This window comes from Strongylocentrotus purpuratus, unplaced genomic scaffold, assembly GCF_000002235.5.
Source record: "Strongylocentrotus purpuratus isolate Spur 01 unplaced genomic scaffold, Spur_5.0 spur5_scaffold_19, whole genome shotgun sequence".
NCBI classification, from domain to species: Eukaryota; Metazoa; Echinodermata; class Echinoidea; order Camarodonta; family Strongylocentrotidae; genus Strongylocentrotus; species Strongylocentrotus purpuratus.
This window is the reverse complement of record NW_022145604.1, coordinates 7069514-7201735: the sequence shown is the minus strand read 5'-3', so window position 1 is coordinate 7201735 and position 132222 is coordinate 7069514. Positions and strand designations below refer to the sequence as shown.

At 37.5% G+C, this 132222-nt stretch overlaps 7 protein-coding genes across 12 annotated transcripts; 4 read left to right on the top strand and 3 right to left on the bottom strand.

Moving 5' to 3' along the window:
• Positions 1 to 2840: 2840 nt before the first annotated feature.
• Positions 2841 to 15026, bottom strand: LOC593377 (sulfotransferase family cytosolic 1B member 1). Of its 2 annotated transcripts, none has more exons than XM_011672369.2 (8): positions 14956 to 15026; positions 10267 to 10450; positions 8977 to 9101; positions 7717 to 7839; positions 6615 to 6741; positions 5571 to 5665; positions 4731 to 4911; positions 2841 to 3543 (listed from the first exon to the last, which is right to left on the bottom strand). In XM_011672369.2, exons 2-8 carry the CDS (start codon positions 10430 to 10432, stop codon positions 3434 to 3436), a joined length of 927 nt encoding a protein of 308 aa, XP_011670671.2. In that variant the 5' UTR covers positions 10433 to 10450; positions 14956 to 15026; the 3' UTR covers positions 2841 to 3433. The 2 variants fall into 2 exon arrangements, with proteins under 2 accessions (XP_011670671.2, XP_797947.4); XM_792854.5 differs by lacking the exon at positions 14956 to 15026 and adding an exon at positions 11051 to 11230.
• Positions 15027 to 19507: 4481 nt separating this feature from the next.
• On the top strand, positions 19508 to 25043 carry LOC115918041. The gene is made up of 5 exons (XM_011672384.2): positions 19508 to 19625; positions 20024 to 21034; positions 21404 to 21520; positions 23588 to 23636; positions 24313 to 25043. Exons 1-4 carry the CDS (start codon positions 19556 to 19558, stop codon positions 23599 to 23601), a joined length of 1212 nt encoding a protein of 403 aa, XP_011670686.1. The 5' UTR covers positions 19508 to 19555; the 3' UTR covers positions 23602 to 23636; positions 24313 to 25043.
• Positions 25044 to 30549: 5506 nt separating this feature from the next.
• LOC115918795 (sulfotransferase 1C2A-like) lies at positions 30550 to 33928 on the top strand. Its single transcript, XM_030990841.1, has 5 exons — positions 30550 to 30578; positions 31190 to 31386; positions 31824 to 31918; positions 32947 to 33127; positions 33731 to 33928. The coding sequence occupies exons 1-5, from the start codon at positions 30550 to 30552 to the stop codon at positions 33844 to 33846; spliced, it is 618 nt and encodes a 205-aa protein (XP_030846701.1). The 3' UTR covers positions 33847 to 33928.
• A 2529-nt stretch (positions 33929 to 36457) lies between these two features.
• LOC100890504 (uncharacterized protein C10orf67, mitochondrial) lies at positions 36458 to 62235 on the top strand. The gene is made up of 16 exons (XM_030990155.1): positions 36458 to 36592; positions 41699 to 41819; positions 43168 to 43311; positions 44078 to 44152; positions 45005 to 45157; positions 46397 to 46535; positions 47483 to 47541; positions 48343 to 48408; positions 49136 to 49201; positions 51383 to 51490; positions 52183 to 52340; positions 53169 to 53256; positions 53669 to 53773; positions 54768 to 54876; positions 55594 to 55678; positions 59383 to 62235. Exons 1-16 carry the CDS (start codon positions 36486 to 36488, stop codon positions 59441 to 59443), a joined length of 1644 nt encoding a protein of 547 aa, XP_030846015.1. The 5' UTR covers positions 36458 to 36485; the 3' UTR covers positions 59444 to 62235.
• A 560-nt stretch (positions 62236 to 62795) lies between these two features.
• LOC548622 (ATP synthase beta subunit) lies at positions 62796 to 70671 on the bottom strand. Its single transcript, NM_001123502.1, has 10 exons — positions 70518 to 70671; positions 69366 to 69542; positions 68494 to 68668; positions 67955 to 68076; positions 66997 to 67181; positions 66429 to 66587; positions 65846 to 65968; positions 64788 to 65000; positions 64121 to 64322; positions 62796 to 63534 (listed from the first exon to the last, which is right to left on the bottom strand). The coding sequence occupies exons 1-10, from the start codon at positions 70633 to 70635 to the stop codon at positions 63437 to 63439; spliced, it is 1572 nt and encodes a 523-aa protein (NP_001116974.1). The 5' UTR covers positions 70636 to 70671; the 3' UTR covers positions 62796 to 63436.
• Positions 70672 to 70748: 77 nt separating this feature from the next.
• Positions 70749 to 92549, top strand: LOC578080 (rac GTPase-activating protein 1). 5 transcript variants are annotated; one of them, XM_030990149.1, is made up of 19 exons: positions 70749 to 70872; positions 73859 to 74001; positions 74661 to 74802; positions 75425 to 75485; positions 75967 to 76239; positions 77136 to 77204; positions 79963 to 80086; positions 81044 to 81156; positions 81655 to 81700; positions 82163 to 82308; positions 83031 to 83156; positions 83669 to 83780; positions 85231 to 85336; positions 85998 to 86130; positions 86762 to 86888; positions 87250 to 87367; positions 87860 to 87904; positions 89139 to 89219; positions 92126 to 92549. In XM_030990149.1, the coding sequence occupies exons 2-19, from the start codon at positions 73908 to 73910 to the stop codon at positions 92190 to 92192; spliced, it is 1983 nt and encodes a 660-aa protein (XP_030846009.1). In that variant the 5' UTR covers positions 70749 to 70872; positions 73859 to 73907; the 3' UTR covers positions 92193 to 92549. The 5 variants fall into 5 exon arrangements, with proteins under 5 accessions (XP_030846009.1, XP_030846013.1, XP_030846012.1 ...); XM_030990150.1 differs by lacking the exon at positions 70749 to 70872 and adding an exon at positions 71788 to 71814; XM_030990153.1 differs by lacking the exons at positions 87860 to 87904; positions 89139 to 89219 and adding an exon at positions 90465 to 90497.
• A 7498-nt stretch (positions 92550 to 100047) lies between these two features.
• LOC578132 (ADP-ribosylation factor-like protein 5B) lies at positions 100048 to 122737 on the bottom strand. Its single transcript, XM_030990156.1, has 8 exons — positions 122418 to 122737; positions 121167 to 121217; positions 113019 to 113079; positions 111813 to 111960; positions 108312 to 108395; positions 103420 to 103571; positions 102604 to 102701; positions 100048 to 100622 (listed from the first exon to the last, which is right to left on the bottom strand). The coding sequence occupies exons 2-7, from the start codon at positions 121210 to 121212 to the stop codon at positions 102656 to 102658; spliced, it is 537 nt and encodes a 178-aa protein (XP_030846016.1). The 5' UTR covers positions 121213 to 121217; positions 122418 to 122737; the 3' UTR covers positions 100048 to 100622; positions 102604 to 102655.
• Between the last annotated feature and the right edge of the window lie 9485 nt (positions 122738 to 132222).

Sequence of the window (132222 nt, the reverse complement as noted above, 5' to 3'; positions counted from 1 at the left end):
ATAAAAGTACTGGTTCATTATAACTGATAATTCTAGTATTTTTATTATCTGAGTTCAAGGCCTGTCTATGTGTGTATTATCTACGTGCATGCAGGTTGGTCTGTGATCGTGAGTGTGGAAGATGATGTATGTGTTTGTAGGTTATATAATGTGTGTACTAGACTAGCATTGGTATATGTATTGTATTGTAGTTTGTGTATAATTGTATTGGTTTATTAAGATAAAAATCATCGGACATGCAGCTAAAAGCGGAAATTGTTAAATTTACAGAGTAAAAAGTACATGGCATAACATTACATTGACAACACATTAAAATAATTGTATAGAACAATTAACAAATATGGTGTATATCTTAATACGATGTACAAGTTTCATTGATAATTGATGTGCATACACGAGGACAAAAATATAATAATTTGTCTGTTTTAGAAAGGCCCGATATGTATGTATTGTTTGAGGAGCCTGAGCATGAACTCCAACCACGTGATATTTGCAGAATATTGAGTAAATATTCGAATAGAGTACCTAAGAGTTCAAAGTATACATGACTGTGCAATACATCAAAAGTGATCTTCAGTTCTGGTACTGATGGGAATTTGACAGGCCATTTTCAATGCACAAATATGTGTTAAGTGCCTCGGTACAAAAATTGTACGTGTTGGTTAGGACCAAGGAGTTTTAAAGGCCCACTGCACTACTTGTAGCTACTTGCGCCCTCTATACAACAAACAATGCCTAATCGGTGACCATTGGTCCCCCATGATCCTCTTTTTCTTATGTTAACTTAGAGCTGAGTTGATGAGGTAACCACCTGTCCTGTGACCTTGCAGGGCAGTCTAATCCCTCCTGTAAACTACGGCAAATAAGCTTTAAGAGCTGGAGTCCTAACTGGCAACGAATTATTTCAGGCAGTTGCCGTTTTCTAAGGTTGCACAATAGAATCTACAGGTGTGTTGTTACCTTTGATGTCCGAGGTTCGATGCCGCCAACATCAACTGAAAGCTTGAGTAGTGATTTTTTTTTTCAATATGAAATATCGTGAATATTTCACTTTATATTTGAACTAAAAAGGGGAAATCGAACAGAGAATAAAATATGAATGTAAAAGCCTATTCGTGTCAAGACATTTGCTTACATTGTATAATAGCAGTTTTAATTTTGTGAAAAATATTAAAATTGTACAATCCTAAAAACCTGCAAATTGACACTTTTCCGATAACTATCTGCACACGAAAAATAAAGAGTGAATTCGTTCATTTACGATGTTAAATGTCAGATTAGTGGCCACTCTCCACCCAGGTGTTAAATGGGTACCCGGTAGGATACGAAAGTTAATGTGGTTTGATTAGCAAGTGGCGCTTGTAAAATGGCGACTGGCTGGAATGCTCCCCGGGGAGTGGAGAGTATGCACACATTGTCCTCGGGGGTAGTTGTCCTCGTGGGGTAATTGTCCTCGGAGGATAATTGTCCACGGTGGTAGTTGTCCTCGGGGGGGGGGGCAATTTTCCGGGGGGTAATTTTCCTTTGAGGTAGTTGTCCTCGGGATGAAATTCTCCGGGGGTAATTTTCCGGGGCGTAATTGTCCTAAAATCATAACTTAAAGTTCATGTTTACGGGAATGAAGGCCTGGGATCGAGGCTAAAGGTTCACCGTGTGCATTTGTGTACTTGAGGGCATGTGTGCGTGTGGACGTAATGTGTAAATTGTAAAGCATGTTTGTGTGTGTTTCTGAGCATTACAGATGAAGATATTTGTTGACGAGGCCGAAGGCAGTTTGACGTGTGCTTTTGGCGTATTTTAGGGTAATGTGAGCGTGACGGTGCATTACTGTTGTGTGTGCTTCGGGGTATTGCAAATGAACAGATGTCCACGTGACCGAAGGTGTGTGGGCGTGGATGTGTGAGCGTATTTGTGTTTCATTGTGTTTCACGGTGTCACGACCATGATTGGTGACAAGACCAGATGTAAGATGATCCATTATCTTTTCACATTGATTTCCTCTCTCCCATTCTCTAGCTATGTAGGCATACTGTCTATTTCATTGTGATTTAGTTCGTTTTGCCATTAAATGTTGCAGGCTTTCACACCTGCCCCCCCCCCCCGCACCCCCGCCCTGTAGCTATGCCATTAGAGTGTAAAACAGCTGATTTTCACCCAACAAAATTGCACTCCGTCTTTATATCAAAGTGATAGTCCAAGAATAACAGTTTCCTGATATATTTATTTTCATACAACTGCCTGTTTACACAATCATAATATACAAGGTAAAAACTTCATCGTCATTCTTTCTACTCGTCCATTTTCAAAAAGTACGTTTAGAGCATGTTTAAAAAGGAAGCATATAGTCGTTATCAAATTTGTATTCATTACTTAAACATGCAGTTACATTATAAATTAGTTTACAATATTAAGTTTGATATTCATAAGAACAACGTTGATTGGGGGATCTTAAAGTGTACCATTACCCAAATACACTACTCATATAAACTATCACTTCAAAATAAATTAATTGTAGATATTATTATGCAGTGGTATGAATATTCTAAGGTCATCTGAAGGAAGAAGAAGACACCAAGAGGGAGGGTAAACGAGAGATTACGGTATTTGAAAAAATGTGTAAGTAGGGGAAATATTTATTTTGTTAAAGGAGAGAGGAAATGCAACCAGGCATTATAAAAAGAAAAGAGGGGTAGAGTGTAGAAATTCATGCTGTCAATTTGGCCTTTTTGTTAATTGTCTTGCATTAACACTTGCTTAGCACTGTTGCAAAAATGGTTACCGTTATATTGGAATGCATGAAAATGAAAAGAAGGAAAAAGAAAGGGAAAAACATTGGCAAGTCAATTGTATAAAATTACTGAGTAGAATCTCTTTATATTTATATAAGACGTAATATAACATTATTTTCCAAATATCCAATATTTACTTCAGCCCCTCTGACAAAGGTTGATAGAGAAAAGTGAATTCATTATATAATATTGACCATACGATTTGACTGAAATACGATTTTCTTATAAATCGCAATTACATTACATATGGAATTTTAAACAAGTATAATCTTCTTGACTTAGGTTCTCAATAATGGTATATATATAATTGAAATTGAAACTTCGTGAGTTGTAAGCCTGATGGTCTGAGTAAATGTCAAATCGGCTTCAAATCGTAGACTATGACACCACTGGTCTGACGTCACAACGATTCAGAGCCGATATGGCTTTCCCTTCTACAAGAGTAAGCGCATTTTCCCCAAAAAATATCAATTTGTACATTATGATATGACAATTCAGAACCTCGATCGTCAACATTTTACATATTTGAATATTCATTTAAAATGGTATCGCAAATTATTCCGAAATCGGGTCGTAGTCACAATGTGCGATGGACTTTAGAGAAATGAGTTTCAGGATAATAACTCGAAGATGATACATCAAAACTACTCGAAGGTTAACTCAAGCCCGGTGCCTGCCAGCTCCTTTTCGTACAGCTCATCAAATCTCTTGTTCTGCTCCTCAGTGAAACAGTTCTTCCAATCTCCGATGATGCCTGATAAGGATGTACAGCGTGTGAGAGAAAAAAAGAAGAAAACCAGTAAGTAAGTGAATTACAATGGCCGTAAGGTCAATTGGGCACGTGACGTCATTTCGATTGCGTCATTACCAGCGCTAATGAAGGCTGTTACGGCAATAAGCCTATACGTCAATAATTTTGTAACGATGCCACATTCACTTTATGGTGCCCAACTTGGACCAAGTCCATGCGTTATGCCCTTTGATAAGGCATTAATCCTCATTACCAGGTCCCTCGGAGAGCCGTCGGTCCTCTGGTCGCTTACCAACAAGCATTCATGCTTTCTTAGCAGTAAGTTAAAATATTCACCACCACTTGCCCCCCCCCCCCCCCTCTCTCTCTCTCTCTCTCTCTCTCTCTCTCTTCTTCAAGTCGGATTTGATACTTTTAGGATTGGCCAAACTAATCAATGGATTTCTATCCGGTAGATGACTTTCGCGCCAACTTATGGGTAGATGCGATTAGCGCCGAAAATGGTAGCTGCTAGTGGGCTTATATATATTGTGTCCAAATAATGTAGATGACTAGATATTTTGAAATTTTAGAGAAAGTCGCGGAACCGCTATACTTATTTACTATGGGCGGTTGTTGGGGTTTATATTAAGTATTAATTTACGCCTTTCATATAGAAAACTGTTAAATAATTGCGTGTTATGTACGAAACGTAAGGTCAATGAATAAAAGTTCAATGATTAATTCCAATGTATTGCATAAGATGAAATAATTCTGGTAATACCTGTCATCTTACACAGAAGGAAAAGATGACTATCTGTGGACAGACTGATCGGAGAGAGGGCTTGAGGAGAGAGGAGCGATAGCTCAGAGGGTGGAGCTGAAGGAGAAGGTTCGAAAGAGCACGACCACCAGAGTGTATATAACTGGCGCCCAAAGAAAGAGAGAGGGGAGGGGGAGTTGGAGAAGGAGATACATGGAAAATAGGAGAGGGAGATATTGAGAGAGACAGAAAGGTAGAGGGGTAGAGAGGAGTGGGGAGAGAGAGCATGAGAGAAGGGATAAAAAGGGAGAAAGGAAGAGAGAGAAAAGAAGATAAAGAGAGAGTGAGAGACGGAGACAGAGAGAGTTAGAGACGGAGACAGAGAGAGACAGAGAAAGAGGCAGAGAGACAGAGAGATTGCAAAAAAACTTGTCATCGGTACTAGTACCTTTTCGCATAAAGGAGTCTTTACTCTTCTGTCTGTCCTTCGGTATTAGACTATCAGGATTCGATGCAGGGTTCTTCTTCATTGCCTTGAACGTCGACGCTTTCGATATCTTTTCGATGACGTCATCTGAAAGGGACTTTCCCATGAATTCAGCAATCTGTCTCACTGCACTGGGAAGATCCTGAGAATAGAAATATTTACGACTTATTGCTCAGTGTGAGGTTGGTATTTACTCTTGTTTTAACCTTATTGAATCCGACGGACCTAATATGGGAAATCTGACGCATAATTCCAACAGAGAGGATTAAACAAGCAAAAAATAAGGATAGGTATGATTGGTGCCGAAAAGAACTGACACACAAAGCAAAGTCCCGTATGTCCATATCTGTAGTTATTTTTCTATCATCTATTTCATTTATTCCTTAACTGTGCATCTGCCTGGTCAAAACAGCCCCATGAAAAATACATGACAGATTTTAACAGTTTATGCAATTCAATATTGAAGCAGTAAAGCAAAATCTCACATCGTGATTTCTTCGGGCATGATAACGTGTGATTCAAATGTAAACCTAACCAAAAGGGAAAAGGACACGGCTCTATTAAAGACCGTCACCACTAATGGGCCAGAAGGGATTAAACCACACAGCGAGGTCACTGACAGGTGGCTATCTCATTAACTCAGCTCTCAACTAACATAAGAAAAAGAGGATCATGGGGAACCAACAGGATTGGGGAAGTTTTATATATAGAGGGAGCAAGTAGCTACAAGTAGGACAGTGGGGCAATACCAGCGTACACAACCTCAGTTATATCACAAGTTACCATTCACCGGCGACTAACCTTCTTCATATCCTCGTACTTGAGAAAGAGAACGTTTGGATGATTCCTTCTCTTCCACCATGGCAACACGTTATTAAACCACGATCCTTGAGGAGCTGAGGTTAAACAAGTAACACAAATGTCATGAAACTTCAAACTGAGACTTTCAGAATGTTCAGTACATTCCTTCCACCAAAGAATAATGATAATTATTATTACTAAAATTACTAACAGTTAGGTCTTATCAAACCAGGGTATCCACGTTAGTACTAATACTGCTCTTCAAATGAGCCCTTCAATGTATTATTACCACAGCAATTGCCAGTTGCCCATTTTTAAAAATGAGTGGAGAGTGGCAAATGAGAATAAAAGTCTTGTTAAAGGACGTGAGTGGCGGGCTGGGATTTGAACCCTAAACCTTTGGAGTGAGAGTCAAGTGAATGAGCCACTATACAATGACACTTCAACAGAACTAAACAAAATCTAGCCATGAAATAATATTTCAACTGGAATTCATCAAAGTATTATTTGGAGGACCCGAGCTGGCCAGTTGGTAAAGCGACTCCCACTGAGGAACCAAAGATCATATGTTCGAATCCAACCATGGCGGTTGACTTAAGCCTGCTTAAGTTAACGTTGCCCTCCCCTGTTTCATACACGGAGGCTAGGTTACAGTGAAAGCACTCTGCCTCTAGGATAAGACGTTAAATGGAGATCTCGTGTAGAGAGTCTCCATCTTTGTACGTTAAGAACACACTGCATTATTCGAATAAGGAGAGCAGCGAACCCCGGTGTAGTGGTTTACTTGCACACCCCCATACAGTTATTTTGGGAAGAGAGACTCGAAGGTCACAGCGATTAAGTTCGCTTTTCCCGTCCGAGGCATTTATTGACGCCAAATACTCGATAATAATAATGATGATAATAATAATAATAGTGATGATAATTATGATAATAATAGTAGTGGTATTACTAATAATGAACATAATGGTAATAATTATTATTATAATAATGATAATAATGATAACAATAGATAATATAATAATAAAGATAATAATAACTTACCTCTGCCAGCAAGAAATTCCTCAAAGTAGACATCCCAGGATTCGTAAGTGGGAAGCTCTTTAAGGAAGTTACAAAAGTAATAGTAGGAAACGGCCGTATCCTTCGGGTTCCGGGCTATGTAGAGTACCTGTGTTTTGTTGAGATTTGTGAGTAAATTTGTTATGCATATGGATGAATATTGTCAAAAACCGTAACATTACTCAATTTCCATAAAATACAAAGGGCTTACATTAGTATGCTATTAGTTGTTGGTGGTCATGATGCAGTGGTGGTGATGGTAGTGATGGTGGTTGTCACCATGATGATTGTATTGGTCATGGTGGTGGTGGTGGTGATGATGCGATTGTGGTTGTGGTAACGTTGGTGATAGATATGGTGGTGCTGGAAGTGATAGTGGTGGTGGTGGTGGTTGTAATTATGATGGTGGTCTTGGTGGCGGTAGTTGTGGTAGTGTGGTGGTGGCGTTGCAGGTAGCATTGGTGATGGTGGCGTTGCCGTGATGGTGGTGGGGTGGTGCTGGTAGAGGCGATATTGATTTAGGTAGTCATGGCCGAGATGTTAGTGATGGTGGTGGAGATTTGGTAGTGTGGTGGTGGCGTTGCAGGTAGCATTGGTGATGGTGCTGGTAGAGGCGATATTGATTGAGGTAATCATGGCCGAAATGTTAGTGATGGTGATGGGGATGTGCTGGTGCTGGTAATAATGAGAGTGAAGGGGGTGCTGGTGAGTTGTATTACGGTCTTAACTACTGTTTGGGGAACTATGCCTCCGCAAGGCCATTTGGCCTTATTTTTAGTTCCCTAATTTCATTTTCTTATATATTGCAAATGCTTATCATTGTATATTTCTTTGTATTGTTTGTGTTGGAAATTGAAATGAATAAAAACGAATTGAATTAAATTGAATTGTAGGCCTAGTGGTAGAAGTATTATTAGTATTAGTAGTATATAGTATTAGTAGTAGTTTAAGTAGTAGTATTAGGTAGCAATAATAGTAGTAGCAGTAATAATATCAGTAATAGTGGTAGTAGAATAGCAGAAAAGTATTGGAACTAAAATCAAACATACGCCTAACGGTATTACTCAGATATGTACTGACTCACTTTTGCTTTTGGATCATCATTGCTAATATCGAGAGGTAAGAAAGCATCTTCGCAGTGAGTCTTCATCGTCCTTGGTGACGTCATAATCTCAACTTCATCGATCCGCAAGTTTGTAGCTGTCGGCTGCGATAACGGAGATAATTTAGCAAGACGAGAATCCACTGCAGTTAATAGTTTTATGGTGACATCAAAGTTTTAAATTACCTAACTGAAAAGAATTAATTGATTTTGTCTAGACGCCTAGCAAAGAAACAAGTCCATAAATGATATCAGATAACCAGATCGAATTTGATCATAATATCTCAGTCACGCCAACGACAGCGACGCCAAACAGACGGGCGGGCGGATCCAGGATTTTGTGAAAGAGGGGGGCACAATATTTCTAAATTCGACCGATCAAGAAATACATTACCCGAATGGGCAAGAGTCGGTTTGGAGTCGATCAGGGGGGTGTTTCACAAAGATCCTAAGTTGAACTTAACTCTAAGTTGGACTTAAAAATTATGGAAAGCTGTAAGCACCTTTGAAAATATTTTGTAAAAATTGTTTTAAAAGGCATAAAATGTTGAATCAAATCATTCATATTTTCTATTATCATGGGAGATTTTATGTTCTTGATGTGGAATTTATGAAAAGTCTAAAATAATTAAATTAATGCTTTTGAATATATTTCATTTCAAGGCTACAAATGGCTCTCCATAGTTTTTAAGTCAAACTGGTGGTAAGAGTGAGGTACATGTATAAGCCTTTTATCAAAGTAAAATTCAATAACCCTAACCCAAATGCATGTTGCACACGAGCGTGGCGCCATTTTACTGACGTAAGATTGCGTCAGCGACTTGAAATGTCCTTGACACGCTATGGGAATATGTGTGCACAAAGTGAATGCAACATGAACCTTGCAACTGTTGCTCATAGCTTGTAACCCTAACCCTAACCCAAACCCTAATATATTACACTGATGTATGGTCGTCTATTCTGCAGCTAATCCAATTTGTCAAATGTCCGTTGGTAATGCATCGCTCAGGCTCATCTATGCCCGTCGCAGGCGATGCGTCAATTTTATCGCGTTATGACTTGCGCCAATAAAGCCTGTGAATTTAGTTAGCCCATACACCAATTGTTCAACGTAATACTTGCACTGTGCATTTTGCTTTTTAAGATGTTACCGTCACATGGTGCGTCAAAGACCGCAACTGTCGCTGACGCAGGTTTACGTCAGGCATATGACGACTCGTGTGTAACGTTCATTATACGTACCGATGTGTTATATTCATTTATAATCTCAAGGAACACGATCATCTGCGTAACATGTTTGCCTTCTAACTTAGTGATGTCCCCGTCACGTTCGATCAACAGAACCAGCTGCTCTGCCCAAGTTGTACCTTGAAAAGAAATTCAAATGATATTGGGTGGTATTCTCTTAAGTTAAGCCGGGACTAAGTCCAGACTAAACAAGAATTTTAGTTCGCACTTCTATGGAATGCTAGGTTTCATCTTCCTCCTTCAATATTCATGACAAAGATAATCTACCAAGGACTTTGTTGAAATTTAGTGTATACTCATATTATCTTTTTCTTCCTATTTCAGTGCAAAATTAATTTTTTGGACACTTTTCATTGAAGGATTAAAATAATCTGTTCAGGGTAAATTAGTTCACAACAGGCACTCCATAAAAGTGTGAACTAACTAAGCACGCGCTAACTTAGTACGCGCTACCGGAATACCACCCAATGGGTGGTATTCCGGTATTAATCGAAATCAAATCATTCTCAATTTTTACATCATACAAAAAAAATAATTATAATGTTTTGCTTCAACCACGTATTAGATAAATTCTTTTGTCTCATAATTTTGTATAACCGGTTATTAACTTATACTGCAGATCGTATACCCATGACAACAGCACAAGTTAGATTCTAAAAGATATAACAAAGTTAGTCCCTAAGCTTACTGCAACTATTATTTCAAGGATTATTTTTAGAACTGTTGAATTTTCGGGTCACGGTTAAAACTATAGATCCTCGGTAATCTCGAGACTGCACTAAGCCCTTTAACTCTACTAGCCATCCTTAACTTCCTCTCGGGGTATAGTACAGTTCCGAGATCACCTAGGGTTATAAGGTCGGGTCAATTTAGGGAAAAATTACCACAACCCCTACAAATTGCAACAAAGGGTTTTTCAACGGTTTCTGGTAATGTTTAACATCAGAAACAAAATAATACAAATCTAAGAAAATCGGATCCCAGAAAGTGGTTATTTTCAAAATGGCGGCCTTTGCAATATCTTAAAAAAAGCCATAAATCATTATACAATGTATATCCATCTTAGAGATGTGTTTTAAGTGTCTATAACTAGGTATAGGGGTTCCGAAGAACCATTTCTACTACTTACAATGGGCTACAGCCACCATGCTGAATATTCCACAAGAATGTTTGTCTCGGGATATTCATGCCAGGTAATACTTTGTTGGGATGGTTATATACAATCTTGCTAAACACACATTATATTTGTATGTGATTAATTGGTAGAGTTTAAGTAGGACCTACCTGACTTGGGATAGGTCACAATGAACATGTCATCGGGCCTGCACGCTAGCTTCCTCACGCGTTTCATCGCCTCCGATGGCATTATGTTCGGCATTATGACTCCTTCATATTCGTAGCAGGTTTGGACTACGCCATCGGGGACCTTACATGAAAACCCAGAGCTCATGCTGCTTACTGCCTATATCTGTTCGAGGAGGTGAAGAATTAGAATGGAAAAATGGATCAAACAAGATTTGTTTTTCTAGATCCAAAGTATTAAACCTAAGTATTAAGCCCATACCCAATTTTAACAGAAAGCATCATTTGCACTGTTCAGTTTACTATTCACTCTTTTTACAACGCCACTCACACATGGTGTTTCAAAAGAGGCGCGATGCATCCCCACATTCTATTAACTTTGTATGCAATGTTGCAGTACAGAAACTAGCCTGATAATATGATATCTGCTTTCCAACATACTTTACAGAAACACATATTAACGAAGGGGAGCTTTAATGAACAGGAGGAAACCCATGTTCAAGTGATTTAGTTCAGCAAGCATTATCATAAAACTAAATTGCAAACAGTAATACAATATGAGGGAGAAGCACCGAAAGAATTTTCCACTGGGCTTCTCAAGCGTGTCAATCTGACCTTGGACCTGACAAGCAATGGATGGTCTCTTACACACACGATGGTATATTAATACACAAGTACACTACACATGGTTCAAGTGCACGTAGGCAGTGTACATTGTACAGAAATGGATTCAGTACTCGAATGACTACTGAGTCAGTATACTCACCCAAAATATGAGTTATATATTTTCCAAAGAAACACTTCAAAATAATCACTCGAAAATTGTGCAGTCTGACCTCAAATATGAACTAAGCAAACTGATATAAAAAATATATGCAAGAAATGAACCCCGTGCAATTAGTAGAAGAGGAAACTAGTTGAGTAGCTGTTACACGCACCACCAGCATCATGTACAGCTTAAAGAATGTTATACCGGTTTACTATCATATTCAAATTTATGGATGTTTCTTTCCTGGACCTATAGTGACGAGTTCAGTGGCGGATCCAGGGGGCACAGGGGGCACGTGCTCCCCCCCCCCCCCCCCCCGGCCAAAAAAAAAAGAAAAAGGAGGGGGAAAGAAAAAGGAGAGGAAAAAGAAAAAAAGGGAAGAGAGAAAGAGGAAGAAAAGAGGGAGGAAAGAAAAGGGGAGAGGAGAAAAAGGAGGGGGAAAGGGAAAGAAAGAGGAGAGAAAAGGCGGAAAGACGGAGGAGAGAAAAGGGGAAAAAGGAGAATAATGAGAAGGGAAAAGAAAGAAAGGGGGATGATATTATAAGAACGTGTTTTTTTTACCGGGTAAGGGGCGGGGGGATGCAATTTTAAGTCGAACATGACTAATACCAAAGATTTTATCTCCTTTATAACTTCTAACTTATAACTTATAACTTAGTCTTGAATTAATTTTCCGATATACCTATTCTAAGTGCTCTTTCAGCATGCAGATTGTCCCCGCCATTAATCCTGCCACGGTTGCTGGTTTGATTGTCATATTAATTTCTGTCATCCCTGTGACCGCGAAGTTTCTATCCGTTTCGCAAGCACTTTTTTTCCATCGCCTACATGTAATGCTTATTGCTTCCAGTTTGCAAAAGATCCCAGTGGCGGATCTGTGGGAGAGGGGATGGGGGAGGGGTTAGGGGGTTTAACCCCCCCCCCCCCCCCCCTTGGACTGCCAAGTGAAAATGTGATGTGAATAGAAAAACGCCATCATGTGTCCAGACCCACACAGTATCCGCATCGTCATTGGGTAGAACCCCCCTTAAACTATTACTTAAGTGATTTAAAAAGACGTTATCATGCACTGTTTTTTATGGTCTCCATTGTGTTAGTATATAGGTGCCAGGAAAATATCACTTACGGGGGTTCAAAATAGCCCCACAAAAATCGCCTCGCCGCTACCCGGCTCGGACTTCGCGTCTCGACGTGGACGATGCTCCGCATCGTCATGGGTCGAACCCCCCTTAAACTGTTAGTTGATTTTAAAAGACGTTATCATGCACTGCTTTTTATGGTCTCCATTGTGTTAGTAGGCCTATATAGATGCCAGGAAAACATCACTTACGGGGGTTCAAAATAGCACCCCAAAAAATAATTGCCTTGCCGCTTCGCGGCTTGTGGACGATGCTCCGTGTCGTCATTGGATCAACCCCCCCCCCCCCCCCCTTAGCAAAAAGCCAGATCCCCTGGATCCCTACTCTTTGAGGGGGTAGGAGAAAGCAATTTTACGTCATATTACTCCAGGAAGTGCCTGAAAATGCACCTACTCAGGGAGGAGGTTCTGACCCCCTCCCAGACCCACCCCCGCTTGGTCACTCCGCTCCCTCGCCGCTGACGCCTCGCTCCATCGTTTTTCATTATAACACCCCATAAGATTTTGTGCCCCCCCCCCCCCCCGGTACGAAATTACTGGATCCGCCACTGGAGTTATACCATTAATCTGTTATTAATGGTGAACTACAATACCTGGAATCCAGTCTGCATAGATTACTTGTTGCTATGTCGGGCAAGCCTTGGACAAGCTTTTAGGTTAAAGTATGCATTCAATTTTAATATATGTTTGTAAACCGGTCTTTTACGATCCATTGCATGCGCACAGACAGTTCTGTCAAATGCAGATCTACTTCATTTCTGCATATTTTTTAATTGTCATTTAACCTATTCATTTATCCAGCCTTTCTCTATGCAGTCTTCACCCATGCCTGTAAAATTCAAACTTTCTTCAAAACCCATATGTGATGATAACCATTACATGCCATATCAATCGTTGAAATTCCGGCTTTTATGTGTGTATAATAACTATAATAGAGCTCCATGTGGTGACCGTGTGCACTTTTGAAGTAGGAGTGGAACATATGTCCACCCATTGAGGGGGTGCTGGAACAATCGGGGGCACCGCTCTTACTCAGAAAGAGAAACGAGAGCTGACAAGGCTACTGATGAGGGGGAGGTGTTGGAGGTGGTCCAGTCTTCCAGACGTCTTCTTTCATTGTGATTTCCCCCTTCTCCTTTCTCTTCCCCTTTTTTAATAATAATAATAATATTTAATTTTGATATAGCGCTTAATACAAAATTTAATGTCTCTAAGCGCTTTACAAACTATTACCCCGGTCATTGGATTCTTGTGTATTCGTTTTTGTTTCATCACTTGATGGGGGCGCGGCCGTGCACGGGCCCTCTGTAGCTACGTCACGGTCATGCATTGTTAATAGTTGACCTCGAACCCCGACGTGTTAATCATACAAGATGTGCAAATATTAATATGATTATGAGTCAATATCATTCACCGTGAATAAATAGCGGAGTCCATATTCCAATTCCTTCTTTCTTTAGTATATATTATCACTGATTCCTTTACCAGAATCCTATCAGCAATGAAACATCTTTCTTTGTATCATACTTTATGTTTACATTATTTGAAATGTCTTATTAGTCAATGCTGTCATGACGTTTGCAATTTTTATGCCATCGTGTTGAGGCCTTAGAATAAAAAAAAAAGGGCATTGATAACCAATATAAAGGAAAATCGAAATTATCTTTTAAGATTTGAAAGCTATTAGCCTAAAGTTATACAACACCTACGTGGATCCCTGTCATTTGATTGGAGGATTGTTGGTCACATGATATTCAATAGATGGTATATTGCACGGTCGTGCATTTTTGGTTATATGCGCCGTGCATTTTTGGTTATATGCAGACTGCGTACCTCTCTGCCGTGCGCGCGCCTATCCCTGCGTGTATCTGACGCGAAGGCAATCTGAATGTAATCGAGAAGGCTTGAATACAACTTGAATTTATCTTTAATATAAGGAGTAAAGCATAATTTGTTGATTAACGTTCTATTAGATCTTCTTCGATGTTGTATAAAACAAATAATGAATGTTTTTCATTCGTTCAATGGTGCGAATATTTTCATTCGTTGAAAGATTAACATTTATTTTATTCAACTCGGCTGACGCCTCGTTGAATAAAATGTTAATCTTTCAACTCATGAAAATATTCGCACTATTGAACTCATAACCATTCATTATTTGTATACTAGATTATGCAGCGGTATAAACCGTGGTGGGTTTTTTAATGACGTAAAAAGTATATACAATACGCTTCACATGTCTGTATCTTGTAAGACAGAGCTAAGTAAATATGTGTAGGACCTTTGTTGCGTGTAGTTGCCATTTCTTTGTTTAATTATTATAATTATTTGTTGCGGTTTATGGCGTAATATCGTAACGATCCTTTAAAAAGATATAGTAGGTTATGATCATGATGATAAAAACACAATTAAAATAAATTACATATCAGGAATGAAGTTATAACATTAAAGCATACGATTTAAAATTGTTTTATGAGAAAAGAATTGTTCAGGAATATGACAAAACGAGTTGCATATTTAAATAGCTTTGACAAAAACAATATTTATATGGTTATGGTAAATGCTATAAAAAAAAAAGACCTACCAACCTTAAATATGAAGATGGTGAGAGCAGGAGATGCGAATTGGTGAAGGTGAGAAGGGGGAGAGAGAAATGAATGAACTAACAACGGAAAGACAGTCTTTAAATCAAACTGATTCTTCATCGAGTGGTCGTAAAAAAAAGCTATAAAAAAGTGAAAATTATCTATTCACAATAACTTACCCTCTTTCTATAGTTGTTAGATGTATGAATCGGAGAACAGAACTCAAGGTTGTATCAATTCATGTAATCAGACTCTTCTATATCATATGAATCGGAAATTAACTTCAAGAAGCATGATGTAATTGAACTTTGGATATCGAACCCAAGTTCAGGGCAAATTGCATTTTAAGTTTGTTAAATGGTTCCAAACCTTGTTCCGTATTCAGTATCCCCAGAGGATTAGTGGAACCTTTTTAATATGGTTCGTAGGAAAATTCACCACCGGCTTTCCTCAGTATCAATGCGCAACACAGAAAGATCAAATGATTTTTAAAGTCATATTCGTATCTTTTATAACAGAGTAAGAAAAAAATGAAGCACAGAAAAATATAGATTTTATCCCAGACTAAAGCATGTAGAAACAAAATTGTCTGACCCTCAACTATTTGCCCATGTTTATCAATTTCACTTTTTTTTACGTAATCGGTTAAAAAATGAGCATTTTAAAAAAGTGTCTGGGTTCTTAGGAGATTCCTTGCCTGACTGAGAAACCTAGTTGTTTAGGAAACTGTTACTGAAACTTGCAGAACCTATAAAAGGCATTTTAGGAAGAATATGTTTCTTTTTTTTTAGAACCAATACATAACGCCAAGTGCCATTTTTTTAATTATCGTTTTTTCTTCTTCTAAGAGTGGCCAGTAGACATATTTGGTATAGGCATTGAAGTCAAGTGGTTTAGTCATTAGACTGAGAATGTAAAGGTCCTGGATTCGACCTCCAGTGCAGTACTTATATCCTTGAACAAGGCATTTTATCTCCATTGCTCCCAGATACTCAGTAAGATGCGAAAGTCAATGTGATTGGATTGGCCTGTACGCGACCGAAGCAAGGCGGCCCGCTGAACTACTCCTTTTATAGAGGAGTGGAGAATGTGCACTCCAAAGTCCAGAATCGTAATTGCATCCAGTGACTGTGGTAAAAATATATTAAGCGCTTTTGTCAGTTACGTTGTAACTGGTAAGGCGCTTAAGAAACGGCTATAAAGAAAAGTCAAAGTAACGTCCACAGTCCAAATTTTGAACACGAGAGCTAACAGATGATATAATAAAAATAAAAAAAAAACCAAAGTGACTTTCTAGCTTTCTACATGTACATGTAATCCTCACCAACAAATTCGATGTCGCCGTCTGCAAGAGAAAGGTTTATTAACCCGAGCCCCGTTTCATAAAACTTGTTATCAATAACAAATATCACATTTCTATAACAAATTTGCTTTTAGCCAATTAAATGCAAAACGATTACAGTAGCTTTTAACAGTTATTGTAACTTGTTATTGATAAAAATATTTAAAAAATTCAAACAGGGCACTGGACAGGTGTCGGTGCACTTGCAGTTCCTTGGCGCTATTGGTTACTTTAGATATTTTAAATATTCTGAGAGTCCCTTAGAATTTTTTTTTTAATATATAAAAAAAAAATTAAAAATCTCTCTCTCTCTCTCTTTTAAGGACGCTCTCTTAAGCCTTTTCAGTCATGACGTTGTAAAACGACGACGGTCTTTTTTATTTTGTCATCAGCGAAATGTTAATGGTCACACTACCAAACATATCATATATCAAATTGAAAACCAACTACCACATACATCTGTGAATGTTGATGTATACCCTCTCTTTCATTTGTTCTTCTTTTTTCTGACTTTTTTCCCTTTTGCCAATATGTTTTCCTCCGTATTTGTATTATTATGTATCCATAGAGGGTAGTCATGCTATCAAGCTTTGCTTACTTTGTTAACCCTCCTGTTTGATGTTTTCGATTAGTTACAGCCAGCCTTACTTCATTCTACATAATGTTCTTTTGTCATGAGTAAATTTGCAATGTATTGTTTGTTATATGTTTATAAAAATGCAAAAGAGAAAGAAAATCCTACAGAAATAAATCAATCAAACCAATTCCAATAAACCAAACGTTAATAATTTTCCTTTAAAAACATGGTTTCCCTCGAAACCTATCGCAAACTATTCTTTGCAAGTAGTTGCACGATCTTCCTAAATTGTTTTTAATGATTTTCTTACACTTGTCACGACAGAAAGAACAATATTAGACGAGTAACAACTTGAAAACCCTTGTGAGTCAATACACCTGTGATATTTTGTTATTGATTTTTTTTTCTTTGAAGAGAGAGGTACGATTTCTGTATGAACAGAAATTACTTGGAAATTTCCACACGATAGACCAATCTTATCGATAAAATTGCGATATCAGCTGTGGTATTTTGTGGTATCAATTGATTCCTTTTCTTTGAGGAGAGATACGATTTCTGTATGGACAGTTAACGCTTCAAGGTGTTCACGCGATAGATTTATGGCTTCAATAAAATTTCGCGGTCACGGGAAAAGTTCGCAAGGCAACTTAAAGGGGAAGTCCACCCTGAAATTAAGTTAGTTTTAATAGGAGTAGAAAAATGAGAGAAACAAGTCAGTGAAAGTTTGAGCAAATTCCGATTAAAAATAAGGAAGGATTTTTGAAGTTGTGATCAATCAAACACAAATTGGCAACTCTATGACGTATCATGCGAGCTCAACTTCCATTTGCTCAGTACTAAAAAAATCTAAAATTTTCATTAGCCCTCAAGAAAAATTTCAACCATACATGCACCCTAAATACAATAATTGCAAATATGTTTCTATACTCCCCCTGCAAGGAACAAATATATATTCCGTCATCAATAACGAAGAAAACATGATTTTATGGAATATTATGCACAAAGCAAATGAAGGAGAGCTCGTATAATAAGTCACAGAGTTGCCAATTTGTATTTGATTGATCACAACTTCAATAATTCATAACTTTCTTATTTTCATTCAGAATTTGCTCAAACTTTCACTCACCTGATTTTCTTATTATTCTGCCTCTATCGAAACGAACTTATTTTGGGGGTGGACTTTCCCTTTAATGTCACACGAGACCGACACGAGACCGACAACGGACCGACAACGGACCGAACAAAAAAATTACACCGAATGGCCAAGAATTGGAGTCGATGTGGAATTAATTTGGACCGAAATAACTGAGGTATAAAAATGTATTTAATAGTTTAAATATGTGACCCGAAATATCTCATGTTGACCGTATATCTCATATTTCATATTTCTCAATTTTTTCCAAAAAAACAACAAGATACACAGACTGTAGAATCATTGACAATGTCAAGAAACTTTATGAAACAATCATAACACATTTATTCTGCAAAGCAACTAAACTCTTTTGCTTAAATAGTCCAAAAGTGTAATTCCCGATACAATGATTATACAGGACCCCAAATTCACTTATAGGCCTATTTCATATTCTCTTCAACTGTAAAAGTAAACTCAACGATATGGACGCATTGTGCGAATAAAATTTCGCCGTCATAACAAGTTTCCAAGGCAACTTAACCCTATTCTGACCTTGATATGCTAGTATGTAATTCGAAACACATGATGGCTGCTCCATGAAACTTAACTTCATGAATTCATGGATCTCATAGTGCATGTTTTCTCTGTAAACAAAACTTAACAAGATGGAAATGATGGCTTTCACAAACTTTCAAGCAACTTTACATTTGCTTTAAAAGTCGAGCCTTGCTGTAAGTTCTACACAGATGTTGACTGTTAACATAAATGCGATTTAATAAAGCACAAGTACTTCAGTTTCATATTTTATCTCCAACCAAAACAACCACGACAAATTCACAGGAAAGATTGATTGCGTACACTCATTGTCGCTAGCTCGTACAAACATAATGACGTGTTTTAATGTTAAAGGGATCCTGTAACTTTGTCTCAGATTCTGAAACAAAATTCTGGATTTAGCTCATGATGCAATGATAATTATAAACCTTTAGGTCAGTCAGGAACCCCATGACTTTTACAAGCCGATTTCCTGTCTGATTATCAAGATATTTATGGTTGGAATTACAAATTTTGAAAACCGTTCGACTGACGGTTTTCATAACACTACAGTCTATTGGGGAAAACGAGTATGGTAAAACCGGTCACTCAAAGATTTTTACTTTTTTGAGGCACTTCTTGATCATTTTGAAGCGCAATTTTTGTAGGGCTTCAATATTTCACCATATCACAGACACTGATAACACGTAGGGTCGTGTATCTCAGATTTAACATTGTTAATCGATCCCTTTAATGCACATCGTGCAGATCCATAACAAATAACTTTTTAACACGACATCCCCTAGTCTATACTAGAAAGAGGGATATATGTGAACAATTAAGAACAAGAAAGTAGATACACGGGAGAAAAACACAGGTGGTGTAATAGGAAAAATAATTTTATTAAACGTTTTTCAAATATTTTATATCATACAAGCAAAATATTAACTTCATTAATTCTTAGGTGATTAAGTTTTCCTTTAACACGTGGGGAACAGATGGACCTGAATAGGTTGTGTGATCTGAATTAAAGATTAACTCTAATACAACGACATTAGATCGATAAATCAATTAGTGAAGTTTGATGTTGATACTTTCTGAAAAGTGGCGGCTATATCAACTGGAAACGACGACCACTTTCCTCATTTTCAACTCCATTCGATCAACCAGCCTTTACCTTTGGAAGAACTCAATATGGCGTCGTGTCTGATTCTAGCATCTGCGCTATTCATCGTGGGTCATTCATTTGCCGATCGCATTTCAGGTGATGAATTTACTTATTTTGGGGGCTCTCAACAGCCGAAATAACCTCTCTTAAACGCTATAGGTTCCTAAATGTTATTCATGTCTTTACACTTCAACACTTCTGTTAATAGGCCTATATAGGTAATTTCGTTTACTCCCGTAGTATATATGGCCTTTATCTTTTATTTTATCTTTTTAAAATCTTTCTCTGATTATTTTTTTTCTAAAATTATCTATCTCCATTCCTTTCTTGTTCTTACCTAATTTCTCCTTCATTGATTCTTTGTCTCCTCGCATTCTCTCTCGCACCTTCCTCGCCCGTCCTCCCCTGCCCCCCCCCCCCCTCTCTCTCTCCCTCTCTATCACTCTCTCACTCTCTCTCTCTCTCTCTCTCTCCCTTCATCTCTGTGCTAACAGGCGATTACCATGTTGACTGGGATGCTGAATGGCAGAACCACATACAACAATACGCCGACTACTCCTATCCTTTCGAGCAACCTGGTGTAATCTTTCCTGGCTTGACTGTTCAGGATGCCATCAGCACCGTCGGGAAGACTTGGCACGCGACGGAAATGAAGGAGGTTCTCGGGATCTTCTGCCGAGACATTGCACCCAGTCTGGTTGTACCTGTGGGACAACAATTCATCAGCAGTATATGCGATCCAATCTTTGACTCTCTGAACACCAACACCCGTATAGATGGGTTTGCCATCTGCGACGCTGTGTACTCTACCCTCGGTGACCCGATGTCCGCACGCCGTAGACGGAGAATGACGCCCGGCAAGTCCCTGATGGGCATAGGCGTCGTGAGGAACTTCAATTTCGAGAAAGTGGGCCATGACATCAATCGCCGCATCTTCAACCTCCACAGTTACGACAAGGAATCCATCTGTACCGCTTTCGATGAGTTCGTCAACTCTGATTTCTCCACTCAACGGTTAATCCAAGCCACCGGCGAGATCTTCCTGGAAGAAGCCATTGCTCAGGGTTCACAAATCTGTCAACACTGGGACGCTATCTACGATGTTCTCCGCCGGACTGATGAACAACCAGGTGAGGGCGTGCCTGACTTCTTCCAAACACTCATGGTTGATGTGTCGCAACTTATAGCCGAGTTTAGCGGCTTTGACAATCGCGAATCCCTCTGCGACGCACTTGTTGAAGCTACAGACCCTCTACAGACCCATCGGGGGTACCTCCGTGATTCAAGGGTTTGGTCACTCGCTGTCGATATCATACACAACATGGTACATACGCTCATCATCAACGACCAATGTACTGACTTCGGCAATGATGTTGCCAATGTCATCGTTAATCTCAGCCCATACATCGACTTCGACGTCATCCAATTCTACGTCCAAATGGTTTTCGATCTCCAGTCGATCGGAGAGGCATGTAGCTTCGTCGATGATGCCTTCGCATTCCAAGGTAATTTTTTTCCCTCAGTTTTAGCTCAATTATAATCAAAATTGCTGGAAGAGTTGTTTGTGTTCATTCATTCCTGCATATAAGAACTGTATTTATCTGGAATTATATTTTTCGCTCGAAGCTCTACTCCAAATACAATTAAAATCAACACTTTTCATAGGCTAGTACATATGTAATATGAATGAAAATATAACACTGGGTATTGAATATTTGATTTTTTCTTTCGGAATTGTGAACTTATAGCATGTTCCCGAGACGACCATGTAGTTCTCGGCGTGTTTGTTTGTTTTTAGTTTTGTTTTTCATTTCTTTTCTTTTCTTTGCTTGTTTTTATTTGTTTCCGTTTGATTTTGTTTGTTTTTCATTTAGGTTGTGCTGCTGACACTTGTGCCAATGGTGGATTGTGCGAATATTTCCAGGGCATCTTTAGCGAGTCTTTCCGTTGCACCTGTGCAGCTGGATATGTTGGAACAGACTGTGGAGTAGGTAAGATTGTCAGCCGGGGGGGGGGCGTTTCACAAAACTTGTCATCAGTGACAAATGACAGTTTTTGTTATAAGCTACTGAAATCCTTGATTCTGATTTGGTATCATCAGATTTGTCACTGATTTTTGTCATTTGTCATTGAAAAGAGGCTTTGTGAAACGGGCCCCGGAAGTTGGATTTAACTATAGATGGGAAGAAATAGTACATGATTGAAAACATTTCGGGAAGGGCGATTTCAATACTCTACTGTATGTCCGATAGAAATCATGTTCAGATTACGTAATACGTCAAAGTGATGTTCGCACATTTCAGTACGTGATAATTAAACAAGGGTATTGAAATTGCCTTCCGTAGGACGATATTAGGTTAAAAGTCTTTGGCAGTCTTTGCCATCGTGTCATTGTGATTAAAGAGCCTTTACTCATGCGTATAGTTATTGGTCGTTATCGATAAGGTAAGACCATGGACCTATTACGGATGGACATTCATCGTTTTCTTAACGAATTCATTGTGATTGTCTCCGTCAATGTCGTCTCAATAACATTCCGTACATGTTTCTTCCCTTTGGTCTCATGTTGGTCGCCGGCAAAAAGCCGGGACAGAATCAAGATAGTGATTTTACACATGTTAATCTACATGCGCAGAAGATAATTACTCGCCTAAATCATGGAAAATAGATGTGCAGTTCTGGCTTATAATCGGAAGTTGTTGTTCCGTTTCCTGTACATGTATTTTATTTTGAAAAACATGATGATATTACCAGATAGAGGCTTTTTTTTTATTTTTGGTTGTGATTTAAAATCCCGTTTCCTCCTATTTCCTCATAATATTCCAGAGTTACAACGCACAGGGCTGATACAGATCATGGCCTTCTAATTGTTTTGTAAGGTCATAGGTGTGTGCGAAAGTTTGCGAATCAGTAATAATACATTTCATATCACCGAAATCGTCTGCTTTTCATTGAGGATGCTTTTATTCAAGACACACTCTTACAGAGCACACCATCCAAACAAAACCCAAGAGAGGGAAACTGCTCCTTTGTCAATGACCGAAAATGCTTACGCAGTCGTTATTGTTAAAACAGCTGAATGTTCTCATTAAGATGCACATAATCAGAAGGCGGCGACTATCATTGGATCAAAGAAAGAATCACGTTGAATGTCCATCCGTAATAGGTCCATGGTAAGACTGAGGCAATATGCCTTTAAAGTCATACTGTTTAAGTAACACTCGCACAAAATCCCCTCTAGCGCCATCTGAGATCAGCAGCAACAGTAGGGTGCTGTAATAAGGGAGTTTACAGATAGCACATGGTACAAATAACCCCAAATATCCACAGATCTTTTACACATGGAGAAGTTCCACCTTTGAGCATCTTAGAATAATAACTGCCAAAGTCCTAGATGTGCTTCATGAATACCTTTTGTTTGCCCTCTTGAAAAGAATACTTCCACCTGCGTATCATAGAATGTACCGTTGGTGCATAAATTAATAATGCTACATAACTTTCATGAGCGCATATCCAGTATTCATCTCTGTGGGTTTTACCTTTTTGGTACAAATGACCTTTATCTGCCCATGCGCAGATTGTTTCTATGAACTGGCTTATTCGCTGCGTTGTACGTTCTCGAGTCCCATGTCTGCGAAGTGGTAATGCACTGTTAGCAAGTTGACCATGAGATGGTGCTGTACAATCAACAGTGCGCTAGGGAAGAAAAATTCATCGGTTCAGTATCGCTTTAATTGATTTTAAAGGTGCATGTTTCCCGTATTCCAGAGGGCGCTCAAAATACGTACGCGCTGGCGGACGGCGCTATAGCTTCCTATTGACACCAACAGAATACGGCTCTTACGCAGATGGCATGTTCAGATAACTACACTGGCGGGAACGTGCCCCTTTAACAGTTACTAAAGAATGTAAATTATTTTTGGTTGGTCATGTTCTTGGTTAAAAACTTCGAATCACTACGAAAAACGAATTTGTTTTCCATTATGTGATAATATCCTTCCATTAATGAAATCGTAAATTATTCTTTTTCTTTAATCCAATTTTCTTCACTTATCCAGAGATTCATGAGTGAACCATAATGGCACATGTAGACTGAGGAGATCAAAGGTAACACGCGCATTTTCAAATAATTTGATAAGCCAAGACCAAAATATGCATTTAAAATATTCTCTAAAGGCATACCATATTGTACAATTCTTATCTAAGGTAGGGTTTTGCAGTTTGCCGAATAATGAAAAACGTAACGTAAAGAAAATCGCTAGAGTCAATTAAGAACATAACATGCACCACACGTACAAATTAGTTTTGATGTTTATTAGTGTAATTTCCAGTTGGATTTCCTGTATGTTTGCTGGTTTACAATCATCCTGATTTTGCATGTATACACGTGTATACCACGTGTAGAAATAATATCTGTTGAACTGTTTTGTGTAATCTGCTTATTCATTTTTGTCGCGCCTTGATCTGAAGTTTCGGATATGTGCGCGTTATAAATTCATATCATTATTATTATTATTATTATTATTATTATTATTATTATTATTATTATTATTATTATTATTACTGACATCCGTTTGTCTCCAGAGACAATGGGATAATCCCCTATATTAATATCCGAATTGGATTTTTACTTAGTTTCTCGTGAAATACTTGTCATTCATTTCTAGGCGTCGTGAATGCATTTTTACGGATGTTGATCGTACCTGTATGGTTGAATTTTCTACGTTTTGAGGGATCTTTAAAGATACTGAACTTATTTTCCGCCTTCCTTCTGATTATTTAGATACACCGTAATTGTACTGTGGCAGATCTCCAGTGCTTGTCTACTCGGAGGATCAACTAATCTCCTGTAATCTACGAATAAATACATATCCAATGATTATTAAAATGATGATGACAATTTCTACTACAAGGTAGCACAAGTAGTTTTATGAATTATTTATTTCATGAATTTTTCGATTTATTTATTATTTATTTATTAAGATATTTATTTAGCGTCTATTTATCTGTGTTTGTCTATATGTAGGCCTTTTATTCATGTACTTATTTATTTATTTGTATTCATTAATTTATTATTTAAAGGTTGTAATTGCCTATAAATTGGCAACGGTTCTGCTTTTATAAACAGTTGAAAAGACTTTTTTTCCGATCAGGTATTGTTTAGATTGTAAAGCAATATCGGACTATTCTGATGAAAAAATGGCAAATTACTCATATTACATTCGTTAACATTTTTTCACCAAAATGGAGTTAGATGTGAGTGTCCTTCCAACAACATTAGGTTTAACTCCCGATTCCTGGGACATGTTCTTTCATGACTCCCCCCACCCCCTTCATTCCCACCCACCCACACACGCACACGCGCACATACACAAACACACACACAAGTAAATCAATTGTTGATGTTTTTTCTTATAGCCATAGAATACATCTTACTAGCAATATGACGGGCTTAATGAGCAATGATAGTTATGATTGAGCTTAATTTGAATAAAATCTACAATGGAAATTTAACTGATGTATTTTTATTCGTATATTATGGAAAACTTGACTTGTTTGGGACTGGACGTGTTGCTGAGATGTTGCAAAATTGATTGCCACAATATCGATTAGTAGATTTGGAAATTAGACGATTGTGTTGTTTGATTGTTGCGAAATTGTGTTGTGCTGTAATATATACTGATGTGTTGTGATGTGTTGTGCTTCGTTGTGTTGCAATTATGTGTTGTGCTGTAATTCTACGTTGTGTTTTGTTGTGTTGTGGATGTTGTGTTACGTTGTATTTGGGTTGAGCACGTGTTTTAGTGGGTTGTGCTGTGTTGTGTTGTGTTGTAGGTGTTGTGTTATACTGCGATGTGTTGCGTTGGGCTGTGTGGCACAGTACGTGCTGTGCTGTGTTATTGTACGTGTAGTTTTGTGGTCTGATGTGCTGTGCTGTGCTGTGCTGTGTTGTGTTAAGTTCCAAACGTGTTTCGTTATTAAAGCTAGCTTAAGAACATAGCTATATTCTGGATTGTTTATCCTGCAGTCACAAAGAAGACGAAAGACTTCATGTATGGCTGATCGTCGACGAAACGGAGTTAAGTCTGTTGTCAAATCTCTTTGTTGCTACGACAAGCAGCCAGTGAAAACGAATTCGTTAAATCAAATTATGGAAATCCAAGCATAACTTTGAACAAACAAAACTATGTTAATCCTGTTTCATTTTTCTTGATTGAGGTAACATATGAAAGTGCAGAAAATAAACTTTCTAGTAATGTAATTTTCTCTTTAAAATTCAGATACTGCCCGCCAAATGACTTTTTTGTATCCTCTCTTCAATTGTTTTTAATCACTCATGCGTAAAATATGCATCATAATTATGAGTTGAATGAATCAATTATTAATTATCAATTATAATTGTGATTAAGTTATGATAAAACATCGATAGTTCTCGGTTTCTTTTTTTCTGGGGCGCACTGTATTGTGTTGTGTTGGTGTTGACACCTACCCCCTGGATATCCACCCCCGGATAACCATCCGTTATCCGGGGTGAACGGTCCAGGGGGTTCGTGTCCGGATACGGATGTTTTGTGGTATCTGGTTTCTGTGCTGTGTTGTTTTGTGTTTTGTTGTGCTGTGCTGTGTTAATTATGTTAAGTTCCAAACGTGTTTCATTATTACAGCTATACTTTAGAGTCGAGGGAACATGGCTATGTGATTCATTCTGGATTGTTAGTCCTCCAGTAGAATTATTGTTTGAACCAGTAAAATAAAAGACAAACTCACAAAAACTTTGCTGGAAATCATCTTCAATTTAAAAAAAAAATTTAACTCCCATTTACACGTGGTGACCTGTCTTTAATTGATTATTATCATTTTTATTATTGAAATTTAAAAAATCGGTGTATTTTTAAATCTTAAGTAATATGACTAGTATAGTGTGTGCGTGTGTGCGTGTGTGTGTGTGTTTGTGTCTGAACTACGTTGAAAATAACTTATAAAATACGCCATCTTGTCCCTTTTTTTGCTCGAACAATGCCCCCCCCCCCCCCCTACCCGTTCTAAACACCTGTGACAACACTATTACGTGACACTGAATAAACTGTGTTAGCCTCTCCGTATTTGCTAGTACTATTAGTGGATCCTACTGACGATGGTCTGGGCAAATAGCAAAAATTATTGCTTAATCATTGTGGATATTTCTATTCACATGCATTCAATGTATGTGACAGTTGTACTCAACAGACTGTCGTATAAAAGATAATAAGCCCTTGGAAAAAGACCATTACTTAATTGGACTTCACTTCTGTTATTATCTGCGTCTGAATTTCAGGTTAAACATGTCGAAAGGTAGGTGCACACGATCTGTTAATTATGATATTGATTATTATGTGAACGGCACTTTCGCATCAATTTTACAGGGTTTTCTTTTATCAAAATGTCACTTTGGCTGTGTAGCACTTCAAATTTATGTGTTTTTTAAAATAAATTATGACGAAAATCAATTAAAACTGGTAGTGTCAACAGCAGAACATAGCAGACTTATACCGTGTGAAAATACTTTAATACTCATCCACGAGAATAATAACAGATGCTAGCTATCTACTTGTAAGTACCGGCTGGTATGGTGATGGAGATATACAGTAGGCTTACGGTTGCACCATGAATATACCTTTGATTAGCATAAAATGTGTCTTCTGTGTAAGTGAGAACGAAAGGACAAAGTCCAATACGCGGGGGGGGGGGGAGCCTCAGCTCCCGGTTATCCATGTATGCTTTTCATTCATGAAAACGATGTTAAGTATATAAGTTTTGACAACATGTATTTTTCGTTAACCTTGTAACGAGGTAATGTTAAGGTTCGTAATATATATATATTCTTTCAGACAGATTTAGAACGCGAACATTTGCTAATAAATTATGTTGCACAAGCGTATCATCTTGAAGAGGGAAGGGGATATTTGTTTTAATCTAAATTATCATTTTAAGAGAAAAATCCTGCATCCTTCCCCTGCATATGACCCCTATAGAATGACAATTTTAATTCAATACAAACCTACAGATTTCCGCACAGAATTATTTTGTTTAAAAGTAATAAAGACTAGCAAAAAATAACTGACAAAGATAATTTTGCTCTTCACCATCCTCATGAAAGCCGAGTTTTACTTCTCCCTTGTTTAGTTTTGTGTTAATAATGAGATACTTCATTTGCCACACGTGATGTAAGTGGGTACCTGGCAGGAATTAATTCCTTGAAATGCTGCATGGAGCGCTGTAATGGCAGTAAAGCTAAAGCCGGGGTAATAATTAGTGCGCCTCGAAATAGAATGTCTAGGTATATAGATAGACGGCGCTGTAGAAATACCAATTATTAGCAATATTATTGTTATTATTATTACTTGTCATCTGTGATTAAGGTATTAAGATTCGATTTTAAAAGCGCCTTTTCATTGTGCATAAGATGTAAAGCGCACGATATATAACGATAATACATTAAAGTGTACATCTTGGATTTCTTTTCCATCAATGTCAGGTTCGACGAGCAATGGGTTTTCTTCGCTGGTTCCCGACTGCGTGGTCGAGAAGTGCTACGAGCACGAAGGCGTGATCATGGCACATCTCATGCCAAAGAGGGCGCTTGATCGAGTACGACAGTTCAAAGTCAAGTCTGATGATTTTTTCATCGTTACATATCCAAAATCAGGTACAGGATAGAACACCGGTTTATTGCCACTTAGACATTTGTGACCAGTACCATTCATGTCCCTTGCCGCTTTATTTAATCAAATTAATACCTAGCTCGTCTAACTTCATTTAGTCCATTCCCACAGGTCCACTGCATGCATGCACGCCTTCGTTAATTATCATTTCGTCTAATAACCAGTAGACATAGAGCCAATACTGATCCATTTATGTTACATTACCATTTGGTAATACACTGCTTGTCCACTGTACACGATGTCCAGTCATCGTGTAGTCTAAAAACCATGAAGGCAATTTTGTCAATAACAATTTGGCCAAAGGGCAACTGTCTTCATCCAATTAGTATTTGTCTCCGTTTTTTCTTGATAAAAAGTAACAATTTTGGTCCATCAACTTGTTGTATGGTTGAGGGCGCGTGCCCCCCCACACACACACACACACACACTCACACATACACACTTATCTACGCTACTGCAGACCAATGACCAATGCATTTAAAGGGATTGAGAAAGTGGAAGATGAGGAAGGGAGGAAGGAGAGGAAAAGAAATCGACTTCACACCTAAATAAATACCCCGTTACCTTTTAAACATGCATAAGTACCTCACCGCCCCCCCCCCCTTTGTCCAAGGATAATCGAAGCACACGGTGACAATGCTGAATCCAAATGAAATGTCATTTTAAAGAAACGCTCAACAATCTTATCTTTTCTTCCATTGATCGCTTTATTTACACAACTTAATGTAAATATCGAACCGCTGAACTCTTCTGTACATGTATAATTAGTTAAACCGACGACGCGTCGCGACGTCACAATTTCAATGAATAGGCATACACGTTAAAGGTACCAACACATTCTGTTAAAAAGTGATGATTAGTTTTTGTATCATTTACTGACAAATTACTGAGTAGTAGAAACAATGTTAACTTTTTCGAGTGATATTTTGTTATTTGAGTATGTACAGCGGTAGATATTTTTAGGGCTGAAGTCCATGTCTCTGATAGAAATATTAGGCCTATGTATGATATTTATACTTCTTGAAAAGCAGAAAAGTTTACCATATGGCTTTTTAATGAGTTTGGAGAAAACACGATTGCCAGAATTTTAAAAAATTGTACTGTCTTTACAAATCATGTTCAGATTACGTTATACTTCTCTGTAATATTATACAGTCAAACCTGTCTACAGCGACCGCCAAGGGAAACACAAAAAGGGATCTTTGTAGACAGGTTCCTTTAGTACATGTTTTTAAATGAGAAACAATTTTAAAGGGCAACAAAAAATGTGCTTGCTGTAGACAGGTGGTCTTTGTAGACAGGTGGTCACTAAAGCAGGTTTGAAGGTACATCATAATATGTGATAAACAGGGCTATTACGACTGCCTTTGGTCGATTTCCTGATAGTCTATATATCTTGGTTCTCACAGCTCGAGGATTTCCCATGTGATTTTTATGTGAAACTACCAATCTTAAAAAGCTATTTTGGTGGTCTTTGTAGACAGGTGGTCACTAAAGCAGGTTTAAAGTTACATCATAATATGTGATGAACAGGGCTATTACGACTACCCTGGGTCGATTTCCTGATAGTCTATATATCTTGGTTCTCACAGCTCGAGGATTTCCCATGTGATATATGTGAAGTGAAACTACCAATCTTAAAGAGCTATTTTTAATCTCTCGATTTTTTTCTTTCTGAAGGGACAGCATGGGCTGAACAAATATCCCTACTGATCAAACATGATGGAGACAATTCGAAACTAGAGGGCTCTCATATCATGAAGATGATTCCGTTTATCGAGCTTTGTATGGACAGTAAAAACCCAGAGGTATGTCATTTTCTCCCTGTTACATAATTAGTATAGCGTATTCAGGGGCAGGGGGACACTGGACGCCCCCCCCCCGGTGAACCTTAATGTGGACCATAATTGTACCTGTAGATGAGCCTGTAGCTGTGCCCGCGAATGTTTTTGCTAATGAAAAGATTATTGCGATCAAATGTAATTACATGTTAAAAACAACAAGTTTATATATCATTTGATAATTGATGGAAAAACATTGTTTTGCAGCAAAAGGGTTCCGTTTCGTCACATCCTCCTGTTTTATAAAAGTTTATTCTTTCTGATATTTTATGTTGACAAATCTATTGCAGTCATGAGCGACATTTGATAAAGACATGTTTCTTAAAAGAAAACGGTATCACAAAGATTATCATGATTATCATAATCAAATTTGTGAAACATTTTCAGACGGCTCCATTGAAGATCGACGAGGCGGAAAAGATGCCATCGCCACGGTTCATGAGGACTCATTGTCTATACCTAAATTCCTCCCTCTCGATGTCAGCACTGATGACCCTAAAGCAAAGGTTGGTATTGATATTTTACAAGAGTTACAGTCACTTTTGTAGATTATCGATATTACTTTACTACTATACGACAAGGGCTGACATGCAAAGACAAAAGGTCACGTGACCTTGTAACCGTAGGTCCAATTTTCAAAAAAATTCTTTTAAAAGTTGCGCAAGACTCGAAAAAAAAGTCAGCGAGCGGCGGGGCGCCATCCATATGCGTTCCCGAGCGATCAGAAAAATGGTGGAGGGGGGGGGGGGCATAATGCCCCCCCCCCCGGCCTTATTAGGGTTAATAGACAATCCTGTTTTACAAAATATCTTAATCTATTTCATGACGAAGTAAACTCCTTGTCACTCATGTCATTCCTGTGTTCTGTAGGGATTCGTTCAATCTCAGACGTTCAAATGATACTTAATCGAGACCTAAGCCCCGTCTTATGAACATTTGCGATTAATCGCAACTTATTTGTGAATTGTGATTTATATCAATATCAACTATGCACATAAAAGATATAGGGAAACGCAAACTTGCGATTGAAAAGAGGACTTACGATTGATCCGGATCAATCGCAACTCGCAATGAAACGGGGTCCTGAATGACCTATTTACTATGTTGTGGTCATAAGGTACGCCTACCCTGAAGGATTTCTCATAATCAGTCTGTCCAACTTTTCCTTTTGTCCTCCAAATGTCAAGGTGCTCTACGTTGCTCGAAATCCAAAAGATGCCGCGGTATCCTATTACCATTTCTGTCACTTCATAGACGCATTACCCTCATACGAATCTTGGGACGTCTTCTTTGAAGAGTTTCTCGCCGGCAGGGGTAAGTATTTGCCCCCTTAATACCACTTAAGAGACATTTCGACGCAATAATTCACTCCCATTATGTTGGAGCGGATCAAGGATTCGGTTTAAAGTCTGACTTTTATGTTTGCAATCAAGGAATGCCAAATTATGTTTTATCGTGGGACACGTGCCCCCCCCCCCCCTCCATCATTCGTCACTACCGTATACTATAGTGGTAATATTGATTATTTTTTGCTTTTACCTTTAGGCAGTTATACCAAGTAGGCTCTTATCTGAGGCAATGTTAATAAGAATTTTATTAGCGTCCCATAGTGGAATATAACCTAATTACGGTATAAAAAAAACAATATTATCAATGTCTCGACTCGACGACTGTGCTAGAGAACTCCATCACTGTGTCGTTATGGGTTTTCATAATGATTTATACCACTCCCGTTTCTTTTGATACAATAGTTCCTCAAGGATCGTGGTTTGAAAACGTGTTGCCATGGTGGAAGAGAAGGAACCATCCAAATGTTCTCTTTCTGAAGTACGAGGATATGAAGAAGGTTAGTTTATTGGTTAGTTAGTTAGTTAGTTAGTTTAGAGTAAGTTAGTATGTTAATTAGTAAGTTATAATTAGTTTGTTTGTTTGTTTAATCTAATTTGTTAATTGTGCGTAATGATCAACTAAACTAAGTGTACAAAATGGCGTTCTTATGGATGGCTAAATCGATATGTTCTTCATGTTTTGAGTATATTCTCATCTTATTGCTGGCCACTTCCAACTGATAATCGGGTATCGGAAATAGACATACATTGGAAAGATGTTGTAAAAATAATTTTATTTTTAATGAAAGAACATTGATTTTGTATGTGTCACCATGTTGCCAAATTATTTTATGGAAAGGCAATGATTTCGCTTTTGTAATTTGTTTGCTATATTTTTAAGATCTTAATGCCTATTTTCATATGAAATTTTTTGCAACATTAGGTGAGGTGAGAATTATTGCCAAAGTAGCCTACGCGAAACTACTTCATTTTTCTGTTCATGTATATGTTTATTTTCCCCGTATTGTGCCAAAATTATGAAGACATTTTGTCAGGAAATTTTATCAGGAAATGTATGAATCCAACAAAAAATTAATCTGCATAGAACTCTGACTTTATTATATATTCATAGTTTGTCAAAGCAACTTTTTTGATTTTGATCATGCATTATACCTATAAAGTAAAGGGCCCTGTTTAATAAAACTTGGTGTCACTAACAAATGCTAAATGTCTCTGCCAAATTTGTTCTCATCTTATCAAATGCCACGATTTCAGTAGCTTATAATACTTATTGTAACTTATTATTACTTAAAATTGATAACATATTTTATGACATAGAGCACAGGAGTGGAAATCCACTCTTTTAGGAGTCATAGAAGCGATTACTTCGTTTGGGGTCGAAATCCAGGTTCAAAATAGCGGGATCCATGCTCAAGAGAGAATTTCGGACCACAAACTTCCAGTGGATTTGCAATCATCTAAGAGAGCAAGTTAATGAGGCTATCAAAAGTTCAATGCCCCTTTTATTCGCTTTTCTCATTGGTAGGATCTTCCAGCAGCCGTCAAGCAAATCGTCGAATTTATGGGGAAGTCTTTCACCGCTGACGTCATAAAGAAGATATCGGACGCGTCGACATTCAAAGCGATGAAAAAGAGTCCGTCAGCGAATCCTGATTTTTTAATTAAGGGTGAAGTGGCTGAGGGAAGTAGATCCTTCATGAGAAAAGGTAAGCTATTTTAAATTGATACAGGGGCAAGATGACCCCTCCCCCTTTTTCCCTCCAGAGGAATGTCAGAAAGGAAACTATTATCTCGAATCCAGATTTTAAGAGTGCCTGAGGAAAATAAGTCATTCATGAGAAAGAAAAAAAATATTCCTCTCTAATCGGAAAAAATAAGAACTAAGAATGAAAACAATGTCGTGAATTTTTTTTCTCTCTGATGTTCTTCCACACTTGCATAATAACAATGATAACACTTTCAAAATTATTTTTTACCTCTCCCCAGAACTCAACCTTCTCTTTAATCTTTTACTTTTTACTTGATTCTGTTTCCAGTAACATCATAAGAGGACTTATTCACTAGCTATCATTGTTGCAGCCGCGGTATATTTTTAACTTATTTACCCATATTCTATTTCCCCTTTCTATCATTTTCTTTTCTTCTTCTACTATGTTGGTCATAAAGGTGGAATAATTATTATTTTTACTGCAATTTACGGAATGGTTTTGACAATGATTTATTCCTAATAGATCTAAATAATAGTATACATTCTCAGATTTTATTGAATAATAATTTGCGAGTGTTTGTTTTGCGTTTTATCACTATAGGTATAGTCGGAGATTGGAAGAATTATTTCACAGACGATCAAAACAAACGATTTGACGAGTTTTACAACAAGGAAATAGCTGGCTCAGGACTCGAAATGGATTTCGGACCTGCATAACTTTTTTTTCAGGCCAACACGGGTTTTTATTAGTTCGAAGCATGCTTAGTATCTGGGGAAAATTTCAATAAATTAAATTGAATTAATTCAAGAAAATGAGTTGTAGGCCAATCTTTAATTACGCATACTATTGTTTGGAACCAAGCATAATTATATTAAAAGGGAAGGTCGTCAGTTTTCAAGTGCAGTAGGTCTCGCACACAGCAACTCCGTAGTTCCATACCACCCAGTCCCTCGGAGAGTCTTCGGTTCTGCGAAATGTAAGAAAGGAACTTTTCCATATGAAGCGATTGGTGGAAAATGCAAAGCATTACATAAGGCCTGTTGGTCATAAAACTGAAGACTAATACTTGTGGTAAAAGACGACACCTGTTATTGGGTAAACACCCGAATGGTGTCAAATTCCCTAATGAGAGCCCACTAATATGCATCTTTGAACAAAGAATTTTCTCTTCTTCTGATAATCTCCAAAGGGCTATAAAGAAAGCTTTATGACAACTTTAGACTTGAAGCCAAATTCCTGTAGATGGAAGAACAAACTAGCAAACTAGAAACTAGCAATATTACTTGCGTTAAAATAGTTCGAGAATATTGAAGATAAGGGTAATGTAGTGTAAAATACATCATTAAATATGGTTATTTCGTTTTGGCAAATCAGTCATTCAAATGTTTTTCATGACATTAAGGGCGCCCTTTCACCCGGTTCTCCACTCGTTCATGCTGTTTTGTGCATAATGAAAAAATCTACATTCCAATAACGCCAATTCAAACTATATTAGATTTATGTTATGGGAAACATGTTAATTGGTAATGCATATTTTTTTCCAAAATAGTCTCTTCTATCAAGTCTTTCTTCTTACTTATTTTCAGGAAAAAAAAGTATTCAATCACATTTCTAATTTTTAAAAGGTTTCTTTACAAAATTGTCATGTTTTTATCCCAAGCAAATAAAGATCGATCAAAGATAATTAACAGGTGTTCGTTGTTTATTCTTGATTTTTCAGAGATTTCAAGTCCTATAAACGGTGTCTGTTCTTAATTATGTTACAGCAGGGAGGTGTTGTTACAGTGATAATTATGTCCAATAATAGGATACGCCCCACCAGTGACGTACGATTTTTTCAAGGGGGGGGGGGGGGGGGGGGTTTAACATTTTTAAATCGGGCCGAAAATTTCGCAACAACTCAGCCAGCCGCTGAATAAACGGGGGGGGGGGGGTAAGAGCACATTTTTGTTTGTGTGTGTGTCCCATAATTCGAAAATTTGACCAATCTATATTTTGTTTAGTTGGGGGGGGGGGGGGTAAGGTCAGCTTTTTGGGGTCACCCATTACCACAATTTTTTTTTTTTTTTTTGAAGGGGGGGGGGGTCCTCCAAAACACACCCCCCCCCCCCCCCCCCCCGGGTACGCGCCTGCGCGCAACGGCCTCCTTCCAAGCCAAAATTAATGACTCATATTATGCAGAAAAAGGGGGAAGAATCACGGAAAAGGAGAAGGACAAAGAAAAGGGGGGAAAAGAAAGAAAGAAGGAAAGAATGAAAGAAAGGAAGAACAGAAATATAGACAGATAGAATGAAAGGAAAAAAGAACATTGACGAAAGAGGGGAAAAGCAACGTGAAAGAAAATGATATTTAGGCCCCTCCATTCCAACCCGCCCCCTTGATGACCTTGTCCTCTCGCATTTTATCAACAGTAAGAACCCCTCCCCTTTCTCTCTCTCTCTCTCTCACTCTCTCTCTCTCTCTCTCTCTCTCTCTCTCTCTCTCTCTCTCTCTCTCTCTATCCGTACCCCCTTTCCAAGTCTAAAATCGTGAGCACGATTGAGGATGATACAAAAGGCCAAAGGGTGAGTCAAAGGTTGAAAAAAAAGACGCCGGAGGGGGTTACAAACATAAAATCGAAAGTGAGATAATGATGACAGATTCAGACTAAACGGAATGCGGGAGAGAAAAGAACGTCTAGACAGTGAGATATCATATAAATCATATATATATATATATATAAAGATTACCACTTTAAAATGTGGCAAGTCTTGAAAAAGGGTTCTCGCATTTTGTTAATTTTTTTTTGTTCAGTATTAAAATCTGTCTAGGAAAAAAGAAGAATTTCAAAAGTAAAAGAAAATAATGTAAACAAATTAAAGATAGCATTTTTGGAATGTTGTTGAATTGGCCTTTCCAGTGGGTAAAGTAACACAGAGCTTAGCAGTCGAAGATACGATTGATGTTTGCTACTTATTACACTGGTCACTATGTGCAGTCAGTGGTAATAATCATTTTAATCCATTGGTAAGATTTGTGTTACGGGTGCCCAGATTGATTGGCCTTTGATGTGTGCCCCCCCCCCCCCCACCCCCCGCTCGCGTTATTTTTTTCTGCGGCACAGATTGGGGTTAGGTGCGTGTTGAGCCTATGGGAAAATTTAGGGTTAGGGTTAAGATTAGGGTTAAATCAAGACCTCTTTAAAAAAAAAAAAAAAAAAAACCCAATCTGTGCCGCAGAAAAAAATGACGCCCCCCGCTCCCCTCCTCCCGAGGTTCAACGATCCTTCTCCACGATCACTTTCGAATTCTGCGTCGACCGACCGTAGATGGCGTATCACCATTTTCTCGGCTGTGTAGTTTTTCTTGACAACAAAATGGATGGTGACAACAATCCACCGAAGTCGAAGGCAACGACTAAAAAACTGGCTAATATTACTGCAAATGATGGAGCTGTTGTACCCTACGATATGGATGACATCCAGTAAGTTCTTACGTTAATTATGAAAACCATTAAAAGTATGTAGTGAGTTCTAACAAGTGGAAAATGAGTAGTTGGTCATGGCATTCTTTGATCTGGAATCCAGCCCAGCCTGGCCCATGCCGCCGCCCAACGCCGGGCGGGCTCTAAACCCAGGGAGCTCCGCCGTCGAAGGCGTCGGAGCTCCAGAGCCTGCATAGGAAAACGATTCAAACAGCGGGTTGGGGCAAATTTTTTTCGAAATGTAAAGAAGTAGTAATTACAATTTCGACGTACAGTGTTGTTTGGCTCGTCTGGCCGGACAACCACTTGAAATTATAATTTGAAGAAGTCTTTGAGTTTGACTTTGATGGGGAAAAGCCAAAAGGGTGATTCCTCATCCTGACCCAATTTATCCCATGTGATGATGTTGTAATATTGTTGATTCAACATGGCAAACAGAGCTGCCTAGTAGTACGGATTTCCTGTTAGTGTGTGTGTGTGGAGCAGTACACAGGTCCTGTTTTTGTGCAGTCAAATTTGATCTTGTTTGACATCTTTTTGCTGGTATAAATGGATTTGTTGCATGAATGTTGATGCTATACATGACTAGTTTAGTGTGAGCATACTCTTGGGATGGAATGGAGTAGTTTTGTCCTGTATTTTTGAGCTACTTCGTGGTACTTGATTTGGCTTTTTGGACTGACTTCACATACTGTGCCCACCTATATATATTCAAGCTGGTTCACTAGTTGTTACTATTCATGCTGTACTGGAGTCATACCATGGCTTGCCATTGAATCTGCATGCATGTACATGTATGTATGTATTTATATCATAATACATTATCTTGTATGCTTAGTCTCACCATGCCACTGGCTGGTAACTCAATCTAGTGTCGGTGGGTGATACTATTAGTGCACCATAGGTATGAATCTCGGGCGCATCACAACATTGCCATTTTTGTGCTGCATTGAGGGTAGAGATTCTAATATTAAGTCTCACCATGGCATTGGCTGGTAACTCAACCCCTGCAGCCATGTTTGTGTGCGTGTTCATACTGATATCAGTATTGCTACTGAGTGGTGATGTGGAAATAAATCCCGGACCTAGGAAACCCAAGTTTCCATGTGGTGAATGCCACAAGGCATGCACGTCTTATAAAGGAGCCAAAGCAAGTATACTGTGTGAATCATGCGACACCTGGTTCCATGCTGATTGTGTAAACATTGGCAATAGTTTCTTGGCTGTTCTCGGAAGATGTGATACACCATGGGAATGCTGTAACTGTGGATTGCCTAAGTTCTCATCCAGCCTATTTGACACTTTACTAATGTCCGGATCATCGGACACTGACAGAAGCAGCGAGTCATCAAGCTTAACACATGACAGCAGCTACTCAACTTCAAGTTCTGCTTCTCCCGGACCACCACAGACTTCGTCCTCTCCTTCGAAGAGCCTGTCTCCCCAAGGTAAACTACGCTTCAAAACTCTGACTATTAACTTCCAGAGCATAGTTTCAAAGAGGGAGGAATTTTGGTGCCTTGTGGATGCAGTTAAGCCAGATGTAATCATGGGCTGTGAAACATGGCTCAAACCGAGCATAAGTGAAGGAGAAATCTTCCCGCCTGGCTACAATGTGTATAGGAAAGATCGTAATAACGGGTATGGTGGAGTTTTGCTCGCCATCTCCTCAAGCCTTGATAGCTATCAGGTGCAGGTGACTAGTGAAGCTGAAGTGGTTGCTGCAAAGATCGTGAACAGAAACAACAACAACAGTGTTATTTTTGGAGCTGTTTACCGACCTCCAAACACCAACCAACCTTATATGGACAATATGAACCAGTTCATACGAGAACTGTGCATGTCTAATCCTGGCACAGCGTTGTGCATCGGAGGAGACATGAACTTGCCCGATATAGACTGGGAGACAGAAGAGATAAGATCCCATCAATACAGGAAATCCCTAAGTGAGACATACCTGCAGACTCTGGCAGATGTAGGACTTGGTCAGATTGTCAACTTCCCAACAAGAGGATCTAACACACTCGATGTCATCATCACAAATCGCCCAACGTTGGTTGGGCAGTGTGAGCCTATGCCGGGACTCGGTGACCACGATGTGGTATTCATGGATTTGTCTGTCAGAGCGTATAGGAATAAACCTATCCGTAGGGAGATATTCCTCTGGAAGAAGGCAGACATTGACGGTATTCATACAGATGCTAAAGCATGGGCAGACTGCTTTGTAGCTTCTCATGACACAACATCTCCAGTTGAAACTCTCTTTGCTGAAATCCAACAAGCCCTGGATAAAATTCTAAGGGACCATGTGCCAACCAAGATGACTTCGACACGGCCAAACCAGTGTTGGTTTAACACCGCCACGAAACGCATATGTCGCAAGAAGGCCAGAGCCTATAGGAAGGCTAAGAGGATCTCATCCATGCGTGGTAGTGATGCAAAAGCAACAATCAAAGCTTGGCATCGCTACAACGCTATAAAGACGACCACACAAAAGTTGTGTAGACAAGCCTACAACAAGTACCTTGCTGACTTGATTGACAATGATCCAGGCTGCAACAAGCGTCTTGGAGCCCTTGTGAGAACCATGCGCTGTGATCACATGGGAGTAGCACCATTGAAGGAAGGCAACATACTTCACTGTGACCCGAAGCAGAAAGCCAGTATCCTGAACAGGCAGTTTGCCTCGGTGTTCACCACTGATGATGATGACACAGCTCTACCAGACCTGGGACCCAGTCCTTATCCAGCCATGGATGATACATCAGTTAGCCGAGCAGGCGTAGCGAAATTGTTGAAGAAACTGAAGCCACATAAAGCTACTGGGCCAGACGGCATCTCTGCTAGACTCCTCAAGGTGACAGCTGATCAGATTTCACCTGCCATTAGTTTGCTTTTTGAGGCCTCCCTACTTCAAGGCGAAATTCCTTCTTACTGGAAGAAAGCATATGTTGTTCCTATCCACAAGAAAGGGTGTAAGTCATCTCCAGCAAACTACAGACCAATCTCACTGACAGCAATCTTATCAAAACTATGTGAACACATAGTGCATTGTGCTGTCATACATCACCTGATCAATCACAACCTGTTGTCAGACTCACAACATGGTTTTAGGAAGCGAAGATCGTGTGAAACACAACTCATCCTTGCCATCAATGACCTTGCCAAAGGACTGGATGATAGAGAGCAGATAGACTGCGTCTTGTTAGACTTTGCCAAAGCGTTTGACAAAGTCTCTCACCGACGACTCCTCCTCAAAGCTGACTATTATGGTATACGTGGCACTACTCTTAAATGGATCGAAAGCTTCCTTAGTGGCCGCACTCAACAAGTCACACTGGAGGGCCAGCGTAGTCACGAGGCCAAGATTACATCTGGAGTGCCCCAAGGTAGTGCTCTCGGCCCGCTGCTTTTCCTCATATACATCAATGACCTACCAGACAGTGTCAAGCACTCAACCATACGCCTCTTCGCTGATGACTGTATGCTATATAGACGCATCAGATCAGTCCAAGATTGTACAAATCTTCAGGAAGATCTTGACAGGCTGCAGGAATGGGAGAGAAAGTGGCGGATGGAATTCCACCCGTCCAAGTGCCAGACTCTGAGAGTCACCAACAAGAGGAAACAAATCCTAGGCCTGTATAACATCCACGGGCACGACCTGGAATTAGTGAGTTCCGCCAAGTATCTTGGAATCAACATCGATCAGAAGCTCAACTTCAATAGTCATGTTGATACTACAGTCAAGAAGGCTAATTCTGTGACAGGCTTCTTGCGACGGAACTTTAAACACTGTAGACGGCGGATCAAGCAGGCCACATACTTTACATACGTCCGACCAGTGGTGGAATATGCTGCAACAGCATGGGAACTACACACACAGCGGAATGTCAACAAGATTGAAATGGTCCAACGAAGGTGTGCTCGCTACGTCACCGGTGACTTTAATCAAACCTCCAGTGTAACGGCTATGCTTGAAAACCTGAATTGGCCATTGCTACTCACCAGACGCCTTCACAGCCGCCTTGCCATGCTGTATCGCATCCGTTTCAACCTTGTCGACGTTACCTGGCAGTCCTTTCTCACTGAACTGACATCAATAACAAGAGGACATGGATCTCGTTTTAGGCCATTCAACTGCAGTAGTCAGACCTATGCTTCTTCCTTCTTCCCAAGAACCTGCAAGGACTGGAACAACCTTCCACAGGACCCAGCCCAATACCACTCTCTTGACGCCTTCAAGGTCTTCTTGAGTGGGATGCAGATGTAATGTCTACAAGACTGGGAATGTTTTTTACTTACACATGTATATATGCACCTGCACAACAAGAACAACAAGTTAAAATGTGGAATGACAGGACATGTGAAAGTCTCCACATATACACACAAAACCAGTGCGATTATCTTCATCACCATGAAGCGGCACTTAACTGGAAGAAGAATTGGTACAGAAATAAACGATCATTACGGCAGTAGGGTAGAATGCCCAGTATTCGGTCACTTAAAATTAAGGGGAAATCGCTAATATTTTGAATTCTTGCCTCTTTTATTTGGCAATCTACCCATCCAAAGAAAAGATAATTATTCCTCTAACAGGATTTTATAGACACTTAAAATTTACTTTCTCACAGGTTTCACAGCAAACTGCTGTACAATTACAATACAATTGTATACTGTACAGACAAAGGGGTGCGCACGCGTGCGTGAAGTTAGCGACTGTAATCTCAGATCCTTATTATGAGGATGATTTCACTCAAACTGATTTCACTCAAAATTGGTACTTAAGTGACAATTGATAACACCTCAATAGCAGTAGAATACAATTTTTTGAACTTAGTCTGCTGATATTAAAAAGAATAATTTAAAAATTCAAATTGTAAGTCCAGTGTCAAATTTGCCGATCAGCCACGTTGGTGCTATTGTGTGGAGTCTATGCAATAGTGTGTGGTGTGTGTATCTGTGTATAATACCTGCCTCTCAGCAAGTATGCAGTGCTAGAGGTCAATACGCATTTAATAGCATTGACTCTCTATGCTTTGCTGGAGTGGTATGATTAGGTTTCTCTCGTTTGGGTTCTAATCTAATTGTTCCTATTCTACCCAGGCCTTCCATCTCGGACCAGCAGAAGGTTGGGTTCTTCCGTCAGGACCGGGCTTCCCAGACCCTGGAGTCTGAGATCCTGGAACTCAAGCAGATGACCTTCGTTCTGCAGACCTTGCTCAGGGTAAGTCCAGTCAAACCAAATTTAGTGGCCATACGTAAAGGAAGACCCCTGTCATTAAAGACTGCTTTTTGGGGGGAGGGGCACACATAGCTGCATTACTATCCTGGCTGTGTATTAAAAGCTGTTTTATTGATTATCAACATTTCAATCATCGCTGTACAAAACTCAACTGATTTCACTAAAAATCGGTACTTTAATGACAATTGATGACATCTAGATAGCAGTGAAATACAATTTTTTCTACTTACTGATGTTAAAAAGAATAATTTAAAAATTCAAATTGTAAGTCTGGTGTCAAATTTTCTAATCGGCCACATCAGTTATATTGTGTGCAGTCTATGCAATAGTGTGTGGTGTGTGTATTCGTGTATAATTATACCTGCCTCTCAGCAAGTATGCAGTCATTGCAGTGCTAGAGGTCAATACGCATTAGCATTGACTCTATGCTTTGCTGGAGTGGGGGAGGGGGGCGGGGGGGGGGGGGGGTACGTTCCATTGAAAATTGCCCTCATTGAAACCTATACATTGTGAGATATAGCATTTATAAAACCCATGAGATTTTATAACACATGGTATGGTGGTCAGTTACCTATATCAACCAAACGTTTTAATGTTGAAGTCTTCATCCCTAGGCCAGATACCTAGCCTTTCACCTATTTGCAGCCTTTAACCTTATGCTATATATTTGATAAAGTGTAAATCTGGAGCAGTCGATACCAAAGCAATTGTCACCTCACTGCCTGTAAAGTCATTTTGTTTTCTCACTGGAGTGGTCTTCGTATGCAGGTTTCACTTTATGAGTTTTTCGTTTATCCCTCTAGACCAACATGTACTGTACATGTTGTGTCCTATTTCCCTATTCTATACAGTACCCACAAACATTCTGAAGGCTTTTGTATCATGGCACTCCCAAATGATGGAGACAGAAAAAATTGTTTTGTTTATGTAGAGTAGAAAATTTCAAGATAGATTACTTTTCTCTTCAGGAAAAAAACAAATTACATGTAGATGTATTGATTAGTTATACAGTCAAACCTGTCAGCAGCGACTGCCCAAGGGAAACACAAAAATTGGCTTTTGTAGACAGGTTTATTTCGTACTTGATACAATGAGAAACCATTTTCAAGGGAAACAACAAATGTGGTCTTTGTAGACAGGTGGTCACTAAAGCAGGTTTGTTAGCTTTGGATGGAGTGGGAGATTTCTTTTTCTGTATCATTTCCAATCCAAATTTTAAGTCTGAATTAATTTCTTGTGGGTAAAATTGATCAAAGAATGTACCTGATTGTAAGTCTTTGACAGAAAATTCCCTTACTTTGAAATTTACATTTTTTCTTATCTTTTGTAGGAATCAAAGGAGCTGAAACGAGAACTTGCAGTGGCTAAGCAGGTGATGAGAGCAGACTATGAGAACAAACTCCAAGAAAAAGCTCTTGACATGTACTGCAGAATCAACGAACATGTGGAAGCCCTGGAAAAGGCCCATCGAGAGGTGAGTGAAGTATATAGAAACTCTGATACTGGGACTACTACCCCCTCCATAATAATAATAATAATGATAATAATTGTAATAACGATAATAATAAACACAATAAAACCTATTTTTTGTTAGACGGCCAACTAAAGCACCTGATGAAATAAATTGATCCGGCCAATGAAAAATCAAAGTGAAAAGAGTGTTCATAGAATGGGAAAGAAATGTACAAAAATCTACAGAAATCTATAGAATTCTACAATAAAATGATGAGAAAAAGTAGGAGAGAATTCTTGGACACCCCTCCCCACCCTCATAAAACTGACATCTAGACAATTACCCTTAGGACAATAACTACCTGGACAATTCCAGAGACTATTCTTTTTCAGTTTCAAAATCAGTTTGTCAAATTGTGAAGCTTAGTATCATCGAACAATAGAAGGGTATCCAAAAATGAAGAAGGAGCCGTACTCAAATACTTTTCAAGAAGTTTTGTTCAGGCATCAATCAGATTTTTGGTTAGACTTGGGATATAACACCTTGAAAGCTTGCAGTAGGAAACATTTTGAGGCAAACCTATAAGAGGTACAGATGCCTCAAACAATAATTTTGATATGTTTTGATCAGGATAGATGTTCAGGCTTTACAGTTTTTCAGTTTTTCATCTGACTAGCTTGGTATGGTAATAAGGAGATTCATTCATCTCTTGACCAAGATTTATTCATTTTCATGTGTTTTATTTCTCTCTCTCTCTCTCTCTCTCTCTCTCTCTCTCTCTCTCTAGCGCGTGGAGGTAGTGAGGAGAAGCTTCAGACAACAACTCACAAATAGCATCGCAAAGATCGCCCATGATTGGAAGGTAAGCTCCTTTCATCTATAAAAGTCGGTTGACATAGAAGTATAAATTGATTCCTGTTGATGTGCAGGGCTGCATATATCTCATATTTTGTTATTCAAACGTCTAAATATATTTCATAAATTTTAAAATATTTTTTAAAATAATTTTCTCAGACCTGCGTGCTAAGCTCCACCCTAATAAAAAGCTGCAGATCATTCATCTTGTGACCAGGATTACAAAATCAATAAGAATGCACAGAAATTGAAATAAAAAATTATGAGATTGTTTGATTTCTTTAGTTTTTTTCTTCATTTTAGTATTTTAATCTCATGAGAGCAGGATGAAAGGTATCAGTAAGCAATTCTTTGATATTGTAGTACTTATTTTCTTTTGAAAACAACCTTCATATATTTCACCAATATTTGAAATTCTTGCATGTTTCTACCTGCAAGTTAAATGAATAATGGATTGAATTCATACAATTCACAAAACGTCTTTTGCTGCAAAATATCGCCACCATTGATGATTTGCAAAATGTTTAAATTGCAAACGTTTCTTGTCTTACAGCTTTATGAAAAAGAGAATTAAAGACCAAAATATATTAATTTACCATGGAAATAAAACTATTTAAAAAGCATCATAAGCATCATTACATGAAGTGAAATCATATTTCACTTTTTCATCATTTGGAGAGTTTTAGATTAAGAAAAGAAGAACAAGAAGAATAATAGGCACCATATTTTTATAAAGCATATTTAATTAGGTTTAAAAAGAATCAAACAAGCATTTGGTGCAATTATTATAACTTGAATCAATGCACCTGAAAAGGGGGAAATTCATACATTCTAATTCATGGTTTCTTGTTTATCCCAGAATCATGCAAGTAAAAAGATGAATGCTGAGCTGAAGAAACAGAATAGTAACACCGCCGCCCTACAAGATGAGCACAAGGCACTACAGAATCAGGTAGCATCTCAGGAAGGCATCATCGAGATGCTCAAGATGCAACTAGAACAACAGGCAAACGTGAGTAAACCTGTCTCATGGATAGGATTTAAAGCTATTGGTGTTGTTCATGGCTGGACCCAGTCTTATTGACAGTTGCAACTGCTTGGGATTTATCACAATCGCAAACTTGTAATATTCCTATCTCTATTGTTATTTAATGATCAAATTGAATCATTTTTACAGTTTATAACATACAGCCCATATCTACAATGGCATATGTGTCCTGAGTGTTTCACAAAGATCCTAAGTAGAACTTAACACTAAGTTGGACTTAAAAAGTATGGACAGCCATTGGAGCCTTAAAATGAAATATATTTAAAAGCAAAAATTGGAGTATTTTAGACTTTTCATCAATTCCACATCAAGAACATGAAATCTCCCATGATAATAGAAAATATGAATGATTTGAATCAACATTTTATGCCTTCTAAAAAAAAATTACAAAATATTTTCAAGGATGCTAATGGCTTCCCATAAATTTTAAGTCCAACTGAGGCTGCGTTCATGCTTAAATTTTGAAGGCAGAATGAGCGATCTGAAACGCTCATCGTAAACGCTCATCGTGATCGCAGTTCCACGATGTAGTGTTCATGCTTACTTCTCTGGCTCCCCCAGGCAATTCTCAGTGTGTGGCCTTAATTGGTCTTCCAGCTGGATTCGCAAACCTTCACTGTGCATGCTACGTAGACCCACTAGAGGTCAGTGCGTTGACCCCATTTAAACGCGTTTACAAATTGTAAACGCATCTTTTTGTGAGTTTACGATCGGCGATCGTGATCGCCGTTTTTCGGTGATTCTACAAAAGTGAGCTAAGACGCAACCGTGTTTTAAACTAAACGTGTAACAGATGCCTGATTCTGGCCGTCAAAATCAAGCATGAACGCGCCCTAAGAGATAAGTTCAACTTAGGATCTTTGTGAAACACCCCCAGGCCTTCTACACTTTTGACAGATCTTAAGACATCAGAAATGTAATTTAATTTTGTTGCATGTTGTTAAGCAACTTTAGCCTATAATCGTAATTGGCCAACTTGACAACATTTTTGTTTCTTTCCATTTGTTTAAACTTTTTTCATTTAAAGCCCTACTGCACTACTTATTGCTACTTGCGCCCTCTATATTGCAAACAATACCTAATCGATGACCATTGCTTTTTAATTTCTATGAAAAATATGTTTGATAGTCTTAATAAGTTAATGAATAGATTGAAGAGTGACTTACATGCATGTAACATTTGAGATTTCTCTTTTTTCTCTAGGCCCCAAGGAGTGAGGCTTCGACACCCACCGCCGTTTATGAGGTGGAGGCGCTCAAGGATGAGATGGTGGCCATGAAGAGGAAAGTGGATGGTTTAGAATCAGCTCTAGACGGCAAAGATGAACTCATAGAAGAATTGAGTAAGTTCATAAGTTACTTAAACTGAGTGTTCTTCTTCTTCTGTTTAATCTTAAAAGGGCTTTGGAGCCTATGACAAAGATCTGCAGGAAGATTACCTGTTGTGTAATGCAGGCACACTAGACACCAGGGGGGTGTTTCACAAAGATCCTAAGTCAAACTTAACTCTAAGTTGGACTTAAAAAATTATGGAGAGCCATTTGTAGCCTTAAAATAAATACATTCAAAACCAAAAATTCAAGTATTTTAGACTTTTTATAAATTCCACATCAAGAAAATCTCCTTGAAAATAGAAAATAAGAATGATTTGAATCAACATTTTATGCCTTTTAAAATGACTTTTACAAAATATTTTCAAAGGTGCTAATGGCTTTCCATATTTGTTAGGTCCAACTTAGAGATAAGTTCAACTTAGGATCTTTGTGAAACACCCATCTGGTTTACACCCTGCTTTTAGTTGGGAGAAGTGTAGCTTTTGAAGTGCACAGGGTGTGATTCTCCTACACATAAGCCCTGCAGTTAGCGTTCTATCCGAGGAACAGAGTGTTTTCCCCTAAACCTGAGCTTGTATCGAGAACAGTGGGGAGGGACGCTTTCTGCAAATTCCTGGATTGGACTGGACTTGATTATGAATAAATGTCTTTTTACATGTAGCAAAGGAGCATCTACACAGTAATGTCTCAATTTCATCCATAAAAATGATGAAGATGTCTTTTTATATTTCCTGGCTTTCTAGAAAACAAGTAAATGTATCATTTCAGATAGTAACCTGTAAATCTATAGCAGAAGGTCTTATCTGAGGGGCCTGGTAATTGAAGAATAGTACCTTACAAAAGGGCATATGCAAGTTCATCATGTCAGTTTTTAACCCAGAACCTCTTTTTTTACGAGACTACTGATTTACCACAGAGCCATCGCTTTATCCTTTGTTTTATTTCTTTCTTTGCAGACAGAGATATGGAGAGACTGAACAAAGATGTGGAGAAAGAACGAATACACATAAAACAGGTGAGATATCATGGTATCATTTCTATTGTTAACCGTTGTTCATGTATGGTGCCGTAAAGCGAAAATACAATGAAATAAGATAACACAAGTGTAGTGCACTCCACATTTCTGTATCTTCAAACACAGAGACCAGGGGGTGTTTCACAAAACTTGTCATCAGTCACAAATGACAGTTTTTGTTATAAGCTACTGAAATCTTTGCTTCTAATTGGTTATTAGCAGATTTATCACTGATTTTTATCATTTGTCATTGAAAAAAGGCTTTGTGAAACGGGCCCCAGAGAGTATGGTAAGAGGTCTTTAACACTTTGGTTGCGTCCTTCGCCTCTCTGAACGGTCACTAGTTTGCCACACATACACATTTGCACAAAACGATAGGCACCGGTTTACAGAAGGATTGCTCTGTGCAACTCAACAGCTTTGCAACATTTCCCATTTCTGGTCTTGATAAGCTCCATGACAACCCTTTTAACACAAGTGTAGATTAATCTTGCACTTGAATCAGTTGGATAATCTTTTAGCCTTTGGTATTAATATCAATACCATGATGAGTACAGTGTGGCATAGAGAGATTGTTTTTGTGTGGCATCTAGACAGTTGATGCATACAGTGGATCTTAATAATCAACTCCAGCTGTATGTATACATAGAAATTGAAAATAATGAATATACGAATCGCTGGTGTAATGGAATCCAGCTTCTTTTGTAGCTTCTTTTTTTCACCTCACTTGCCATTTGTTCATTATCTTCGAATAAAGATAATGGGTTATAACTTTCTTCTCCTTTTTTGTTGTTTCCACAGCTACTGAAAGAGTTGGAGGAATCGAAAGCTACAGCAATGCAAGAGATCTCATCCTTGAAGAGACAGGTTAGTTCCTATCTCAGCCATTATTATAGTTGCATGCATCAATTTATGTTCCATTAGAAATCATCTACATGTAGCAGTTAAAGTGGTCCAAAGTGAAAGCTCAAGAACAGTTTCAAGAAGAAAAAAAGATAAAAATAATCTTGAACTGCAAAATTATCAACATTCCATGCAATATGGATCTTATAAAGCAACTACAGGTGTACATGTATGTATACATTAAAATAATAATAATAAATACATGAATCGCTGGTGTCATGGAATCCAGGGAAGCCATGTTTGTACAGGGTGCTACAACAAAATATTTTACCATTTTCTGATACCGGTACTTGATTCTCACTTGCCTAAGTTTTTTTTTCTTCAAAAGAGTTACTATCATTGCGTAAGGTTCTACAGGACCAATATCCCTCAAAAATAATGTTTGTGCGATATTGTGTACGTAGACAAGTAGAAGAAAGGGGAAACTTAACCTGGCATTCTATGGGATGGTGAAGTAGTGTGAAGAAAACAAAGGGTAACATTAAGACCCTGTGCACAAAACCTAATTCAAGCTTGGGTTCCTTTTCTGTACAAATGCATTTATATCTGCTTTACTTGTCCAGGAAATAAGTATGAGTAGATGAGGAAGAGGACAAACAAAAATAACAAAATGGATATGTATCATGTTGGCTGAATGATATATTTTAATGTTCTTTTTCTTTTCTATTTTATTTTTATTTTTAATTTTCAGGCTGAAAAGCAGAGACTGAACCAAGAAAAGGATATGCAGGAAAAAATGAAAAAGTCAAGAGATGAGGTAAGTCCTTTATCTGTGGAATTTCTGCAACTAATCTATTTTTTGGTCATTCTTAAGATTCACTCACTAATAAATAAGTGGGAGATCAATGCCATTTTTAAACCTGATAACATTTTGTTTTTGCTTGCCCAATTAATTTTGATTCAGTGTAATTTTGAATTACAGTAGCAGCAAAATGTCAGTTACTAGGCCACAACACCTTTACCGGCCACAAAACCTGTACAATGTAGGCATTACACATGAAAGAAGTAATGAAGAAGAGAAGAGAACATTGCTGATGTTTTCTATTCTATATACTACAGACCCATTTTATTTCTTCTTTGATCTATTATTGTTACATGGATATAAATGTCTGTATATTTGTATTATATTTATGTTGAATGTAAAAATATTATTGGATCAATAAAAAAACTTATATAACAATTAAAAGAAGAGAAGTTTCATGCTTCAAACTCAACAGTTTGTATTAGGTTACAAATTGTTGACATACCTAACTTCTTTATCAAGTGATTATGAAAACAAGTTAAGAGTAATAATCCTTCTGGTGTTTCCAAGACAATGTGCAAATACATGTAGTATTAGTAACCAGGCACACTTTTATGAAACATAGTAATGAAATATAGAAATTAAACCTATTGGGTGGTATTCCGGTAGCGCGTACTAAGTTAGCGTGTACTAAGTTAGTGTACACTTTTATGGAATGCCTGTTGCCAACTCATTTACCCTGTACAGATTATTTTAATCCTTCAATGAAAATTGTCCAAAAAATTAATTTGGAATGAAATGGAAAGAAGAAGATAATATGAGTATGAACTGAATTTCAACAAAGTCTTTGGTAGATTATCTTTGTCATGAATATTGAAGGAGGAAGATGAAACCTAGCATTCCATAGAAGTGTGAACTAAAATTCTTGTTTAGTCTGGACTAATACTCTTTTCACACTGGTTTTGCTTAACCCCGTACTTTGCTTAGCCCCGTACTATCCTTAACCCCGGACTATTTTTTTGGCTTTTCACACTCGCTGTTTTTAGTCCCGTACTAGCGCCTATTCCGGAATAAGAAAATTCCCGCTGTTCTCACTGCATTTCGTCAACCCCGGATATCGTGTATGTTATGATAGGACATACTTCGCATCTGGCCAGCTGCGATACGCTCCATTGCGTAGTACCGGACTATGTTTCGTTTCTGTTCTCATTCATTTGCTTAGCACCGCAATTGCGGGGTTAGCAGGAGTTAGCACCACAATTGCGGAGTTATATATTTTGCAGGGTTAGTTAACCCCGTACTATAGGTGGGGTTAGCCAACTTTAGCCCACTTTGGTAAAAACCAGTCTGAACAGAAAGTGGAATAGGCTTAACCCCATACTATAGGTTGGGCTAAGACCCCCCCCCCCCTTAACCCCACCTATTGTACGGGGTTAAGCATAATATTGCCAGTGTGAAAACAGTATTATAGTCCCGGCTTATCTTATGAGAATACCACCCATTGACTCCTGAATTCTCTCATTCCTATAAAGGCTTCATATAGGAACCGTCTGGTAACTCTGGTTACAGCAGACAATTGGTTAAACTATCTTTTGACCATGCAGTTGAATGTGTGTTTCAAGGTCCATGTGATATCTCTGCCTGGCCCGTTATCTTTATTTATTCAACTATACATAAAGGCAGTAGGGCACAGTCGTTGTAGTTGAACACAATGGCCCTGTGCAAACATGAGCAAGTCAGTGATTATAAGTTAAAACTATTTGATAGCAGTGCAATCTGTATTAAAAAAGAGCGCTGTTAAAAAATAGCCTATTTGGTGTATGAAATGCTCACATATGTATAAAACATCCTATTTTGTGTATAAAATGCCCATTTTGTATTTAAATTGCTCTCTATTGTGTATGAAATGGCTGATTTGTGTAAGAAATGCCATAAGGTTTTTAATTTTTGTTTAATGCATGCCCTAGTTATATATGAAATATCCTATACAGTGAATGAAATGCCATAGTTTATGGCTAAACTACCTGTTTTTGTGTATGATAATTCCCAATTCTGTGTATAAAATGCCCACTATGCGCATAAAATAGTTTTTTAACTGTGTGTCTATAAAATTCTGTAATTTATTTATGTCCATTATAATATGCTATATTTGGTATGAAATGCTCCAGCTATTTCTTGTTTTCTTCTTGCCTTCAGATGTTGAACCTCGCCAAGCAGCACGCAGCAGACGCACAAAAGGCAGAGGAAGCAAGGATGAAACTTGAGGCGGAGAAAGAGAAGCAAGAGAGGGAACTCCAAAAGAATGTAAATATTGGCACTTCTTCCTTATTTTCAAATCGAGGGACCTCAGGGATGATAAAGAACGAGGCCCTGTTTCATAAAACTTATCAATATTATGTTACAATAACTGTTATAAGCCACTGATCGTGGCATTTGATTAGCGGAGAGCATGAAAGAGAGCCCAGAACCATTTTGTTAATGAATCTGAAAAGAACTACATGTATCCAGCTGTTTTCTAGATTTGTATATACGTATTTTCATGCATGTCTTTGAAGTTTTATATACCACACCAAAAAGTGGGATAGTTTTAGGTTTTCATATGAACGAGAGCCACACTCTGATTTTGTTGATAACAGCTGTAATTCAGTTGTAGAAAGTTATTTGACGCTTGATGGGAAATTTGATGCTAATTTGCATTTGTCACTATATGTGTAATATTCAGATATAAAGTTGTTGATGCCAAAAAATCATCCACAAGAATTTTTTCTACTCTGTTCCATTTAGGGTAAAGATTGATCCTATTCAATTATTCATTCATTTATAGAGCATTTATACAAAAGTATTTTTGAAAGTCATTTGAGGTTCAAGATTTTGTCATTTTTGTAGTACACTGCTATGTGCCACAAACTTCAGCTGTTGAAAATGAATATCAGCTTGGCAACTCAATTAAAACAGTCACTTTTGATTAGATAATCATGCTTTAATTCTATTTGTAGGAACAAGCAACCTTTGCAAAGGCAGCAGAGTCCGGAGAAGAAATATCCAAATTGAATCGACTGGAGAAACATCTGAGAGGAGAAATTGCAAGATTGAAGAAAGAGCTGGCTAAGAGCACTAAATTATGGGAGAAGAAGTTTAGCGTCTTGCAGAGAAGGTGAGTTTACATGAAAGAGCTGGTAGGAAATTAAGAGATAGAAAGAGCTAGGCAGAAAGAGAATGGGAAATAAAAGGGGAGAGAGATAGCCAAGCCGAATAAAGAGCTAGCCAAGAGCAGCAAGTTATGGGAGTTTAGCTTGCTGCAGAGGAGATGAGTTAAGAGAGAGAGAGAGAGAGAGAGAGAGCAAGGGAAAAGGGATAGATAGACAGATAAAGGGTGAGACAAAAGAAAGAGGGAGCAAGGCTAAAAAAAGAGCTTGCCAAGTGAATCAAATTATGTGAGAAGATGTTTAGCTTGCTGCAGAGAAGATGAGTTAAGAGAGAGAGAAAGAGCAATGGAAAAAGGGATAAATAAATTGAGACAAAAGAAAATGGGAGGGGAACGAGAGAGATAGAGACAAATAAAAGAGATTGCTAAGCTAGCACTAACTTGTTATCAGAAGATAATGTGTTATAGAGGGGGTTTGTTACAACTGAAATATAAAGTTGGAAGGACACTTTTTGAAAAGAAAAATTATAGAGAGACGGAGATAAGAAAAGAGGACAAGAAAGAGAGAAAATGAGTGAGAAGGGGAGTGGGGAAAGAGAGAGAGAGGGAGGGTAGGCAGAGATAGAAGAGAGAGGTGATGTATATTTAATACCAAAGAGTGCAAAGCTACCATGAGAGAGCAATTTTACTGCAGCTCATATGAAAGTAAATTAATTACAGAGACAGAGAGAGAAAATGGTAGGCCCTATAGTTTTTTTAATTTTCTTTTTTCTTAGAGATATTGTCGAATTTCAGCATTTTTTAAAATTCTGTTTCTAAAACATTGTTTGATTTCAGCATGTATGCCTTGAAGGATGAGAGCTATCTCCGACAAACGCTACAGAAGCAAGCTGCCACTCTCCACCATGCAACAGTCACGTATGCTGTAAGTATCAACACACTAATCTTGTCCGATTTAAATACTGTTAGAATAGAATAGAATATATCATTTCCATCATAGAAGACTATCTCCCAAATCTATATAGTCCAATTTGTGAGGGAAATTAATTTACACCATGGTCTAAACTACGTCGTAATTGAGTTTTCACTCTATAAGCCCGTGTATTAGTAAGTAGCTGTATTAATGCTCGCCCATTGGACATCATGACATGCATGTACTGTGCTTCTAGAGCTTCAAACCATGGATTTATTTCATGAGTTGATGTCATTCTTACTATTTAGAATGACGCCCCAGAAAACATAACGAGTCAGAAGTTTTCCATCACAATGATTAAATACCGTAGGTACATACATTTCATTGATGAAATCTCCCTGTAATCCATGTTCTTCCCACCCAGAATGATGCCCCAGGCAGCCAAGTGTCAAGAAATGCAGCCATCCAACCCCAGGCGCCCCAGCCAACACCCAACACCAAGCACAGCAAGGGACCACATCCTCCTCTGGTATGTAGTATTCTCACTTCTCACTGTAAGCTTTAAAGCCTGTCTGTATTACTTGTAGCTACTTGCGCCCTCTATATAGCAAACAATGCCTAAGTGGAATCGTTGGTCCCCCACGATCCCTTTTTTTCTTATGTTAATTGAGAGCTGATTTGACGAGATAACTACCTGTCAGTGGCCATGCAGGGAGGTCTAATCCTTCCTGACGAAACTAGTGCAGATAGGCTTAAAAAGTTTGCTGAAAAATACATGTTACTCTGGAGTATGGCAATGGCCTGAGTTTGGGCAGTGCTCCAGCACCATGTACTCCAAACTTTATTTCATTAAATAACACTTTCATTGCTTTATTTGCCTCTTTGTACATTTGCTCATGCATTTCTGCACAAAATGATAGGCACCAATTGAGGGAAAGATTCCTTCATGCAACACAGTGTCTTTGCAAAGTCATCAATTCAGTTCGGTCTTGATGTGCTTCATGAAAACCCTTCACTGGTATAGATATATCTTGCACTGGAAACAGTTTGATAACATTGAAACCTTTGTTATATCTATCTCATGTATATCTTTCCTTTGATGAATGCGATGGGCACAGGGAGATTATTTGAGTGGCATATAAAGAGTTAAGAGTAGGTTTATGATTAGGTTTCAGGTTCTGGTACTGGTTCTTGTTAGGTACAGGGTTTGATCTAGTGTTGAAGTCAAGAATTTCATTATGGGAGTAAATTGACCACATAGCAATTGTTGCCAGATCATGTGATGTAGACCTATTTCATCAATTGCAAAATTTAATTGCAAACATTTCATGAGCATGAAAGTGTCTGGTATTGTAACATTATTAAAATGCTTATTTTCTATGATTTTCATCGTATGTGTGTGATTGGGTTTTTACAGACGTGTTTCAATCAGATATGAATATTTATGTCTGAGGACCGACCTTTAACGTAACCATCCGAAAGGCGGATATTTATGAACTCTTTTACCCCTTCCTGCCTTTCAGCCCGGTATAGGTCAGATTAATCCTACCAGGGACAGAAAGTTGGATGTCATGTCAGCATACACTGTCTCCCCACCCCCAGGGCGAGGCATAGAACTTTTCTCAGTCAATGGTGAGTTCCTTAATTTTTCGAATCTACATTTATGTTTGTTTGTTTGTTTGATTGTTTTATTTATACACATCATTGCCTCTTCTTAACAAAAATAGTACTATTATAATGTACCTCAAAAGTTAACAAGCATATTTGGAGAGAAACAATTCCTTCAGTTTCTTTTTAAATACCGGTAACAAAAGAATATTACAAGTTCGTATTTCAGGTGGCAATTAAAGTGTTTGTTTGTTTGTATCATTTTTGGCTCAATACTGTTAATAGTGTTAACAGGTTGAATATTTGTTTGTGAGGGTTCAACAATAACAAATACCTTTGCTTCATTTTTTGACCGCCAAAACCAAAACTTTGTCCGAAACATGCATTTTGAAAGTTTTTCAGCAATCAAACAAACTTTGAAAATGTTACCATTTTGTTGAGTCATGCAAAGTCTGAAGGAAACAAATTTTTGTTTAAAGGTGTTCAACTGTAAAACTATCATCAAACAAAATTTTGTCTAAGAAAAAAAGAAGTTTATCAGTATGTGTTTTAATTTTGTTATGTTACACATAATACTTTGGAATGATTTTATAGCCATTTATGTCAAAATGACATTATGCAATCATGAATTCTGTAAAAACTAACATGAAAAGGTCTTATACTTCAATAAGGCTTAGTCCTGTATACATGCAGGCCATGAAAATTCACCAAGTAATGTTGTTTTATCTTTCTGCCATACAGAGGGTCAGATTGTAGAACCAGACGATGATTATGAAGCCTTCACCGATGGAAACTTCTTGCCCCTTCCTACCCCTCCCCCACCCAGGTGAGATTCAACAGTGTGCACCCCCCTCCCTTTGACTGATGTGTTGTGTAAAGTAGCATGGATAATCAGTGTCTACCAACAGCACATTTGCACAAATTTATATTTTAGAGGGGTAATATTGGTAGTGATAATAGTAGTGGTAGTGGTCATAGTAATAGTGGTGGTGGCGGTGGTACATGTATTAGGTATTAATAGTAGTGGTAGTGGTCATCATTATCGCCATTGTCATAGTCGTGGTGGTGGTTGTATAGGTATTAATAGTATTTAAAGTAGAATTAGTTGTAGAAGTGATATCTATTTACCTCAGTTGGTAATAGTACTGTAGTAGTAGCAACAGTATTGGAAATGAGTGTAGAAGTAGTTACGGTACAGTCAAACCTGTCTATAGCGGCGGTCCAAGGGAAACACAAAAAGTGTTCTTTGTAGACAGGTGGTCTTTGTAGACAGATTCCTTTAGTACATGTTTCAATGAGAAGCCATTTTCAAGGGAAAAAAAAAAAAATTGTTTTTGTAGACGGGTGGTCACTATAAAAGCTGGTTTGACTGTAGTATTCATTTCCATGTTGTGATAAAAATAGAAATGTATCAGTCGATTGAAATGTAGTAATTGTTCTAACAGCAGAAGCTTAAGTTTTATAGTAGAAGTAGTACATTTACATAGTAGCACTAGCAAGTAGATGTATGTTTGTTAAATGAGAACAGAAATTAAAATGTATGATCAAGTAAGCTTTAGTTCATGAAGAAGGAATGATGTTGCAGTACAAAAATTCAATCTATATTTGTTTCTATTGAATAACTGTTCCATCACCCTTTCTAGCAACACCCATCTCTCGCACCCCTTAACACATCCTAACTCTCACCCTGTACTTTCCCTGCCTGTACCCTCTCAGTGCAATCGACATGTATCCTAACCCAACTACCACATACATGAAAGATTACAGCAATCCTTGGTTATTTTCCAATGGTTTCTGAAGGTACTATCTAACATTTCTTAAAAGCTTATCGCATTAAAACAGGTAGTAGAAACTTAAAATTGCAGAGTGTTAAGCAAAATAATTATCATCTAAAAATTGTCAGCTATAGTGCTCTCACAGAGAAACTTGCTTAAACTTAGTTGCCGTAGAAAATATCTTTGCATATGCTAAAGGGGACTAGAATACACAGTGTACAATGAAATTTTGTAATTCTACGCACTGGGATAGAAATTTGCAGGAACTTATTTGCCTCTTAAATTATCTGTGCATTTGCTAAATGGGAATAGAAAACATTGTGAACAAATAATATCATTCTGCATGCTTGAATAGAATTTTGCCTAAACTTATTCACCTTCCTCATTATCTATTACTTTTGCCAAAGGGGACTAGAATACACAGTTTACAATGAAATTTTGATATTCTGTGTGCTCAAAGAGAAACTGCATAATTTTTTTCCTCGCATTTGAATTATACAAGTCTTTTCTGAAGGGGCACAGAAACGATCAGTGTGGTACTGGCACTGATTATGGCTAGGGTTGACACTAAAAGGGGCCCAACATTTCAAAATTATCTAGGGACTCCATCTGTCTAGACTGCTTTTGAAAAATATTGGTTACATTTATTACCCTATTTATATTTCTCTCTCCTTATCTACATTTTAAAAAAATTAAAAAATTAAAGAAAGATTGTTAGTGTGGAGCAATACATGCTTTGTTGATTACATGTATGTTGCTACAATAACACTAAACTTCTATCATTTCATGAATACTGTTTTAAAAGAATATAGTTATCTTTGAGAACGTATTTGTATGCTGGTTTTGATCTGTATCTTCCATCCCTATGTGTACAGTACTCATAGAATTTGTATACTAGTATGTAATTGAAAGAGAAATATTGGTTCACTAGAGCTCTAGTTTTGCTTTAAAAATTTATCTAGTCTGGGACATTCAGATAACAAAGCACCTGCATTTAATGTATTTAGACTGGTCTCTGTGTACTTCGTGCTAATACACTTTCATGATCACTTCTTTATTATAAAAATGTATTTCACATCCCTTTTGTGCTGTCTCTGACTTCTCATTCTAGTAACAAATTTAAAAAATAACCTTTTCTGCTCATGTTCTGCATTCTTTCTCTCCATCCCAACTTCTTCATCAATTTCTATGATGTTTCACTATGTGCTTTTATTGTTATAGACCACACTATGGCCCATTGCAAAAAACTCAGCGTTAATGGTAGCTTTACTGTCAATGGTAACTTCCATGGAAACCTATAGCTTGATTTGATTGGCTGTTATGTTGCCATGGTAGTTGATATTAATGGCAGATCAAGTTACCATCGATGGTAAGTGCTATGCAACAGGGCCCTAATGGCTTTAATACGGTACTTGTATTTCGCATTCCATGTGTTCTGTCTCTGACTTCCCATGCCATTGACAACCTCTGTCTGCCAATGCTCTGCCTTTTTGCTGGCTGTTCCCAAGTTCTTGTCACTTTTCATGATGATGTTGCATTATCTGCTATAACATTTATGTGGCTATACCCTCACTTGCTTCATAACTGGAAATGTATCATATCTACACATCTTGGTTTCCATGATTGAGTTCACCTGCACCTGTTATCAGTCAGCTATCATTGTCTTTGTGGGTTGTTTTACTTTGTGTCCTTTGTATCTGAGGTTTTTATTTGCACTATCGTCATCTTGCCTTACTCCTGCACTGCAAATTGTGTGCCTTTGCACGCTTCGTAATTAGGATTTCTTTTTTTTTCCTGCAATATGTGTTTTCAAGTTGGCTGTTTCAGTTGCACATGCCCTCTCAATTAATTCCCTGCACCAACCTGCCATACTTATATACTCTTCTATTGACTACTCTGTATTGATGTCATCCAAGTACTTCTATTCTACATGTACAAGTATGCCTACTCCCATGATATATCAATGGCAATTTTTTTCATGCAATTTTTTTCATGCAACATGCTTTATGGGATTGCTTTTCTTTTAAATCTGAGCCCTATAGCTGTTTCATAAAACTTGTTATTGTATTGTATTGTATTGTATTGGTTTATTGAGATAAAAATCATCGGACATGCAGCTAAAAGATGAAATTGTTCAATTTAAAGAGTAAAAAGTACATGGCATAACATTGCATTGATAACACATTAAAATATATAGAACACTTAACAAATATTGTGTATATTTAAATACGATTTACAGTTTCATTGATGATATAAAATTGATGTTCGTTTAGCATGAAATAGAAATTTGATAGTTAACAATTTACAGGTTTATTGCAACCGTGATACGTAGGTGGGATAACATTTAGATGTTTATACGGATAAAATACGATAAAAGATAAGATATTAAAGCTAAGTTTCAATATTGGTTATACAATAAAAACTGCCACAAATCCATGACAAATCTGCTAATAGCCAATCAAATGCAAGGATTTTAGTAGCTTATAACAATGATCAAACAGGGCCCTAGTTCATGACTACATTGGCACTGATTACTCTTACGCAACTTAACCTTTTTCACTTGCTTCCTGAATTCGCATACAGCTCTACCCTTTTAGCATGTGCATTCTCCTCATTAATGTCTGTGTATAGCCTTGCACTCGCTCCAGCCCTGCACAATCTCTATGTATGCCTGTGGTGGATAACCTGGTATTGTATTGCTTGCATTCTGGTGAAAATACTGATCTTTATAATATGTGCTCTGTCGCCCTCTCAGGTGGATAAACGACGACAGCAGACCTCCGTCCGCCAACCCTGGTATTTTGATGGCATCCTGATTCCTGCTAATGTTGGTGAACTTCTGGAATATAAAGCTGTGGTCTTTTTGGTTCATTTTGCCCCCAAATCTTGTAGCATATTCCACTAAAGACACATGATCTTGGTTTTTCCTGGGAAATTTGACACCGTTCTGCTATATATACATGACGTTCCTGATAAAGGATGTTATAGATCTGTCAAAAAGAGTGGTCTTCACTTTGATAGCTGAGAGCTCTTGCATAATGTGCGCATCCTCCACCAACTTCAGAAGTATTCCAAGACCATTGCGTTGCTATTCCATTGTTACACCAGTATTACTTCATGTTGGTTTGCTATTTCATCAGGTCAAAAAGAAAGGACAAATGATGAGGTGTCTGAAGTATAAAGAAATAAAGGGTTTTACATGACTTCACGACATGAACAAATAAATGTTCTTACTTCAACTCTTTTCTGCCCCTGTATAAGTATGGAGTTACATGTACATGTACATTGTTAATGGGGTACAGAGCAAACACCACCATGGCCATTGATTCGCTACTCAATTGTTAAACCAGTATTACTTCATGTTGCTTTAATTTTTCATTAGGTTAACGAAAAAAGAACAAATGATGAGGTGTCTCAGGACAAGAACAAATTCATTTTCTTACTTTAACTCCTTTCTTACCGACCTGTATAAGTCTTGAGTTACATGTACATTGTTAATAGATACAGAGCAAACAACTATTCAAAAGGAAGGCTGATCAAATGTTGTGAGGAAGCCATCGGTTGGTCATCTGGATACAGTGATAATATTTTTATTTTTTGTAAAAGTGCTCCACGCACTATTGGGTACACTGTGGTGAAGGCTCTTGACTCTCGTATGAGAAGTCTGGATTGTGATCCTTGAAGAGTTCTTACAATGTACATCTTCGCACAAGATGTTGTGCCAACTTTTTGTCCCAGGTGTATTAAAAATGGATACCTGGCAATGCTGGAGACTGGGGTAATATTTGCCATGCACAGATGGTGTGGTATTAATACTTGATGTGGCTACCCTGTTCATTACGCCGGCCCAAGTAAATAGTTTGTTACTTGATGTAAAGGTGTCACTGGCCATTTTTTGTTCTTCTTTAAAAATTGGTCACATGTATTGCCCCATTTATATTTCATCTCATTATCTACCTTTAAATTTCCACTTACTTTTCTTTCTTTTCCCCTTCTTCTCTCCCCACCTCATTCTTGCTGTTTGACTGTAGCTATTCCATTGGTCAATATCTTTCTCTGTCTTTCTCTCTCTCTGTCTTTCTTTCTCTCTCTCTCTCTGTCTTTCTCTTTCTCTGCTTTCTTCTTCTCTTTTGGATTATCTCTCTTTTACATTCTCTCACTTCCTCATGCTCTTTCTCTCTCTCTTTCTATTTCTGTGCAAACTCTGCGTCATAGGAGCTTTTAGTGTACCCAATGTGACCTTTGTGACTGGTCAGGTATGCAGTGATATCGATACACCGCCTGGGTATTATTGGAAGGTATTCATTTTCATTTATGCAAGAGGTATGGTTTCAATTCCATACACTCCCACATACATGTACAATGCATGGAGATGGCAGAACAAATGAAGAACAGAATCTAGTCTTTTCTCGAACACAATGGGCACTGTATTATCAAAACTTCTGTGTCAAGAGATCAATGTGCTTGGTTGTTGAAGATCTTTTCCACAAAATGCCCTCTTCTTTAAATCAATAGTTGAAGAATAATTTCTGTAAAATTGTAGCCGACCCAGCCACGTTTAATACCATTTGCCCAGTTTAATTTACAGATGAAAAGGTTGGCATTCAGCGCTTCATAAATCAGTGGAATAACTTGATGCACTAGACAGAATAGGGCAATTGAAATTGTGACATGTTGTATTGTGCCTAGTCTTGAGGTTGACTATTTCCCAATTCTAGCTACCGCAACTACAGTATTTGGCCATAGAGGGCAGCACCTGCCACGAGCGTATTTGGCAAAGGCACTTCCGGTTCCCATACAAATACAATGGGTCAAGAACTGGGAAGTCTGATAAAAAATTATAGTTTACGGTATATGTATAAGTAACAGAGTATGATGGTGCCCACATAGATCTCATCAAATCGTTGGGGGAGTAGATGAAACCTGAATAATAGCTTAGTAAAATAAGAAATCAGTTGACACTGCAGTACATTCTCTATAAAAGCTGGAAGAAACCTTGTTGTATCGTCTTCCTAGATATTGTAATTGCACATGTGCATATTACATGTTACTTATGTTATAGTGTTTGATCTTTTTCCCCTCCGAAAGTTCTTGAGTATATTTTGAGAAGATACTTAAAACTGCTGATAGTATATGCTAGCTTGTTCAGTTTTTAAACATATGCACGCTGTATCGATCAATCATGTCGCGAGCCAGAAGGGAATTTAACTATGTAAAATTAAATGCAGCTCTTCGCAAATAAAATGTAAATATTTAGATGCAAGGTATTCACTGCTGTATAGAACATTTTACTGTATATATTGTAAATAAGATTACTTCCATTATACATGTATGTATTAAAGTAAAACCGTCCAAAATTTATAGTGATGAATGTATATGCAATTATTGTTGCCTTGTGAATGAATACTCACCGATCAATTTTATTTATTGAATTAAATTGTCTCAATATAAACACCCACCAAATGCGAATGAAGTCAGTGAACAATATTTTCTTATCTTTTTCCTACCATTTGTAATAGGCAAAGGTGTTACATCATACATGTACATTATTGGTTCTGGTGGAGAGGAAAGTATTTTCATGAATAAATGAGGCAATAGTTCCTTTAAATTTTACTTATTGCTGATTGATTTGTCAGTTGTCTTGTTCGTTTTGAAAGATCATTTGCCTCTTGTATCTCATGGCCTCCTTCTTATTGCTAATTTCCTTTCTTTCCAAATTTCCCTCCACATTTTTCTCTTGATATCTCTCGCACTCCATTTTCCGAGCTCTTGCACCCTTCCCCTATCTTTCCAGCCATACTAATCTTCTAACAATATTATCTTTTCTCTCTGCTTCCCTGCAAGTAACGTCTCTGTTAAGCCCTCTTCTTTTCCTCTCTGTACTCTTTTTCATTTCTCTTTTTTCTTTCTTTCTTGCTCACACCCTCTAGTCCTGCCTCACTTCCTTTCTCTTTATCTCTCTTCTCCTTTTCACTCGTCAACTTCCTCTCTTCTCCCTTTCTCTCTTTGAACTCTTGTATATTCCCTCCTTTCCTTTCTATACTGCTCTTTTTCCATTGTCTCTATATCATCTCTCCTTTACTATTTGTAGTTCCTTTTATTCTTCCTTGCCTTGTTTTCTAGAATACAATTACAAACTTGAACAAAAATACTAGTTCAGGCCTTCGCTTTGGTTCTTGAACCTTCCAATAATTTTTAATACACTTGTTTTTCTTTTTCAAGGTCAGTTGCGATTCTGTTCACACAAGGAAATCACAATCGCAACTGGGTTCAGTAAAGCTCTATAACATCCATTCAAAATAAATGCCAATCATCTGTCATAGGTGAACGGCTCTACACAGAAATCAAGTGAAGATATGTCAATATCTACATTGGAAATGTTTGGACATTGGCCAATTTCTAATAAGATTAGAGCAGACAAGATAGATGGAAGTCAGACATCAGTGACACACCAATGTGATGAAGGTACTGCCTTAAATTGTGATAAATGGTTATGATCAAATTTACAAACTTTGCCAAGCTGTTTGTGCATTTACAATCTATTGTGGATAACAAGCAAAAAAACAAGGAAAATGACAGATTCATGTGACAAAACTACGCTAGGTTGGAATACCCTCGCTCTCAATTTTTCACAATTACAATTTAGAAAACAATCTTGATATAAGTTATAACTCTGAACATAAATTCTTTGGGCCCAGGCACGGGCAGTGTTAGACGACTAGCCCTGAATAACAACAATCAAGAGGGGTGTCTTGGACCCGTAGCCATGCCAGCTCTAAATTTCATTGTTTGGGGGGAGGGGGGATAATTTATGATAGTTCTTCTGCGAGCCTGTCGGCCTTATCCTTGACATCTTGGATGTTGCCTACCATGTAGAAAGCAATCTCTGGTAGATGGTCGCACTCGCCTGGGGAGAGAAAGAAAGAACAAGAAATAAAAACAAAATTAATAGCATGCTTCTGACAAAGTGATACATTACAATTTCTGTCGGGAGCCAGAAGGGTTTTAAAATATTTAATTGCCCTTAACATAAAGCTAAAATCCTTCTGGCTCTCTGCAGATAAAGTGGTGGAAAAAAGTGATTATTTTGGCAATATGCAAATTTGGTAAGTAACTTTTGTTTTATAAAATTGCGACAAACATCCTGATCAGAGGACTAGTTACAAGCAAGCGAACATGACCAAGCACCTATAATTTTTAACATGTCACTGGTCATTCGCATTTGTGTGACTGCATGAACATCGCAGCAATATGCTTGACGGACACGTGCTCTGCAGTAAATTTCTTACACTGGTCAAACTCAGAATTTCAACCCTGCCCATAATACTATTTCTAACTGTATCACATTTTTAAACCGAAAGCTATAGAAAGTCCATCTGCATCCCTAATTCTACATCTATGACAAAAACAGCCTTAATCAGATGTAGGCAAGCCATGGTGAGCAGAGCAAACGTCCCTCAACTCCACTATTATCTACCGGTACTAGCTCTTACCCTTGATAATGGACTCGAATCCGTCGATGGTCTCTGCCATCGAGACGAGCTTGCCTGGACTGCCGGTGAAGACCTCGGCGACCTGGAAGGGTTGGGACAAGAACCTCTGGATCTTCCTGGCTCGGGACACGGTCAGTTTGTCGTCCTCGGACAACTCGTCCATACCCAAGATGGCGATGATGTCCTGCAGGGTCTTGTTGTCCTGGAGAAGCAGAAAAAAAAAGCACGAAGTTAACATTGACATTCAAAGATGGACACACTCAAACACAATGAAGTATACTGTGTAAGGGTCTTGTTCTAAATTGCAAGAAAAGAACTGCTGGTGAAATGGAAATTCACAAACAATTACAAGTTTCTCAATTAATAGGGGTGTTGGATTTTTTCATATCATGTGGCCTGGCTCCATTTGAACTATTTATAAAACAGATATTATCTTTTCAAGTCAAAGGAACAACATTCAAATTTTCATTATCCGATCTTATTCAATCTTACTTCAAGACTCATTATAATACTACAGTCCATGATGTAATAATGGATGTCTAGCTTTTAAGGGTTCGAGTTCATTCATTTCTTCACGTTGTTTGCTAATGACATACACCACACACAGCATACTTTAACTCCAAGTTTTGTGAAATGCCCCCCAGTTCAAGAGGGTTGGTTAGCTCACCTGGAGGATTTTCTGCACTCCACGAGCGATGCCGTAGTGACGCTCTCCGACGACGTTGGGGTCCATGATACGGGAGGAGGAATCCAGAGGATCCACAGCGGGGTAGATACCCAGCTCAGCGATACCACGGGACAACACAGTGGTGGCGTCCAAATGGGCGAAGGTGGTGGCAGGGGCAGGGTCAGTCAAATCATCAGCGGGCACGTAGATGGCCTGGTGAAAAGAGATATAGATGATGGGTAATTAAAGGATATGGGAGTATTGGGTTGTGTCTGAAGACACATAAGGATTGATAATCAAACAGAAGCATGGGTAGTTGATTTCAAAGGATTGGTAGTTAGACAAAGACCCTGGTTAGTTGATACTAGGAAATGCCAAAGAGATACAGATGTGAGTCATCCATCAAGTATTCTAAAAAAGCATGTAGAAAGACACATCTTAAAACCTGATGCTGTGTGAGAATGAACATATACATCAAATGTTCCTTCGATTTGGATGACATCTTTGAATTCTTTCCCTTCTGGCTTTTTATCAAACAAAGAGTTACAACTATGGTTCCCCTCCTTCACGCCAATCAATACAAAAATATTACAGACTCAAAGCTATGTTACACTTTGTTCGCTATGGCAACATTGTTCCAGGCTTTATATTAAAGATATAGGATTAGAGTTCCAAGTTGGTTTTAGGTTAGGTTTATAGTACGGTATTGTGTTTGGTCCAGGGTTAAAGTTGAGAATTTGGTTACTACAAGAAAATTGTAGCTAGAGCATATACCATCTGTTTGGAGCCGGAAGAGCATTAAGTCATATACTCAGACACACAAAGTTGACACCCTTCAGCTTCTGGCTCCCAATAGACAGATAGACTGTAGAACCCTATGTACAGTCAAACCTGTGTATAGCAACTGGCCTTTGTAGACAGGTTCGTTTAGTACATGATTCAAAATGAAACCATTTTCAAGGGAAACAAAAAATGTGGCCTTTATAGACAGGTGGTCTTTGTAGACAGGTGGTCACTAAAGCAGGTTTGACTGTAGTAGAATCTGACTGCTTACTGACCTGTACTGAGGTGATGGATCCCTTCTTGGTGGTGGTGATACGCTCCTGCATAGTACCCATGTCAGTGGCCAGGGTTGGCTGGTATCCTACAGCAGATGGGATACGTCCCAGCAGAGCAGATACCTGCACGTGATATAAGGTGACATGTTCAAAATATATGGTGGACTTCCATGAGGCTTGTAGAAATCAACGTCTTTTTTTTTAAATAACAGGACAGGTGTCTAAATTCCAAAGAATTTCTAACAAACATCCCCTTAAAAACCCATGTAAGGAGCATAATATCCACGATTAAGTACTGAATAATTTAATGTGAAATATTAATTGTATTATATCAATATGAGTAATAGTAAAATTGTAACCTAGTTACCCACATGATAACCAAAAATAACATGTAGATCCCTCATTCATAAATTGAATACTTCCGTGTGAACACAGATAAGAAGATTTTAACAAAATCTGTAAGGCAAGTCCATTTGGTATAGCATGGATGCACATGACTCAACACTACAAATATACAAAAGCTCAATTAGTCCCCATATCTTGGGGGAAATCCCGTCTTGGGAGGATAGTCGTGCAACCTCACCTCTGATCCAGCCTGTGTGAAGCGGAAGATGTTGTCAATGAAGAGCAGCACATCCTGTCCCTCTTGGTCACGGAAGTATTCGGCAACGGTCAGTCCGGTCAAGGCGACACGGGCACGGGCGCCAGGGGGCTCGTTCATCTGTCCGTACACCAACGCTACCTGTGTGTCAGCAGAGCAAATTAAATCAGTAAATAAAATTGACCGGTTTGTTGTTAGCACATGGTCAGGTGATCCCAAAAATCTACAGATCTTTTAAAAAGAAAAGTCCCAACTTTGTGCACTTTGGGAAAATAAATCGAGAAAAAATGGAGGTGCTTAATGCATAACTTTGTAATTAAACTGAACCTGCTAAAACCACTTAGATCTCTGGAAGATAGTTATAAAGAGGTGAACTGCCCAAGATTAAAAAATTAAACAATAACAAAAACCTAGTAGCACATAAATAATATGCAAGGAATAGGGGGGGGGGGGAGTAGCTGGGTGCATCAACGACCCCTAATAGTACTAATTTGGACCTTACAAAATACGGACAATGAAGAGCACTACACTTTTATTAGTTTATGGTTACCTTTGATGTGTCGTCCTTGAGGGAGATGACACCTCCTTCAATCATCTCATGGTAGAGATCGTTACCCTCACGGGTCCTCTCTCCTACACCAGCGAACACAGAGTAACCTCCGTGGGCCTTGGCTACGTTGTTAATCAGCTCCATGATCAGTACAGTCTTTCCTACACCAGCCCCGCCAAACAGACCTAGAAATAACGGGTAGAGAAATATTAGTTTATTTCGACTCCTCTTACAGCTCGCACCTCGTAACATGTTTATGTTGGCTATGATACTGATAGCAAGGCTGTCACTAACAGACGCTCGGGTCAAATGAGCACCTACATGTAAAGTCTACGTCTGGTCCCGCAAAATATAGATATTGCATGCTTATAGACCAAAAATAAATAAATCTGGAACCCCTTCCAAAAAAGTTGGTGTGAAGCCCTACTAAAATGGCACTCCTTTACTAAAAAAACTTTATGTACAACATCATACTTTTTTGGTTTATAATCCTTATTCAGTTGCTACAGATATTTTGCTTTATCATTATCAGCACAATTCAGTTCAATTACATGTTGTTTATTTGGCAGGTTCATGTATACCTTATATACTGGTCAGTGATGACATTTTACTACATATTTTAGGGAATTTACATAATTAAGTCCAAAATGCCTGAACGATCCAAGTTCTTGTGCTCTGTAGTTTAGCTCAGAAGTGCATTCACATTGCAGCGAACTCAATTTCACTTTCCTAAACTTCTATTTATAAATTATTTTCTCTTAACAGCAGTGTCCTCTCTAATAAGTTGCCTCACCAATAAATAGCGAGTCTCTTCATTCTTCAACACAATATGAAGCCATCCAGTGGAACGGACTAAATTTGTGCTGCGCCTAGAAACAAAGTATTAGCGCATTATAAAAGTGAGCTATTATTATTATCATTATTGTATGTTCTAGACTCTGAACCATGAGAATCTTACCAATCTTTCCTCCCTTGGCGTATGGGGCCAGTAGATCTACAACCTTGATTCCAGTAACAAGGATCTCCTGATTTACACTCATCTCTACAAACGCTGGAGCTTCTGCATGGATTGCTGATCTCCTGTTAATTACAAGGGTCGAAAAGAAGGGTTAAAAAAATTAATGGTTCAGTGAAATTACTGCAAACAATACAGACATAACCTGTAGGCCATACCGGAAACTAAGAATATCTCATGCAAACACACCCCCAAAACATGGCAGTTTTAATCATTATCTAACATTATTCTATATCTTCAAAGTAAATAATGATGCTGTGACTCGTGCTCTTGTGATGACTCTGGGCTCGACTTTGTCAAAGATATTGAGTAAGGGTTTTGGTTAGGTTTAGGGATAGGAATATTGCAAGGTCAGGGTTTAAAGTTAAAATTCAGTAAGTGAATGATATTGACTGGAGAGTAACTATCGCTTTATTATGTGTCATTGAACTACTATATGGGATGTGAACTTGGGGAAGTATGTCTGCTCGATGAATACGCACTTGTCTGTTCCAATTGGTCCTCTCTCGTCAATGGGTTCACCAATGACATTGATGATGCGTCCCAGCGTCTCGGGGCCGACGGGGATGCTGATGGGGGAGCCAGTGTCAACGCACTTCTGGCCTCGGATCAGACCTTCTGTACCGTCCATGGCAATTGTCCTAACTGTGTTCTCACCTGCACAAAAGATCAAGTTTAACATTTTAAGATATCACATGCAATTTACTCATTTTTTTTACACTCTCCATTTATTTCATTCTTGAACATTAGAGCCTCCTTAGGTTACATGGAAAATCAATGTATTCTGAATTGAAGATGGGGATGAAATTCAAACAAGCGTTTTCTTTATGGAATGAAAAAAATTTTGTATAAAAAAAAATAAAATAAAGAGGATAATTATTCATAGAGGATTTTGCATTCTTTTGACTTGCTTTGTTAGTCGGCATAATTTTGAAATTTTCACTTTTAACATTTACCTCACAAACTGTGGTCTAATTTCTAATGAAGCATACAATTTTATTTTTTTCCACAAACATCCTTAGAAAAAGACTTTTTTTACCATTTTTCCTCATGTCATTTTCTAAATCATATGAACGAATGCTGTTTGGACTGCAAGGAGATGCAAATTTTATTTCAATCTTATATTCGCAGAAATGCATGTCACCTAGGGGAAAATAACGAGTTTAAATTCATTTTTTTTGGTCCAAATTACACATTGAATCATGTCATACAAGCATTAAGCATCCTTGTATGGAAAATACAACATTTTAAGGGGACTCTTGTATTTTTTTTGTGGGACTCTCTTCACATTGTGAGGGCAACATTAACCCATCGTCATCTCTGATGTGAACAGCATTATTCAATCAGTTCTTACCAAGATGCTGTGCAACTTCCAACACCAGCCTGGAGGTCCTTCCCTGAACCTCCAAGGCATTGAGAATGGGTGGGAGGTCATCCTCGAACTGGACGTCGACGACAGCTCCGATGACAGCTACGATCTGACCCGAAACTGGGGATGCTGACGTCTTTGCCTCAGCAGCATATGATCGTTCTGCAAAATTAAAGTAAATGTAGAATACAGAACATTATCAAGCAACTCGGTCAAGTCATATTCAGATTACAGAGAAGCTGTACATCAGGGGAAAAAAACATGGGGGCTCGGGCAAATTAGCCCCTGAAATGCCCAAAACAGCCCGAAAATATTTGAGTTCAATGCAAAACAATTTAAAGAGTGTTATTTTCATGCAAGCAAGTTTGAAAAGCATGAGAGACGTGTTCGCAAAAATAAGATGAAGAATCGTCCACATTTTCACAGATTTTTCGTGCGTTGGCAATGCGAAAATCGGATTTCCGCGATGATTTTCTTGATGTTTTTCACATCGACTTTGCACAGAGACTTACACATTATGAGCAATTAATCCTCAAGAAGATGGACAACCAAAGTAGACGATGAACTGGGGATATTTTTTACGCGAAATACGTTTTTTGCATTTCCAGGGCGCAGAACAGGAACCAGGCAGAAACTCGCAGAGCACAGAAGAAGAAAAAAACTCATTTAGACTACTTCAAGAAATTAGTTTCAATGTTGGGCCTTGCCCTTAGACTAGTTATTTTGCATTTTCTAGGGCCTAACTTCAGCTTCAAGAAGGTATTTTTGATGACTTTTAAAATTTAAGTTTTTTTTTGTGTCATTTGTAGGATGTTCTGGAAGTTTGGACTGATCTGGGCAGTAATTGTGGAATAACCGTTAATTTAATCACAAAACTGAGTACATTCTAGATATATATTTCATCATTTTTTATAAACATTTTGGCACAAAAAAGGTGGTAAACGTTCACATCACCCATCATCACTGCACGAATCAAAAAAATTGCTGAGCCGCGCCACCGCACCGGCATTTTCAATGCATTTCACGGCACTACACAGACACGCACACAAACCCACACACATGCATGTAACCGAAAATCACCCGGCATTTTTTAATGATAAAATAGACAATGAATACGACTATTTTTGATCAACTTACTGCTACATGTTGCTGCTGGTACCCATGTTTTACTCGTCTGTTGTGATAATGAGTGTGAAAATTGTGATTTTGCAGCCCTTACGGCCGAAAAACTCGTCTTTGCCACCCTGCTAAACATGGCGATGTGAAATTCTTCCAGGGGTCACGCACACTGCACCGTTTTTCGGATCGGAAGGCATCGGAAAGATTCGGAGGAAAGGTCATGTGCCATGTGATAGGTATTCTTTGCTGTGATTGGCTGCAGCTGATCCAATGCGATTATTGATATTTTGGTAGCGCGTGAAACGAATGAATGGGCCGTTGATGATTCTGACGAAAACTACATAGAAAGCAACCGTATAACTCCATCTTTTAGGTAAAGTATATAAAACATACGTTTAGTTTTATGATGAATCCTACATATATGTTTCCTGTGACTTGATGAGAGAAAGTTTGTGAATTATAAGAATTGTTTCCATGTAAAACAAAGCTAACTGAGTCGGACTTCCAGCATCGGCAGAATTACCAACTCGAAGTAGCCCTGCTCCCCGCCCCGCCTGGCCCGGGAGCTGAGGCTGAACCAAGCCCGATAGCAAAGCCCAACGGCCAACCCGAGTGATAATGATAGGCGATCCGCGTATCCGGACAGCTGACAGTCACATTGGTGTTGATTACACGCAAGATTCTGAATTCTTTTAAACAAATTCTCTCAGAAGTGGGGTATTAGACAATAGATCTAGTTTTTCTTTAAATGTTGGATTTAGAGGGGGTTTTTCATCTGCGCTCTGCGGGCGGGTTTCGCGTTTAGTCTAGACTCTAACTTTGTTAGTTACCGAATTCCGAACCGCCCACTGGCGATGCAAAAAATGGATTCCGCAGAGCTACCAAGTATCACGCATTTCGAGGGTCTGAAAATGCTCTTACGCACGACACGCGCGCTATATTTTGAAAAAACGCTATATAATATTTCTAGATCTCGCGCGCCGAATCATAAAAATGTCACGCTTTTGCCGATCTTTGAACTTGGCGTCCCTGATTCCGCCGATTTTGCATATTAAGAAAATTATAGTTCACCGTCTTTTTTTATGGGTTGTCCGTCTTCCCAAGGATTTATCGCTCATAATGTGAAAGTCCCTGTAGGCTACACAAAGTCATTGTAAAAACTAAAATGCATCAAGAAAGTCATCACGGAATCCGTTATTCGTATCGCCAATGCTTGTGACTTTTTAGACATTGTCATTAGATCTAAGTGAATTCTACTCTCTCTCTTGTATCCTTACTCTATAGATCTGGAGGAGTCTACATTAATTGTTGCTAGGTATGACAAACATGGCTTCAACGCTTGCCCTACCTAACATTCACATAAACAATGCCTGTGCAATTTTCATTCTGACGATTGAAATACAATTTTTAGACCAAAATAATTTGTACAGTGTACTGTAACGATAGGGTGTCTGATCGCGCACCCGATGTTGTGTGCTAAAATTCTTCCCATAGAGATTACACGCATCCCTATGCAGCCTACGTGCATTGCGCGACCATGCAAAAAAAGTCAATTTTTTTTTTTCAAATCGAGATTCAAACCTTTATCAGTTGTGATCCTGAAGGTGATAATCAATGAATGAGGTGTCATATGAAAGAGCAGGTGAATTCCAATATTTCCAAAGGGGCGTAGCCCCCGAAATTCTGAAAATATCTTGGTCAAAACAGCAATTTAAACATTGTGTCCTGGCTAACTCTGAGGTTTGTCACTTTTGAGATATGACGCCCCGATCGATAAGTAGTCCCAGTCCTAAGGAACAATTCTATGTGATTATATTTTCGCTAGCCCCCAGGGATCACAACTGATAACAGTTTAAAAATACCCTTCTCGCTATTTGGTGGATCAGCTAATTAGGAGGCGTGCGCTCCGCTCAGTCCAAACCATGGTTACATCGCGTAACATCTCCGCGCACGAACGAAACCCCAAATTCAATTACACATTATAGTGACTGAAATTATGGTTGGCAATTCCCTCGATAAACCCGGAAGTGAATACACGTTATAGTCAAAGGCAATATCGCCGAGACAACGTGCGTTGTCTCCGCGATATTGCCATTGACTATAACGTGCATTCACTTCCGGGTTTATTGTGCGACGAACGCCAACCATACTAGTCAATCGCACATGTCGCGGAGACAGCGTAGCTCAAGCTGCAAGTCGCGGATTGGCTTAGCAGCATGCGTACGATATGCATACGCTTGCATATCGCGCGATACAGCTGTTTGGCTAAATTTAGCAAAACAACATCACTCTGCGTGGACGTCTTTTTCGTCGATTTTGACCAAAATGATATGAATATACCAGCGTGTTGGAGGGGCTGTAACTTTTGATAGAAACATCGGTGAGACTTGAAATTTGAAATGTATTATTCTGATAACATTTTTTATTCAAATATCAAACAAAAATGGTGAAAAACGATCCCAAATTGAAATTGAAAAATCGTTCAGACACCCTAGTAACGATGCACTTTACACTTAAATTTGATTACATTATAAAAGTAATCTATTTAGTAGGGCTGCGACTTGTAGTCGAATGCTCGAGTACCCGCACGGTTGACAACTACTCGGGTACGATTTTTAGTACCCGAATATTCGGCCGCAAAAAAAAAAAAAAAAAAAAATCTGTCCAGGCCGACGCTTACCCGTGCCTGGTTGAGCGGTGGCCGCTGGCATGGTGCCGTCGGTAAAAATGCTTCCCAACTCAAGCGCTGTCAAACTCACCACTCAGAAACTGGGACCAAATGTCTGGATTTCTGTTTGGACTTGGAGGAAAATGGATTATTCTGCCATCTTTGGTTTTTAAAACAGCATTGTTTACTGTTATTATTATTATTATTATTAAATCGGTGCCTTCAACTGTAACCCGAAGTAAAATTGCATGCTTTTTCGGCGACGTGAGATACTGCCCCAGTGGTATGGTTGTGGCAACAAAAAAACAAACAAAATTTTTTCTAAAAAAATCAAAAAATTATAAAAAAAACATGTCGTCCGAATACTCGAGTATTCGCATGTGAGCCTGGGAGTATACTCGGGTACCTCATTACACTGTTGTGCACAGCCTTACTATTTAGTCATGTGCCTCTACTGCTGCTATTTGAAAAATAGTGTGAACTGTGTGATAACAATTAACAACAACAGATTGCAAGCATATTGCGCTACTGTCACTCCCCACTTTTGAGTGAAAAGGAATGAAAGTACATGATTGTGAAAAATATTAAGAATCTGTTACAGACTCCTATTCATTTTCACTCGGAAACTGCCAGTTTTGTGATTGGTGATGATCCACCCAATTCACACCATACAATTTCTTAAATATTTCAGCTTTCCTGAGGTTTCTTGAGAGAGAGGAGATAGAAGCTAGTGCCTCATCATGACGTCCTTGGTGAGGAAACCCAAGTCTCTAGTGGCGACCTTTGATGAAATCGTCCATTATTCATCCATTCTGTCAAAAGGATGTGAAGAAGGTTAGTCATCATCTCTCAGTGGAGTGGAGTTTTCCATTTTTTTTAACTAGAATAATTTCTCTTGAAGAGTTTGTAGCTTAAATCGATAATTTCAATATTTATTTAAAAAAAGGGGGGGGGGGGCTCCGTTTTTACTTGTTTGTTTTACCTTATTCTAGGAGAGAAGCATTGTAACATTAAATGGAGAAAACAAATATTTGTAAAGTTAGAGCTGCCTGTACATGTATGTAAGTTTCTGTACTTTGATCTGAGATTTTATTAAGTGGTATTACAATCAATTGACAAAAAAATACATTTCAGTATTTTACATTTGTCTCTCTTTTTTACATGCATAATGGCTCTGTCAACAATTTAGGAGACAATAATAATCATAATTTTGTTTTTCTTAAATATTTAGCATTTACCGGTACTGAATACGTGCCGTTTCCATTATGCAAGGTCCTGGAAAGTTTAAATTACCATTATAATATAGTGTTATTACATCAAGTCAAGAAAAACAGACGTTGGGATAAAGGTACCATGTATACATGTAACATAAATACAGTGCGTAAATATAGGTAAATGGTATTATCAAATCACTCTCAGTCCCGTCTATTGTTTTAAAGGTGTAAAGACTTCATTTTGATTATATTTTGTGTGTTTTGAATCACTATCTGCAGAGTTTATGGTCTTTGCGAAGCACCAGGAGCAGTGTCGACAGAGATGGCTGGCCGTAGAGCAGGATAGGATGGGAGGCAAGGAGCAAGGCATGAAGCTTGGTGCCGAGAGAGATGCACTCCAGACAAAGCTCAAACATGCAAGGTAGGCCTACACTGTGAATGATTGATGACCTGGCTTGGGGGGGGGGGTGTTTTGCAAAGCCTTTTTTCAATGACAAATGACATAAATCAGTGACAAATCTGCTGATAACCAATCAGAAGCAAGGATTTCAGTAGCTTATAATAAAATCTGTCATTTGTCACTGATGACAAGTTTTGTGAAACACCCCCAGATGCTTGCTATATCAGCAGTTGCTTTGGGCTTTATTTTGTGACAAGTATAGGGTTAGAGATTGGGTTTTAGGTTAGGTTTAGAGTTACCGTTAGGTATATTATTGGGTCCAGGGTTAAAGTTAGGAATTTGATTAATAGAGGTAATTACCGTGGACCAATTGTCGCAGGAGTTGTGTGGTGAAAATAAATAATTATTCTCATCCGGTCTCTTTGGCAGTGCATCACACCCTCATTGCTAATACCACGCTGGCATGGTTTGGTTCTCCCAAACAACCCCTCTTGAATGCTGCAAGTCCTCATTTTCAAAATTCGATCCATTTATTCGACAACAAATCTGTTTATATTCAAAGCAATTCCACTAACTTTTCAATTTTAAGAAATTGGAAATAGTGAGCACATCGTTTACTCGATTTCATTTTTTTCATCTCCAGAAATCAACTGGAATCTGAGATGTCTAGAAGAAGGAAGGCTGAATCATCACAAGAGGAATTGGTAAGAAGAACAAGTTATTTTTCAGCCTTGTGTACTTTTTTATTGCATATTCGATGCTTCACAGGAGTTGTTCCCAAAATTGTGTTTTAGGATCAGAGGTCATTTTTTTAGATATAGTATATTGGATCATGCTGGGTACATGTAACTCCTACTAGTATCATTGATGAAATCTAGATATTTTTAATGGACATTAACCTCTGAACCATTTTGAGTTAATGATGTCCCTGCAATGTCTTGTCAATTCATAATCTCCTTGCTCCTCATGCCACTTTAGAAGCGGAAGGCTTCAGCTCTTCAGCTCTTCAGCTTACAAGACTCATTCACTAGTGTAAGACTAGATGTAAGACCAGGGGTAAACAAACCTCCTATTATTACCATGTAAATGAAAGTCATAGACAGTACGCTTTGTCTGGTTTTACCATACCACTGGTGCAAAAGTTTAATCAATACTGATTCTTCTTATTGTGCACTTCACTAACAGGAGCGTCAGATCGCCCTGATCCGTGAACTCCTCACCAACGACAACAACAAGATGAACACGCTGACCGAGAAGGAGCGAGAATCTATCCTGTTCCTCAGCCACAACGCTGGCACACCACAGCCAGGACAAGGCTCTCCCAACAAACGCCTCTCCTGCATCAACGAGAAGTCTGCTGACCTCCTGTCGAACTCTGACCTTGACCTTGATCACACGGAGGAGGAGCTAGACGTGTCCGTGTTGAGGGACGGCAAGAAATGGCATCGCAAAAAGAGGGTGAGGAAACCATTTGTTCATGCAGCATTCAAAGTTTCCCAAAGATGGCATCAATTCCCTAGTCTGAAATTGGGAGATAAAACAAGAAAGAATGGATAATGACTAAAGATTTACACTTCACTGTAATCAAGTAACTTGCTAGGAAATAGGAGGACCAAATCTCTATGATCTGCAGACTCTCTTACCTTGTCTTATCCTGAGGCATCTATGTCTAGAAACGTCAGTTCTGGCTGTATAAGATTAAGTTATCTGAAGAAACATTGAATCATATATCTGTTTCTGATACTTCCTATAGCTACTTTTTTTCCCTGTTTTGTAAACCTTGTAGGGAACAAAGTGTATACGTCAATATGGTGTCTGTATGGAGCCAGAAGGGTGTTGATTCATTGCATTTAAAGATAAACTTTAGTACTGGTAATGCGATTACATTGTGAAAGAAAAGGTGTGGAAAGGATCAGAAACAGTTGATCATGTAGCATGTAAGTATTCGTGTGCACAGCAAGGTTCTGGAGTCATCAAAATCATAATAAATTTGACCGAGTCTTGGTAAAGTAACAAGCACTCACATAGAAAGCTATATATGGGACAACACACATGGTGTCGGGGCTAGTACTACCTTGATTTCCTTGTCTTTCTATGCTCATTACTCAGCCAGTATACATTTTCTTCCAAAATTGTTTGGCACATGTCATTTATTTGTTATTTTGAACATTCAGTGTAAGTTTCGTTTGATTCTGTGAAGATTAATTTTTTTTTTTTTACCAGTACTGGAGCTTATCTTTAACACAGGATTAAGCCTTTTCGGCTCTTAACAGACAATATAGTAGTTTGCAGATTGATCTATAACGCTTTGATTATTCTATAACTTACTCCTTTTTCCTCTTTTGTTTTCCCAGAAGCCAAGTGCACCACCTTTGGAGGAGGAAGATGAGACACCGCCAAGGAAAAACAAAAGATTGAGCCACGTAAGTAGTGGTCCTGAATCATAGCCTTTCTCTACAGTATGTACGTTTCATGTTATTATCAATATTTGGAGATAATGTTAGTGTCACAAGGATTGTGGTCGGCTCAGTGGCGATACACACATATAAAAACAATCAATCAAAGAATGGGTTGTAATATTATAGTGTGGATTTTAATTACACAACACAACGAGATGCAACATAAATTCAAAATATTGAGCGTTGACAAATCCAAAATATATCAGCTTATAATTTCCTAAGAGGGTCAATTAAATTAAGGCTGCCATTATACTATTCGTTCAAAGGATAACGTGTTACAAACGTTGGAGTGCGTGACAAAGTCCACTGCGTCAGACGATTGTGTGCGCGAAAATGTCCACCGCGTTAGATGACCGTGGAATCATGTAGAAGGAGAACTGGGTCGAATGGCTCGTGATGAGTACACCATATCGCAGGGTAGAAAACAGTCTAAATTGGTCTCTTGTACTTCGTAGAGTCGATCAATGGAATGTGGTTGAACACCACCCTAAACGGAGTTATTCTGTAGATTGAAGACCCCGTTGCCTGCCTCCTGGAGGGATCGTGTCCGAAGGACGGTCGTCTGCTCTTTCCGCTCCCAACAGCAGAATGAGAAAGCAGCAATAAAAAAGGGGACCACACTCGCTCTGAACAGCAAGCCCAAAAATCCTCCCTTCACTGTCATACGTACTCCCTCCCCAAGGGCGACACAGCAGGTCCTTCTCTACTCGCAACAAAATGGCTTCTGCCCACCACTCTCGCTAACGTATAACTCGTACACATTCACACTCTCCCAAACCCAGTTCCATGAGCGCTAGTGTTAAATTTGCATATCTACATTCCTAGGACGAAGGAACAAAGGAAAAGGAATGCGCGCATCCAGACTTCGCATCTGAATAAGAATTAGAGGGTTCAGAGGGCAAATGGAAAGCTATGCATGAATATTCACGCAGCTAGGAAAAACATTAATCAATGCATTTTATTTTGACAGTTAGTGTGACCTGTTGATGAGCTGTTATAGAACAGTAGGTATAGATGAGTTCTTATGATCTAGGGTACTGGGTTCGAATCCTGTAGATCAATTTATCTGCAGTAGTTTGTCTTGATGTGCAAATGCATTTCAGCAAATCATTTTGCGAACAATATATGACCAATGTTATAATTTCCAAAGAAACACAAACTTTAGTAGAGAAAGATAATATTGTTATTTTTGGTCATTATGGAAGGCATTGTTTGATTCTAGCTGTAGACATAACCAATACCAGTTGCAAAGACACACAAGCTTTAGTAGAGAAAGGTAGTATTCTTATTTTTTTAATTATTGAAGGCAATGTTTGATGCTAGCTGTAGATATGAAGTATTGTTATGCCTCCGCCACCGAAGGTGGTGCCGGAGGCATCATGTTTTCGGGTTGTCCGTCCGTACGTCCGTCCCGTTTGACCGTTATCACAATATCTCAAGAACCATTTAAGATTTAAACTTAAGACTCGGGAATAGTATTTATCACCATAGGAAGACGATCTGATTAGATTTTGGAGTACGTAGGTCAAAGGTCACAGGTCACAGAGGTCAACTTATGAAATTCCTTGTATTGAGTTTGTTAGCGCGATATCTCAAGAACCATTTGAGATTTAAACTTCAAACTTAAGGATAGTATGTATCACCATAGGAAGACGATCTGATTAGATTTTGGAGCACGTATGTCAAAGGTCAAGGGTCACAGAGGTCAACTTATGCAATTCCATACATTGAGATTGTTATCATGATATCTCAAGAACCACTGGAGATTTAAACTTCAAACTTAGTGATAGTGTGTATCACTATAGGAAAACAATCTGATTACATTTTGGAGCACGTAGGTCAAAGGTCAAGGGTCATAGAGGTCAACTTATGAAATTCCATACATTGAGATTGTTATCATGATATCTCAAGAACCACTGGAGATGTAAAAACTTCAAACTTAAGGATAGTATGTATCGCCATAGGAAGACGATCTGATTAGATTTTGGAGCACGTAGGTCAAAGGTCAAGGGTCACAGAGGTCAACTTATGAAATTCCATACAGTGAGATTGTTATCATAATATCTCAAGAACCACTGGAGATTTAAACTTCAAACTTAATGATAGTGTGTATCACCATAGGAAGACAATCTGATTAGATTTTGGAGCACGTAGGTCAAAGGTCAAGGGTCACAGAGGTCAACTTATGAAATTCCATACATTGAGATCGTTATCGCGATATCTCAAGAACCACTGGAGAATTTTCACTTCAAACTTAATGATAGTATGTATCACCATATCATAATATCTCAAGAACCACTGGAGATTTAAACTTCAAACTTAATGATAGTGTGTATCACCATAGGAAGACAATCTGATTAGATTTTGGAGCACGTAGGTCAAAGGTCAAGGGTCACAGAGGTCAACTTATGAAATTCCATACATTGAGATTGTTATCATGATATCTCAAGAACCACTGGAGATTTAAACTCCAAACTTGTTTAAATTGCTCTATGGCGGAGGCATCATTTTCGACTGCGCGCAGTCAAAATTCCATCTAGTTCATTATGTCATTTTTCAGGGCTCTACTTTGAACTTTGGTCAAGGGTGACGTTTTTTGGTGTGTGTTTGCACAACTAACTCTCCTTCATATTGAGAAATAAAAGACACCTGTCATATCCAAGGATTCTAAGCCCTCCCATATTGCTATTTATTACAATTTTTGTTTTCATTCTACCTACAGGATACATCAATTGTAACAACGGTGACGGTACCCCATGACCATGGACCCATCATAGCTACGACGAATGTAGAGAAAAATGGTAGATATAGGAGAAGCATGAGTCAGCCAGCCCTTCCTATCAAAGGTAAATAAAATGAAAGGCATTGATGAAATAGCTACCTACACTTAAAAAATGAAATTTCTGATAAGCCAACTGAGATCTCACTGATGTGTGTATGAGGACATCATTGGAGGAGCCTTCTGACTTTTCAGAATTTCAGAGAAAATTGGCTAAAACATATTGGAATTGCCTACTAAAATGAGTGAATGTACAACTGCATGGTATACTCAAAGCTTTTGGTGGTGACTGGTAATAAACTTAACTTATCTAAAACTTGCAAAAAATCACGTTCTTTGAAAAAAAAGCATTTGCAAGATATGAGTTGATGTTATGCACTTTACTCATTGCTCAGCTATTATACATTTTCCTAATGGAAAGTTTGGTAAGATGTCATTTATATATAGTTTTGAAAACACTTGATGTAACATATGATCCTATACACCGATTCGGTTTGGGGGTTTTATGTACCTGCCCGCCGGTGGCGGCGCTATAACTGGGGGGCTTCTCCGATCCAGCTGACAGTACAGAGAGCTCGAGAGCGGTTACTAGCTAGCGGAGCAGCGACCCTAGCCGGGCCTGGGCGAGGTTCGGTATAGGTATAGCATACCCGTTGCAATGTAAGCTAGCTAGCTGCAGTCAGACGCCCCCCAGTTATGGCGTCACCTTATGAGGGCGCACTTCCACCAGAAGTCGCCCGAATCGGTGTATATGAATTTATTCCTGTCATGAGCAGAACTTTGTTAGGACTTTGAAGCCAGAAGGGCATTAACTCATATTAATGCCCTTCTGGCTCCTTACAGATGATGACACTCCAAACCGAGTTAATGCACAAGTCCCCTTTGGTAAGACATTAATCCTCATAACCAAGTCCCCTTGGGTGAACTTCAAGTCGTCTGTCCCCTGCTTGCTTACTAATACATGCTTTCTTTGTAGTCAGTAAAAAGAAACCATCCACCATACTTGCTTGTTCTTACCTCACAGAAGAGCAGTTCCTGTGGATGTCACCAATCCAGCTGAGAACCCCAGGAAACAAGAGAGCCAGGATCCACACCTTCTGCACCAAGACAGTCATCAAACCAGAGTCATGTGACCCGGTAAGCCACATCTCTGAGGAAAGAAAGGCTATGACCCTTAAAAGCAGTTTTATAGCAATGTTAACGCATGCACACACATCTCAACATGGAACAACTGATCACGACGCAAATTTTGCACACTCCTCCATAATTTCATGAACAAAAAAAAGTCTCCAATACTTGTCCGTATCAGACAGTCAAGATAATTTTTACTAGAAGGACTCAAAACTTAGAACTTTTATTTGATTGTGTTAAAGATACTGATTCCCTGTAAATAAGCATTCTATGTTCCTGTTGTTACATATAGAATAATTATGATAATGAATATTAACAGATTCTCAATATCATTTGAGGTAAGCCATGAAAAAAGATTTCCTGCCAAGTAAGCACATTTTCGACATTAACAAAGTAATAGTTTTGCAAAAGGAAGAGAGACCTATCTTTTTAGAGTATGTATGTAAAACTTTTGTAATTGTCAATTGCTGTTTTCTCAAACGATTAATATTGCTTTATTTTCAGTGTGGAAAGAGAATCAAGTTTGGAAAGTATGCCCTGAAATGTAAAGGTAAGTTTGACAAAGTGAGAACACCCTTTGAGACATATATTTCAAAAAATATACAACATTCTATTTCATTAGTGATTCCACATCTAGAAACTGATAGAGAATTGGTAGTATGGATTTAACATTTTTATATACCAAACCGTGAAAATGCCTGTCGGGTAAATAACAAGACAAAAATTTTCCCAGTATCAATTCTGGAAAGAAAAAAAAATCTGGCTTAATTACTGTAATTAGTACCTGAAATTTACTCCTGTGATTGTTTTAAAATTCTGTATAATTGATTGGAAATTTTGTTTTTCTTCAAAATTCCTATTCCAAAACACAGGTGAGTGAACATGGACCTGAACCTTTGTTACTCCTTATTTTCTTTTCATTTTATTTTCCTTTATAATGCTTGTGAAATGAAATGAAATTCAATGGTTTGGAGAAGGAGATCATCAGCATCCTCCCCTTTGTTTCTTTCAGATTGCAGATTAGTCTGTCATCCTGACTGCAAGGATAGTGCATCCTTGCCATGCGTGCCCACTGCTGGAACCCCAAACAAGACCAGAACAGCATCGGCTCTGGATGAATTCACTCCAGAAAATCCACCCTACGTCCCATCGTTAGTGGTGAGACACATTCTCTTTCCCGTGCCTCTACCTTTTGTTTTCATCTTATAATTATCCTCTTCAAATTTCACCATATCTGTCTATTTTTCTTTGTATGTTTGTTTGATTTTTTAAATGTGTTACAATGGAATGAAATGAATAACAAAGAAAAGAAATCCACTTTTGAATACAAAATAGCTTTACTGAAACTTAAAGGGGGAAATAAGTATGAATTTGCATTCAAACATATCCCTCGAAAATTACATTTTTGTGTCCATCTTATTGCTGAATAGTAGACATTGATAACAGTGATAGTTTCATATATATATATATATATATATATAGCACTTTTACACTAGTGTTTATAAGCATTGTACGGTTATTATTACTGCCAGCTTTAGCTGAACTACCCCTATAAGGTGCTCAAGCAGGTAAAGAATTTACCGCATGCTCATGTAGTTCGTCTGGGGGAAGATTATCTAATGTACTAGTAGATTAATATCTTACAAAAGATGGTTAAAAGTGCAGTCCTGGGCCCCCGTCTTAAAAATAGTTACGATTGATCCGAATCAATGGCAAGTTTACAGTCTCCTGTCTCTTACATACATAGTTACGAATGAAATCAATCGCAAATAAGTTGCGATTAAAAATGTCAACTCTTTATAAGATGGAGCCGAGGTAACTGAACAGTATTGATGTAATTGTATTCAATCTTCTCAATGTACTTATCTTTTTGCTCCAAGATGCATTGCATTAATGAAATAGAAATGAGAGGACTGACAGAGGAAGGTATCTATCGCATCTCAGGCTCAGAGCGAGAGGTCAAGGAGCTCAGAGAAAGACTCATACTCAAGAATGACCCTCATCTTGTAAGTTCAATTGCGCCTCATCATCATCATCTTTGCCGTCATCACTACATCATTATAATCATTGTCATCTTCATCATAGTAATATTATCATTACCATCACCATCGTCATTACTATCATCAACACATTCATGATCATTACCATTTATACTTTTTTCGAACAAACATTGCTCATAAAATGGAAAAATTCACAGGATAGGAAAGTGTAAAATTTCAAATGCATAATATCATTTCTGAAAATTAAATGATTTGCATTAGTCATAAAAATAATTACATTAATTTCTTACATGATTCATGTCATGTTTCTCACTCATTCTATTCTTATATATACGTATCAATACACTTTACTCAAAATCATAAACGTGATATGCATATTGACTAAATGTTGTTTGCTACCAGTTGTGATATTTAGGGAAAGTAATAATAGAAATAATGTCTTCTCTATTTCTTGGGCACATTTTTTCAATATCAACCAATCATTCTCTAATAATTTGCTCTCTTTGTTTGGTATTTAGGAGAAGGTACGAGACATCCACTGTGTCTGTGGTGCGCTGAAGGATTTCTTCCGCAACCTTCCCGAACCTCTGGTCACGTTTGAGCTTCACCTGGCTTTCATGAAGGCTGCAGGTTAGTATTGTTTACGATGGTGTATCTAGTGGGACGTCACGTATCGTAGTCGGCTCTCATGGGGAATTCAACACAATCCGGGTGTTTGATCCAATAACAGGTGTTGACAATTACCAGGATTAGACTTTGGTTTTAACAGGCCTTTTGTAGAGCATTTACTACCCATCCCTCCATTATGGCAAAATCATTTCCTTACTTTTCCCTAACCCAAAGACTTTCTGAGAGACTGGAGATAATTCTTGATGAGATTACGGGTTTAATGTGTGCGAGACTTGTACACCCATTAATGGTTTTTCCACCAAGTCTGTTGTCAGCGATTAATGACCTTTTCCCTTCAATAGCAGAGGATAGAGGAGAATTTAACAAATCACATCTGACATTCAATTACCCACAATTTAGTGTAAAGTACATAAGAAATAGTGTTTTAAAGTGCACACACTTTCGCAAACTCAGCTGCATTGCTCCCTCGCTTGACTCGTTCAGATACAGAGAGGTAAACCGTAGCTTTTTTTTAACCGTGTAAATGAATGGGAACTGCACTTACAGGTACAGAAAGGTGAAGCGTGTTACACCTGTGCCATCACAAAAAAAAACACGTTAAGGCTGCGACGGGTAGTCGAATGCTCGAGTACCCACACGGTTGACAACTACTCGGGTACGATTTCTCATACCCGAATATTCGGCCGCAAAAAAAAAAAAAAATGTCCAGGCCCACGCTTACCCATGCCAGGGAGAGCAGCGACCGCTGGCATGGTACCGTCGGTAAAAATGTTTCCCAACTCAAGCACTGTCAAACTCACCTTTCAGAAACTGGGACCAAATGTCCAGATTTCTGTTTGGACTTGGAGGAAAATGTATTATTCTGCCATCTTTGGTTTTTAAAATTGCATTGTTTACTGTTATTATTCTTATTAAATCGGCGCCTTCAACTGCAACTCAAAATAAAATTGCATGCGTTTTTGGCGAGAGACCTGGGAAACTGCCGAGTGGTATGGTAGTGGCAAAAAAAATAAAAAAATAAAAAACATGGCGTCCGAATATTCGACTATTCGCTTGTGAGCCTGGGAGTGTACTCGGGTACCTCATTACACTGTTGTGCACAGCCTTAAACCACTTAAATCTGAACAAGACTGTATGTTTCTTCATTCTTTTATAAATATTTTATAAATGTAATGCTTCCTGGGAGAAATTTCAATTGTTTAAATATATTTGAGGCCTACACCCAGTAAATAAGATTGATCGAACTGTAATTGAAAACAAGTGAGGAAAAATCTTGAAACCAGCGGGATTTGAACCTGTCATCTACTGCTTGCCGAGCAGCAACTCAACGACCAGGCCATTACTGGTCCATAGTACAGTCACGATGAACTAGAAACAAATACCCAAGCTCTCCTAATTCATTCTAACTTTTTTCATTCTTGTAATTTCCTCTATTTCTTCTGTGTTGTAGAACTGTATGATATTGATGACAGTACGACAGCTATGTACCAGGCTGTGAGTGAGCTTCCTCACGCTAACAGAGACACCATGGCGTATCTCATCACACATCTCCAAAGGTGAGTAACTCTTTCTATTTTTCAAAGGTACTGTTTAAAAGGAGTGTAGCCTGAAGAGACTACATGTCTTTCCCGTGGCCTGACTCGGGGCCAATCGGGTATAATACAACTATGGACGACGCGACCGCAGCAATCACTTGCATGGAACATACGCAAAACCAAATTGAACGCTGACCATGTAGAGATTAAGTCGCTGACTACCGTTAATCAAGTCGCTGCAGTTGTCCTAAAGAAGACGTTGGTGGTATTTGCCATGCTACACTCCCTTTAACATTTTGACTTGCTGTGAAAGTAGATGGACCATCTAGAAGAGTTTCTTGCATAAAAGAAGAAGAAAAATACCATTCCCATGAAAAGGGTGAAAACAAATTATCAATGTTAAATTAGTGGGAAATTAACGTTTACCGGTACATACATTTATGACATCAGTATAAGTAGTGGATTACCTCTTTGAAATTCTCTGTTGTTGATGCTGTACAGGGGACTTCTGTTACAAAGTCCACAGGGCCAACCAGCAAATAATGTTCTAATAGACATTTTTTTAAATTGATAATAAGTAGAGTAATGGTTGTAAATGTAATTGTGACACAGCATCATGTAAGCAACTTTGTCATAACATGGTTTTCTTTATTTTACAAACTTATTAACTTTTGTCTTCTAGAGTATCAGAGAGCCCGGAATGTAAGATGCCGGTGTCTAACTTAGCCAAGGTGTTTGGACCAACCATCATTGGATATGGCTGCTCAGAACCAGATCCTATGCAGATGCTGAATGATACCAAGACACAACCAAGGGTAAGTGACCACAGCCCTCTTTCCATACCCCTCCCCACCCCTTTCCCACTTCCCCTTAAAGTGTAAGATGCTAGTGTCTAAACTTGCAAGGGTATATGGTTGAACAGTTCTATGGCAAGTTTCTTCTGATCAGAACCTATGCAGATGTTCCGTAATACCAAGACACAGCCAAGGATAAGTGACCACACCCCTAATTTCTTATCCCTCCCCACACTCTGATTATATAACCATCATTCCTGGAAGGATTGCTTTAAAGTCATCTTCTACACTTGTCAAATTTCTACTTCATTGTAACTGTAAAAGAGTGTGAAATAAAGATGCATCACACCACTTTCTAACAACTAAGTTCTTACGATACACCACAAACTTTCATGTCTAGCAAAGATGGATTATTTCTGACCAATTTTTCCTCTTTTTTTTTTCTTTTGATGATACAATATAATGGATACAATAATGAGTTCAACCAAGGAATTCTATAAGTTTGTTTTTTTTCCCCCTCTTTAATTTTTTTATTTAGTTGTGTTCTACTGGGCGTCAACCTCAGGGAAAGTTGTTATTGGTCACATACAGCAAATTTGTAGCAATTATAAACTTCATCATTTCTTATCTTTTTATTTCTCTTCCTGTGAAGGTTGTGGAGAGGCTGATGGCACTCCCGTCTGACTTCTGGAAAGCCTTTATCAACTTTGAGGCTGAACAGGAGAACTCCACCATCTACGCCAACCGTCACAGGACTCCTGGAACTCCTGGCCAGCCATGTAAGATCAGAACACCAATAATTAGCAAGAAGAACTTTTCATGTTTACATAGACATGGCCCTGTCTCGTAAAAATTCGCAAGTGAACCTTTTCCAAAAAAATGAAGTGTGTGAAATCCTTTACTCACTTGTGCAAACTTATCTGTACGTTAGTAGATACAGTATTGTGAAGCGCACTACGCAAACCATAATCTGATAGTCTGATTTAAGGTTTTACAGGCTTTATAATGTGTAGCACGTTTGGGACCCTCACATGTCCGAATGTCTTTTACGAGTTCACTTGGTGGAACCAACTGGTACCTCTGTAATAAGAATCACCTCAATGTATACATGTATATAATTTTATTTTCTATTCATTATAGCCCACATGAGTATGTTGGGACCTGTACGTACCCCGGGAAAAACACCCGCTAAGACGCCCTCTAACAGCAGCCTTGGAAAGGCCAAGACGTTCCTCGGCAAGTCATCACTCACTCCAAGGTAAATATATCTATTTCCAATTTTGTATCTTTTATATTTGTTTAAAGTTTTAGAAAGTTGCATGAAAGGATATTTGTGTTTGTTTCTTTTAATTATTTGTATTTAAAACTGTGTTTAACTGTAAGAGATTCACATTAGCATGTTTGAAGTGAACAATTTATTGAATAGCATGTACATTTATCTGTATTGTGTACTTGCCTTGACGTTTACAAAGACCACCCAGGTGAAATCTGCTACCAGAAGGCAGGACTAACTTCGTCAAAGATACAGGATTAGTGTTGCAGTTTGGTTATAGGTTGGTTTCAGGGTAGGGTTGGTGTTAGGTGTAGTGATTTGGCCGTAAACAGAGTTTTGAACTTGGTTAGTGTAAGATAACCACGGAGCACTTGTCCCAGGGGCATGGATCATAGAGCCACATGCAGATATAGAGCTTATCTTTCTTTTTTTTTCTTTTTTTAAATTGATCCACTATTATGTTTCATCCAAACATAGCATGAAGAAAACCACAGAAAAGAAATCTTCTAGCATCTCGTCAAGGTTGGTTTAAATCAATGCTGATAAGATCCTTCATAGTGCATAGTTTCATTGGTCTCACATTAATAGACATCTGTCTATTTAAATTCAAAAGAGATCCGCCTCTGCAAGTTTAAATATGGACAAGAATTTGGTAACTGAATAGGATTCCTGATTTATTTTTGTACAAAAGTGAGAGATTTGACCCAGGGTAGAGTGAGATATGTAGAATGAAATGATAGAGAGAAAGTGAGAGCCTCGAGGGGTGGGAAGTGAAAGAGAGACGGAGACAGGGGTATATGAGAGAGATATTAACATGTGTTAGTACAAATGAAGGAACTACATGTAGGCACACTATGTGACGTAAAATGATAAATTGATGGGAAGGGAAAATAAGATTAAAAGAAAGAGGGGATAGAATGACAAAGAGAGATTTGGGGTGGGGCTGGATTTAGAAATCTGTGAAACAAATTTATAGTTCGGTATAAATAAGGGGATGAGAAGAGGCATTGCCGATAGAGAGAGGGGATGTGAATTGTGGTTTGATATGTATGCTTTACCAAAGATCTAGAAAAAGATGCGATTTTGATAATAATAAATTAATCTGAGTAGAAAAGAAATCCTATAATTATGGCCCTGCCAAACAGTACATGTTACAAATTGATGATCTATAAGGATACAAAAACAGTTGTACAGCACTGTGAAGGATCTTTCCAGTTTAGAAAAACCATATATTTTGGCTTTATTTATATATAATATATAATATCATATTATACCGGTATTATAACTAATTAATGAAATATAAGCAACTCAGTATATGACCTATCTTTCCTCTTTTTTCTACTCCCCCCCCCCCCCCTTCTTTGGGAAACTCATCAGTTACTATACTAGACTCATTTATATAGAGCTTCAAATGTAGTTTCATTGTCCTCTGTAATTAGACTCCTGTTTCAACCTCTCTTTCATGTCATAAACCTTGATAAAACAAATGTAAAATATGTGTGCAACGGAGAGGATATATAAAGTATAGGATATTTGTGTGAAAGGAACTGGCTCCTGAGACACATGTGTGACTGTACTGTATCATCCTTTGTTTGTAGTTTTCTACTTTAGCCCTCCCCCCCCCCCCCCCTCCCCCTTTTTAATGTTTATTTGTATATCCTATGTTCTGTGTATAACTTTTGTATTCCTCCTCCTTTCCTTCCTCACTCCTCCTCCACCTCCTCCTCCTCCCCCTCCTCTGTCTCCTTACAATCAGTCTGAAGAAATCCTCTTCGTCTTCTTACATGAGCTCCACTAAAACGAGCACTGCAAAGAAGACAGTTGAAGGGACTTCAAGGTTTGTCAACAGCAGGGGGGAGTTCACATGCGGTTTGATGAATAGCTGTTGATTCCAACTGGAAAAGAACTAGCATTCATGATATGTGAACTCCCCAGTCCTGAATGTTTATGTGTCATCCTAACTATATGTCCTTCCTTGAAATTCTTCTGTACAATGTATGTCTTATGTGAACAGTATTCATGTATCCATCCAATATTAACATCTTCATTCAATCATTTCACTCATAGTATGTAGTAATGTATGTTTAGTAAAAACCTTGTAATTGTTCAATTGTTGTGATCATTGCTCGTTTTGTTTTATGTATAAGTTCTGAGCTATCAATTATGTAATCTAGTCAATTACATGTATGTGGCATGGGAAAAATGAACAAGTATACATTCCCCAAATTCATAATCAGATCTACTGTATCTTTCTAATAAAGGTTTCCTATGTTATTCACAGCTGTACTATGAAAGTATTTGGTATATTATTTACATGCCGCCACTATTCATCTCATTAAATATCTTTATTGGTTGCAGGTTGGATACATAACTACTAACCTTTTATTCCTACAGGTGGCAGGTGGGACTAACAAGATACCTAATAATATCTCCTTAATATTTTATGCTTGCCCAATTGTGTTAGCAGAGCACTCACTGAGCAGTCGATAAATATATGGGATTTATTTCTCCATTTTGCTCCCTTTTTAATGCGTGTGATAGGTTGGCGAGTGAAGATAAGTCGATTAGGGAAGAAGAAAAAAAGTAGAGCAGCTCTGCAAAATCTGAAGAACTCTTTTAAAACAACAAAATTCTACCCTTTTCTACTGATAAAGTATCGATCAGTACTTGGGGGAGGGGGGGGGGGAATTCTCACTGGGGCAAGTAGTATGCAATGACAGGATTGTTTGGTTTGATGGTTATGTTTTACCTAACTGCTAAGAAAGCATGTGTATGCTTGTAAAGCAACCATGGGACCATCAGCTTTAATTCCTCTCGAAGGGACTTGGTAATGAGGATTAATGCCTTAACAAAGTGTACTAGCACACTGACTTGGTTTCGAACCCGGGATCTCCTGGTTACGAGACCACTGCTCTACCACAGAGACATCACGTCTCCTTCCATTATGGAGTGTTTTTTTTTAAGCAAGTTCAAATTCTGCACAACATTGTAATATCTTTATACCTCTCATTCCATTGTCATTTGTCTCTCATCTCATATTTCATGTTGGTGTCATTGTGTTTATCTTTCATGAATGACTCAGCTTTGGGAGTAGATCTTCGCGAAGTTCAATGAGGTACATCCCAAGGTCCATTGTTTGTCTTGAAGTGTTTGTGGTGTCTATGCTAAAGAACTTGCAATGACCTTTTAAGTGTTTATTATTTATTGTAGTTATAGAGTGTTAGAGAGCTTCATATAATGTCAGTCGCTCAGATATTTGTCTTACCTATTGTGCATGATTTGCTCTTGTGGATTATCCTGTGCAGAACCAGGATGACTACCATTGGACCAACCTATCCCCCCCCCCCCCCCCCCCCCACCCAGGACAATTACATATTCTGTACCAGTACAACTGCATATATATATATATATATATATACAACTGTATATACACCCAGATCATTACCACCTCACAAAGAAAACCACTCTGTGGGAGAATCAACTTAATCTATATTAGTATGGCTACACCAGACTATTACCCCCCTCCCCTTTGAAACTTACCTAGAATACCCACAGACAACTACACATGCATGTTCCTGTTGTGATGAAGTTGTTTTCCTAGCATCTTTCAATTTTGTTTTATCTTGGTGACCGTGTGTTTTCAGTATTTCTACTGAACGCCTTTCTTTACTTTCATGGCATCCTATCTGTTTGATCTAATTCTTTCTTTTTCTTTGATGTCATTTGTATCATCTCATGAAAGTACTGTTATCATTGACCTTTACATGTAATGTTATGACATCTTAACTGTTGTTTTTCCTTTTTAATGGAAAAAAATGGCTTTCTTTTTTTCATACATGTAGCAGATGTACTATTGTATCCTTGTTCGCTGTAATGTACAACATATACATGCTGATTATTATTTATTTATTTTTAAATATATGTGCAGTGTTAATTTTCTTACAGATGGAAAAGTGTGCACTTTGCCCTTCTCGTATTCCTCTTACAGTATATTTCTGCTCTTTCATTTGAATCTCTCTCTCTGACATTTTACTGGCAATTATGAAACAACTATTTATCAAGGAAACTGTTTTCATGGTGTTTAATTCTTGTTCTTTGGCTCCCTCAGCCTCTGTTTACCACAATCTTTGAATTGTAGTGTGCTGTGCTATCTTTGTTTAATAGTTTTCCTCGTAAAGCACCACTGCTTGTGTTCAACATATAAAAGGGTAGATCTTATTCTTTGCCGTCTTAGGTAGGTTTGTATAAAATGTTGTCTCCTGATGAAGAGAAGGGCATTAAAGCCCCTCTAAAGTGTTGGGAGCCCCACAAATTTAATGGCAATATTTCATTTAAACTGCCATTATGAGAGAGAGGATGTCATTTAAGACACATTTGTGCAAGGATTTTCAAAACAAATGTGTTTGAAGTCGAAGATTAATGACAGAATACAGAATTCAGGTTTTCTGCGTACAGCGGAAAACCCAAATTATGTATTCTTTGATCAATATTTGTCTTCAAACACATTATTTTGAGAGGGATTCTTTGCAGAATGTGTCTTTAATGACATCCTCTTTCACATTATAATACAATTTAAGCAAAATTTTGGGCTCCCAAGAGTCCCAACACTTTAGAGAGGCTTTAACTCTATGTTTAGATGGTGTGGGAAATACACGTTTCTGGTTTTCAACAGATAACACAAGAATCATGCAGCACATGAATGATAAAATACTCAACTATGTCCTTTTGTCTCTTTCACCCAAGGTTTGGCAGTAAGAGCGACCGCAGCAAGAAGGGCACTAATTTCTTTGCCTCGCCGACACTCCGCTAGATGAGAAGCGCCCTCTTGTGGTCATTAGGAACTACGCTACCATTGGTTTGTGTATCATTTTGAGACTGCTGTCCACGGATAGGTGTTATCATATGATTTTGTCTGCAGCTGACAAAACTGTGCTCCAGATAAGGCATCATTACGTTACCAGGATTGTAAATCAAACTTGATTTGTGAAATTATATATTTGTATTTTGAATGTTTGCTTTATGATAAAAGTCAATTCTGGTAACGACGGAGAAGAAAATCCTGCATAATCAGGGGAAAATTAATATGCATCGTCAAGACTAAAACCATGTCTTCCTAATGTTTCTGGTAGACAGTGTATTATAGCGGAGTACTAAACAGAGTGTGATGTCCTACATGTACCTGCAGGTATAAATGAGAATTTTTCTCAGTGGATGGGATTTCTTTCAAGGTTCTGTTAAATTGCTTTTATTATTTTGGTCCATAAACCAATCTTTCTGCCTGATATGTACACTCTAGTCTAGAATGACTTGAAAGGCAGTTTCTTGTTAATTTGAATTCCAGGGCCACATTTCACAAAACTTTTCATCAGTGACAAGTGATAGTTTTTGTTATAAGCTAGTGAAATCCTTGCTTCTGATTGGTTATCAGCAGATTTGTCACTGATTTTTTTTTTTTCCTTCTCATTTGTCATTGAAAAAGGGCTTTGTGAAACGGGTCCCAGAAGATTAAGTGTTATTTGTATATACTGTACTCCAGGCAAACCGCTTTTCGGGAATTATATTGGACACCGACTTTTCTGCTACCCCTATATACTAATTACTGTATACAATGTAGATAGAGCATTTACATGTAAGAGAATAGAGGTAACCTTCATATCTTTAGCTAGCTTGTGCAATATAAAGGGTGATGTATTAATCCAGCTGTGCATACATCCAAATTGGTTAGAGAAAGTCTTTATTATTTATTTATTTTTCTTTCTTTTCTTGCAAGTATTTAAAGAAATCTTAGAACTCATGACCTGGGGGCATTTCACAAAACTTGTCATAAGTGACAAATGACAGTTTTTGTTATATGCTACTGAAATCCTGGTTTTTGATTGGTTATCAGCAGGTTTGTCACTGATTTTTGTTATTTGTCATTAAAAAAATGCTTTGTGAAACGCCCCCCTGATTGCACAAGTACATTATAAAAGGCATTGCTAATAATATATGTGTCTGAATTTCAATAATAAAAAACTTTTTCTGAACAAGGAGAAAATATTTTGGAGACAAGGTCCTTTCTGTTTCCCTTGTCAAGATCTTTGTATATATAGCACTTACCATTAAAGGATACATGTTAAGTATTTAGTTTACTGTTTAAAAAATATTTTAAAAACATGTACAAAACTACAACTAACGTATCTACCGGGTAATCCAAAAAAAAATCTTGTCAAAACTGATGGAGGTATTACATGTACAAGCATCTAGTCCAGATAACCACAACTTAAATAGAACGTATGTGAATGATGTGCATTATTTTCTATGACTGTCCCATTTTCAACGTATTTATGTTAGTGTAAAGTTAATGTATTGTTCAAGTTGTTATTTTTGAGAGCCAGAAAGACAGTAATTCGTGAACTTTCAAAAAAATTCACGGAGTTTAAAACCTTCTAGCTCTCATATGCAAGATTTAAAATTACTCAAAATTATTGTGTATTAATTATCACGAAGCAGGGTATATGAAACTGAAGAATAAATTGTCTTTACATAATGACATTGGTGAAGTTATTTCGTACCAGCGTCCATTATAAGGCGTCGCAGTTCTTCAGGTTATATATTCAATAGGATTACCTTCATTGGCTGTTTGTTTGTTTTTTAACTTACAAACATCCAAATATACATACATGTATCATGCAAATAAGTTTACATTTATCTGAAATATGCTCTCTTTTCATGGTAGCGTTTTCTATAAAAGCTGGTTTGAGTTTATCTCCTGTGTTATTTGACATCATAAAGTTGAAGAAGCAGGTTACCAAGTTTAGGTCTCGGTATTTCACAGAAGTGGAAAGTCGGTGTCAGCATATTTTGGACAGTATGTACAAAAGCAGAAACAGAAAGTAACTGTCTCTGTATATAATGTACATTTTTAAACCAACTTGTAAACATTTACAAACTTTAATTAGCTGTATTTAATCATTGTCATCATATCCAATAGTCATTTATCATGATCAAAAGCTTGCCCAATATGTCGAATTATCTTTTGCAGACTTACATGTATATGAAGGTGAAGGGAGGCTGAAATGCTTAAAGCTTTTTTTTTTTTTTTTTTTTCTAATTCATCCTCTGGAAGTCAATTATCTACAGGTAAACAGAAGAGAAATCGTCCATTGGCTATGATAATTTACCGCAAAATTATAATCGGTGATATTACAAGTCTTGTACAATCAATCTACGGATAATCGCTTTTTATAATGTAAGGACCACTTATGACTTGATCTAGCTTCAGTTCTGATAATTCTTCTTTCTTTCTTTTTTTGTGATGCACTTCCACATTACTAACTTGACAGTCATCAAATTACCATTCTTTGATACTCTGTACATAGAATTATCTGGTCTGTTGCATAATATATATATTGTGCCTTTTTTGTATTTGAAGATGAATGCTAGTATGTTTTATTAATTCAAAATACATGTATATCTATCTTATGCCCTTGTGTATATTTAATCTAGGAAATATGATAACGGATAAAAGGCCAAAGGAACTAGTCATTTTAAGCACAGACATGTATAGATTGCCACATGTTGCGAAAGAAGAAGGCACAGGTATTTTGGTGAAAGTTTTACGAGTATGATTCCGACAACGTATCTAAATGCTTATATATTGTAGCTGTTTTGTTTTGTTTTGTTGTAGAATAAATCTTGATTTCTTTGCTTGCCCTGCACATTTATTATGTCTCAGACAGCAAAAGAGTCGGAAAAGCTGAACCAAACAATTAAGTGTCCTTTTTTATTTGTGTGTGGGTAGATGGTTGGGTGGACACAGGTTTTTGTTTGCCATTTAGTTCATAAACATTTAGTGCATATCAATAACATTTGAAAATATGTACCTATTTTAGAAGGAAAGAAAACATTTCTGAAATGCATTTTTGTCTCTATCCTCTGTCTTCCACATTTCTCATTTTATGTCTCACTTTTTTTTTATTGTCTCTTTTCTTACATCTCTTGCACTGAATCCACACACAAAAAACATAATAAAAATCTATCTGACCTCATTATGATGCAAATAGAGCTTTTAAAAAAATGCAACTTCCTTTGAAGAAAATAATCCTTTGGTGCCCTTTAGCTTTTTCAGAAAAGTATTTTCCTCAAATGATTTTCTAACACATCTCAACGACAAAGCGTTAACAAAATCTGTACACATCTCAAAAGTTAAGAACAAGGAGGAATTTATTATACTGTACATCATACTGTTTATTTCCCATGACAAAATGATCATTATGAAGAGCATATCGACAAGTTTTTCATGCACGGACGTCTCGATTGTTCCAAAAATAATACAATGCAATAAAATAGTAAATTGGGGGAGGGGGGGATTAAGTTTTCATGAAATCTAACGCAGAAATTAAAACGAACTTTCAATTCATATGTAATATAAGTAGTCTGGTATAATTAATTGAAAAACAGAGGACTCTTATATGAAAGGATGAGACGTTATTTGTAAGGCGAAACACCTCTAAGCTTTAGGATACAAGTAAACAAAGTCATAAAAGCAGGGGGTGGGGGTATCAATTGTGAAATCCATTCAGAAAGATGTAAAAAGGTATGAAGAAAAAAAAAGATAATTCAGATGGCAACAAGACGATTTGTTTTCATCTCGATTGCATTGTTATTACACTTTACAAGGAAAAGAAAATGCAGCAGTTTTAGAATTGTAAGCATCCTTAAAAATACCTGTGTAAATCGGGGGGGGGGGGGGGGGGGGGGGAGGGGGCTTCCCAAAACATTGTGGCAAATGTAGGTCGAGAGTTAAAGTGGGGTTACAGTTTACATGTAGGTCAAAGGTTACAGTAAATGGCATTCTGCTGTCCAAATGCATATTACAGATACATGTAGGCCTGTTTCTTTTTCAACAATAGATACATTAAAACAAAATCATAAAAGAAGTCCTACTATCGGTTCCTATTCAAAGCACGGTGACATGTGTGAGCACAAAACTTTGTCCAAATCAAATTCTTTGGTACACTTGTTCTGTGAAATGATGCTGAAGAATTGCATTCACAAAACAAAATATATTCACCATGGTGTCGATTGTGCAGTGATGAAACTGGTTTAAAAATAGGCAAAGGAATATATTCAAAGACATTAATCAAGTTCTTTTACGATAGACACTTTCTGCTTTGATTTTGTTGATAAACCCAACACTTCATTTCTTCTCAATATCACTTCCTTTACTGTGAAAAAAATAACAGTTCAAACTTCAAACACCTGTTTCCTGATTGACCATTAAAAGAAACTTTTTAGAGACGATATTTAGACACTTGATAAACAGGAAAATCATTCAATACTTTAAAGGAAGCAATAAAACTGCACTACAAAACCTACTTGTGGCATACAAGAGGCTACACGTATGTCTGCATCATTGTGTTTGTAAATTGAAGTTCCTGTTTTAAAGTAAATTCAGTAATATTTCTAATAAGAAGTGACTGCATCAAAATAAAACTTGTCGCATGTCTGCATGTATTTTAACAACTCTTTTTTCATATACAGTGTACACATTATCTGCATGTAGTGTGTTATGACATTACAAAAAGTGCAAAGAAAAATGTTTTCAATTATTGTATCTTTCCTTATCTTGTTATATGTAAACAAGGCAGAACTGATATTGGTTTTGTGAAGGAGAGAGGAAACATTTCAAAACAATGACTTACGAATGTAAACCTCTAAAATAATCATTAACCTTCACATCATAAATGAAGGCATATTATTTAATCTTTAAAGGTGGCACCGATTAGAAACTATTGAAACATTTGAAATCCATGACAGCTAGGCCAGATTTCAGAAAACTATAACCCATGGCTGACTGTCTACATGTCTGTAAGTGTAACTATTTATGGCTCCCTCAGATATAAAACGGTAAACTGCAGCATTCTTTTCTATATAATGCATTTATGAAAGTCAACTTTGCGCAACAAAGGACCTACGCATATTCACTCAACTCTGTGTTATAAGATACAGAAATTCGAAGCATATTACACTTATGTAATAAAGAAAAACACAAAGCAGTTTACCAATTCATATCTTAATGTGGGTTTATGCCTTTATGAATGCTGACAATACATTTTGTAGATTAAGAAAACAAACCAATTGTCCCTGGCATGAATATGGATGTAAAAATGACAATGCCAAAATGAATTAGTTTGCGAGTGTTCTATTCACAGCCGATGAAAGCATGCATTTGAAATGAATATGCCATTCAAGCAACACATTCATGAATATCATTAATTCCTTGACTCAACTTGCTACCGAGCTTGAAATGATTGATCGCAAATCGAAATGTATAATCTATAATTTGATTAACCGTCAGTCTGTACATAATTCTGAATTACATGCTCTATACAATTTGTAATATTTGTGAGGATACAGTGCATACATGTTTGTAATTACAGTAGGTTAATCTTAAAGTTGCGAATTTGTATTTAGTCGATTACAACGTTTTCTCGTGCTTTGTGATATTTCCGTCAAACTTTTATTGATCAGTTTCTCTCAACTTGTCCTAATCAGAATGTACTCAGCCCATTATGACAGATATGACACGGTAAAGTTTGTCAATTTTTAATAGACTGTGTAAATGGAATAGCAACTGTGCAAAACAAAAGTCCTGTGCGTCTTCACCGAACTCAGAATTATAAGATACAGAAATGTCACCTACATTTTATGTGAATATTTTTTTTTTAATGCCGCCGTTTATCTGGAAGAAAATGCTTGATACCAAATAACTTTTGGATTGGATTGACTTCTCTTTTTTTTAAGCAAGAAAAAAAATACTGTATATCCACATGGTTTCAAGACGCCACTTAACATAAAGAGTGTTCACATCAAATCAAAAAGAATGTTCCTGTACAGACTTAACTTTGAAACATGCCAGTGTGAACTGAACAGCCTCTAGATGCGCTGCACATACTCAAGGCACCCTTGTCATACTCTGAATTTGTCCGTGAAAAATTTCGAAATCAACAGTATGTTTCTGCTCATTTTATATACCTGGCACGATTCAACTATAGTTTATGATACAATAATATACACAAAAGACACTAGAGTAATAATACATACATTTAAATAGATAGAAATTGGAAAATAAAAGAATAAGTATCTACGAATGAAATCGTCCCTTGAGCTTCAGAAGGGCATTCAATTAGATAGTTTTACATAGACTTTACGCCCTTCTGGCTCTCAACAGATGAAATATACATGCATAGAATGCAAAATGGATTATTCTGCTTTCAATAATAATTTAAAAACACAACAAAAAATCACAACCTTTGCGATTTGCTTAAAATCTCTTAATTTAAAATGCAGAAAAATATTTGCATATCATACTGCATGGTGTCAAATACATGTAGATACAAATGAGTCAGTGAAGTAAGCACGCGCACTACTTGACTTTTAAATGTTTTGAATATGCATTGCGACGCTCAATACAAAGTCTTCATCATGCAAATAACATATTGTATGTTACCGTCGACTATATATGGCACTGAACAAAAATCAATGCAATACAGACATGTACAACCTTTGAGCGTAAAGTAAAATTTGAAGAAAAATAATATATTTCAAACCATCACATTCCACACCTGCCCCCTGTTTTAAAAAAAACACTTTTCACTAAATTAAAACATTAAAATGTCTTTCTGTTAAAATCCCATTGCGTCGCTACATGTATTTTTTTCATATAAAAATGTAAAGTACCAAAGTGATGTCATACAAATGTACATGTAGTATCTTAGATCATTGACCTTTCAATTGACCTTTCACCTTGTATGCAAACATGGGTCAATGTTTTCATTGCAATCTTAAGAAGATCATTCGTGGGTCCTTTTTAGCACTCGCAAACTCCAGTATGATGAATCGGAGGTTAAATGATCACTTCTCAGCAGAATTTCAATCTTTGTGTGCAAAAATGACACAAGAGAATTCATTGCAGTGATGAGAAGGTCCATCTGAAGTTCACAAAATATAACATGGTGATGTGGAGGTTATATGAACATTTTTACATAACATTTTACTAATTTTGTGCAAAAATGGCACACAGAATTCAATACAGGGTTTCAACTCCATGCTCATTAAACCATTAATGTGCCCTTTCTGCAAAGCTCATGTCAGATATCACGGTAATGGTAGTGTGGAGGTTAAATGATCACTGCTCAGGAACATTTCAATCTTTATGTGCAACGAAATTCAGTACGAATTCCCACTCTGTGTTCATAGTATTATTGTTGCATTCATATACATATACATGTAATCAATGATGATAACTGTGAGGTTAAATATATGATCAATTCAAAGTATTTAAACATTTCACATTTTGCATTCAAAGTGGCATGTACATTGTGTAGTTCATTACAACATTCCACTCCATGCTTTAATACAAGACCATTCATAACTCCTTTTTTTTTGCAATCGCATACTCAATCATGATCATGTGAAGGTTAAATGATCACTGCTACCATTTCAATATTTTGTGCAGCAATTGACACACATGATCCGTTACAGAACTCCTCATTCAGAAAATGGCAACCAAGTCCTTTTCGCATTCACATAATATCATAATTGGAAGGTTAAATGGTCATTTTGCAAGTACAACAGCATTCTCTGCAGATACACTTAAAAGTCATTACAGTGTTACATACATGTACTCCATGTTCAGAAGATGGCATACGAGTCCTTTTTGCACTCGCAGATTTCAAAAACTATTCCAGAGATGGGTCATTGGGTCTCCGTGTGTGTTACAACAAACAGTGGCGAGCAACTGTGAGGTGAGTTCCCATAATGCTATGAAGTACTTCTTGAGTGGTGCTTAGCCCCTTTTGTGGTGTGTTCTCTATGGTAGGGCAATGTGTCCAAAGACAGACAGTATGTAGACACTCAAAATCTAAACAGTGTGAACAGGATTCAGTATAACACATTCTGTCGTTAGAGGAGTAGCTCATGTGCTTTCCTATGTAATAAGTGACGATCTGTTGCTCCTAAGATCACTTCGTGGCAAAGTGTTGGTTGACCATTCTTGGCTTTTATTTACATGTACACGACCCTGTTCTTACATTACTGTACTTGGCAATACATCCATCAGAGTTGGGGACTTGTGGAGACTTTTCAAGTTTGCCGGAGAGCTGGATACTTGCTGGCCTGTTCCCACTGTCGAGAGTTTGAGTAGAACTACAAAAGGCTCTTCTGCTAGCTACTTCTAGGATATCAAAAAGAGACTCTGTAGAGAAATAAGATAAAAAGGAAGGTGTAGAAATGATAAAAGAGGGATTAACATTAATATTCTTGAGAGGAACATTTTCAATTTCATGTGACCCTACTGCAAATACAACGTTTAACAGCAGATGGCGACTTTCATCCCACACTGCGCAGGTCAGCACATACACAGATACAATACTGGGAAAGACGGCGTACAGCAGTATAAATTATATACCTCACTTAAGAAATCCAGCCATCTGATTGGTCGAAATTGCATTCATAAACTTCAACTATTTCCGTAAAATTCCCAGTAACCATGGTTAAAATAGTTCTAAAATCCCAGTAACCATGGTTATTGGGAAAATAGTTCAGTCTCCATGGTTACCCCATAGGTTTACATGTTAAAAAATGGTCTGAGCGATCGAGGATACCGTACGTGTGCGAAGAATTGGTCGCTATATTTTACCAATTTTGTAATACAACTAGCAGCGAATCCGGGCTAACTCGCCCCACGGGACATCTCGCCCCAGCATCAAAGACTGGGTCGAGATGTCCCGACACGATTCATCGATCGAGAGATACCAATGTGTATATGTTTGTGCTCATTGTACATCTTAGACGATATGGCTGATATTTGTCCACATTCTTTCATCCTGGCCGTTAATTAGCAGACTACTGGTATCTCTCGATCGATAAATCATGTCGGGATATCTCGCTGGGGCGAGATGTCCCGTGGGGCGAGTTAGCCCGACTCCCTAGTAGCTGTGCCAGTGCAGACGACCGACTGTACTAGGCCAAAATGGCTGAATTAGAAACGCTCCCAAGATTTTGACTTCTGGATGAGGATCAAATGCGAGACATGCTGACAGCAAGAACTCCAAAAAGGGTACGTGAAATCTTCCATAATTTTTTCAGTAGCCCTAGATCTAGATTCTAGTACGCGACAACCAGATGCTGGTGATTGTAGTGATTTGTACGTCACGGACAGATGCAGATCCTTCCCGTAGAGATTACACACATTCCTATGCATTTCCATTGGCCATTGCGCATTCGATCATGCTAGATTGGTCGATGTTTTAATTACCAGAGATTCAAACTAATATTGCTCGTGATCCTGAAGGTGATACTCAATAAGTGAGGTGTCATATGAAAGGGCAGTTTTTTCTCCATATTCCCCACAGGGCCGGCCCACCCCCAAAATTGTAAAAATATCTTGCTTAGACTAGTACTGATCTAGATCTAGTCTACTCTCAAAGAAACAATCATAAAAAACAACCGTGCAGATAAACTAAAAAAAGGCCAAGGTGGTGTCATAATTTTTTCGGCATATAAAAGTATTAATGACTGCTTTAATATTCGAGAAATAGTTGTTTTTATACGCTCTCGGGAAGGTTACAATTGGGCTATTGTCCTCGGCACGCCTCAGGCAATAGCACAATTCTAACCTTCCCTTGAGCGAATAAAAACAACTATTTCTCTCAAAGCAGTCATTAATACTATACTAATTCCTCATTTTACTTAACTATCGTTCAGGTTTCATGAACTTCCCCCGATGATTTGATGAGATGTGTCTAGGCACCATCACAATCTGTTGATTATATTTTATTGGATCCGAAACTACAATTTTCATCAGAATTTCCTGTTCTCTACCTATTTTGTTGTTGTATGAGAACCAGAAGTGCCTTTGCCAAATATACCCGTGGATGGTGCTGCCCTCTATGGACAAATAGTGTAGTTGCGGTAGCCAGAAAATTCATATTCCAAGCATATCAACATACAAATCTGCAAGTACACAGTTAATGCACAAAAAACAAAACAAGTAGTATGTACAGGAGTACATCGACATGTAAATGAAAATATAAGGACACTGCAAAAAAATAGGACAGTGTTTTCTCAGACATTTACAATGTCATGTGTGATCAAGACCTTAGAAGTACATGTATAATGTACATGTGTATCTCTAAGACCTTGTTCACATACAGTATTATTCTCATCATACTTACGAGAATGGAGGACATTGAAGAGACAGAGTGACAGATGGGAGAGAAACCTTCGTCATCTTCTGATCTGATTGGCGATCCATTCTAAGCCTTGATATAATCTACAGGGAGATGGGGAAGAAAGAAGACAGTTGCATCATTATCATTCAAGAGTATGTACTCTCTGAATGGTGAAACATGTATCAAATGATCTGAGAAAAGACCCGAGTCTTCAAAAAAATGATATTTGGTCTGAAAAGAAGACAGTTGCATCATTTATCATTCAAGACTAAACATACATGTACAGTCTCTGAATGTTGAAACAGGTATCAAATCATCTGAGAAAGGAGCCCAGTCATAAAAAAAGGAGTGATAGCTGGTCAAATGGGTCACAAGTCCTCCAATCAAACACATGTTTATGCAACTAATGGTATTTGATAAAAAGGTGTTCTCATTCTGCCTAAGAAAGACCCTAATATAAACATAAAGTACGGCATTACTAACCCCTCTCCCGCACAGAATACATGTACCTGTACATGTGCATTCTCATTATCCTTGAACTGTTGTTTAAATGTAGTGAACTGCATACAAACTGACCCCATGGTCAGAGGTCAATAGACCGGTGGCATTTTGGTATTTAAAAAGGGTTCACTATAGACAGGTTTTACTTGCCCCTCTCCGGTAAGAGCACAGCAGGCCTGTTTATGCAACTCATGATCTTTGATAAGACAGGTGGCTAAATGCAACCACTACAGACAAGTGGTCATTTTTTTTAAAGACATGGTCACTATAGACAGGTGGCCTTAATAAAGGTGTCCACTAATGGCAGGTTTTACTCACCCCTCTCCTGTAAGAGCACAGCAGGCCTGTATATGCCACGCATGATCTTTGACTGATGTTAGGTTGAGCTGTTGTGAGATTTCCGCCGATGACATGGAGCCCTTGAGGTCTTGTTTGTTTGCGTAGAGGAGCACCGCAGCATGCCTCAGGTCCTATCAAAAGCAACAAAAGTACAATGTTAATTTCATGCAGCGTGTCAACGCAAAAAAAAAATATCCTGAAACTCTATAAAGAAATGTTGTATAAAGAAACGTCGTATAAAGAATCATCGTATAACGAACAGGGTGTCCACACACAAGAATCATTGTATAGTGAACAGGGCGTCCACACAAGAAAAAGTAATTCCAAAACTTTACAGCGAAACGTTGTATAAGTGCGCAGTTTACTACTGCACAGCACAGCGGTCATGACATGGAAGCGGAAATGACAGGTCAGGTCTCCTTTTGTGCGCGGTCACGTTAAGCCCCGCCCAGTTACTACGGTATACCGTTCTAGTTCGACCATACTTCCACACACGAAACATTCTGTTATTCTTTATCGAGACGATGCCAGGACTTTTGTTTTGCACAGTTGCTATTCCATTTACACAGTCTATTAAAAAACTTTCAGTTTACTGTATCATATCTGAACCAGTCGTAAAGGGGGGGGGGGTCCACTCTGATTATGATAAGTTTAGAGAAACTGATCAATGAAAGTTTGAGGGAAATATCACGAAGCACAATATACGTAGTGTTAGTAAGCGTACACACACGAAATTTCATTGTATGTCTATCTCGAAACGGGTTAGCTATACGATGAATTTTTTGGGTGTGGACACGGGGATAGATTCTTAATTTGGTTGTACAGCGCATGCCCCTGTGGCAATTGCTCTGCAGTCAATTTCAAACAATTACTGGAATCCCAACTTCAGAACCCTGTATCAAACACTATTTTATAACCCTTGCCCTAACCCTGAACTTCAGCGAAATCCTGATTGCAAACATAACCATGGTGCGATGAAGATGTGTATTACAAGTAATTACCAAACACACACCTATGTGTGCTCAAGGCTTTATACAAAACTATCTCTGGTTGGCCTTTGATTTGATGTTCCTTTCAGATAATATGACACACCGCATTTCAATGGAAATCACAGATAGAACATCAAAATACATGTACCTGGTACATTATCCTTTATATCGTATCTATAAAGTACTTATAGATGGTATAGTATAGAGATGCGATATAAATCCAGATTTATTATAATCATTTCAAAACATGAGTGGAAAAATTCAAGGACATATTCAACAAGTTAAATTCCAATGACTTCTTTCTTTGTAATCAGAATTATCAAGGATAGACCTCTAACATTTTCCCTTTGGGGGGGGGGGGGGGAGTGGAGGGGGTCAGAAAATGTGAATCATAGACAGAAAGATATTACTTAATCAAAACAGAACGCTGTAAAAAAATATTTCTCTCTCTACTCTCTAGTGAATATTTTAAGTAGCACTTACGATTAAATTTCAGGTCACCCTTTGATCTACATGTATGCCCTCGTCACAATTAGAGCATTATAAAACCCTCCACCCATCTACTTGGTTAGCTATTAGGGAACAAAATAACATCTTAATCGTTGCCGTGGCTATGCATAATGTACACTTAAGCACGGTGTGATCCTATTTGTAATTTGTAAAGTGCTTAGAGATGGTATTTCTTAAATATTAACTATTAAGTGATACATAAATCCATTTCTTATCATGAGTTGACAAATTTAGGGACATATTCAACAAGTATTATTCCAAGTTCTATTTTACTATCATAATTAAGGATCTCTAACACTTGGGGGGGGGGGGGGAGGGGTGAAAAGGAAATCAATATGAAGCATAGACAGAAAGATAACAAAAACATAACGCTGTGAGATATTTCTCTCTTTCTAGTGAATATTTTGAGTATTTGAGTACCGGTAGTCATGGTATGGTAGCACTTAGGATTAAATTTCAGGTCACCCTTTGATCTACATGTATGCACTAGACAAAATTTGAACATTATAAATCCCTCCACCCATCTAGAAGTGGTTAGCTAATTAGGGAACAGAACAATATCTTTATCATTGCTGTGTCTATGCATAAAGAACATTTAAGCACGGTGTGATCTTATCTGTAAAGTGCTTAGAGATGGTATTTCTTTAATATTAACTATTAAGTGATACATAAATCCAGATTTAATATCATTTCTTATCATGACTTGACAAATTTAGGGACCCATTCAACAAGTATAATTCCAAGTTCTATTTTACTATCATAATTAAGGATCTCTAACACTTGGGGGGGGGGGTGAAAAGGAAATCAGAAAGATAACAAAAACATAACGCTGTGAGATATTTCTCTCTTTCTAGTGAATATTTTGAGTACCGGTATGGTAGTCATGGTATGGTAGCACTTTGGATTAAATTTCAGGTCACCCTTTGATCTACATGTATGCACTAGTCACCATTAGAGCATTATAAAACCCTCCACCCATCTACATGCAGTAGTGGTTAGCTATTAGGGAATAAAATGACATCTTAATCATTGCCGTGGCTATGCATAATGTACACTTACATGTAAGCACGGTGTGACTCGCGCGACCTAAATAGTCTATGATACAGTGATTCATCTTTTAAGCTTTTCAATTAACAACCTGTCACAATGAAACAGCATTGTAAATATCATGCCAACCTTTTTTGACATGTGCATAACATGGACATGCAAAAATAATTACAAAAACAAGGCTATATGTCAATTTTATACTTTATCAATTGACATCTAAATTGGACCTGTACATTGTATAGCAAACAAAATGACAGAGAACCAATAACATGCACACAAAATTGACATTATATAGTATTGTTTTTCTAATCATTGTTGCATGTTATTGGTTCCATGTCATTTTGAAGGCTGTACAAAGTACAGATCCAATTTTGATGTCAATAGATATTGAGTATGAAATTGACATTTTAATCAAAATGTGACTAGACTGTATACTTTCAATAAAAATATAACCATATGTATGTACATTATGTACCAGTACTTGACTCTACTTTTCATTAAAATGCGACTATAAACACCAAATCAAATTTTGATCAAAGAAGATGAAATTTAATCAAAATGGTGACCATATGTTTGGGAGATATGACATTAAATCAATGTACCACAGTCATAAACATGCTGAATATTAAATTAATACAGGTGCAATTATAATCATTTATCCCCTTTGAAATAGGAGTGAACAACCCATAATCTGGGGTTGATTAATGATAAATCAAAATTTGAAAGCATTGATTTTCCAGTTCATTTTGCAATCACCTGCATACCGGTATGTACATTACGAGTGATATTCACTCAGGTATGTAGTGGGAGCGCTGTCACCAGTGGATGAACGGTGGACGTCACATACCAAATCACAGCTAGCACAGGAGCGTGCATGCATGCAAATCGAGCACAAGCAGGGAGGGCACTCCCCATGTATACACGTGGAACTTCTATTCTCTATTGATTCATTCATTATGCAGTGCTTAGGGCTTTATGATGAAGCCCCATATGCTGTAACAACAACAAAAAAGGCTTTAAAGGTAATGAGTTGAGTACAATAGCCCGACAGCTGCATCAGTGTTTTTTTTACAGAGCACTTCTTTGAAGTACTCTTTTTAAATCCAAAGGTTTCTTTCAAAATTTCGTAGAAATCTGTTATAGGGTCATTCCATGTCAAATCACCCAATGGTTTTAACCCGACCATTTTTGATTTTGATGAAACTTAGTATACTTGTTGAGTGTGATCTCACAGCACCAAATCCAAAATTTTAGGTCAATCGGGTGAGGGGTTTGGGAGATACGGCCCACCAAATTTTGAGATTTTTTCAAAAATGGGGGTGGCGGGCCTACCTTTGAACCCTTGTATCTCTGGACCTAATGGGTCAATCTTCACAAAATTTGTATTGTTGGAAAGGGTATTCAATAAGGATTCCAAATCTGCCACCATTTTGAAGATTTGTACATGTTGGGGTACTTTGACCTCTTGACCTCAGATTTGACCTTGAAATGGACCTTGTGGATCACGTAACTTTGACAACATTTTTCATGAAATGTAATCTCTGACATGTTCACTAAAACATGTAAAAGTTTCAGAGATATAATATTTTTTGTTTAGGAGCAATAAGGATTGAAAGTATTCATGCTCACAGATATTCACAATAAACCCTATTATAATGTATAGAATACATGCAATATGCACAGTACAACATACATTTTTGAAAAAATCTCAAAATTTGGTGGGCCGTATCACCCAAACCCCTCACCCGATTGACCTAAAATTTTGGATTTGGTGCTGTGAGATCACACTCAACAAGTATACTAAGTTTCATCAAAATAAAAAATGGTCGGGTTAAGATTTTCAGATTTTTCGGGTGATTTGACATGGAATGACCCTATACTTAATCCACTTTACATTTTGTAGGCCTAGGTATTAAAGGTAAAGATCAGTTCTGGTCATGCGATTGCATTGTGAAAGAAACTGTGTGGAATCGATCAAAAAAGGTTGATCATCTAGCATATAAGTCTTGGTGTGTACTGCAAGGTTCTGGAATCATCAAAATGATAAGAAATTTGGCCCAGTCTTGGTAAAGTTACAAGCACTGTACAGAGATGTATGGGACTACGCGACATGTGCGCGATATCTATCCCGTCCAGATAGATATAATAATTGACCAAATATATCAATTAGTAGGCGGTTTCCTGGCAAAATTTGTATCATCATGTATTAGTAAAAACATATTCTTTCACATGATTGGTAATAAGAGCTTCCATTTCATTTTTTAGAGGGGGGCGTTTCCAAAACTGGTCTTTACCTTTAACTTTCAAAGACTGCTATTATCTTACCTCATTAGCTAACATCTGGTAGAGTTCTGCTTTGCTTATGTGCAACCTTTCTCTGTCGGTGCTATCAATTACTAGAATGATAAACTGAAACAAGAAACAAGGAAACCAAGTCAAGACAATTATACAGGATGGTACAATAATCACTAACTTATTTGCAAAGGGCAATTTAATAATAATGGTGAAGTATGGGAAAGAAATATTATTTCATGTCTTTGCGATACATACAGTTGTACGGCTATCTTAAAAATTTAAATCACAATTTATTTATTTTTGTCTGTTGTTCTTGTTGTTGTCCATCCAGACGTTAGTTTAATTTTTAAACGGCAGACAAATGACACAAAATTACATATCAGGGAAGTTTAGGAAGGTACATCTCAATGTACAGTACATTGTATGACAGGATATGACAGAAAACAAAAAGTTATGAACTTTTTAATTAAAATTGCAATCAATCAAATAAAAATTGACATCTTTAATACCGGTAATGCACATCCACATACAATGTAAAATGAACTTTGAGGGCATCCCTCTATTTGTTTGACATAATATAGCAATTTTATAGAAATTGAATATTCTCAGTTGCTCTGAATAATTTTGTACAGGTGTGTGTATCTTAAGAATGTGTCCAGTAGGCCTACTCCAGTAATCTACAAGGGCAGATGCCTCATGAATAAAAGAATAGCAAATTAACACATTTTACACAACAGCATATGGAAGAGATGAACAGTGTTTGATGATTACAATTTTAAAACTGCGTAACTTTCTTATCCCTAAAGGCTCGTTCAGATATGAAGTAGCAAACCGCTCTGTGTCTTTAAAATAATTGTTTGTACGTAATTACGTATATATATATATATATGGCAACTGCGCGCAACCAAAGCCCTGCACATATTTACTGTGTTATAAGATACGGAAATGTGAAGGGTATTAATTACCAGTAAAATAAATGTAGGTCATTATATAAAAACCACAGCAGTTTAACAAGGTGACCTAGATTTTCCTATACATGTACATTGTAGAGCTGTCATGGATTTGTTGCTCTACTTTTTATGGGTTTTTATGGGTTTTTAATGATCGACCGTTAAAGATAAATTTCTGTGCGCGCGAGCTCTTGTAATACATAGCATATATGGGCAAAAACATGCCTATGCAAAATCCATTGTAGCTCTTTAGGATGCAAGGTGACCCCAATTTTTTTTCTTATTTTGATTGAGTATGAATCGGAGATATGATTTCATGTCTCATTTCACCCTCATTATAATGGCCTCTGAACTCAAAATTTCAATTTGCATATTATGACGTCAGCATATTTTTGGAAAATTGATTGTATCTTTGTAAAAATTGATTGATTTTCTTCAAAATTTTGATATGTTCTAGCTGAGACAATTCTCTACAAATCCAGTTTTTCATTTTGACAAAGGCATCATGGCGTATTTTTGCGATTAAATGAGGCATGTCAATTTTTCACATTTTGCGTGTATTCTCTATGGGACATGACTTTTTCTCAAAACTTGATTCTACATTCCCGTCTTTCGCGAGCAATATCTACGTCGTTTTAGCTTCATTTACGCTGAACTTCGAGTATGTTGTAGCTGAGACAAAAAGCTATCTCAAATGTACCCTTCATTTTGTCTCAATTTTTTGTTGGATCAGCCCACCTATACTTGTTCCAAACTTCCAAACAAGTATTACAAATCTAGTTTTCTTTCTTTTTATGCCATAGTGGACTTCCCCCTTAACTGATGCTCAAGCAAACTATGGTACATGTACACTTGTTCACGAGTGATAATTTCACACACCCATACAAATTGACCTACATTTCTATTGTACCTTGAAATGATATGTAACTTATATCTCAACAAATATGCAAAAGCAATGACATTAGAGTGAGTCACTCTGATTCCTAGGATAACATTGATACACAAAGAAGGCCTACCTATTCAAATAAATATGTATCATACAACGTGTACATACTGTACTTGTGTATGTAATACTGTGAAGAGACCAACAGAGTATTTCACCCAGCTACATGTAGATGTACATGTATAGAGTGAATACATGCACAGTAATGGACCTACTGGTACATACTGTACATGTACAGGTACGCATATTTTCTGTATGACATTTATACAGGTCTGCAAATATGCAATGTGCCAGTGAATACGTTAAGAAGAATTTATTTTTTCATTTTCATGGTGTTTTACTACCGGTACTTCAAATTTCAAATTTCTTTCTTTCACTCAATGTTCACTCAAAAAAAGTGAACATCTACATACAGTGTATCATTCAAGAATACAGTGAAACAAAACCTACAACTGTAGTGTGGTTATATAAAATATAAAATATAAAAGTTCATGCAAATGCAAGCCTTGGTACTATTATTTCCTGCTACAGTGGTATGCATGTACTGAACATGTAAATCTGTGCTTTACATTGTACATATTGAGTAACAATAAAAGAAAATCCCATATTATGTATAACCTTGGGGAATTCCCCCACATGTATAAAAGGAAAACAAACACGTCATCAATTCCATCTCATTCACTACTTTACCCGAACACAAAAGAACCGAAAGTCACCTTGATATGAACACTGTTTTAGTGTTTACACATTCCCGATGAATCACAATCGGAATGCACACGTGGAGCATTTGATGTCTGTGCTATTTTATGAATACATGTAGCGCTAAAGGGAAATACCATACTGTACGGTATATATGTAGTCGTCACACTGGAGTAGATTTAACATCAACTTATAACCTCACAAGCAGGATTTTTTCAAAGGAAATGGTACTTTATTATTCATGACAGAGTATCTGCAATGTAGGAGAATGTACAGTACCTACAGGTGCAAATTACACATCCTGTATCATTCTTAACAAGAGTCCTTCTTGTTCAAAATTGTTTTTTGAGTTTCTGATGGTATAACTCTATTATCAAATTTTAATAAACATTTACTTTACTTGTATTAAAGAGAACTGTTGCTGAGCTAGCAGCAGAGCCATGAGCGTCCCTGGAAGGTGTTTACACTCTATTAAATTTTACACTGTCGTTATTATTATTATTATTATTCTGTAACAAAATATCAAATGAAATGATTACCATCATGAAGTGAAAGTGAGAACTTGACAACATAGTTTTTGTTCCTTCATTGGGTTACAGAATGATGGCAATTTTTACTAGATTAGAAGATTGGTACTCCATGCTGAATCAGTGGACTTAATTTTACTAAAACCTGGTCAAAAGGGGGAGGCGCGATGGCTCAGTGGTAGAGAAGGGGTCTCGTAACCGGAAGATCCAGAGTTCAAACCAATTTGATGCGCTACTAGCGCTAGTGCCCTTTATTAAGGCATTAATCGTCATTACCAAGTCCTCCAGTCCTCCCTTGGCTGATTAGTTACAAGTACATGTACAGTATACAAATAGCAGACAGGTAAAAACAAACATGTATTAAAGTTAGTATCCTTTTTAGAATGCTGGCAAATCTTAGTTTGGTCCTTACCTGTGTGCCTGCATAGTACGTGCTCCATGCTGTGCGTAGCGAATCCTGCCCCCCTATGTCCCACATTAAAAAGTGTATGTTTTTCCATGTGACTTCCTCCACATTGCTACCGATGGTGGGCGACGTATGCACCACCTCGTTCATCAAGCTGAGAAAGAGAATCAAGGAGAAGATAGTGACATACATGTACATGTAAAATTGTACATGTAATTATGATACAATTATGTAAAAAAATAACAGGTTTAATACATAATTTTTTTGTTTTTAATCAATTGAAAAATTATGTTGCAGGGAGGGAGTGGGCTCTACAGACAGGTGGATGCTTTAGGATTACCTCGCCCGAATGTGTAGTATAATGATATTAACATATCATTATTTCTTTATTACAATCAAAACTTGTGGTTGGATTTCAAAAATAAATACAAACAGATAGATAACAATGGCAGAAATAATGTACACAAAGTCAAAGATCATCATATCATCTACATGCACTCAGTAGTAGTTTCTCTCTTCTCCCTCTCTTTAAAGGTACTATGTCCCTTTTGCAGCCTACCTCAAATGCTGTAGAACTTTGCAGGAATTATGAATATGTCCTGTATGTCCTATCTGTGAAATTTAAACGTTAGCAGTGTCCTCATATTCAAATTATGCAAGGAAAACCGTTTATTTGCTAGACTTCACTGTCAGACACTATTGAGTGACTGACTGGCTTTTTTTCTTCTTTGGTAATAACGTACATGAAAAGAGTTGTAAAGGGTACATGAGCATTTGTCTACAATAATCCACTTCTTGTGATGGTCAAGATTAAACTGATTGAATCTTTGCGCAGCATAAAACGTATGACCATTCGGTACAATTGTCTGAAAATCAAGACTATTACTTTTGGGCTCTATAGCCCTAAAGTCGATTTGACAACTAATAGTCATTATTTTCCCACTTGAAGATATTTTCAAGCACCACCTTTTTTTAGGGAAGTTCTAAATTAGTATTATCTTTCAAATTTAGTTGGAATTTAACTTTTTCATTTTTTGGGGCCTGCAAATGGGACATACTGTAGTACCTTTAAATTCCCTTCTAAACACAAGGAAACATCATCATGCTTGCTACTCAATTTTGTGACTCGTCAATTGCAATAGCGAACTGCACATCATATACTCTTTCATTATATAATTTTTTTAAAAACACTGAAATGCAAGAACTACTTACATTTGATAGAGTATTGTTGTCTTGCCTGCATTATCCAGGCCTACTATGATCACCTTGTGTTCTGAAAACAACAAAAAAATACAAATTTTTTTAATATCAACAAATGAACAAATATGCAATTGTTTGACAGATAACACTTTTAAAGAGAGAATCCATGGAGTGTTGTCCAATATTACATTATGACTTTATACTCATACATGCACATCCTTTTCAATTCACTGTGCACTTGTTCAACCAACCCGTTTTTTTTGTCTAACATAAAAGACATTCAATTTCAGATTATTTTATATTATCATGTTCCTCCATTCAATTGCAGAGAACAATTCAATAATTAGTAGACATCCAATATTTGATTCTGGTTGCATCTTGGATCTGATAAAAGGGCAAAAACTTTGCACATTTTATCCCATCTTTATAAAATTATGATCGAGGGCATAAAATTAGAACATTTTCATCCTTTTTTCTTATATTCTTTAAATTAATAATACATACTTTGTACATGTGTACATGCACTGTATTATACCTAGAGGTATACGGTACATGTACATTTACACTTTAAAGGTAAAGACCAGTTATGGTCATGCGATTGCATTGTGAAAGAAACGTTGTGGAATCGATCAGAAAAGGTTGATCATCTAGCATCTAGCATCTGCAAGGTTCTGGAATCTTCAAAATGATAAGAAATTTGGCCCATTCTTCGTAAAGTTACAAGCCCTATACACAGAAAGATGTATATGGGACTACCCTATATCTCTCACAGACCATGAGAGAAACAAATTTACCAAATATATGAATTAGTAGGCGGTTTCCCGGCAAATTTTTTATCATCATGTATTAGTCAAAACATATTCTTTCACATGATTGGTAATGAGAGCTTCCATTTCATTTTTGGAAATTGGGGCGTTTCGAATACTGGTCTTTACCTTTAACCAGTAGTACAGTAGTACATGTACATGTATATATAGGCTTTTGATTTTCCAGATTGGGGTACCTCAAGAAATACATGCGATTGCTTTTTTACACACTGTGCAATACCAACAGTTCTGTTATTCATATAGAATATCATAAAAGACTTCTATTTGTTCCCTCACTTTCAGGATCTACTTTTACAATGCATTGCATTGAACAAAGGTTGACCCAATTTAGGCAGCCATAAAACTACATCCCGATTTGCACGTTTAAAATAGCTCAAGGCTATCTTTTGTTACTTGAGAAGTGAGCAGCTCATCCCTAAAATGAAATAAAGAAAACAACCTAATTTACTTTAAAAAGCCCACAAAAACTACTTGTAATGGCCTTTCTAACCCTTTCAAGACTTGTATTGTAAGCATTCCACATTGTGTAGTTTGGCTGGTAACTTTTGATTCAGAGCCTTAAAAAAATATACCAGATTCATGAAAACTGAAAAGGGGAAAAATTTGCACACAAAAAGTTACGTGTCCATATTTATTGCATGAATACAATGTGTTTGATGATAGGAACTTTTTAAAAAAGGGAAAAAAGGGAAAAAAGGGAAAAGGGAAAAAAAGGGAAAAAAGGGAAAAAAGGGAAAAAAGGGAAAAAAGGGAAAAAGGGAAAAAAAGGGAAATATTGGCAAATTATTGAGAGGTTGAAAAATCATAGTTTTTCCATCAAACTTGGCAATTTTTTTCAACTTTTGAACAAAATTCCTACCCAATTATATTTTCTGAGACATTGCTTTTTATTTAAACAATGTAGCATAAAAGAAAATATATCGTTGCCAATTTGAAGAGCAATACGTACAGTGTACATGTAGTTGGTATGTGCATGCGGGCCATATGGGCAACAAAGGAATACCGTATTGTAAGGTCTGAATTCAAGACTGTGGTTGGAACAGGTAAAGAAAGTTGTTTCCCAGCAGAGCTTCCTGTGTGGGTTGGAGTGTCAAAAACACACATGTACGACCTGTAAAGGTCTACATTGTACTTGAATGACTTTAAGGAGAATTCAGGAAGTAATGTGGTACCAATGATCATGACACATTTGATTGTTTTCTTCCTACAAACTCAAGCCATATTGTACACAATAAGTACAATGTACTTGTTTGTGTGAGGTAGTCTATGCACTGTTGAAACCCGTACTAAGCTTGGTCCTGTAATAAGTGCTCTACAGTATGTCAATTGACTCAAGCCACTAAATCTACACTTAAATCTTAACTTCAACACTGGACCAAACACTATACCAAAGTACCATACCCTAAACCCAAAACCTAAACCGACCCCCATAAATCGCAACCCTAACCCACAAACTTTGATGAAATGATGCCAAGCGTATTTATCACAGAGCAATTGGCGCAGGAGAAAATTTGTCTTTAGTCACTACATGTACAATGTTCAGTACATGCTAATATTGGAATTGACTTTCATGACGTGGTTTTGAATATCATTTTCTTTCTTTCATTTTAGAGTATGATATTCTGTACACATACTGTATGAAAAATATACAAGTCTGGACAAAGTATTACACAAATTCTTATGATTGAGAAGTACACTTAGAGCGTGTTTATGCTTAACTTTTTCTGGCCAGAATCAGGCATCTGTTTCGCGTTTAGTTTAAAACACGGTTGCGTCCATGCTCACTTTTGTAGAATCACCGAAAAACGGCGATCACGATCACCGATCGTAAACTCACAAAAAGATGCGTTTACAATTTGTAAACGCGTTTAAATGGGGTAAACGCGTTTAAATGGGGTCAACGCACTGACCTCTAGTGGGTCTATGTAGCATGCACAGTGCAGGTTGTGAATCCAGCTGCAAGGCCAATTAAGGCCACACAGGGAGAATTGCCTGGAGGAGCCAGAGAAGTGAGCATAAACAGTACACCGTGGAACTGCGATTACGATGAGCGTTTACGATGAGCATTTCAGATCGCTCATTCTACCTTCAAAAATCAAGCATAAACGCAGCCTTACATGTATCTTCATAAACTACTAGATAGTGGATACTGTTGTTGAATCAAATGCACCATGCACAAGCTTTTAGCCAAATAACTGCTGGTTTGAAATCATACATGTACCAATCACTTGCATTGTTTGCTGGTCTGGGCAGGTGGAGCCAGACAATCATATCATCAATTGCTTGGCTGATTAAAAGACACCCAGACATCATTCAGTGTACGGTACATCATAAACCAATTCTATTCACAGCATGCAAATCAAAATGTATCAAGAACCCAAGTTAAAATTTGGACCAAACTTTCTGAAATCATATTGAAATTTATGTACAGTGCATGGGATTTTATTAAATTTTAATTGTCTTCATAATGTTTAAAATAAAGAGGTTTCCAAATTAAACCACATTTCAAATACTGGCCTTGTCTACTGTCACTCACTTTGTCCCCATAACACTCACTACTCAGCAAGTCAACCTTCTCTAGCTGATATTCTTCATTTTAGCTAATCCCTTACAGTTACACTGTGTGCATGCTCACCAAAGTAAATAGAAGCACTTCTAGATTACGGTAAAGAGAAGATTAAGTTCCTGGAAAGGTTAAAAATAATTTGTGAGCTTTTTCATTCTTTTTATGTTACTCTATAGTGTGGAAGAGTAATATACAACATGTTTGTGTACACATTCATTGTGACACTTAGGGCGTGTTTATGCTTAACTTTTTCTGGCCAGAATCAGGCATCTGTTACGCGTTTAGTTTAAAACACGGTTGCGTCCTTTCTCACTTTTGTAGAATCACCGAAAAAACGGCGATCATGATCGCCGATCGTAAACTCACAAAAAGATGCGTTTACAATTTGTAAACAAGTTTAAATGGGGTCAACGCACTGACCTCTAGTGGGTCTATGTAGCATGCACAGTGCAGGTTTGCGAATTCAGCTGCAAGGCCAATTAAGGCCACCCAGGGAGAATTGCCTGGAGATTGAGCCAGAGAAGTGAGCATAAACAGTACATTGTGGAACTGCGATTACGATGAGCGTTTACGATGAGCGTTACAAATCGCTCATTCTGCCTTCAAAATTTAAGCTTATAAACGCACCCTTAGTAAGACCGAGCCGATTGCTTATCATTTTTTATGATTCCAAAACCTTACAGTATACATGTAACATGTACCCCGATACTCAACCGGTAATCAACCTTTCCAATCTTGTTTCACATTGCAGTTACATGACCAGGGCCTCAATTTCATAAAACTTGTTATCAATAACAGTCAAGTACAGGTATCAAATTTCAAATTTTCTTTATCAAATTTGCTCACAGCCTATCACGTGCATCAATTTCAGTAGCTTTTAGAACAGTTATTGCAACTTGTTATTGATAACAAAATTTCTGAAACAGGGACCAGAACTCAATTTTAATCTTTAAAACCTGAATTATAGTACAGTTTGATTTGTTTACAATAGCTTGTGGGAGTGTACACGCAAGTTGAGTCACATGGTCAGTCGATACCGGCATACCGCTCTATTGTACACAAAATAAATAAGAAGACTTCTCATACAATTGGGCCTAAATACAATGACAATCAATCTGCACGACATACAGAATGAAACGTAAATTTGGACTACTTCTTACGATACCCAAATCAGTTCTACCAGAATAGCTATTTCTGTTTCATGCATTGTTACAGGATTTGGAATTGTGGAAAGGTTTCTAGTCAGCCATTAGCTGCATGTACATGTACATAAGGAATAAAGGATACCGGTAGGGTAACCGCAAACTTCCAAGGAGTTCAAGCCCATTTCCAATTTGTGCATGATGTATGGTGTGAAAAGTTGTTAGATGCGGTCTTTAACTGTTCCACAATAATTTTTTGGTTTCTTTTGCAGGGGGGGGGGGGGGCTTTTTAAGCATAATAGGTTGTATTCTTTATGTCATTTTAGGAAGAGCCGCTCAATTCTAACAACAGATAGCCTTGAGCTATTTTAAACGTGCACATTGGGATGTAGTTTTATGTGACAAGTGTAAATGAATGGCGAAAGGCACATTTACAAAGGTCACTATTCAATCTCTGTATTAGAAGTCAGATACATGAATGTGAAGCTTTATTCAAAAGAAAAAAATACTTATTCTCTATATTCTAAACACACAGAAAAGTGAGCATTCTTGGAATGCTTTGCTATGCAGAGATCTGTTAAATTTTTAATGTTGGATTTTTATAGCACATATTAAAGTATTAATTCTCTGTGCGCTTTACATTACAAACTTGGATAGCATACATATTAGTGCTGTAACATCACGGATATCTCCAATTCCGTTTAACCGCCTGTCAAAACCGGACGGTTTTCGGTTAAACGATTTATTTAAAAAAAAAAAAAAAAAAAAAAAAAAAAAAAAAAAAAAAAATTTAAGCAGGAAGGTGATTTAACTGAAGGCGCCGATTTGTGCTTGTGAACTAGTCACAAATAATAGTAACAATGTCGTTTTAGAATAATGTGTAAGATCATTAAAGTAAATTAAAAACAGTAGAGGACCTAGGATAGAACCTTGTGGTACACCATGTGTTAAACTTGGATGAATATATATTGAGATCTATTACAAATATTACTTTCAAACCAAGATGACAGACAAATTGGAGTGTTGTTCTAGTTTCCAAGTGGTAAGTCATCACACCGACTACTGAGCTGGGAGACATTGCCAGGCATAGTGCCAGGTGGAGGGGCATAAATCAAAACTTTAAAAAAAAAAAAAAAAAAAAAAAAAAATTATAAAAAAAAAAAAATTATAAAAAAAAAAAAAAAAAAAAAACGGGAAAACGAAACCGTCCAATTGAAAACGGAATCCGCCATGGGCGGTCGGATACCGGACGGTTAAACGTTTGACTACAGCACTAATACATATACATTGTAAAAAAAATAATACAGAAATATACAACACTACTGCAATAAATAAAAAACAGGTCTTAAAAGGAGATACACATCTGTAGTCGTCAATTAATTTCCATGTGCAGGGGGTTATAATTGGCTGGCTTGGTGCAGACTTGGTGGAAAAACTATTAATGGGTGTACAAGTCTCACACACTGCAAACCAGTGGTCCAATCAAGAAATACCCCCTAGTCTCTCAGAGAGTCTTCAGGTTCAAGTGAGGGAAGTGTGAGATAATAACTTTGCCATATGGAGGGATGGGTGGAAATGCAGGGCATTACATAAGGCCTGTTGGTCATGAAACTGAAGGCTAATCCTCATGATCGACAGCATATGGTAAACACCCAGAGCTACTAGATACACACTTCAAAGCCAATTTACCCCCTGTCCACACACAACATTTTCCGTGATTAGGCGTGATTAGCTATACCGTTTTGCGATAGTGATACCGTTTCGCGATAGTTTTACAATGAAAATTGTGTGTGTGGACGCTCACCAACGATACGTCGTATAACGAAACTAGTCTAACAAAACGCAGGTTTGGGCATCGTTTCGCAATGAAAGAATCACACCTAATCACGCCTAATCACAGAAAATGTTGTGTGTGGACAGGGGAGTGTAACTAGCGTAACTAACTGGGCGTGGCTCAACGTGACCTCGAGCGAAAGGAGACCAGACCGCAGTAGCAAACTGCGCACCTATATGACATTTCGCTGTAGAGTTTCAGGATTACTTTCTTCTGTGTGTGGACATCCTGGAATTTATACGATGATTATTTATACGACGTTTCTTGTGTGTGGACACTCTGAAATTTATACGATGATTCTTTATAGGACGTTTCGTTATAGAGTTTCGGGATAAATTGTTTTGTGTGTGGACACGCTGGTAATCTTGTCCTTCCTAAACCCAGGACAAATTACTGTAAAAGAACCTTTGTATATAGAGGTTCAGTACTGTAAAACGTATTACCATTGGCGTTACGCAACTGTGATACATTGTCTTCATTTAAGAGACTTTTGAGTTATCTGTTAAAGTTTACTTCACACAATTCTGTTTCTAAAAATACTTGTTTCTTTTCTCTACACTGTCTGTCCTGGATATTTAATTTCTTACTATATTTTGCTTAGGAATTTATGTTTTGCCATTTTTCTTTGTTGTTGTTAATATTGCATTGTTTTACTGTATTCTGGTCCCCATGGAAGACCAGCGAATATGGGCTATCCAGACGTTTATTATATCTTGTTATTCATTATTCTATTTGTTATTATTGTACTGAATGCATGATGTGTTTTTATACGGAAATAAAACAAACAAACAAACAAACCCAAATGGTTTTGAATTCCCCATGAAAGCCTGTTTATTAATATCAAGAGAAGACATATGTTCCTAATCGTTAACGAGCAGGAGCTGATGCTATGAAGGATCGGTTTCCATTTGTATTATTATTACAGGGTGTACCACCAGAAGTTGTGATGATGATTGAAATGTATTGTACATGTACATACTGTAACGAGAGTTTCTTATAGTTATACTCTTAATCCCGGATATCGTGAATGTTATGATTGGACATACTTCGCATCTGGCCAGCTGCGATACGCTCCATTGCGTAGTACCGGACTATTTTTCGTTTCTGTTCTCATTCATTTGCTTAGCACCGCAATTGCGGGGTTAGCAGGAGTTAGCACCACAATTGCGGAGTTAGCCCTGCTATTTTGCAGGGTTACATGTAGTTAACCCCGTACTATAGGTGGGGTTAGCCAACTTTAGCCCACTTTGGTAAAAACCAGTCTGAACAGAAAGTGGAATAGGCTTAACCCCGTACTATAGGTGGGGCTAAGACCCCCCCCCCCCCCCCCCCACTTAACCCCACCTATAGTACGGGGTTAAGCAAAATATTGCCAGTGTGAAAACAGTATCATACTTTGAAAGGGGGTCAAAGAGTCAATAAATTCTACAATAAGGGAGTTTACAGATACAATCTGCACATGGGCAGATAAAGGTCATTTGTACCAAAATAGTAAAACCACAGAGATGAACACTTATGAAAGTTATGTAACATTATTCATTTATGCACCAACGGTACATTCTATGATACGCAGGTGGAAGTATTCTTTTCAAGAGGGCAAACAAAAGGTATTCATGAAGCACATAAGATAAGATGCTCAAAGTGGAACTTCTCCATGTGTAAACGATCTGTGGATATTTGGGGTCATTTGTACCATGTGCTATCTGTAAACTCCCTTATTCTACGATGCCTTGTACATGTACATGTACATTACGAATGAGCCCTTTAATATCTCAGTTCTCAGTTTCTCACCTTCATTGTTGAAAAGACTCCAGATCTTGGAGAAGACATAACCCATTGCATCTGCACAAAAGAAGAAAAAAAAGAGGAAAGAACAAGACTCTCTCAATTATTCTGCATTTTTCTTTGTGATGCATGAGTAACAGTTACACAGAGACTCCTCCAGCGAATGTTGAAGGTACAGAAGTTTGCAAGGTTTGTAAATAAGAATCGTCCGCACAAACAAGGATCATCTTCGTAAACGCGGACAGACGCATCCATAAAAATAAGGATCGTCCAAATTTTCGCTGACAATTCTTGGTTAAGCAATGATTTTCTTGATGCGTTTTACATTGACTTTGTACAGAGACTTTCACATTATTTATGAGCGATAAATCCTCAGGAAGATGGACAACCCATGAAAGTAGACGGTAAACTGGGGGTATTTCATTATGCGGGAACCAGACACCTTAACCTGCAAGAAAAAAAATGTATGATTCTTATTTTGTCCGCGCGGCGTATACAAGAATACCCTCGTTTATGCGAACGATCCTCATTCTCGGAGCAGCGCCTCTACTGTTTTGTCTATGGCACACAGGACACAGACAGCGAAATGCATGCCCGGTCCAGTAAGATTTGATAACTTGATATCAATATCATATTTTATAAATCACCAGGCCTGTGACAAAGCCACAACTTAATTGATACTGAAACTTACACAACAACGATGGTGTATTCTCAACTGAATGATATTGATACGCGCTGTAAAAATTAAACAACAAACAGCCACAATACAGTAGGCCTAGATCTACATGTTTTTGTACATTGATTTACTTATTTTGTCCGATTGTCACACATACTCATAGTCGATGAAGTAGGATGACCTCAGCCTCATTCAATCATTGATTCATCAGCATCAATACTGAGAGTGAGAATGAATGATCACTCATCAGGCAAATTCAAAATTGTCTTTTTAAGTTTTTAACATTAGACTCTAGTCTTACTTTTTTTGTGACAGACTTTAGTCTTTTGGTTTTGCACATTTGACTGCTCGACCAACATGACCAAGCTAGATAGAGAGAAAGAGAAGAGAAAGACTCAGACAACAGAGTGGGCAGGTACAGGTGAGAGTCAAACAAACACACAATTCAATTCAGAACTTTATTTCAGACTCAGCTGCACAAGGCAGAGGTCCATAATCATACAGAGAGAGGGAGGGACAATGAAATTGAGTAAATTGAGAGCATACTGAATATACACGAAGGAGTTGACTGTGATACTTACTTGCAATATGCCACTGGCGTGGCTAAAATTGCTTGAAACACGAACTTGCAACTGCAATTCCAAATGGTATCATCTAGTCAAAAAACTGATTCTGAATTCCACTTCCACTGTCCAATTCAGTCGGCGCCGATGGTTGATTTTAACTCGCGTCCCATGAGTTACACCAAATTATAGTCAAGGAAACATCCCCTTGTTCATACATGAAAGTATTAATCATACAGCTGCTCGTCACAAAAAGAATACAATTAACTATAAACTGATGATGAGATTCAACGATCCGTGAAGTTTGAACAATACCCAGTTAATCGAATCCAGTACTATAGTACGCGTTACGATATACAGTTGTCGTTTTCTTTTACAGGATGGTAAAGGTTTCAAATAGTCTCATTACGAAGACCCACTGAGGAAATTCCAGTGGACAAACATTCTTATTGCATGGTAACTACTCATATATATTTTAATCAGGGAGGGGCATGTCTGCATGAGACAGTCTCACATCTCTGATTTAATCCCGGGGGAGGTACTCCGATTTGGTTTTAACAGGGAGCTGCCGCTGAAGCCTCGAAACCCCTACCCATTTATAAGGGTCATTTTGGTTGATTTTTTTTTTAAAGTAAAGTCCATTTTACAACATTTTTGGGTGTTTGCATGGCAAAAACCCTGGAAAATTGAAAAAGTGGACCCATATTTAGGGGTATTTTTGTTGAAAATGGGACCCATGTTTAGGGATTTTTTTTCAGCGATGGTAGCAAGGTGAACCATAATTTGTTTTTGATTGTCAGTGTAATATATAGAGTATAAATATTTGTTTGTTTGCTTGATTCACTTTTATACTTGGAAATGCTGATAAAAGGTGCTGAAAGCTACCGGTACGCCAATCTACAAACATCTCCACTCTCCACCAATTTTGATGATAATAATTAGGATTATGGATTTTCGTATGTAAGCTTTACGCTTGAGCTTTCATCCTTTTTTTTCCATTTTTTATTTTAATTGCTTAATGAATTATAGGCCAATATTTCAATAAAAAAACTGAGTGGCATTACATTTATATTACTAAATTTGATTTTCAAATAAGTAAGACTCATGAAAGCTAGCTCCAATAATTCAAGTAGTTTTCATTGGACTTTTGACCGGTTACACGGCTAACATCAGATATTGCATTGAAATACCGAATGGCCGTTCTAGTTGTCTACCAAGAAACATTGTAAAAGTATAGAAGAATACTTTCCTATATTATATAGGAGCTAATTTTACAATACTGCTACCGGTATTCTACTTTGCTTCTGACAAAGACTATCACACGCAAGGTAGCAAAATAATATTGAGGTCAGTACGCTATACCCTTTCCTATCATAGAAATAAAAAGAATGTTTTTATAAGTCAACGTGGCCAGAGAGGGAGACAGACTCACTTTCAGAAGTTTCGGTAAACTACTTTATTAACTCGTTCATTCACCAAACTCAGTGACCCCCCCCCCCCCCCCCCCCCAAAAAAAAATAATAATAATACTAATAATAATGATAATAATAATAATAATAATAATAATAATACATTCGAATGGTTGAAAGAGTAAGACATAACAATAAATAAAAAGTAATAAAAGAGAGGAAGGATAAAGGATAAGGGAGAAAGGATGATTCAGAAAACGCACGGACCACCTCCCACACCCTTATTCATGCAGCCTTACACAATAATTCGCGCATTTAATTTCCTGAGTAAGATAATTGCACCGCCCCCGGCCGCCCCCGGCCCCCAATCATCATCATAGCGCCCCCTCGATTGATGGACTCACGTTACGCCACTGACCAAACAAAATGGTTAATATATGAGTATCCGAGGTTTGTGTGCTTTTTGTTTTAATCTTTATAATATCTTCTTTTTTTTTCCTTTTTTTTTAAATCTTTATAATTATCTTCTTCGTTTTTTCTTTCTTTTTTGGTTTTTGGTTCAGAACATTGGAATTTTTTAAATACTAAGTCAACGGTTACGCCTAAAATAATTTAAAAATACCTAACGTTGTTTTGGAATTTATGGATAACACTATCAGACCGTTCTAAACATGTTAACACTTCGGGGAAATATACTATCTTGTAAAATACCTGTAGTTCAAACATAATTGCCTGTGTAGTGTGTAGGACTATACACTTTCCATGTTCATAGAGTTTGTCAAGGGAGTTTGATATAGTATAATCATACTTTACATGTACATAATGATCTTGAGTTTGCATTAGAAAGTTTTCTCTTTGGTTTTGAGGATTTTTATTTATTTCAACAATTTAAAAAAAAAACGCAATAAATGCCTGGAGTTCTCGGTGTTTAAATAATAAAGTTGTTTTATATTGCCGACCCCATAATTTATATACGTTTAAAAAATATGTTAACAAAATAATGACGGTCTTTGCAACCTCAATTGGGTACATAAGGATGCTGCCAGAGGGGAAATGTATAGTCATGTATCTATATGACCAATATGACGGTCTGGGAGATAGAAAGCACCAAAAAAAAAAATTGCCCCCGACATTAAAAAAAAAAAGTTTAAAAAAAATGATGTCCAGGCCCCCCCCCCCAGATCCGCCCCTGGTCATGCTAACTTTTATATTGGCAACAGTGTATAAAGAAAATAAACATTGTACCAAGTTAACTTGGGGGGGGGGGGGCATTAGGATGTGGACGTGGGTCCATGCATGCAACTCCGCAGTGGATTCACAGCATGCATGGGAGGGGGCGGTATATAGATTTTTTTCTATGCTCATTCGAATTATAATTATGTTCGTTAAATCAAATATGTGAAAGTGGGGGCGTTGTATTTCAAACGTCATGCCCCATTCAAAAGAATTCAGATGATTAAATATAGGAAATCTGTATCCCCACCTCAATTAAGGTGGCAATTTGATGGTCAATAAAATGAGCATCATCAACGCGAAGATGAGGCCTTTAATGTGTCCAAACAGATCCACACAAAGGGAGCTCGGGAAATGTGGGGAAAACAATTGAAATTCCATAAAAGGCCAGACAGCGGAGACAGGTAAGCCATTTCGAGTTAGTTCGAAGGTGGGGGGAATCCCACCTTTTGTTACGATGACGTAGTTGAATATGTCAATGCACCGTGACGCGTAGTTATCTGTTGAAGTGTTAATGTGTAAAAGAACGCTATCAGACCAAGAAATATTTTTAATGAATGCTCTCCCAACTTGTTGATCAGGCAAGTTTCAGTTTTCATTCACATGTTTTGTTGTTGAGAGAACTAGACGATGACAGCTCTAGATACAAGCGCAAGCGAAAAAAACTCGTGAGTATGAATATATCGATATGATCTCATAATATCATGCCTCTAAAAGTATTTTAAAAAATGAAATGATTTTGATATTAGACACCTGCTTTACCATGTTTACCGTAGTAAAACTAAAGCAATAATCCCGTATCGTCGCATATAGACAGAAATATAACCTTCTGGTAAGTAGTATAGAGAATGAAAATTGCTCATTGTGAACAAAATTGTATTTTAGAATCATTGTATACGATGTGAAGTGTATATCATACTACGATTATAGCTTTCATGAAAGCGAATAGGCAACACTGTGCAAATGGTTGTAGTAATACATGAGATATATAATGGAAATATCTTGGCGTACTTTTCTTCAGGGTAGCTATTTGCTTAGTGACAATAAGACAAGGTCATAGCATTGTTACCTTTGTTAATTCAAGACTGCCAAAATACAGACAATGTTTAGCTTTGTTGGGTATGACAATAGAGTTGTGTATTGAAATATTGCGACTAATCTTCCACATTTAGTTGCTTTTTGATTCATGAAAATTAGATATAAAGGTTCTCCGAAGCTGCATGGTAGATATCAAAATAATGGTCGATGATGAAAGAGCATGGTGGGATAATCCGCATGGAATTTGATTCTGAGAGTTATACTTCTGCACACTGTAATATATGAATCATCATTTGAAAGGGCAGAAGAGTGACCACTTTTTCAAAATATTATTGTAGTTTTACACTTTCAAATTGCTGCATGGATTCAACAGGTTTAATCTAGCATGTTTAATAAAATAGTTAATCTGACATTTTTAATATGCCATTTTTAAATGGTGATTTCACATTTTAGTTTGTAGAGATATGTGAGAGCCCAAAATATAATGTTGGTTATAATCAACTCACTTTAACTAGCAAGGAAGCCATTTTGATATCTAATTTTGAAATATCTCTCAGAATTAATATCTAAAGAATATCACTTGATAAGATGCCAGCACGGAACTCTAATGTTAACAGAGCAAGAAGATCCTTAGATGATTGTTTTCCTTGGACCTGAAAAAGTTTGGAACACGATTGAAAATCTTTTTGAAAAAATAAACTCTTGGGCAATTTGAATACCTTATTGTATATCCCGCAGACATCATGTCCAATTATGATGTGTTTGCACTTGACAAGAGTTGATGCACATAAGGCTATTGAAAAGGCCCTTTAAAAAAAAGTAGAAGGGATGATGTTTGGGGTTGATGATGAAATAAGGGAACCTTCAGCTTTTGGGTCAGAAAGAAATTTCATTGACTATATTGATTGTTCTTTATGCTAATCGTATTTTCAAAGATTTATAAGTATCATTATTATTATTATTATTCGTATTATTACTATTGCTTTCATTATTATCATCATTATGATTATTTTTGTTATTATTAAATGTATTAATATCATTATTATCATTTTAAAAAAATTATTAAATCATCATTCAAAAATATATATTTATATTATTATCATTATAAGTGTTTTTACTATTCATCATCATCATTATCATTATCACATTGTTGTTCTTGTTATATATTAATGTAATTATTCATTTATTTGGAACTTTTCCAGGTGATTCATTGATGCTTGCATTGCAGACCTATACTGGATTGAAATGGCAGAAGAGCAAACAGTTCAGGATTCGCCGGTGAAGAGACCTTCTGCAGAACAGCCATTTATTGTGGAAGCCGGTCAAGTGATTTCTGAAAGTGAATATAACTCCAAGCCAACAGCTGATACGCAAGTCAAAAGACACAGTTCATTGAGTGAAGGACCAAACAACAAGAGCAGTCAGGTTTCCGATACTGAAAGCATGGATCGAGGCCAAGACAATGAGGAATTTGATGATGATGTCGTACCAGATTCTATCCCTTTCAATTTTGGATCTGCGTTTGCTACAGTCCCTGGGGCTTCATACGCGAGCACTTTAGAGTACTCCCAAGACCAGTCAGGACTTGGAGGAGTCCAATACAATGAGGAAGTTGATGATGATGTCGTACCAGATTCTATCCCTTCCAATTTTGGATCTGCGTTTGCTCAAGTCCCCAGGGCTTCATACGCGAGCACTTTAACATACTCCCAAGACCAGTCACAACTTGGAGGAGTATTCACATCGGAGTCATCCATGCCAAAGGCATCAGCTTTGGAGCCAGTGAGAGAACCTTTGACAGTTGTCCAACAAATCAACGAGATGTATCACTTCAGGAGAAGGTCAGATGAGGTCAACCACCTCAAGACAATAGAGATAGTCTCCACCCTTATGCAGGAGACGGAGATTCTCTCGCTTAAGAACAAAGACCTCGAACAGCAGGTGAAACTGCTCAAGGAGGAGAACAGCCACTTGAGGATGTCCGCTGAGGGTGTTTTGGAGGAACAGAACAGACATCTTGTAGAAGAGGTGAATCAGCTTCGCCAAAATATGAAGCATACAGTTGAGAGGATGTATTACTTTCAGGACAGGTGTGAGAAATATGAACTTCTGCAAGCAGAACGAGGGGGCCAAGGAACAGGTAAGCGTTGAAAGAAAACTAATTGAAGGAAGTCTTGTATTTTCTGGTGTGTATGTGTGATACAGTGGAATCTAATACTTTTAGTAGATTTAATTTTGTCTTTGAAAATGGCTGATTCTTCAGGAGAGGGTTGGGGGAGGGTTAGGGGTGATAATAATATTCAAATTGTTGCACCCCATATTTTTGGTAAAATAAGGTTAACCTTGACAGTAATGAATTTCGTATAATTATTAATTATGTGAGTTTGTTTATCTTTGATTCGTTATTAGTTTAGTTATTATTGGTAGTATTTTATTTCGCATAATTAAATAGTAATAATTCAACTCATCAAATCAGGATTCTAAATTTTCTCACCGCTCACCTCTTTGGTCATTTTGTAATGATCATTGTAAAAAATAATGGTTAACCTGTTTTTTACAAAATATTTATCTATTTTTGTTGTTGTTGCAAGACTTACCCTCTCTCTATACTTTAATAGAAGTAACAAATAAAGTCCAATCAATGTCCTTTTTATACCAGAAACCATGGGTGCAGATGGAAGCTGTGGTTCTCCTCCATATGCTGATATGTCAGAGGAACCGGATGCAATGCCATGTCTACAGGATCCATCCTCTTCTCCTCCTGGTCCTTAAATTGCCAAGCAGTCTTGAAAAAAATCTTTGCAAAATTTCAGATGTCAGTAAACATAACAAAATTGTCATTAAATGTAGTATTCAATTCAATTCAATTCAATTTTATTTCGCAATATAAAAATCAAAATATACAAAGTAACGGTAAATTGTAACTATATTTACAATACTTACAGGTGTACTAATAATGCTGAATTTATCTGTAAACCATATAAAGGAACATGTTTTGTAAAGAAATACATAGTGATAGGAGTACACATTCTGGAAAACAATAATATAAGATGTAAGCTTTGATATATCACATTCTCAAGAAGAAAAAATTGGGACAATCAAATTTTAACATAATTGCAGAACTTGGTAAGGGTATTCATGATTCAGTTTTTAACTGTATATATATATATTTGGTTATAATTATAACAATTGAAAAAAAAAATCCTTGAGAGTTATTTTCTTCACTATGATTATGACCGGTTTCAATTTCAGATACATGTGTATATATAAGTTTTCTTTTGCCCAACGCTAACCCAGAATGGAACAGCCTTCCAGCAAATATATAGTGCACAAGGAAAGTCCAGAGAACTTCCAGGCACCACTACTGAGGCATCTTATCATTCTTAATTAACGCTCTTATCCCATACAACCTCATGGTGTTCGTCACCCCACTTTTTAACCCTAATAAGGCCGGGGGGAGGGGCCATTATGGCCCCCCCCCCTCCACGATTTTTCCGATTGCTCGGGAACGCATACGGATGGCGCTGGTTGACTTTTTTCTTTCGAGTCTTGCGCAACTTTTAAAAGAATTTTTTTGAAAATCGGACCTGCGGTTACAAGGTCATGTGACCTTTTGTCTTTGCATGTCAGCCCGAAAATCGCTCATTTTCGTGATTTGTGTACAAAACATATGGAAAAGTCATTTTTCCTAAAACCAGATCAAACATGGGTTATTGGGTCTTGTTTAAAGTTTAGGTGTTGTTTTTGGAGTCAAAATAGTTGAATTGTAGTAAGAAATGAAATAAAACAACAAAAACAATGAAATACCTAAGTTAAAAAACAATGAAATACATAAGAAATTACAAAAGGGATAACATAAGGAATAAGCTGGCTCTTCCAATTTTTTTTGTCGTATTATTATTCAGAATGGTCTAATGAATACATTTAGTGAAAAAGAATGCTTATATATGAATAATATATGATTTATGGGTAAAAATGTGATTTTTATGACTTTATTTGCATAAATTACCATAAATATGCAAATGAGTGAATTTTTCAAAAAATTGAAATTATCATATTATTCTATACACTTCACTTGACATGCGTGCAAATTTTCGCGGCGATCGGCCGCTCCGCGTCCGAGATCTTAAGGGGGGGGGGGGGGCATAATGGCCCCGGCCCGGCCATACTAAGACCTCAAATAGCCCGGCCTTTTTAGGGTTAAAGTTGTTCATCTCTGTTATATAGGCTGCATATATAGCCTTTTGAAGATTACTAGAATAAAGATAAGAAGAAGACAATAGCTTTGACTTAATGTCACCTGACTGACATTGTGTGTGTTATAAGATTAAGAGACAGGGTAGCTATAAAATATGAAAATATGCCTTGCAAATTGTCCTATAATATCCTTATATTAAGTATTGGTACCATTTGAATTACGGTAGTCAACATGTTCTTTCACGAAAGTATGAATTCAACCTTGGGCCTTTTACGATTGTTTTATTACCTTGAAATCATTTTATAAAAGCCTGTGTATTTCTTTAACAACAGATAGAGAAGAAAGAAAGAAAAAAAAATGTTGTTGTTGTTTACATTGTGTATTCTCTTATGATTTATGTACTTATTCTGTGTTTCATTAGATGGTAATAGTTTAAATAGCTTCCTTCTAAAAAAAAGCCTTAAAACACCAATGTTATTATTATTTTTTTTTTTACAGAAAGAAAGAAAATTTGGAGGAATTTGTTTGGCAAAAGCAGTATAAACACGAAAGTGTAAATGGATAAGTTTTTCTTATATTTTTAATATCTCTATAATTATCATCAGGGTAACCCTTGTGTAAGAAAAGGGAAATTGAATGAAAATGGTGCCTAAATAATTGTATTCTTATGAATTTATTTTCCCCTTTCGGAGAGCTAATTTGTATTTGGTAATTTTATACTGATTGATGTACTTGCAATTGTTTGTACTACATAAATTGCAAGATTACATTTGTGCTTTAATAATAGTCCCCCTGGATTAATGTGCAGTACTGTAATATATTGAGAATGGCGACAGGGATGTAATAGCCCTGGGCTATATTATGGGGCAGCCCAAGAGAGAGAAGAGAAAGGGCAGAGAAGAGAGAGAGAGAGAGAGAAAGAGAGAGAGAAAGAGAGAGAGAGAGAGAGAGAGAGAGAGAGAGGTGTGCATGGGAGAGGGGGGAAGATGGAGAGGTGGGAGAGAGAGAGAGAGAGAGGGGGGAGATGGAGAGAGAGAGAGAGAGAGAGAGAGAGAGAGAGAGAGAGATAAAGAGAGAGAGAGAGAGAGAGAGAGAGAGAGAGAGAGAGAGAGAGAGAGAGAGAGGAAGAGAGGGGGGGGGGGTGGAGGGTGCTCTGAGAGATGATAGGGATAGACAAGGGGGAGAGAGAAATCGAGGGAGGGAGAGAGAGAGAGAGAGAGAAAGGTAGGGGGAGAGAAAAGATAAAGAGATATAATATCACTACACAGTCAGTCCGCAGCGTCCGCGAATTCGCTCGTATTTACACAAGTCGTATGCAAGCTATGTACGGTAAAAACGGACATTAAGCAGAAAACATTGGTACATGAAAATTACGATTGCATCAATGTTTCTCTATGGATTTTTTTCATTTATGTACCAATATAAAGAAGATAGACCAAATAATCCATCTTTACAAAACATCAAGATATTTTTTTAACGTTAACATGCTCTAAAAAGAGCATTTAAAACAGTCTAAAAAACATAGCAACTTAACGATATGCAGCATTAAAAAAATATATGAAAACGCTACTGCATCAAAAAGTAATTTGGTTCATTGTGATGATAAATATACAAACTTTCAAACCATCACTGTTTCCTTTATTTTACTTCTTTATACCAGTCAGGAACACGGTAAATACAACACCATGTTCATTCCAACATATTCAACAGCGGTGATACAGACGATATGCGTGGGTCATCAGAGTATGACGTCATGTGCCAACCGGGGGATACTACGTTAAATCTAGCTTTGCGTCGATTATCGATGTTCTGTGTCCGTGCGCTGTACATGAACACGCACGGAGGATAGACGGTGATTAGGGATATCCACGTATTAGACTCTGGTGCGTAACCCCCGGACGTAGAGGTGTTGTATTGCCCCATATACTCATTATTGTGTATCATA

Coding starts and splice junctions, on each gene's coding strand:
- LOC578132 (XM_030990156.1), bottom strand. CDS start 121,212: ATGGGTTATGTCTTCTCCAAGATCTGGAGTCTTTTCAACAATGAAG. Junction 113,080..121,166: donor GAGTCTTTTCAACAATGAAG/GTGAGAAACTGA, acceptor TGTTGTTTTCAG/AACACAAGGTGATCATAGTA. Junction 103,572..108,311: donor ACCAGATGTTAGCTAATGAG/GTAAGATAATAG, acceptor TGCTTTTGATAG/GACCTGAGGCATGCTGCGGT.
- LOC548622 (NM_001123502.1), bottom strand. CDS start 70,635: ATGTTTAGCAGGGTGGCAAAGACGAGTTTTTCGGCCGTAAGGGCTGCA. Junction 68,669..69,365: donor GGAAGTTGCACAGCATCTTG/GTAAGAACTGAT, acceptor TCTTTTGTGCAG/GTGAGAACACAGTTAGGACA. Junction 68,077..68,493: donor GGACCAATTGGAACAGACAA/GTGCGTATTCAT, acceptor TGTAATTAACAG/GAGATCAGCAATCCATGCAG.
- LOC115918041 (XM_011672384.2), top strand. CDS start 19,556: ATGGCGTCGTGTCTGATTCTAGCATCTGCGCTATTCATCGTGGGTCAT. Junction 19,626..20,023: donor ATTTGCCGATCGCATTTCAG/GTGATGAATTTA, acceptor CTGTGCTAACAG/GCGATTACCATGTTGACTGG. Junction 21,035..21,403: donor TGATGCCTTCGCATTCCAAG/GTAATTTTTTTC, acceptor TTTTTCATTTAG/GTTGTGCTGCTGACACTTGT.
- LOC593377 (XM_011672369.2), bottom strand. CDS start 10,432: ATGAGCTCTGGGTTTTCATGTAAGGTCCCCGATGGCGTAGTCCAAACC. Junction 9,102..10,266: donor TGTGACCTATCCCAAGTCAG/GTAGGTCCTACT, acceptor TTTCTTTTCAAG/GTACAACTTGGGCAGAGCAG. Junction 4,912..5,570: donor AGTACGAGGATATGAAGAAG/GTTAGTCGCCGG, acceptor TTCTATTCTCAG/GATCTTCCCAGTGCAGTGAG.
- LOC100890504 (XM_030990155.1), top strand. CDS start 36,486: ATGGATGGTGACAACAATCCACCGAAGTCGAAGGCAACGACTAAAAAA. Junction 36,593..41,698: donor TACGATATGGATGACATCCA/GTAAGTTCTTAC, acceptor TATTCTACCCAG/GCCTTCCATCTCGGACCAGC. Junction 47,542..48,342: donor AACGAATACACATAAAACAG/GTGAGATATCAT, acceptor TTGTTTCCACAG/CTACTGAAAGAGTTGGAGGA.
- LOC115918795 (XM_030990841.1), top strand. CDS start 30,550: ATGTCAGCACTGATGACCCTAAAGCAAAG. Junction 30,579..31,189: donor CTGATGACCCTAAAGCAAAG/GTTGGTATTGAT, acceptor TGTGGTCATAAG/GTACGCCTACCCTGAAGGAT. Junction 31,387..31,823: donor AGAGTTTCTCGCCGGCAGGG/GTAAGTATTTGC, acceptor TTGATACAATAG/TTCCTCAAGGATCGTGGTTT.
- LOC578080 (XM_030990149.1), top strand. CDS start 73,908: ATGACGTCCTTGGTGAGGAAACCCAAGTCTCTAGTGGCGACCTTTGAT. Junction 74,803..75,424: donor ACAAAGCTCAAACATGCAAG/GTAGGCCTACAC, acceptor TTTCATCTCCAG/AAATCAACTGGAATCTGAGA. Junction 83,157..83,668: donor TCAAGAATGACCCTCATCTT/GTAAGTTCAATT, acceptor TTTGGTATTTAG/GAGAAGGTACGAGACATCCA.